Below are 142552 nucleotides of genomic sequence, written 5' to 3'. Positions count from 1 at the left end.
TGGTCTGGTGGTCCCTGGTTGGCAAAACCACACCCCTTTTTTTTCGTGTGTCCTAAGCTCCCTAAGAATTAGTCTGTACTTGGTAGGAAGTGTGAAATACCAGGACATTTTCATTAAAAAAAAGGATGTCAAACACAAGGGGGTGCCTTGAAAATTTGGTGATGGGTGTGTGTGAGTAACAGACACACACTAGGACACATTTACAGTGATTGTTTTTTGGGGATAAGATCTTGAAAACACCTCTTGGTCTTCTTGGTCTGGTGGTCCCTTGCACAACCACATCCCCTTTTAAACGAGTAGATTGGTACTTACTAGGAAGCATTACGTGACCAACCAGGACTTTTTTGCTTTCAGGAAATGTTCCTAAAAATGATGTGGGTAAGTCGCGAACACAAGGGGGTGCCTTGGAAGTTTGGTACCAGGTTTGATTGAGGATCAGGCTGAATGATTCTCAAAGACGAGTGAATAATGATGACGATGAGTCAAATAGACGGATGAGAACCCCCAACCAGGACTGGCATCCTCATCAATTCTCCGGCTGATTCCGGGACATGTGTGGATGAGATACGCTGCCAATCCAAGTTGAAAAAAACCCACGACAGAGACGGTATGTCATCAATTCGTCAAAGGTCATAGTCGTGTCAATCGTGGTGCTACATCCAGGGACATGGTATTTGTTCAAGCGGCTGAAAGTAACCGCTCCACTCCTGGTTTTCTACACTGGGGGGAAGAATTATCGTAACTGCGTGAATGCTGGAGAACATGATGTGTTCCAATTATTTTCTATTGAAACAGAAGTAGCATCTACCCACAGGGCCTAGTTTTCATTTTATTTAGGCTCATGGGGTTGCAAAAAGAGGCTACATCCCACCCGTGTGGTTTTTATCCTATACACTGCATGTGTCATTAGAGCAGCAACAACAGCACACCTTCCAGCCGTGAAGCCAATAAAACAACATATCCTGGTATTGAACCAGTGCTGCCGAAAGGACTGTGTTTTTTTTTTTTCTTCTTTTTCGCCACTAACATTTACTGTCGGGAATTTGCTGCAGGCTTCGCTTGTGCAGCCAATTAAAAGTGAAATCCAACTACAAAAAAGCTATTATACATCCTGTTTTTCTCTTTAGTTTACAGCACGATTCATGTTTAACCCCCCGGTGACTTGGGGAAATGTCACTTATGGTCCAGTAACGCCGAGAGGTCTTCGGCTCTTTCGCCTCATTAGAAAAAATACCTGCGAGGAATCAATAAACAAATATGGGGTTGATAAACTCAATGACATGTTCAGGAGGAATCATTTCATGAAATGATTCTCATTAACTCTTTCAGTGTCTTGTGTATACAATTATGTTTTAATCCGTAATCCTGAAAATAAATCTAGCACTTTGTAGCAATTTTAACAATGAGAATTATTGTTGAAATGTTTTTTTTATTTTTTTTTGATGAAGTTGTCTTCTTGATTACATTTCATTTTGTCGTATTTTTTCATTTATATTTATTAAGTTCTATTTATTCTGTCCTGTCATCATCAAAAACAAATCCTGCCCAGTGTTTACAACACTGGCAATAAAAGTTTTCTAATAAAGTTAAGAGAAATACTGCAAGTATGAACTACAAACATGAATAATACACTGGTTTTAAAAGGTGTTTTTTTAGGTGAATTTTAAAAACGATATGTAGTCATATAGATAGTAGATATATACCAAAGTTTTATGTATCACAATGTATGGTTACTTTAATCAGGCCTTTGCAGGAGCCAAGGTCTCAAACAGGCAAGTATGAAAATCATAAAATTTAATTTTAGCAGTTCGTAGTAGAGATAGAAACTGATACAATTTTTATTTAATTTTAAACATCATATTGGATGTTAAGTCTCATCATCCGCTTAAATATGTTTCTATGCTATTTTGTTGTTTTTCCTTCTGTATTCCTTCTCTATATCTTTTCCTTGACAGTTAAATGACACCTTGGAACTGGAACTCATCTAAAATATGAACCCATTCTGCTGCTATAGTTCCAGTCCGCAGTGTCAGATCATCATACAGTTCCTCATTTTTTACTGGTATCTCCCGGGTGCTTCCGAGCTTCGGTAGCATTTTCCTTTTCATTTCTTTTTTCTTTTTTTTTTCTCCAAGTTTAACTATGATGTGTTTCTAAAATGTTAAACACACTGTGGTGTTGAGTCACTGCACCCACTTTGGTCCAGTTCGGGGTTCGGGAAAGTTAATTTTAGGGATACTTGCTAGCATAGCTAGTCAATAACAGTGTCAGTCATTCAGAAATCGTATATTAAAATGTATGACAATGTAGTATTTTATATCTTTTTATATATTTGACGTGTGGATTCCTAATTTTCTTTTATCTCGCACTAAATAACAATCCTACCCTTTTTAGTATGAAATAGAGGACATTTTTACGAGAGGAAAATATTTGTAATAAATGTTTTGGATCTTTTCTGTTATTGGATGGTTAAAACGAATAAATCCGCTCTATTAAAAAAAGACACCTCGGTCAAAATATATTTTAATACTAATTGAGATTTTTTTGGTCAGGATTAGGAAAACATTTATTGCTCGTATCAAGCGCCGGTCTTAAAAAAAATGCCTTGTCCTTGATGATCTCACACAAGAAAAAGTATAAATGAAGGACTACCTCCAACATATTTCCACAGCCTCTTCTCTCAGGTTGACACGCATCTTCCTCCTTTTATATAATTCATGTTCTAATTTGAAAACGAGGCCGGGACATACAAACACAAAGCTGATATCATTAGAAGGAATGTCTAATATGGCAGCTGATGAGAGGAAACGCGGAAGAAGAAATACAGATTTCAGTCATCCGTCACACTTTGACATATTGTATTGTCTTGGGGAATATCAAGGCCCTTTTCCCATCAATTCCCTGCCTCTCCACTGAACACCCAAATCATTTCCTCTTCATCACACTCGCAGTGCCCCATTTTTTTTTTGTTAAAAAGAATCCCACTGGAGCGTACTTTTCATTTAACATTTGAACAGAGGGGCATCAAGAGAGTCCTTGAAATTATGTAAATATACAGAAAGTGTTTTCACTCTATCTACTGAGTTTGGCCACTCCTGCTGTGCGTGTTTTTCATTCTGATTTGATTCAAGCAACAAAAATACTTTGTTAAATTTTCCCTTTTTCCTGTCAGTCTCACAGCGAGCCGTCGCCATGAGGCCACGCCAGACAGGAAGTACGAACACTCTTGCTTCCCTCCTCAACCGTGTCAGCAGTTTCTACTCCACTACTTCCCCTTTTTAAAAACCTAATCACACTCCGGGCGAGCGCCAAATCTGCCGATGACTCATTCAACACGGCGACTCCATCTTTTGTCTTTTTGAACCTGCTTCATTCCTGCTGAGTGATGATGAGTTGTCATCCCAAACTACAGAGGCAGCTAAGAAGTTCAGACCCTACGACAAAAAAAAAAAAACACAATAGCAGTAAAACTCACCCCGAAATTCCGTGAACTTAAAACAAACGCGACCATGCGTTGACATGACTTACTGAGTGCTCCATCTTGTATGCACCAAAAATCGTGAACGCTACGCTGCACATCAATAATTCCGCTTTTAGGAAACGTCGGAAAAGTGGGACATTGGATGCTCCAACTTTTCCGTGCTTGTGGGCTTCTATTGTGCTCAAATTGAGGATGTTCTTTATGCAGAGAGCTAGCTTTAATGAGAAACCCGAGTTTATTTGTCCTCGAAAAATGTTGCATCATTTATTGCGATATAATATGTAAAAATTGTAGCTAGTCGGAGGACCTTGAGTGCCAGGTGGACTGCACACATGAATGTTTCAATTATCTAATTCAAAAACATAAAAACATTGTCCTTCAGTTTATTCCATTATGGCGTCATCTCCACATGCACATGTTGTTTTTTTAAATGCCAAAAAGACTTCCAAAATATGATACTAGTTTAGTTGTTTAATTCAATGTTAAAGGTGGTAATCTGAGAATGACTTAGCTAGCAAAGTCACCAACAAGCTATTGTGTGCATTAAACATATCTTACTTTCAACAGGTGATTTTTGTTTTGTATTGAGTGGAATATAAAGTCTGTTTGGATATGCTTTTTTCCTTCTCTTAATCTTTCTATTAGCAGTTAAATGGCACTCTGGCTGGAATCTTAAATATGGTTCCAGTCCGCAGTGTCAGATTTTGTGAGTGTCAAAACATTTCTACTGATATATCTCCCTGGTGCTTCTGAGCTTTGATAGCATTGCCATGAATATGCATTTTGATCCTCCTTAAATTGTATCAGTTGTGTTATTCTAAAAAGGCATATTCCTTTGAAAAAAAGTGATAAAACTAACTTTTTAAAAATGCGGGGAAATAGTCCATGTCCTAGTTTAGATTCTTATTAATGTCATTGAAAATATGGTACGTTGTCACGCTCATTGTTTCTTTAGAAAACCTATTTTTAAATTATTTTAAGCATGTGTACCCGTTGAAATGACAAAAAATAACCAGTTTTTGTTTTTTTTATACCTTCCACCATGCTGTCCTAGAAACACACTTCCGGATAAGACGAGGTACTTGTGCACATTTCCGGAAATTAAATGTTCTATGTTATGGTGAAAATTGAATTATAGGATTTGCAATGAAAGTCAAAGTGCTCCTTTTTTGCCCATCTATTGATCATGTAAACATTTATGGGGTGTCATAGCTCAGATGGTAGAGTGGTTGCGCGCAGTCCAAAAGGTTGTAGGTTCAATCCCAGCTCCAGACAAGCTTGTGTCGTTGTGTCCCTGAGCAAGACATTTTACCCTGATTGCTCCTGATGGTAGATTCGGCGCCATGTGGTGCAGCCTACTCCCATCAGTATGTGTGAATGGCTGTCAAAGCGCTTTGTGACCCTGGTCTAGAAAGGCGCTATATAAATAGAGATTATTATTATTATTATTTAAACGTTGCGCTCCAGCTATCAATAAACTGAGCCATCTCACGCTCAATTCTCATCGTATTCTAGCGCAACAATAATCTCGTCTACATCTCTCGCACTGCAGGTTGGGTTACAGGAAATTGCGTACCGTTTTATCATAGCGTAAAATGCTAACAAACTTTTGCAAATACTATGTACCGTATCCTATTCATTTAGTCCTGTCCAAATGATAGTCATGCAAAGTTTTTTGCAACAAAAAAAGCGTTACTTGGTGGAGCATTTTAACTTCCAGAACCAGGGGTAACTCTAATGGTCTGCAGTCCTGACTCTGCCACCAGATGCTTGTATGAAGTAATGCAAATATAATTTTAAACAATAACTAAAATAGTTAGACTTTTTTTTTCCAAATTATCAGTAGAGTCAATGTGTTTGCGATTACTGAGCAATGCAAATGTGGCAACGACTCCTGTGAACAATTACATGCAGAGATCTTTTAACATTATGAGGGAATATTTCTGGATAAATAACAGATTCACGCATCAAATTAACAATTATGCCAACTTAATGGGGTTTTATTTGTTGGTTCAGCTTTTGCGCTGTGACTTTAATTACTGCGTTTCTCTGTGACAAACAGGTCATCCTGCAGCAAAACTATGTGTTTTGCCACGAGGTGTTTCTGCCAGCAAGCGGCAAAAAGCACAGCATTTGTGAAATTGTTACATAATTAAAATTGTAAATGGTATTATTTGAAATAAAAACACAGGCTAATCTCCGGTGCCAGACTGACGGGAGCACCTTCTTGGCTGCTGTGATATTGATTCGGTCGGTTTTCTCATCTGGTTTGTTGACAAGAAGCAAATATATACAGAGAGGCTAAATGACTGCGGTTCAATTTGGTTTCATAGCGATTCAGCATTCGGCTGTTTACCTGAAGAGAAGGTGTAGTGCAGGCCCGGTTTACTGGATCACTGGTCTGTGTCTGCATACGGAGTGTGTCTCTTGTAATCAATGGGTTTGTTTAGACAAGTTTGGGATTCAAGCTGAACTGGGATCGGTTTTTAACATCGCGGAACTACTTTTTTTTAAACAATTTAAGAGTCGGATGGTGAAACGTTGCCTCTTGGTCTCCCTGCTGTCTAATTTAATTACATAAATTAAGATCCAAAAACTTTTAGGAAAGGTTGAATATTAGTTCAGGAGCAGTGGACAAGAACTAAATATTGGGGGGGAGGCTTTAATACTATGTTGCATAACTATCTAGCAGTTATTTTAACAATTAATTTTCACTTTGTAACCTCCAGAGAGACATTTTTTTTTTATATGAAGTTGTGAGAGACTTTTTGAACCTGCCGAGAAGATAAAACAAGACACAACTTGAGCCTTATTTATGGTTGTGTAAAGAAATTTAGTTTGTGAAAAAGAACAAGTCTGTTATGGCATTGCAGTTACAGTGTTCTGACATGAGGGGGAGCCAGAAACAATATTTTACAGCTTGCATGTTGTCGCTTTAATACCTTATAGTACAAACTGAAGAAGCGTGTGATCGTTCTTATTAGCAGTGAAATCGAACGGTGGTTATTAGTAAAAGATGAATTAGAAATACAAACGATATAAGTTTGAGTAGTTTTAGAAGCACTCGCCAAAGTTTATTTTTTCAAAAAATCGTCAACGAAAAATTCAGAGGCATTTTTGTTCTACCAATGAACCTGTGCAAATGGTAGAAAACAGTTTCATAATAGCTTTTTTACTAACTTTCATTTTAAGCCCAAGTTTTAGAAGCACTAATTCTGACCGTAGTCAATATCTTTTTGTGTCCAATGCTAAAAGGTTAGCGTGAATTTATTTTTTTATTTTTCTCTTCTAGTTTGCTCTTGGAAAACGGTAAACTTGTGTGTTTGTTTTTATGTTTTATTCACTGCTACCATTTCAGTCGGCAGAAAAGAATGAATAAATTATTAACAAGGAAAAGTATGTTTATATTTTTTAAGGATATAGATACATTTTAACAAAACAGTTTGTTTAGTAGTTTGATTTATTTTAATCCAGAGTTTGTCTTTGTACTCTAAGTTAATATGTTTAAATCTATTTGTAAAAAGCCACGAACTGTGGATCACAGTGATAACAAAAGAATCAAGGTTTTTAGATTAAATAAAACACGTCGACCAGGCACACAGTCAGTCGGAAACACTTATCGTGGGCGACAGAAAATCTCTTCATTTACTGCTCAATGCCCTTTATTGCCGCCATCGTTCAGGGTCATAACGGAAAGCACGACTATTCTGCTAATGTGACCAGCAAATGAGGCGCTTGAAAGACCGTTGACCCCGAGATCCAGCTCCGGAGATAAGGATCTCTCGGCAGATCTGAACACGGGTAAACATCCCAACATTGTTGGAGAAACAACAACAACAAACAAACAAAAAACGAAACAACAACAAAAAAATCTTCAAAGTGAACCAAGGCTTTCATCTTCAAATTAGCTTCGATTGTAATGAATTGATTCGTTCTCTTTTGTTTTCAGGCGGCAAACAAACACTCCGAAGGTCTTTGTAAACATCCGTACAAAAAAAACCGAAAAAAAACAGCGGCTCTCCTCTGGAAAACATAGACTTCAGATTTATCTCTGCTGAGGCCAGAACGAGTCCCTGGTGTGTTTCATCTTGTCGCAGCCAGTTTGTCTCTCTCCATTAGAACTCTGACGCTAAGAAATGAGCTCAGCACACTCCACAAACACACTTTATTATTCATTATCTCGCCGCCGCATCAAATGTACATTTAAAGGACATTTATTGGGAGAGTTTCGAACGTTATTTCTATTATTATTACCGCCTTGGTTGATGTGGAAATCACCTGAGCTGCACAGATGTGTCCTGAAGCACGACATGTTTTCTCGCTCGGATCGCCCGGCGGTGCCCGCTTGTCCTTGAAAAACGCTAACCCGCAGTCCCACAGTAAATCTGGTCTGGAGTGTTGTAAAGTAGCAAGGTCAAAAATAGTTTCATTTCAGCTCGCTTTTACTATATCCAGCGCTTTAATTGACATGCAAGGACAGAGAATCCAGAGCAAGAGGAAATTCATTTTAATGCGAGCGCGGGTTTTCATTTTAGCAGTGTCTAGTGCTTCTCGAGCAGATTGTCATAAAATAAACGTTCCTCGCTTTTTCTCTTTTTAATCCAACGTGTGATAATGACAGAAATCATAATTGATTTTCCTTTTTTTTTAATCAGTGTCTTAAATTAAAATGAACTCCACTTGAAAACTTTGTTGATCAACTAATTAATATATACTGTATATTTATGTTTTTCTTTTCCTTTTTTTTAAAGTCAATTATTTATGTATTTTCATTTCCCCACATGTTTAAAAATTAATTTTAATAATCCAAAAGATTATATGACAAAATTATGAAATCAAACTGCCTTTTTCTCTAATACCATTTGATTTATTGTATATATATATATTTACTATTCTACTGTTTTGTTGAATTTGTCAGCATTAAATGAAGTTGTTTTCCTGTCTGTGAGGTCCGTGGGCTGTTTGCGGTCCTCGATCAACTTCACATGGACCACTGTCTCTATGAGGTAACGTAAAAAAAAGCACAACCCTGGTTGAGTTAAAGTTACATCAATTATATTTTTCAAATATCCTGCCACTCAAAAAAGTTGCCAAGTCCCAAATAAGTGATATATACAGATACCTTTAAAGTAAGGGTGAACTTCTACACCTGTATGTAACTGTTTGAACGTTTAAAAAATGATTTTCTAGAAATTAAAAGGATTTTAAGTGCTATAATTTACCGCCTATTCAAAGTGGGACTACAGGAATAAAGAATGTCTGTCTGATAACTAGTGGAAGGGCTTTGCTGTAATGGGATTAGAAGGTGAATGAAGACAGAACCCTAGTGGTTATTTATCACAACTGCATGTAATTGGTTGCACAATGGATACAAGTCTCGACTACAATTGTAGAAGAAATTGTAAAATTGACCCCCCTCTCAAACATCTTCAGACATTTTTATTTGTTCAGGCTTTTCCTTGATTTTCTGGAACTCCTGTGTTGTCTCAGTATTATCTTTACTTTTAAAGTATATATTTTATTGAGTATTGTTTTGATTGTTTAAGCGCTCTGTGACCCTGGTCTGGAAAAGCGCTATATAAATCCAAATGACTTACTTACTTTACAATTTTGTATGATATTCAATGTTCAAAAGATCATTCTTATGTTTATAAAGTGTGTTGAGATTGTGTTCGCTCGATTTAAGCTTCTAGCAAATCTGTAAATGTTACACAAAAGTTTCTTTTGTACATTTGAATCAGGCAAAACATCTCATAATTAGGAAAACATTTTACAAATGATCCTATTTGTTTTATTTCTAGGACAAAATATGAAGCAGAATCCTTGATAAAGTAACCAAATTTAGACAGAAGCTACGACTTCAATTCAAATGTGTAACCTTCTCTACTAAAGCAGAGGAACAGAACAAAGACGATGAAGAGCTTAAACGTCCTTCTGTGGACTTTGGAGGACAGTAAACTGAGTAACAACATCTAGTGGAACCTTCATATCATTTCTATTTCAGTGGCTGACCAAGATTCATGATGAAAAGAGGCCTGGAAAAACCTATTCAGCTTGTTAAGTCTGTTTTCTTTGGGTTTTTGGTTTCATAAAAATGGCTAAAAAAAACTATTTCAGTTCAAACCGTAATATATTTAGTTCTTCCTCTCTATCAGATCTTCAACGGCCAAATCTTCTTGTAAGAACTTCTCCACGTACAGTAATGACGAACGGAGGGGTTTTTCTGACGCATTAGCAGCTAGCGGTTGGACCATGACAGGAAGTAGCGCGTTAGGAAGTTACATATGTGCTTTGTGTAGAACTGCTGCTTCACTAAAGGAGACATGCAAAGCAGCACGAACAAAAAAAGTTCATCTTTTACTTCCTCTTTTTAACTACGTGCCCCTAAAGTAGGAAGTGGTTCTTTTTTTTTTTTTTTTTTCAAAAATGCTCCGTCCCGACAACTTGAACGGAGGCAAGATGAAGGATGGCAACGGCAGGTTGGCTTTTATTTCTTCGCAATTTCCCAAAAGCTCTTGTAGCATATCAGCGGATCAATGAAAGGGAGTTTGAAGTAAACGACTCTTCCTCGTGCTTCATAGGTGTTCACCGCTTGCATAGATTAAACAAGGTTGCCTGAAGCGAAAGCACTTACTCGGGTTGTGCCTGAGACTTGAGACTTTTTTTTCTTATTTGAACAGAGCTGGTTTGTGAGGGTGTTTTTCGATGATCGTTTAAGTGAATTCTACTTCAAGAATCTCGATATGTTTTCTCCTTTGTTTTTCAGACTAAAAGACAAGGAGAGGAAAAGCCGACTCAGCCTTTTCCTCGCCAAGTCAGGCTCGCACGAAAATGTCAGTCCACACAATAAGACGAACACGCCGAGCAGCAAGTGAGACGGAATTCTTTTGATTGTTCTTCTATTTTTACTCGCCTCGAAACAACTTTGAAACGTATTTATTTAAAGACAGTTTTTGATTCTTGCTTAAGGAAATAACGACATATCTGTCTGAACAAAAAGCAAAGAACAACTGACATCCCTTAGCAAAAAGAAGTTTATTCAAGTGTACTCTGAGTGTATTATTTTATGCTACAATTGAAGTAGTATGTTTGAAGTTTATTTTTCAGGTCGCTAAGCAAAAAGAAGTTTATTCAAGTGTACCATGAGTGTACTTACTTTATGCTACAATTGAAGTAGTATGTTTGAAGTTTATTTTTTAGATCCTTAAGCAAAAAGAAGTAAGTTCAAGTGAACTATGAGTGTACTTATTTTAGTGCTACAATTGAAGTAGTATATTTGAAGTTTATTTTTTAGATCTCAAAGCAAAAAGAATTATATTCAAGTGTACTCTGAGTGTACTTATTTTATGATAGAATTAAAGTAGTATATTGGAAGTTTATTTTTTAGATCCCTAAGCAAAAAGAAGTTTATTCAAGTGTACTCTGCGTGTACTTATTTTATGATAAAATTGAAATCGTATATTTGAAGTTTATTTTTTAGATCCCTAAGCAAAAAGAAGTTTATTCAAGTGTACCATGAGTGTAGTTATTTTATGCTACAATTGAAGTAGTTTATTTGAAGTTCCTTTTTTGGATCCCTAAGCAAAAAGAAGTTTATTCAAGTGTACTCTGAGTGTACTTACTTTATGCTACAATTGAAGTAGTATATTTGAAGTTCCTTTTTTGGATCCCTAAGCAAAAAGAAGTTTATTCAAGTGTACTCTGAGTGTACTTACTTTATGCTACAATTGAAGTAGTTTATTTGAAGTTCCTTTTTTGGATCCCTAAGCAAAAAGAAGTTTATTCAAGTGTACTCTGAGTGTACTTACTTTATGCTACAATTGAAGTAGTATATTTGAAGTTCCTTTTTTAGATCCCTAACCAAAAATGTTATTACTGTTTCTTCATCTGTGATCTTCCTCTTGTCCATTCATCAAGTCCAATTAAATAGTCAATGGGGTTGGAAAAAAACAGATCCGTATTCAGGTTAACAACATTTTTGGGGGGTCTTTTGTATTTTTATTTTTTTTTAGCTTTGTCCTGTAGTAGTCCTGGACAAGTTAGATCATTTTATATTAGATTCAATTTACTTTACTAATTTTAGGTGGGGTTATGTTGTGTTAATACTTTAGAGTTACATTTCTATTTCATTATAAAAATTATAGTGGAAAAGGATGTGTATTGGTAAGAATGTGGCAATACGATAACTATCACGATTCAGGGACGGCAATATATTGCATATTGCAATACTGTAGGAACAAGTATATATTTTTAGTATTGTCGAGTACTTGACTCTGGTTTTGCAGAATTGACAGACCACATGACTCTTAACGAAGTCATAACTGGTTTCATTTGTTTTAAAACCAATGAAGGTGTCCAAACATAAACTTTAAAAGCTGCTGGAGTCCACTGTATCCTCTCATCCTCAGTCATCTCACAGGTTTTCATTGTACCTTTTGCCTCAGAGGACGTAATGACGACTGCTATTGAGCGTTCGAAAGTTTAATTGCAACACAAAAATGAACAAATGCCATGAATATTTGCAATTGTAAATAAAATAACAAACAGTTGAGTTGTAAACCATAAAATAACCCTGTTGGAAAATGTGATGTCATTTTTAAATTTTCGATGCAGTGCTCTTGAATATCAATTTAGTATTGAGAAATTGCCTCTATCATATAATAACATATAACGCCTTCTTTTCACTCTTTATCTCCCCCCCTGCCTGCACTCTCTTCTTCACCTCCCTTGATCTCTATCAAGCCAGTTTTAACAGCTTTGTTTTTGCATAAATGCATGCACTTATCGTGAAAGGTTTTTTTTTTTTTTTGTCTGTATTTTTAATGTATTTCTTAACGTGCATTAGAAATTAAATTGACCCGAGATGGTGACGCGATGGCACAAAAAACGGCTAGAAAGTGGAACACTTTATTAAAGCTATAGCGCTGTGTCAGCGAGTGCTGACCAAAAAACGTCTGATTCTCTCGCAGCGTTTCACCCGAAGAGGCTCTACGGTGGAGGGACTCCTTTGAAGAACTGCTGAAGCATTCAGGTCAGATTATCGCCCCATTTTCCTGCTGAAAGCTGCCCCGGACTGTTCCTCCACTCGTCTCCCTACTTTTGAATTGTAAAAAAGCCAAGTGAACGAGGCAATTTCGGGGTACAAAATGAGAGCGGTTTCAGTGTGTCGCCTCGAGTTTGTCGAGTGTACGGCAGAAAGTGTAACTTCCTCGCAGTCGGGCACACTTATGCAGCCTTCATTTGGGTCCAGTTAAGTTTATAAATGCCGTATAATGAAATAAGCATTAATGTTTAAGTGCTTTAAAGCTTTTAAATGTCGTACGATAATTTAATTGTTTATGCAGTGAGCACACATTAGGAGGATGTTATGAAAATTGCACTCCAGTGTGATCTTCAATCGTCCTCCAGAAACTTCTTTTTCCTTTTTCGTCTTCTCGTTTTATCCTTTTTTTTTGTTGAGCAACTTTTTGTTCTTTTTTACATCAGACGGGGTGGAAACTTTCTCTCGGTTCCTCAAGACGGAGTTCAGCGAAGAAAACCTGGAGTTCTGGTTGTCCTGCGAGGAATACAAAAGCTACGACTCCCAGACGAAGCTGCTGTCCAAAGCCAAGTGTATCTACACGCTTTATATTGCGTCAGACGCTCCTAAAGAGGTACGACTCGCAGAACAGAAACTTGACTGTGGTTCAATTCTCACACGTTTGAAAAGACTTCTCACGGGTTCAGAAGAAGTATGTTCAAGTGCACTTTGAGTATACCTTTTTTATACTACAATTGAAGTGGTATACTTGAAGTTTATTGTATTACATCTCTAGGCAACAATAAGTATTTAAGTGTACTATGAGTAAACCTTTTTTTTATACTACAATTGAAGTGGTATAGGTTATTGTATTACATCTCTAGGCAAAAATAGGTATTCTCAAGTGTACTATGAGTATACCTTTTTATACTACAATTGAAATGGTGTAGTTTATTATATTACATCACTAGTAAAAAATAAGTATTTTCAGGTGTACTATGAGGATACCCTTTTTCATACTACAATTTAAGTGGTATACTTGAAGTTTCTTGTATTACATCTTCAGGCAAAAATAAGTATTTTCAAGTGTACTTTGAGTATACCCTTTTCATACTTCAATTGAAGTGGTATACCTGAAGTTTATTGTATTACATCTCTAGACAAAAATAAGTGTTTTCAAGTGTACTATGAGTATACCTTTTTATACTACAATTGAAGTGGTATAGTTTATTGTATTATATCTCTAGGCAAAAAGAGGTATTTTCAAGTGTACTATGAGTATAACTTTTTTATACTACAATTGAAGTGGTATAGTTTAATGTATTATATCTCTAGGCAAAAATAGGTATTTTCAAGTGTACTATGAGTATAACTTGTTTATACTACAATTGAAGTGGTATAGTTTATTGTATTACATCTCTATGCAAAAATAAGTAGTTTCAAGTGTATTATGAGTATACCTTTTTATACTACAATTGAAGTGGTATACTTGAAGTTTATTGTATTACATCTCTAGACAAAAATAAGTGTTTTCAAGTGTACTATGAGTATACCTTTTTATACTACAATTGAAATGGTGTAGTTTATTATATTACATCAATAGAAAAAAATAAGTATTTTCAAGTGTACTATAAGTATTCTTATTTTATACTACAATGGAAGTAGTATACAAAAAAAAATATTTTTTGCATCTCCGAGCATAATGATGTAAATTTAAATGTACTATTAGTACACTTATTTTAAACTTAAATACAAGTAGTATACTTAAATTTACTTTTGACATCTGTAAGCAAAAATAAGTATATTCAAATTATAAAACCTATGTTATACTAAGATATGTAGCAGTATAAATAAAGTTTAACGTTTTACATCCTGTAGCAAAAAATATATTTTAAGTGAATTATTAGTATACTTTATATCTTGAATTATTAGTACGATTTTATACAAAAATTAAAGTAGTATACTTAAAGTTCATTTTTGACATTCATTTGGAAAAATCCTCTTTACTATGAGTAGACTTATTTTAGACTAAAATTGAAGTAGTATACTTGATTTTTTTTTTTATATATATCTTAGCCAAAAAAACTATATTAATTGAACTATTAGTATACTTATTTTATACTACAATCGAAGTAGTGTAATTGAAGTTTATTTTTTAGGTTTATTTTGATCGATTCAGTGTTGGTAAAAAAAAGACTACTCTACTCAGGTATACTTTTTTAGATGTACTCCATGTACAGTATAATACTTTTTTTTACTTTGAATAGTGAAAGTTTATTATTGTGGTAATCCAGATGCAAAGGATTATGGTAATGGGTAGCAGAAAAAAAAGAATGTACTTTGAGTCTATAGTTTACAAAAGTGTACATAGAATATATATCTATTATACATAGAAATAAGTATACTTGTAAGTGTATTTCTGTTAACTCAAAATGTGCCAATTAACTCCAAACAAGAATCAAAATAGTATAGTTTTAGTCCACTACAAGTACATATACCTTAGTGTACATATATAAAAGTCCACTTGAATTATACTACATATTGCTCAGTGTTGCTGGGAGCTGCGTGACCTTTGTGAACGTTTGTTTGGAGCTTGTTTAGGTCATGTATCTTCATGCATAAAAAGGTTACTTCGATGAGATTGAAGATTTGAAAGTGTACTGCGGAGGACGACGCGTCCACCACCAGCCGAGGCTGCCTGAGGGCGATGCAGCCGCAGCACGTCTGACCGCCCGGATCTGGTGTCTGTTGGTTTGAGGTTGTGACATTTCAGAGCGAGAACAGCGGAGAGCTGCACCCACACATGTGCAGTCGGCTATCACTTCTAAACATCAGGGCGCACAAGGATGTAAACAAGCCTTTTGTGCCTTTGTGGCGTTTTAGGATTCGTAGTTTCCGTGACAGGAAATAAATCTCAACAACATGCCTGAAAAGTCTTCCAAATTCAGATTTGTTCCTGAGCCAGAGTAGAAACTTGTATCTGTTTGTCTTAGCTCCACGGTAACTAGCGCAATGATTACTAGTTGCTATGCTATGCTAGCACAATGGTAACAAGTAGCTATGTGTTGTGCTAACTATATTATCGTATCACACTAGTAGCAAGTCACTATCGGTGGTGCTAGTTTTTATGCTGGCAAACTAGTAAAAAGTAGCTACTGTATGTTTTGTACTAACTATCTTAGCATAGCACACTAGAAACGAGTAAATACTGTATGTGTTCTGCTAACTATGTTATCATAGCACATTAGTAACAAAAAGCTATGTGTTATGCTAGCTGAGTTATGCTCGCGCACTGGTAAAAAGAAGCTATGCATTGTGCTAGAACATTAGTAGCTGTGTATTGTGCTATATATATTATGCTAGTACACTAGTAACAATCAGCTACTGTATTTGTTTGATAACTATCTTATTATAGCACACTAGTAACAATTAGTTACTATATGTGTTCTGCTAACTATGTTATCATAGCACACTAGTATAAAGTAGCTATGGGTTGTGCTAGTTGCGTTCTGCTAGCCCACGGGTAAAAAGAAGCTATGCATTGTGCTAGAACACTAGTAGCTGTGTATTGTGCTATATACATTATGCTAGTACACTAGTAACAATCAGCTACTGTATTTGTTTGCTAACTATCTTATCATAGCACACTAGTAACAATAAGTTACTATATGTGTTCTGCTAACTATGTTTTCATAGCACACTACTAACAAGTAGCTATGTGTTGTGCTAGCTGTGTTATGCTCGCGCACTGGTAAAGAGAAGCTATGCATTGTGCTAGAAAACTAGTAGCTGTGTATTGAGTCTATATGTAGCTTCCGTTTAGCGCCATCCACGTCACTAAGATGGCGGTCGTTGAGGGTGAAAAGTGTCATCTTGATGTGCTCTTGATTTTGCAGACATCTTGCAAAATAATAAACTTAATAATGAGATGAATAGAAGCGACAGGATTTCCAATGTGATAATTAAATAATTAACTAATAATAATATTATTAATGTAAATATTTAAGTACTTTAAATGTGTATATTTTGAATGACAGGAAAGAACCGTCAATAACATGCATGAAAAGTCAAATTAAAATTTGGCTTTGTTCCTGAGCCAGAGTAAAAACTTTCATCGAATATCTCTATCCTGCTTCTACGCTAATCCAATTTGTATGCAAACACTCGCTCTACTCCAAGTCTCTGGTGGATGACCTGAGCAAGAAACCTCAACTAACTAAAGTAGAAACTTCCAGTGTTACATTCAGGTCATTCGACACTTCATGACTAGACAACGTAAAGAAGCAGCTCCTGCTCACATCCCTATTCTTTAAAAAAAAAAAAAACTTGAGTTTCACTTCCCTCTCTATGTGCATTTTAATGTTACATTGTCTAGCTTTTACTTTGCATGACTCAATTTATGCTTCACGTTATAAATAACTTAATGTAAAGCAACTGGGACCCGACGTCGAAGGCATTGATTATATCAGCAAGTAACTCATGGACTGTTAAACATATTTTAATAACTTGCATTTTGAGCAAAATATTCATAATGCAGTTCATTTTTTTGGTGGTTTTCCTTCTGTTTTGCTCATATTTGCCCCACTGCGTTTCGAGCTAGCAAAACTCTAGGAAACGTAGGGATAAATTAAACCTTCATATGACTGTGGTGGCAAACGGCGTTATTGGTGATTCAGGTAAAGTTTTATAGAGATTTAATTACTCCATGTTGCATAGTTTAGTTTTGAACTGCTGGATAAGGAAACCTATTTTTAGCACAATTCAATTAGTTTTTGGAGTTGTGGTTTGTCAGTAATTGAATAAGGAATTATCTATAATAGCTTAACATTTTTGTTGTCTGTTTGGGATTTTTTTTTGTTTTTTTTTTTGCTTGTAATGTTGTAGTTGATTTTTAAAAATTCTTACTTACACAAATTGTTTCATAAAGAACGCTGAAGGCCTCCTGCTTTGGAAAAATTGCCAAACGTACTTTACAAATGAGGATTATGGGTTTGTGTTGGTGAACAAGTATTCTAACAAAAAATTTCAAATTAGTAAAAATGTATTTTCATTGCTACGAAGCTACACTTTTTATTTTTGTCCTTCCATGGAATTAAAATCGGGGAGTAATTTAAACTTTTGGTGAAGCAGAAGTGAGATACAAAAAAAACTTTAATGCCCTTTTTTATTTTGCCCAATAAAACTTAAGTTAGTATACAAATTAAGGGAAAATACTATTGTTTTAATAAAAACATTAAGCCATCTCAAACTCAAAGTTGCCTCAATATGTATTTATATTGATTTTATTATTTAAAGAAGGCAATGCATGCATAAATTGTGCGATAAAAAAAGGGGGTGTTGAGTTAAAAAGAAAAAGAGTATACATATTTTATCACATTATTTTAAATACACGTTTCCTCACTGGAATCAGTGTAGAATATAGAACGTTAAAAAAAATGCTAGAACTATCCTTAACCTGAGCAAAAACAGGTGAGCCGTTAAAAGATGTAATTGAATCACACAAAGTACACAAGTAAAGTGTGTCGCTAAAGGGGAGATTTCGACTTCATCATGTACTTGAAGTGACGACTACTTTACAAGTAATGAACCTCCGTCGTCGCAGCTTTATTCGTGTGTTTATAATTTGGAGCAAGAGCTGATGAGGCTTCTGAGAATCCGCTCGAGCAACAAGAGGCTCTTGGAGTAATTCGGGAATTACCCTCCGAGTTAGACGAATGGAACTCTGAAGAGGAAGCCAATTTACAATCATGTTCATGGTTGCTTTTAAAAATACTTTTCAAACTTAATTAGATTTCAGACTCATAAGAGCTCATCAGAATGTTTTAATATTCAATCACCAAATGTAACTATTTAATCGGCGGCGGAGGCTCCAGAGAAATAAGCCGGAGAACAATACGCTATATTATGCATTAAAAGTGGGAATATTATGTACATACAGTGGAACATAAAGCGAATAAACATGCAAATGAACCTTGAGAGAAAAACAAAAAGTCATGCTTCACTAATATACCAGCTATTAAAGCGTAATACTGGGAACGCTAATAAGAGGAAGCTTACGTAAACATATTAAGAAACTAAATAATTAAGTGAGAAACTACACAAGGCCACTCTGTAGAGATTTTTCTGCAAATGAATTGGCAAAAACAGATGAAGTGTTATTACAGAACTCTAACGGTACTTGTACATAAGTATGCTATTTATTGTCATCTTTTTAGAAAGTCTTTTTCTCTCGAGTGTGTTTTCGATATTAGGAAATTGCGGCACTGTCATCTTCATGGATGATTATAATTATACACGGAAAAGTTCTGCACTTGAAACTGAAAGGTCTTACTAGTAGGGCCACTAGTAGTTATGTGTTGTGGTTTTGTGCTAGCACACTGGTACCTTACAGCTAGCTATGCGTTGCGCAAGATAGGTCATGCCTTCAACCCTGTCATTGTTAGCCTGTAGTAGTAGTGCTAGCACACAATAACACAAAAGTGTTTAGCTAGCTATGTTATGCTACCACACTAGTAACTAGTAGCTATGTATTTGTGATATGCTGTTTTATGCTAGCACACTATTAACTATGAGACATTTGTTTTGCTAGCTAGTATATGCTACCACATTAGTAACTAGTAGCTATGTGTTATGTTAGATATGTTATTTTACCACACTGGTAACTTGTAGCTTTTATGTTGTGCTAGCTATGGTATGATATCACATGATAACACAGTGGATATGTGTTGTGCTAGCCATCACATGCTATTACACTAGCAGCTATTAGCTTTTTGTTGTGCTAGCTATGTTATGATATTACACTAGTATCTAATAGCTATGTGTTAGTCAACTCATGCTATTACACTGGTCACTATTAGCTATTATGCTACCATACTAGTAACAAGTAGCTATGTGTTGTCTTACCTGTTTTATGCTAGCACACTGGTTAGCTGTGTGTTGTGCTCGATATGTTATTCTAGCACACCAGTAACAGGTAGCTATGGGTTGTGCACGCTATGTCATGCTATTACGCTAGTAAATAGTAGCTATGTGTTGTATCAGCTGTGTTATGGTAGCACCCTGGTAACTTTTAGCTATTTGCTGTGGTAGCGATGTCATGCTAGCTATGTTCGATCTGTAAAAATGATTTAATAAAAATCTATATGTAGACATATTGCCTCATATATTTGCCGAATTAGTTAGTAGGGTTCAAGCATAACATTCAAGCTAGTACAACATATATAGCTTATAGTGACCATTGTGGCGGCAATAGAACAGCTAGCACAACAAATAGCTATTATGCTAGCACACTGATATGAGTGGAATTTGGTTTAAAATTGAACATAGACACCATGCTAAGAAAAAATGATAACACGGTATAAGCAAGTATTAATAATTGAAACTAAATAATGAGGTTTAACAGACATTAGATGAATATGAGCAACATGATGTAGATTTGAACTAAATCAACTTTAAAAAGGTAACTTAAAACAAAGGAAATGAACATGTAAAGTAGTTTTCTTCGCTTTTTACTTTTTATTGATATAATAAACATATGAATGTTGTTGAATGTGAAATAGTTATAGAGAGAATAATTATCACCATCAAATGTATCATCATTAGTGCTTGTTACGAGTATCATATGTAATCTATACTTGTGGTATAATAATTATTTTTTCCTTCTGCAGCACTTTTCTACTTTTGTTTCCTTCTAAGTAATACATTAATCTCTCTCTTGTTTTGCTATTTGCTCTCTACAGAAAGAAGGAAATGAATTCCTTCTGTTTTCTCGTCACCTGCAGGTCAACATCGACTACAACACCAAAATGTCCATCCAGAAGAACCTGGAGCAGCCCACCAAGAGCTGTTTTGAAGCCGCTCAGATAAAAGTCTACAGTCTGATGAAAAAGGACTCTTACCCGAGGTTCTTGCTCTCTGACATTTATTTGCATCTCACCAGGAAAAAAGGCCCGGGAGCCACTATGTTTCGGAGAAGGTCACGCTCCTGTGTGTTTAACGAGAGAGGAGAGCCCACATCTGAACCCTCACCATGGTAGACCACAGAGGCGGGCGTCAATGCATTCCTTCTCGCTTTTTAAAACTGAGGTTTAATATTCAATCTTTAAGGAGCAACACAAATAAATTATTATGCCAAAAAAGGTCATGACTTAACAGCTGTCATTTCTGTTCATCTCCTTTCCTGTATAAATGTCCATCTAAAGTCTGTTTTCGGAAAATATTACTGATTATATCTTTATGTATCGATTTACAATATGATTGTACAAGCTCCACAATCTTAGACTTGTCCTTGGAGTTCTTTATGGTGAAGCTATGTTGCAAAAATTGCATATTTATTTTCTCTATTCCAATAACAACACATGTCGAGCTCAAGGCCCCGGGGGCCAAATTGGGTTCACAATTCAAATTGCAGCCCACAAGATGAGAAATGTTGATGCAGATTGAAGGATGTCAAATAAAAGGAAGGAAGTACGAATATGTTTTTGCTTTTGGATAAACATCAGCGTCACGGAGATGTGTTATGCTGAAAGTAGATTGATACTTCATTCTGTTTGTTTTAACTTGTTTTGGCAGTGACTTGGATTATCTTTGACGTGTCGGGCCCTCAGTTCATGAGGCTAAAATCATACGTCACATGGAAAATACTGAGAGTTATCATTTAACCTTTTCTTTTTTCAGTCTGTGGGAGGAAATCAGAGGGGTGAGAAAAATCTTGTGACCCCGAGTTGTCATCAGCGATTAGCATCAGATTATAGACCTGGTCAAAGGGAAGTCCCGGAGACCTACATGTAGCCATTTCCCTGAACCTGACCAATCATAACAGAGTAGACGTAGTCAGAGAAACCATAGACATAGACTTTCACCTGGACATCTTTAAATGACAAACTTCCACCTGATGAAGCCCAAACATATGGTATAAATCTTCTTTATCTGTTTTGCTATGAGGAGGATAAACAATTCAGTAAAAGTAGTAACTACGTGGAATATTCTACCCACAACTACTGTGTAATCCCAACTCTTGACTCACTCGCCTGTTTCAAATGTTGAATTCTTCCTCTTGAAGATGCAGTAAGACCCTCCTCATAACCATATTTTGAAGTTATTACTTTATAAAGTTCTGCCCCTTCTGAAATCTCGACAAACGAGAGGTTACGAGAGCGGAGTAAATTATGATGTAATAATGGTTTCACTCCTCCTACAGCCGGCTGTAATCACTCCCGCTTTGTTTAGACAACAGGTCCCTTGGAGGTGGAGACTTCCAAGATTGATGACGCCCGGTGACAAACCTCAATGCTTGACCAATCACAGCAGAGTGTGAGTGGTTATGGGAAATAAGATTTCCTCTCCAGAAAAACAGTGTTTTAAGTTTCATTTTCATTGATTTCATTTGATTAAATTCTAGCTGTTGTTGTTCCTCCGGGTGTACTTTCGATGCAGAGCGCGTGTGTCGTGGCCATGGAAACCACACAGACTGTAGTGGGAGTGATATTTAAATATAATGCACTGATGTTTATTTGATGACAAACGTCCAATTGATCTATAACAGTACACACTCAGATCCCTGTGGTGTATAAATAACATTTATTCATTCAAACGTTCACCACTGAAGGCCTATGTGTGAAATGCACGGCCCGCCACTGCACTTCAGGATCATAAATAGATCAATGAGTCAAGTGTATTGACTTGTTGCTAAATAAGAAAAAGTTGTTTCCGATAAACTATTTTCTAGGTAATAACGCAGTCAATAGAATTCAGTTGTTTGCATAACCTCACGTCAGAGAACACTCTGTATCGAGTGGCATCGATACATATAAGTTGTATTTGAGCTCTGCAGTACAGCAACGTGGTCATCCGAGTATAATGGACACCCTCTGGCCTATCAGAATATTAGTATTCCTGTAACTTTTAAATCGGATCATTCTGCTCGGCAGTCCTCCTCTCCGAGGCGGCGACCGGCCTGTGGATGATAAACCTATCGATTGTTTTACACTGAATTTTGCAGAAGAACATTGTGAAGTGCCTCAAAGCGTCCGAGGGTTATTCAGCTGTACGAGCCGCGACTCACGTCCGTCACATCCGCCGCAACACAGTCGAAACATTATTGCAGTTTATATGACAAGTATATCTCATTAAAGGGGATTTATGATGATATCCCTGCACCCTTCAGACTAACTGGCGGGCGAGGCCGCCTTCCATGGTGGCGCCGCGGCACTGAAACATTTTAATGAGGGTTCTAAATCTCTTATTTTTTCTAATTATTAAAAACATATCCGCACGCAGGAAACACATTTATCTTCTTTGTATGCTAATAGGACATTTCATTCATTATAATAACTGCGTCAGTCTTGCCGCCATCTATTATATCTTAATGTGGAATTATTCAAAATACGCTTTTGTTAGTTTTCTTGCGTCATTATCTGCCGTCATAATGTGAGCTTATTACACGAGTGTGTGTGTGTGTGTGTTTGGGGGGGGCGGGAAAAATGTAAAGCCTCACTGAAAAATTAATAGTGCAATGCTTGCCACCCAGGCACCGAATTATTCATGTCCCTGTATACGAGTGCATGAGCTATACTTCATACAGAGGCCAATGTATATTCATCTTGAAATGTCTATGATTCATCTTTTGGCCCCTTAAACACTTCATTTGTATGTAGATGTATCGAATATATATACAATATATATTCCCTTGTTTACATTTCCAGCAAGGATTTCTTGAGTGTAATATTTGTGGATGTGACTTATTACAGTCACATGATTAAATTCATTATAAAATAAGAAACAAAAATATGCAGATGATCATAAATACATTAAAAAAAAACACAGTTCTGGGTCGCGAGGAGTACAAAGAGCTTCGACTCCCAAAGGAAGCTGCTGACCAGTTTGTTGACACGCTTTTTGTTGTATCACACGTCCCTGAAGAGCAACGGCTACTTCCGATCTCATGCCGCTCGGTAGAACAGAAACTTGCGTGAGGTAACGGTCACAAAGGTTTGAAAAGAGTACTCAGGGGTGAGTCGGGAGGCGGTTGACATTTTCGAACATTTGTTTTTGATTGTTTAGCTCAGTCCAATTCAGTCCAAATAATTCGCAAAAATACCCCCAAAAAAAGTTACAGTATGTTGTAACCAAGGTTTGAATTCCGTAACATTTTTTATTATCTGAGGTAAATTTCCTCAGAACAACAGCAGTTAGCACTGATATGGAAAATATAGATCATTTACTTACAGAAAATTGCATATAGAATACCTTTGTGGCTATAAAAAGAAATAAAAACAGAAATGATCTAATAAGCACTTTTCATGGGAAAAAGCAGCACATATAAGAAAAAAAAAAATTCATAAAATCCACCTGAGCATTGATTTAATTATTCATTTTCTATACCTCTTGTTCCCACTTATGGGGGTCGCGGGGCTGGAGCATATCCCAGTTTAATGGGGCGAGAGGCAGGGACACCCTGGACAGGACTCCAACAGAAAATTTCCCCAAGTTCCCGATCAACCTCTGTATGTTTTGGGACCGTGGGAGGAAAATGGAGTCCTTGGAGTAAACCCACGCAACACATGAAGAATATACAAACTCCACACAGAAAGGTCAAAAGTTGGCTGCCTCCCTCCCGAGGAGATTGTGCTCCGCCAAGCAACGTAATTGTTATCTTTACTTTATTTATGTTAGGTCATAGATTCCACCTCGTAACGGAGTAAGCTTAAGTTATCATCTAGCAATGCAAGCATTTATACCATTCAGTTTAGAATCGCCTTCACTTTACGGTACAGATTAAAAATAAATTGCATGAAAACAGGCTACGGTGGAGGATGCCAGATTAACCTTTGAGTCATGCAATGCATGCTGGGAAACTTGAAATTTCTTGAACAAGTTCAGGAATGCAATTAATCATGGATTATTGACATGAACAAATATACATAACAAATAAAAGGAGGGTCTGAAGAAACTGAGTGGAACTATTGAAAGTTTCCAAGATCACCTACCCTTCCTTTAACAATTTTTGTTTTGTTGTTTTTACACGAAGACTTTAAATCCATTCACAAACTGTAGAAGATAGAGGCCATTTTTAAAATGGAATGTTCCGTTTTAGCTAGGCTCCGGTACTGGAAGGGTAAATTATGTGTGGGCAACAAAACCTTACATTTAACCTGAGGCTATAGCGGCTACTTTTTTTATTTGTACAGGCTTTTCCTTAATTTTCTGGAACTCCTGTGTTGTTCTCAGTATTATCTTGACCTTTTGAGTATATATTGTATTTAGTATTGTTTTGATTGTTTAAGCGCTTTGTGACCCTGGTCTGGAAAAGCGCTCTACAAATGTAAATTACTTATTTACTTACTTACGACTTCTCACTTGTAAGTCAAGTCAACCTCGCTTCCTATCATTGTAATTCAAGAAAATAAAAGTCTCTCTTTTAGCTGGGTGCGAGTCCCTGTCACAACCAGCCTCAAGTGGACAATTGATGAACTGCGGCTTTTTTAACTTGTGCGTTAGCTCCACTTTTTGAAAACGTATTTTTTACCTGAAAATCACTTTCACTTCATGGTAAAGCTTGAAAAGAAATTGAATTGAAACAGGATTTTAATAACAACCAAATTCAGAAAATAAGAAACATAGAAAAATAAAGAACAAGAAAGAAACGTACGTGTTAAAGTAAAGGCTTACCTTTCCCTGTTTGTTTGTCCTCAATAAAAACAAATTAAATCCCCTCCATTCGTCAGTTGGACAAAATATTTGCGCTGACTTTTAAGATTTCACGTTAATTAACAGCTTCAGAGAGTGTTTACTGAGTGAAAGTATCGAGTCCTAATTATTGTCTTTTAACCTTTTTTGTTTTGAAGCCGACGTCTGGAAAACCTCCCGCCTAATAAGTGACTAACCTTTTCTGCGAGGCTGAGCGAGAAGTGTTTGGAGAAAAAAAAAAAAACAACATTGATTCTCCTAATTTGGTGAGAAACTCGCTAAATGGACGACTCTTTGTTTCTCTGCCGGTGGAGCAGAAAGTACAAAGAACGCGGGAGACGCCGCCGACTTCATTGATCCGCCATTTTATTTCGATGGTTGCTCTGTCGATCATTATCTCTAAACCTCATCTCCCAGCACGGAGATGGTCTAAGACTTCATGATGAACCATATTATTATTCTCTGAGTCGCATGAAGAAAGAACGACGCAGATGGAGCTCATTACCTTTCTCGGAGTTTACCACCAGCCCGCTGGAATAAATAACAATAATAATAAGTTGTATTAATAGACGCACTATTCTCTGCACTCAAGGACACAACACACATAAAAACTGGATGCAATTAAAATACAGTGAGATATGAATAATGAGCACATTTTTATATGCACCATTCTTCTCTCAACATTGTCCTTAAATCCCAAACCTGCTGAATACGAGAACACAGCCTGACACTGAAGACGATGTACAATTTGTGTGTTCGCCATGGGGCATGGATTTATGCTCTACTTCAGTATTTACACATGGCGAAACTAAACTTGCTATATTTACATAGGCAAAGTTATATCATTTATTATTTCAAGCTGAAAAACTGTGTATAGTAGTCGGCCGTCTTGACCTAAAAATGCAACACATAAAACACGTGTATATGACCTTTTCTGGATTGTTTGTCGTGCGTTATGATAATCGGTTTCATACCTTTGTATTAAAAACCTTTTCCCCGGGTGTTATTTAGCTGTACCTGACTTTTTTTCTGAATGTGAAAAAGAACTAAACCCTTGAAAAATTAAAAATATAACCACAGAAAGGACAAACTACTACATCAGCTATTTAAATGGATGGATGGATGGATGGATGGATGGATGGATGCCCTCCAGTACAGTTAGGCTGAATTATGTATGAGCAAAAAGATACGGCCATTTACCTCGAGGCTATTGCGGCTAATTCACGCTCGCTTGTCACTCAAGCCAATCCTATCATTGGAATTCATGAAAATCGATGAATTATAATCTATGGCTGTATGTATGTTTTTTGATGCTGGCTGTCACAACTAGCCTCTAGTGGACAATTGATGAACTGCAGCTTTACTTTTTCCGAACCAGATTTTGTCCACTTCCAATGTACAGTATTTATATCATTATAGATACGAAATATGCCCTGCAAGTATTTCATCACAACATCTTTTACTCGTTTGTTATACAAATGCTAGCTTCACATTAGCATTAGCTAAGTCATCTCATCTGACTCGCGGTAAAACTCAAGGACCTTCTTTTTTTTTTTTTCAAAACACGAGAAAAATCACAAACCAGGTACGGCTTTACAATCTTCTGTAGGTACCTTGCTCGGAGCTAAAAAAAAAAAACCTGCCTGTCGATATTTGCTGGCAGAGAGCAGCTGGGGAGTGTGTGTTTCAACAAAGCAACTCCTTCTTAAATAACCAATACAGCTGCTACATGAGCTACTGCAGGCTAATCAAATTTGTGGAAGGCCAGGGGACTCAAACCATACATTCCACTCAATCCCTATCGCCAAAGGTAATCTCCACCTTTCTAATTAAAATATGAGCACAATAAAAGCCTTTAAAATTGGATTTTTCTTTTTTTTTTTTCTCTTTTTTTTCTAAGATGATGGACATCAATTACCTGGGAGCAGCTTGACAAAAAAGAAAATCCCCCGCAGAAGCAGGAGCTCAGGTATTGATGAGACTGCATCAGAGATGCTGAAGGCTTTGGTTGCTGAGGTGATGTCTGGCTCCAGATTTTTTTTCTTTTTTTTTCAAAGTTTGTGTTGGAGGTTCGGGCGACAGTGCCTTGTCAAAGTGAGGTGCTGGGTCCTCTTGGGGGACCTGAGGGTGGGTGTCAATATGACAACGCTGTTAAGGGTGTGTGTGTGTCTTATGGGTAGATTTACAGCGACAGGGACGTTCACAAGTTTTCAAACCATTAGACATTAATGCGTCAAAAACCCATGACTCGTCCCTCCCCTGGTGCAACGCCTCTTTTCCCCAGTGGGGGTGCTACATTTTAATTTCTACATTATGGACCCCTACTGTCAGGGGCCACCGAGCTATCATAACAAACTGAAGAAGAAAAAGAGCAGGGTTAATATGAAAATAAAAGTTAAAAGTAAAGATAGGTATACAAAATGCCACCTTCATTGAGTCTGGTTATACTTGAGGTTTCTGCCTGTTAAAAGCAGGTTTTTCTTTGTGTTCTTCTTTGTTTCTATGTTTTTTTTTCTCTCATAAAGTGCTATTAAGTAAGTGATTAAATTCAATTGAATTGAATCCAAAGTAATATAAAGATACATTTGTGATTCAACCATGTATTATCAAAATCAGAATAAAAAACTTTAATTGCCAGTGTTATAAAAACAAATTGGGTAGTAAAAGATTTTTTTTAAAAAACATTTAAATGTAGATTCATTTTATTCAAATATACTAAATTCAAATTAATAAAGAAGTCTAGTTGTATCTTTTAACTTCATAGTCATTTATTTATTTTTATATATAAATCATGTAGATAATAATGTATAATGAATAATGTATACATAATGTAAATCACTATTTTTCTTTAGCTATTTTCTTTTATTGTACATGATGTGTGTCTGTATTTGTGTCCCTGAGTCTGAAATTAGGAAGATAAATCACCTTTTTTTGCAATCATGTTGTCAGTTTTAGCTTTAGTTTCAATTATATATAAGATATATTTAAATGGATGGATGGAAAGAATGTATAATTGACAGTTATAGTTTCATCTCATAAGGGCCGCATACATGCAGTCGAATGGCCTCATTTGGCCCACAGGCCACGATCCTCAGGTGAGCATTATACCTTAAATCGTTAAATCTGAGAACTGATCATTTATATATTTCTTTATTAGGTTAAAAGGCGATGGAGTGGGAGGTTGGCGGACACCCTGGAAAGTTCCCCATTTCATTGCACCACTCATACAGACTGATAGTGTGTCAACAACTCTCTCCGAGTAACTTCCTGGAGTAAAGCTCTACCTGTCCCACCAGACTAGACCTCGGCTGGTTTGACAATTAGAAAAAAAAAGAAACGAAAACACCCCAGTGGTTCCTTGAAATGATTACACTGCCCCCCTCTGGTTAGTCACAGAAATGCACCCTAACAGTAAAGCCAAATCGAATATTTTCCAAGGGGCTGATGTCTGGATGCAATTTTAAGATCACCACCTCTGGTCGCAAAACTCTGTTCTGTTAATAAAAGAGGTGAAGAAGAGAAAAAAAAAGTATCTGCCGTCTATTCTCTGGCTTCTGTCTGGTGCCTCTTTTGAAAAACAAATTCCCCAGCCTGGCGAGTCTGGACACATGCAAATCGAGGATCACTGAGTGTTTTCCATCACTTGTGAGGATTTACATTCTTGGTTGCCCATCGCGTAAACACCAGCGGTCAGGAAGGTCAGACAGGTTGGAACACTCAGACGCATCAGTGATGCATTTATGATGATCAAATCTTTCACAGATAAGTGGTTGCCAAAGGATCTCTCTCTCTAGCTGCTACCCTCACTATTCATGATTCTTTCTTTTTGCAACGCTGAGAGCAGATGTTGGAGGAAACCACAACTATATTGTTATCCTAGTATTGTTAAAGGTATTTATCAACGATATATGCACTTCCGGAGGATATATTTTCAGATCCTACACCCATATTTGTTCCTTAAAAACTTGAAATGAATGTTGTTTTTTCTTTAGATATCATCTCCTTGATTGTTGGATGATTCAGGTTCATCATGTCTGTATTGAGCAAATTGCTACTTCAAGTCCAATAATGCCCTTTTTTTCTTTTTATCTATGGTATATGTTTGTTTTTTTAACTATCGATACATTGTGATCACATTTTACTTTTACAATTATCATTATAAAGGCTAGAAAAGTATCCTAGAAATCAACATTACTCATCAGATTATAGCTAAAATGAACTATTTTGACGCTTTTGATCATTTAATTATATATATTGTCTTCTTTGTTTTTGTTTTTAAGTGATGTGTCATTATAATCTTTGAACGTTTTGCAATTTAATTTTAAATCTGTTCATTTCCATTCTTTTAAAAAAGATTATGAAACATAGCTTTTAAAAAGAGAGTTATATTATCCCGAAAGTTAACCCTTATTTGTCTGTAGAGTTTAATACTATTTCAATTGTTGGCAGAAACCTTGACAGAATGAGACTCAGGGTGACAGAATACATATTAAAAACGCACTCAGAGAGTAAAAAACACAACAAAGTCACTTCCTTTCACCCAAATAGGTTGTTTTTGTTATCTAACATTATAGCCCTAAACGCATGCTAAATATGTTATTCATGTCACAAAGTGTATTGTTTGCATTAAAGCTTCACTGCATCATCTCTTCAGTACGAGTCAACTTCAATTTTTTTCTTATTTGTTTTACATTAAAGTGCCATCCATATTTCAGATGAAAATAAATAAAGTAAAGGTCATCTATAAAGCTCCTTTATAGACCAGGGTCACACAGCGCTTTATCAATCAAAAGCCATATCTTAAACGGTTTTCCTTTGTGTTTTTGTTGTTTGTGACTCTCAGGCTTCACCCAAATTCACCTGCTTTCTTATCTGTAGATAATCGTTTTAATCTCATAATTGAGACATATTTTGTGTCGCCGAGACTACACAAAAACGTTGTGTTACTTTTGTGTTTCTGTCCTGCCTTCCACTAACTATCGTCAAAGACTGAATTTCCGCAGGTATAACTAGAGATGTATTTCTCCATCAAACACCTCTGAGCTACATTCAAGGACCCTTGTAAAGCTGTAGGAAATCAGCCTCGTCCTGGTGCGACTCCAACCCTCATATGAACAGTACGTTTTTTGATTCCAATTTTATTAACAGTCCAATTTCATGTGAGCTTTTGGGAGCGATTCATGATTCCTCGCAAATACGTTTTTTTTGTGATCCTCGCAGGGGTTTTATTTTGTCGCTTCTACATTAAAAAAATAATTGGTTCACCACAGTTGAAAGTACATTTATTTGTACACATATCTCAATATAAAAAAAAGGAAAATTGCTTGATGGTAACCAGAATTGTTTTAAAATATAGTACTTTGCATTTTGTGTGTTATTGTATTACATTATTTTATTCTGCACTGCTACCACAAAAAGAATCCTACGTTGGCAAAAGTTTCTGATTTGGATTTTTGGCTTTCAATGATTTCTTTTTAGTCTTTTTTGTTTGATTTGATGTTTTCAATTTTTCTGACAGTTTGTTGATGTTGACTTTAAGATCTTTTTTATTTATTCATACTGTTTTATCGTGATGGTCTGATGAAGCTTCATGAAACAATGTCATGTTGTTTGGAGATCAGTAGGTGGCGCCATCAGTTTAGAATTATCTGACGTTTCATTTAGTGATGGTCTGATGAAGCTTCATGAAACAGTGTCATTATTTTCCACTAGATGGCAGTCTCTGCAGTAATTTCCTTTGTTTTAAACAAATGTTTTACTAAATTAAACATCACCTCATTTTTAAACTGATGGCGCCACCTACTGACCTCTAAACAACATGACACTGTTTCATGAAGCTTCATCAGCTCATCAGTACAACCTTTATAGTACCCTCAGAGGGATTAAAGAAGTTTATCCATCCATCCATCCATCCATCCATCCATCCATCCATCCATTTAAATACTTTCTTGTTCTATTGCAATACTTATAATACCCATAATGCATTGCAAGAGTTGAAACAGTAATAAAAGCTAATTATATTTCCTTGGAAAATTAAATGCATTTTTTATCCTACTTTGGATTCTATGTTTTGCAAAGTCACCCTCTGAGGCTTTGATGAATATGTAAGTGAGCTTTAATCATACACGTTAATGGAATAATCTATTTTTTTTTTAAAGAAGTTTCATCACAAAGCCTCCCTATTAGTTCTCTCCACGACTGCTCTCCTAAAATGAACAACTGTTGGCTACAATCATTAAAGCATATCACTGTTGCCTCGGGCTAATCCGTGTCCAGGTTTTTTCACTCTGAATTTTTGGTCGTTTTGGCTGTTGCTTTCATTTCCAGCTCAGCCACATTAATCTTTATGAATATAGTTGTTAAAGCAAAATCAATAATGTCGGCATTATGATTCAGCGGAGAGATCCGCAGCTACAGAGGAAAATGCATAAACGCTCTCATTTCGGCGTCCACTTCCTCCTGCAATATTTCATTCCCGGGATGTATTTCTGAGCAGGGGATGGAGTTGATTTTAAAAAATGACAGGAAATTGGCCGTGTGATTTCCTGAACTGCCGTGTTTTTCTTATTTGGGGATTCAGCGGCGAGGCATGAAAAGATGCTATTTGTCAAGATATGAGCATATGTGGAGGTGTGATTCATTCAACCCGACTCAAATTAGATTTTTTTTTTCTGATTTTTTTTTTTCCTTATACTGTATGGGAGTGAATTAACAAAGCAATATCGAGGGAAATGCTTTTTTGTAACATGACTCCTCATTATATTTGAAATAATATTGAATTTTTTTTATTTTTATATTATTCTCCTTTTTATATTTTACATATAGTTTATTTTATCTTTAGATACATTTTGGGGACTTGAACTTCACTTTTTTCTTTCTGATTTTCATTTTCAAATGTAGAAAAAGCTTTTAAAAACAATCTCAATAGTCAAAATGAGCCATCAGAAGTTTGTTTGGTAGCTAGCATGAACTCTATCAAAAGACCTGACACTTTTGATCACTTAATTATTATATATTATCTTATAAAAACAGTTCTTTATTTAGTTGTTTAAGTGATGTTGCATTATAATCTTGCAATATTTAAAAGAAAAGCTTAAAATGTAGTGATTTCTACTGATGAAGCTTCATGAAGCAGTGACATTATTTTCAGAGTCCACTAGATGGCGGTCTCTGCGCTATTTTACTTTGTTTTGAACACCTGTTCTAATGAAACATCATTGTTAAACTGATGGCGCCACCTACTGACCTCTAAACAACATGACACTGCGTCATGAAGCGTCATCAAACCATCACAACCCCACTAAGTCACTCCTATGCTATGCTAACAATGCCCTTTTTTAGCATTTGAAATGTTGTTGATAGCAAATAGTTCAATGGGACAGCAGGTGGCAGTAGCATTCTGGAACCAGCATGTGCAACTCACACAGTTCCGTTTAACAAAGAGAGTGACAAATCCTCAAATATTTAAAGGGTCCAGATGGTTATTTGGAACAACCACACACATGTTATCATTGTTCCTTGTTTTATTCCTGATTATTGAAATTATTTGTCGGGTACTTCGGCAGAAACCTAAAGAGATCCAGACTCACAGATGCTCAATGAAGAAAAACATAATAAGAAATGTTGCTCAATAACTTAATCTCGGTGACATTTACTAGCGTTAGAAACATGCAAATGTGAATCATTTCCTCTAATCATAGATTTGTTTATGGAAATGTGTTTATGGCTAGTATTTCCTGACCATTAATAATGACAAATGTTTGGATGCAACTCTATCATTTGTAACGCTGGATTAATTCCTGTAGAAATGATATCCACTTCATTTCTTAATTACTTGTAATGCACTTGTTTTTGATGGGAAATGTGTGTGTCTTCTCGCAGACAGGGGTGAGGTCACTCTCACTTCCTTCAAGGTGTGACAGACATGAGGAAAGGGAAGCCTTGATTCCACCAGCAACACTTTGCATATGGATTTCCATATATTCCATTCAAATCTGGTGCGGACAAGTGGCCAAAAGTCTTTTCTAAATAGGAGCCAGCCGTCAGTCTGCCAGGATCTTATCTCGATCTTCCTTCCAAAAGGACGAGGCGATGGCAATAAAGTGAGTTTTGGCTTAATTTTGAATTGAGTTTTGAGCAGGAAAACCGCTGACGGCAGCCATGTGGAGCAGCTTGTCTTGCACTGTAAGTCTCTTAGTAGCGATTCTGGGAATAAGATGGTAAATACAAGGATGACTTTGGCATGAGTTGGTTGACAATGTAACTCTCACTAATAACTAGTGATAGATCTCAATGCTCTTTTCAAGGGTAGATTCTGTTGCTTTCAAAAGGACCCGCTGGAGGATGTTGAGACTTGGGGCGAATCAGTGGACAATGTTCTAAGATGTAAAGGTAGAAGCTTTAAAAAAAAAACAACCAAATCCTTCCAGAATCTTCAAGTCTACGTTTGCTTTGTTTTTCAGCCGGACAGATAGCGTTCCGGGAGTTCCTGAAGACTCAATACAGTGAGGAAAACATATTGTTTTGGCTCGCCTGTGAGGACTACAAGAAAATCAACAATGTCCCGGAAATGATTTCTTCGGCCAACAGGATCTTCTCGGAGTTCGTCCAAACAGAAGCTCCTAAACAGGTCCCGGTGTCCGATATTTCACTGGTTTAATCGATTATAATTTTTAAGAAAGACACTCAACACACTTGTGTTTTTTTTTGGGGTATTTGAATAACATCATTAATATATGTACAAATAAAGTGACATCGGGACGATTCCCGGTTTGATTTCAGATCAACATCGACTGGGGCACCAGAGAAAACATCAGTAAGAACATCTCCAAGCCCACTCTGACGTCTTTCGACACGGCACAGAAGCTCATCTACAGTTTAATGGCCAGGGACTGTTACCCACGCTTCCTAAAATCTGACATCTATCAAGGACTCCTGAGGAGGAACGACTCAAGGTGACTGTTCAGCGACCACCGGCTTGTGACATCTCCCTCCTACCGCCACACTCTGTCATTTCAACGCGGATAACCATTTAGAACAATCCAGTTTTTTTTGTTGTTGCCGATATAGCTTCCGTGTGATAAAGTAGGCTTTTTAAAAAGTACTATGTTTCCTCTTGCACTCAGTACGTTATGAATATGAAGAAAATGTAAGTATATATCAATATATCAACTATCTATTTTGCTGCCGAATAAACAGTGGAATGTTTTTTGATTGTCGGTGCCTGAGATAAATGAGTGAGTCAAACGACATTCAAATGAACAGCGTGACGGGCTGTGAGAACAATTGTCGTTGAGATGATCAGCAGATGGCGACGGCGTTATTAAAAAAGCCTCGCTCTGAAAGAAAAAAACAAAAAAGATCCAGACAGGAAGATAATAAGTGCGCTGACAGTGACGAGAGGCCATTTTTAGACAAAAAGTCCAGAGTGAAGTTTGATTTGAGCAAAGTCCTGGTACTTTCTCTATCACAACTTCACAGGTCAAGACCTAAAGGATCAAGCAGGTCGGGAGAAATGAATGGAGGTATCGGACCATGCAGCCCCTCTTGAGAGTCTCCACAGAGAATTTGAAAATGGATTGCTGAAGAGGCATTGGAGTGAAAATAAAATTGGCTTGATCTACAACACATTTCCAGTTACAACTCACACCTACAGACAATTAAACATTCAAGTCTGGGAAACTCCAGGAGTATCACGTGAGGCGTGTGAGTCGGCTCTTAGATGAAATGAAGCAGTTTCACTTAAGCGAGCAGGATTCATGTAAACAACAAGGTTTCATTTTACAGAGGAAGTTATGAAACAGATCATGTATTGCTGAGGTATAACCGACCACAAGAGCATCCTTGAACTGGGCTAGAAATGATGTAAGCACTATCAGGTTTTGAACAAAAATATATAAACACGACGATTGCGAAACTTGATGAACGGTCAATGTTGATCGGAGATTATGCATTACTAAGTGAAAATACAATTGTTGCACTTTAACGTAGGAGCCTCAGTCATTTCTAGTGACGTGTTAACCAGTAGAGGCTACCAAGATCGTCAAGACCTACAAACTAAATGGTACACACTTAATAAATAGCTTATGTTGAAGAATATTAGCATTGAATTAAAATTCCCTTTGACAACATTTTGCACTGCCAATTGACACTATGGATGGTAACAGTGACATAGCTTCACACAAGTCAGAATTAGACATTGTTGTAAACACAACAAAATAATTTTGTGGTGACTCAATAGAATAAAAGAATCAAACAAAGACACATGGAAAACTCTGATCACAATTTTTTTTTACCTTTTACATTCAACTGCTATTTTACCTTTCCTGTTTGCCATTTTGACTTTCCCCTTACTTTAGACCCCCAGACCTACTCCAAGATGATAAAAATCATGTTTTTTATTAACACCAATATTATCTGTTCTGTATTTATTTATACATTTATTTTTGTCTATAAAATGTTATACTGTTCTGTCCGGTCCTATTCTCTTACTGAGTTTTACTGTTGTATAATAGAGGAATGTGGGAGTAAATGTCTTTGTGCCAGGTCTCTTAAGGAGTAAAAACTGACCTAGTGGATAACACAGTCAAGTTTGTGTTTGGTTGAAACCTTTGGAAAAACATAAATCCTGCGATGATGAAGACATAACAGCTCTGTGCTTCAAAAAGGATTCAGACGGACATGTAAACTCTGTTCTTTTTTTCCCCACGTGTACAAGTAAAACATGTGACTTTGAACCATTTGATTTATATTCTTTGTTTAAGTAAATTTTAAGCCAGATTCCTAACCTGACAGATACATGTTTTGGGGTTTGACAGCAGGTGACAGAAGTGTTCCAGAAAGAGTCTTAAAAACTCCCTCAATCTACATCAGGGGTGGGCAATTAAAATTCTTCAAGGGCCACATTAAATTCTGTGAATGTTGTTTGGGGCCGTCAAGCAAAAAGAAAAATGAAGAAATCCCTAAAAAGGAAAAAGGACATGAGTCATTAGGCGATGACATTTATTTAGCTATTTTATTCTTGTTAGATTTTTTTTTTTTTCTTCAATTAACTTAAAAAAAATGTTTTGAGGGATTAATATATACTCAAAGAATTACACACAAAAAGGAGGGAAGTATGTGAAAAAGTAAATTAATAATAAATACAAAATACATTTGTTAATGCATTAGAACCTAACACATAAATACAGTCAAAGGGCCGCACTTCGCCCAGGTCTGATCTACATGGATCTCCAGAACATTACTGACATTTATTTATCATTTTCTTTGTCCATTATCAACATTTACTGTAACATTTCTTTGTAATTAGTTCTTAATTCCTTTCAATTAATGGGTCTCCATACCTAGTTAAAGATGACATGGTTTTATGAGTGCGGGTCAACTTTCCAAATTTCCTGAAATCATGTCATGAAATAGAACTTTTTATCAAACCCTTATTTGCAAAAAAAAAACATCTTTGAAAACCTTCAATTGCAACAAAATCGCCCTGCTAACATCCAATTCAAAAAACAAACTTTTGGCTAAACAACTCTTTTAATGCTCTGCGCTTTCAAACTAAGCAGAAAGCCTTTGCGAGTAGAATCCTCAATTCGCAGAGGTGTCTTTGGCAAGCAGAACGCACAAACTCCACTCACATAGATGTCGGATGGGTGTGTGTTTTGGCAGGCGAAAACCCGAATGCTTATTTAAGTAGTGAATTCACAATGGATTGTAAACCGTATGACCTACTGCAGCCCCGTCAGACATTCATCTAAGAGTAGAATTCTACACTCTGGAGAGCTACAAAGTATCCATTAGCCTGCGTGTTCTGTATCTATGCGTACATTTCTCAGCTAATGGATTGAAAACACAGTTGAGTTTTCAAGTGTTGTGTGTATGTGGATGGAAAGTGATTAAATAGATTTTGTCCTGGTGTGGTTCTACAGTCTTTTCAACGGATGTCAGGCAGCTGCATTATAACTACTCCCTCAAACTGAAGTACCTTTTAAGAATAATACTCAACTGAAGACATGACACTTAAAAGACATGAGTCTATGATGCGTTCAATAAGGACTTCAACATTTTTCGGTCTTATCTTTGTAGATTGACGCACAAAACAGGCATTTGGGCTTTGAAAGCAGAAGTCATTAAAGTCTATATAAACAGCTAATGTGTGACATTTAGTTTACGTAACTGGACTTGAGATAATCTGTTAGGGATTTTCACAATCAACATTAGTTGGACTGAACTCCTGCCTGTCCCTCATATCATCTGTCGTAAAGAAAAGAGAAGTCAGTAATCTACACGCTAAAGAGGGAAATAAGTCGGGAAAAGGTGACTATGAACTTTACTAGTATGTATAAGAACGTATTTATTACTAAAACAGCGAGATAGATTAACTGGACTGGTAAAATACAGTTCCATTAAGTAGTAAATGAGGTTCTAGAAAACTTGATGTATTATTCATTATTATTTATTATAATTATTATTAGTGTTTGTGTGCTGAAGGCTTTTCCCAGCTACATAGGGCAAGAGGATTAGGAAATAGTTGACTTGTCAATACTTTTCATGTGGGTCACCAGTAATAATAAAATAACCTTTATATGTTTCCATGCAATATCACTTCTTACACCATTTCAATTGTATAGTAAAAACACCAGCAGTTACTATATTTAACACATTAGGTTAGGTAGGTTAGGTTGAACTTTATTGATCCCTCAGGAGGTCTCCTTCGGGAAATTTGTTGTTTTTTTTCCAAATTATCCACAGCAAATTCAGCAATTTTTCATAAAAAATAATCAAAATAAAATAAGAACAAGAACTAAGAGAAATAAAGAGAAAGAACAAGATGATACAATCTAAGTCTAAAGATAAAGAACATAGATCAAATAAAAATAACAAAGACAAAGGATACAAAGACTAACATGGAATAGAACATCATGATACTTTTACTCCACTCCTGCCCCCGAACTCAGAATTGTACAATTGAATAGCCCGAGGAATGAATGAGTCCTTGAGTCTATTTGTTTTGCTCCTGGGAAGGAGCATTCGTGCACTCATTCTACTTCTCTGCTCACTGATGACAGTGCTGAGAGGAGGATTATTTATGTTGTTCTTATTTATTTTAAATTGGTGAAATTTGTACCTTACTTCTCTAGTTGATATGTGAAGTATGATTCCATTATTTAAAAGCCACAATATGCCAGTTTACAATGCTGTTTCTGGCGGCCCCACGTGTCAGAAGAGTGTAACTGCGATCCTGTTTTATCTTCTATGAGCCTTCACCTTAAACAAGAAGAAATGCTCTTGTGTTGTTTCTTCTTATTTATCTGGTAACTACAAAAAGTCTCTCAGTACATTCAATTAAAACATTGTCTGACCCGCTTCTGTGAAGCAGTTCAATGATTACATGACACTTTACAGACTGTAATAATAGCGGGTTTTACTGCCCAAGTTATTTTTACAAATGCAGATTCACACAGACCATTAAGCTTTTCTATAACATTTATAGTCTTTACATCAAATATTATGTATGTTATTAAGTCAAGTAAACAGAAGTTTAAAAAAAAAGAAAAAGTTTGACTTACGAAATCTGGCGTCACAACCTAACTTCCTCTCTCCCTGTGGTTAGATCAGAATCAGACACTGACGCGCCAACAGCCTCATTTTCACGCCTGGCTTGTCTATAAATGTGTAACACTGGGCGCCTGCAACACACACAGTGAAGATCAGGAGGTCCTCAACTCCACGATGCCGAGTCGAGTCTCCTCATCTCCCAGGGAAGTGCTACACTTCTTGGAAAGTGGCAAAGCGGGAAAATGCAGGTAAACTTTTTTTTTTTACAATTTTAAATTTGAACTTTCTGTTAGGACAGCGAGATTTACACGATGCGCTTTGACAGGCAGGGAAAACTGGGGTCTCCGTTGCGGTGTGGAGCATCTCGGAGAACGTCTTCTGAGGGGTGAGAAATACGACTCTGAACACCCTTCGGAATATGCGTCTTAACTTCTTCCCTTTTTCCTCGTCCAGGCTCTGCTTCGACGAGGTGTCACAGTGGTCCCAGTCTCTGGAAAGGCTTTTAAAATCCAACTGTACGTTCAAAAATCGACACATTTGCAACTGGAATGGTCTGTATTTATGTTTATTATTTGACTTCCAGGCGGGATGCAGATATTCCAGGCCTTTTTAAAGTCTGAGTTCAGTGACGAAAACATTGAGTTCTGGCTGGTCTGCGAGGAGTATAAGCGGATCAAGTCTTCCTTCAGGATGTCGTCGAGGGCTAAAAAGATTTTCAAACGCTACATCGAAGCCAACGCCCCGAGAGAGGTAGTTATAGTGATGAACACCTGCACGACCCCCCTCACGTTACTCTCCTAACTATTTTTAACCCACCCTTTGTTTCCGCCTTCCTATAGATCAATATCGATCACAAAACCCGAGAGGCAGTCAAACGAAACATCCTGGCGGCCAACAGAATGAGCTTCGACGACGCTCAGAATATTGTCTACTCGTTGATGGAGAAAGACTCTTACCCTCGTTTCCTCAGGTCGGACCTCTTCAGGGTGTTGTTGGAGTCCAACACAGTTAAGATGTAAGCACAGCATCTCAAAGATGTTCGTTATGGATATATACCAAGATGACATCCGCGTCTCTGCTGGACTAACTTGTTAATGTAGCATCTAGTTATCAAACGGGAAATAAAAAACCATCTGTTAGTGCGGTTGTACTGAGGCAGGTGTTTACATTCATCGGGAGAGACTAGACAAATGTCTGAACAGGTGGCGTTTGGTGGCGTATGTAAGGATTAAGAAATAATGCTAAGGCTACCACATAGATACAATCCATGCTAACACTTTTTTTGATTTGTTTGTCGGATTCTGAAGCATTTTTTAATGCTTTATTTACAGGGAAATAAGGGAGTTGGTCTGTCAACTAAAAGGAATGTGACAGCAGGGACGGGATAACTTATTTAAAATGAACATTCTATTGAAATAAGCTAAACTTTTACTGTTCATTGAGCCAATGGTTCGACCCATTTTTCGTATTTTCCTCTTGAGTTCTTTCAACTTTCACACTGTCTAATGTTTGTCTGTAAAATAAAGGAAGCACTTAGAGATATAATCAGTTCCTTCTGTAGCATGAGTCGTCATTTTATATCCAAAAGGTCATATTTATTTTAATGCTGCGATCAATGGCGCTAATAATCCTGTTTCTTCATTTTATTGTTCTTTCAACTTAAGTAGTTCAACTGAATTAATCACTACTTTAAACTTTAAAGACATGTCTAATGTGCCGAAGTAAGACGTTTTTTCCCAAATTCAAAAATGGGTCAATTATAAATGTTTACATGCAATTGTTGCCCAAAGGAAGCAGTTTACGCAGGGCAGCGATGAACCTTCAGGAGGAAGTGCGAGTTAAGATCCAACCCACAACATCCTCTTTTGATATCAACTGTATCAGCCAACACCCACGCATGTGCTAACTTCTGCCCCACCATCTAGGTGATTAATAAAAGGTGTTTGATCCGCTAGTGTTAAAAATTACTTTTGGGAACACGTGTTTAGAAAAGAAAACGGCGTAAAAAAGATAAATCCAAGGTTAAGTAAAAGAGAAGCTAAGCTGTCTAGTCATCGTTTCCTCATTTGGGTTCTTCTGTTTTTTGGGGGTTGGCTGACAGTCATGTGACAGACTGCTGATTCAAGCAAGAACAGGATGTTGGTCTTTGGCAAAAAGTACATGTATTTAGGTGTGGATTTTTTAGAAAACAAACACTAACTTTTTGATTTGTTAAGATCACATTTTCAGATGGTTAAGACTCAAGAGAACTGTAGCGGCGTCTTACTTAGGCTAAATATTTAATATATGTAACAACAAAATATATTACCAAATATCTATTATTATTATAAGTTCAACCTCACAATTCCTATGATGGTATTGGTCACAATACAAAACAAATATTGGACTAAAATAGTTAGCAAATACCGGTAATTACAGTTAAAGGAGGACAATGGTAGAAATGGAAGCACCTGCTAAAGAAAGAAGAGGAAGGTGAAGGTTAAGATAAAGGAGGGCATGAAGAAGTCGGGAGTGGCTAGAGAGGGTGAACACGATTGGTTAAGAAAGGAGGAAGCTGTGTTGCAGCAACTACTGATCTGAAATTTTAAACGTTTTTTTATTTTACATACTGTCATTGGTCATGTAACTGCTTTCTAACACACTATTCCTTTATTATTTTAACAAGTATTCTTTTCACTGAGATATTTAATTTAAACAAATAACTGGATCCATTATTTTATTTGGCATTTCATTTTCCATAATATTGTCTGTGTCACAACAAACAAAAACCTATTCTCAACTCACACGCACACGTGCAACCTTGTGTTACCACTGATACCACAATGCAATGGTTGTGGTATCAAATCAGCTGAACAGGAACCTCAACTCCCCTGCTCTACATACATTCATTTTATTCTGAATGTTTATTTTAAATGGAAGCCTGTTCAGCCAAAAAATTGGATCTTCATTTTTTGTCTTATTCAAATTTTCTAGATTTCTTGAGTGATTTAAGCCAAAAGCAACAATATCTTCTAACAAGATTTAAACGTAAATGTAATTATGTGGGAGACAGTGACATCTCGTGGACCATGTTTAAACATCTCTTAACGATTACATTGATATTGTTCTTCGTTGATGTTCGAGCTTTTAAAACAGATACAAGCAGTAAAAACAGATTAAACATAAATACGTATTGTATTAGAAAATAAAGTACACATATTTAAATAACACACTTAAAATAAAATAATAAGGAAGAATATCGTTAAAAAACAGAATGATAGATATAATTTATAAATAAATAAATACATATTGTGATAGATATAATAAAAACAATTTCCCGATTTCTCCTGAGGGATCAATAACGTTCTACCTAACCTAACCTGAAGAATAATACATCACAATAACAACATACAAACTCCGAAATAAATAAAAAATTAATAAAATAAACACGAGAACAAGAAAATGTGTCACTGTTATTATTAATCGGTTTTCAATCAATGCATAATAAAATATTGTATTCTACTTCTCCTGGTGTGAAGATTTATTTTCATCTTATTTTTTTTTTGTGGTAATTGAGGTTCACTTTAACTACATGTAAATGCCATCAGTTTAAGAATCAGATTTAGAAACTTTTATTTCCTGTGTTGTAAACACAACATGGATTTGTTTTGTGTCAGTACAGAGTACAAGAGTGGGATAAGACAACAGTGTGTTGAGAAAATGTAGGAAATGCATAATGTAAAACACCACATTGTTCACCACCTATGGACTCCATTATTACCTCATCCATCACAGTGTGGTACTCAGCTGCAACAGTTACAGACCAGATCGTAGCTGACTCCTCTCACCGGGACACCCCCTGATCCAACTGCTCCTGTCATCGATATGGATCAGAACATCATGGTTCAAGAACTCTTTCTATCCGTCTGCTGTCCGATCATGAATATTATTTAATGTTAGATGTAATGTTTTTAATTAATTATTCATTATATAATTGTCAGTTTATGTCAATGGCTGTTGTTTTATTTTAATGTATCATATTTTTAATTTTTTTATTTATATTTAATTTATATAATTCCATTCTGTTATGGCACCACCAAAAAAAAATCCTGAGTTGTGTTTACAACACTGGCAATAAAAGTGTCTGATTTTCATATACCTGTATAGGTTTAGCATTAGATGGACTACCAATAATATCCTGAAGGTGGCAGTGTGCTGCCCGCTCGACTCGAGTCGCCGCCTAAAGTCAGAAGAAGAAGCCGGCTTTGGAGCTCACTGTCTCAGTCGGATTTAGGCCTTTATTTACAAAACCGCTTCAACGTGTTATTATTCAACACGTCTATAACTTGGTAAGGGTTCAACTTCACTGTGTTTATCCTTATATTTGTGAGTTGTGTGCGCTTTCGTGTGCTGTCAGCACTTTATGTCACTTAGCTGACCAAGCTAGCTGCTTTGCTAGTGAAAAACTCCATCAAGTTCAGAGTTGCTTGGATGAAAAAAAACAAAAGCATAAACAACAAATAGTTCCTGCGTTTTTACATGTGTGAGTCCAAACAGTTGAACACATGTTTATATACACGTACTTAATATACGCTAGAGCTGAAATTGAGCGTTATGTTACTTTGTTTTGAGGCAAATAGTTCATCTTTTTTTTATTATTATTTGTGTTTTTGCATCTCCCTTAACGAACATTTTAGGTTTTATCACTCGATCAGTCGATCATTGTGTCCTCTAATCCTCTTTAAGCTATTCTTGTTTGTACACGTTCTACAGAGAGGATATAACGTTGTCAGAGACTACTGTGTTTCAGGTATAAGCAGTGCAAAAAAAATAGAACAATATTCCAGTTATCGATCATTTTGAGTATTGTATCTTTAGGTGTAAATACCTTTGACAACCCCATGAATGAATTATTACATATTCTTGGTATATTATGTTATCTCATGTCTCCAATCGGACACTACTGACTATTTATTTGTAATTTCCCTTCTGCATTTAAGGTGCCTCTGGTGGTTGTGACTATGGAACCCTCAGAAAAATCTTCCGATATCTTCAGCAGCCGTACAGCGAATCCATCGGGTGACGCTTGCTCTTGGGAAATCAACGACAAAGTCAGACTGTGCCGCTTCCTCTGTTACGGCTCGGAGGGAATAACATACACCGCCAGGGACGGGAAACCCGTGAGCGTGGAAGATGCAGGAGCACTTCAATCTCTGCTGCAGGCTGGACAAGGCTGCGAGGTCGTGGAAGAGATAAAAAGGTTTGCTCAAGATGACAGAGCGTCAAGGGTTGAGCCTTGTATTTTTGCCCTGGCGCTGTGCTCGCAGCACTCTGAACTCAAGACCCGTCAGGCCGCGTTTAAAGCCCTGAAGGATATCTGCTGCGACCCTGCACATCTGTTCACGTTTATTAACTACAAGACTCAATTGAAGGAGGGCATGAAGTGCGGCATCTGGGGCCGCGCATTAAGAAAGGCAGTTTCCGATTGGTACAATAAGCAAGACGCTCTGGTCTTGGCTGCTGCTATGACCAAATGCAAACAAAGGGAAGGATGGTCTCACAGAGATGTGCTGCGACTTTCTCACACCAAGCCAGTGCATGAGGGTAAGGATATATAACATTTGTATTAGTTTATTTTATTATAAAATACAATTTTCATCAAGTATTGTGTTTATAATTTAGTTTAAGTTGTTTGGTTTGAAGTAAATGTTGACGATAAAGTAAATATTGTGCAGGAAACCAAGAGGTTTTTCTTTTATGGTTTTTTAAAGTATGTGTTTATTATGAAATAATTCAATATTTTATTTACAATTATCTTGCAATTATTCGTTTGTTAATTTTCAGCGTTGCAACTGAACCACTAGATGGCAGCACTCATTGCAATTTATGCAGCTATAGCTTTTCTTGCCAGTATTGTAAATACTAAATAGGATTTTTTTTTGTCAGTACAGAATAAAATAATAGAAAAACAGAGCGCCTACAATAAATTCCACAAGATCCCGGCGATGAATGAGGACATGAGGATACACTCCAGAAACCTTTAAAGCTGATGTTTGGAAATATTTTAGTTCCAAACAAATGAAAGCTGTTATAACTTCTTAAAGAGTCATGTGGTCTGTAAATTCTGCAACACCAGAGTCAAGTACTCGGGAAAATACGACAAATATATCCTTGTTTTTATAGTATCACAATATATTGCTATATACTGATAATTGTCCCTGTATCATGATGTGTATCGTATCGCCAGATTCTTGCAAATACACAGCCCTAAGTTTTGTTTTGTTTTTTTATATTCGGTATAGAAAATTGCAAAAATCTATTTATTAATGCCTCACAGTTTTTAACATGTTTTTTTTTCCCATTAAAGCCGTCGCTGTTCTCAGCAAATATGTAACTAAAGGATGGGCAGAAGTCCAACTCGCCTACAAAGACAAGGAGAACTCTGAAGAGGTCGCTAAAGTACTAGCTTACTTGGAGGTGGTGGAGAAAGTGAAGCACACTGACGATGAAACAGAAGTGGTTAATTTAATAGAGGAAAACAAACTCGAGTGGGAAATTCTCCTGACGGACCACCTAAAGTCCAAGCAGGTCAGTGATGCTGTGTAGGCGTTTGGTTGTTTTGTTGTTTTTGTTGATTTCATTTTTAGGATCTTGTGTCGTTCTATTCTCACTTCTTTTTTGTGTGTTCAGGTGTGGCATGCATTGTTAAAGGAAATGTCAATACAATCCGCGATTAAAGCCTTGTGTAAAATGGCGGTAAATAAGGTTCTTGAACCAGAAAGTCCTGAAATGCGGGCATTTTGTGACAGAATCCAGCGTGAGACAGAAATCAAAAAGGTATGTTCTTGGATCATATGTATTTAAAAGATGAATATGATGGTGTTGACTGGGTTTTTTCTCAGTCAAAGCTGCATCCTTTCACTGTATTGGTGGCCATGGAGAAGTACAAGATGGGTCAGGGGTATCTAGGGAAGACAAACTGGATACCAGACAGCAGCATCCTCAATTCACTGGACTCTGCATTTTACAAGAGTTTTGTGGTAAGCTGTGTTTTATGGTGTTTCCATTATGGTGTAGTGCACTTTTTACTGTCTTTCTCTGCCCTTAGAATGTGAATCCGGTCGGTAAACGCTTCCTGGTTGCTGTGGATGTGAGCAATATGTTGAGCAGACGTCTTAAAGGGACGTCAGTCATCACACCTGTCGCCGCTGCAGCGGTTGCTATGGTGAGATGATGCCCAAGTTGTTTCATTATTTACTGCCTCTAAAGAATGACTTGTTGACATGATCTTTTGTGCAAGTTCAAAAGGTACTTTAAGGTTTAGAGTTTCTTTGAGTGAATAGCTTTGGCGACTTTAGTTGTGATTCATTCTCTTGTGTTATCCGAAGGTTTTTGCGAGAACGGAGGCAGAGACGCAGGTGCTGTCGTACTCGCACAGCGGCTTGATTCCATGTTCCATCACAGCTGACACGTCTCTCTCGGACGCAGTCGGAGAGCTGATGAGGGTGAGACTTAAAATACTACATGCACTTCATTTACAGTATATATGTTTCATTTGCAAACAAAATGGTAGCCTGGGTGCCATCCTACCTCGACCTGGGGCTCCTACACTCGCTACCCTAAAAGAATAGTCTGGGATCGCTTGACCCGCTTCCGTCTGGAATTCGAATATTTGTCCAAAATCTGGACGAGGGCGCTGATTGGTCCCTGCTATCTCCGCCCCATCGTCAGGGCTTCACATCATCATCAACATGGACGACGCGGAAGCCGACGCTAGCGATGCTAGTAGCTTTTATTTGTTTGTTCAGCCTTTTCCTTGATTTTCTGGAACTCCTGTTGTGTTATCAGTTTTATCTTGCCCTTTAAAGTACATACTTTATTGAATATTGTTTTGATTGTTTAAGCGCTTTGTGACCCTGGTCTGGAAAAGCGCTCTATAAATATAAATTACTTACTTAATTACTTACTTGATGGAACAGGCGATTTCGTATGTTGCTGCTGATTTAGACGGAGTTTCAGAGCTGAAACATGAGCGACATGAGGCCCTGAATGCTTTTCGTACCGGGAAAGACATTCTCGCCCTCGCGGCAGATTTCTAAGGCCAACACAATAACATAGTCACCACCACAAGTGAATAATGAGGTGATCTGATTGGATCGTGGTATGGTAGGGTCATCCAGGGGTCATTCAATCGGAAGAGGCTTATGATGCCTTCATTACCTGATTTCCAATTCCAAACGGAAGCGGGTAAAGCAGTCCCAGAGTGTAGGAGTCCCAGTAGAAATAGGATGGCACCCAGGCTAAAAGAAATGGATACGATTTTTTTTTTTAATTTTAAAAATGTGCAGCTCGTTGGCACCCCCATCTGGCCGTGATGTGTAGTGCAGATTAAATTAATGTTCTCTAAATTGTCACGTTGTGTATCTTTATGTTTAGATATTATAGTAGTTTAGTGAAATCAAATGTCATATTTTGTTGGCTCAATAAATATATAAATACTTAAACCATGTGTTATCTCGGGGTCAAGGTGACACGAAGGCTTCGAAAAAAAATGTGTTTGTGGTATCCCTTGTGTTGTCTCTGGAAGCCAGGGAGGTCGTTTGCCTTGACTCGGAGACAACAAACACATTTGTTTTTGAGCCTTCGGGTCGTCTTGACCCTGAGATATAATGCAAGGGTTAAAAATGGTGTTTTCGCGAGTCAAAGTCTTAAAAGGCAACATTGTCTTGAATCTAATTTTCGGAAGTGAAGACCATATGAAGAAGAGGGGAACATTTTATGTATTTTTCTAAGTTATATATACTGTAAAGTTTAATTGCAAATCAAATGTTTTTGCGCCAGAAAAGCCTTTCAGTCAAGTTGATCAATTAAAAAAATATGAAATGAAGTAAGAAGGAAATTATTTTACATGGGTGCTTTAGAAATAACCATTATTTACTTACTTTCTTACTAACATTTCATTAAAAGAATAGGTTTAATAAAGTGATAATAGCAAACAGCTTTTTTTCCACTAGCTTGACTATTGGTGTTAAATTTAATTTTAAATGGTATCAAAAGTGGTCAAAAGTATTTTACTTAAGCTGTCAGAAACCTGCAAAAATAAATTTAAAAGAATGACAATTATTGTCATTGAGAATCAAAGATATTTTTTAAACAATCAGCTCCATATATATATATAACATTTTGGGTATTAACTATATTCCACAGATCCCAGCAACAAGCACAGACTGCACTCTTCCTGTTACGTGGGCCACAGAGAACAGAAAACCTGTGGATGTCTTCATTATTTTAAGCAACAACGCATTTTTGCCTCTTTGCGTGAGCCCTGTGGAGTCCCTGAGGAAACACCGACAAGTAAGCTCGCTTTGTTTTAACAGATTTTACCACGCTCTGAATAATAAAACAATCAGGTAACGTTGTTTACCCTGCACGGATACACAAACACATTAAGCACTTTGGCAGACAAAAGTGCGCACATAAGCCTTGTAAACACACACAAATATAGACTTTAAATCACAGCAACTTTGGCTTTTGTTGAAGCAACTCTTTTAGAAAAAAAAATGATGTTTTTTTTTCTACAGATAACTGGCTCGAATTCCAAGTTGGTGATCTGTGACTTGACCGCCAGCGGCTACGCTATTGAAGACGCTGGAGACCGAGGATTGATGAACCTCTGCGGCTTCGACCTCGGCGCTTTCAGCCTCATCCGTCACCTCGCCCTGGATCGGATCTGATCAAAGGAAATCCAACTTTACAATTCCGTAAAAGATTAACTCATGTTGTTTTGAGTTCACCAAAAAAATGAAAGGAAGGTGTGATTTTTTTTTTATTGATGTCATTCATTTAACAACTGCACGACACCCTCTTGATACTGTAGAACTGACGGCATCCAGCTGGCTGGGCAGACATGGCTAACATTTGTGATGTTGATTGAACAGGAACGATAGCAATTCTGTCGCCACCTTTGCAACAAGTTAAATAAGGGAGTGTGAAACAGGATCTGCATAGTAAATATTAGGATACATGATAAGATACACAGATAAGAGCTGATAGAACTAAGAAAGTTGGAAAACACAGAGCAATCGTAGGTGGATTGTTGGACAATTTACCAGATCTTTATCGATGTCGATAAGGCCAGACTTTATTTAATGACGTCCTCTTGCTTTATTGCAGATTGTCTTTGCAAGTTCAAGTGTCTACTTAAAATTAATCAATTGATTTTAAGTTAAGCTCTAATGATATTTTCATTCTTGTCCATGTGTTGTCGTGATAGTATTAGTTACTATTTTGACCTCGTTTACAGTACAATTGAGCAGTTGCTCCTCATAAGACTCCATCAGTAGAGCTCCATCTTTAAAACGGTGAAACTCAATGTACTGTATTTTGGAGACGATTTCATGTCACAATGTTAGTTTTATTCATGACGTGCTGCTTTACTGTTATGTCTTTACCGGACTGGATTAAGAAGTTACTTTTGTCTGTTTTTTGGACAGAATCCTGTAGCATTTCATGTTTGTTTTTTTATATTTATAAGTGTTGAAAGTTGCAAACACTAACATTGGATTTCAAGACTTTGTGCATGTTAGTTGAGTATAAATGAAAATGAAATGAGAGAACACTTTTCTTAGTTCATATTTAAGTGCTGATAATTGAATATCTGTAATTGATCGTTGGAAGTCATTTTATGATCAATTGGCAAAAAACGGGGCCAATTACTTTAAAATTTTATTTTCAGTATTCATTATTTTAAATGAAAAGACAAGACGTTGTTTATTTGGCCATAGTTATTTTTTTATTTGTAGACTGTTTGTAATGGTGTAGTTGTACCACTTTTGTATTAACATGTGACGACTTGACTCTAATAAACACCTCGCTGCTCTATGTAAACTGTTTGAGTTTCATTACAAAAGTATTGTATCTTAAATTAAAATGTATAATTGATTACAAGTAACTTTATTTTTTAACAGATTACTCGACAGATGTTCAGGAAATGTATTTTAAAATCGATTTCTAAAACTGAAACGGTTGTTATTTTTAAAGTAAGTAATTTATATTCGTATAGCGCTTTTCCAGACCAGGGTCACAAAGCGCTTAAATAATCCAAACAAAACTCAATAAAATATATGCTTAAGGGATCAAGATAACACAGAGTACAACACAGGAGTTCCAGAAAATCAAGGAAAAGTCTGCACGAATAAAAATGTCTTGATGTTTCTTGAAGGAGTCAGTAGATCATCAAACACAAACAGAGAGGAAGATCGTTCCAAAGCTTAGGAGCAACAGCCTGGAAGGATTTCTCTCCTCTGGTCCTGAACCGTGTTCAGGAACCATCAGCAGATTTTTATCCACAGACCTCAGAGCCCGAGCTGGGGTGTAAGGCTGGATCAGATCAGTGATGTAAGGAGGAGCCTGACCATGACTAGATCTGAAAGTAAGAATTTAAAAGTTGATCCTGAAAGAAACTGGAAGCCAGCTATGAAGGGCTCCACAAAACATCTTGACACAAGCGCTTACATCACTTCAAGTGAGTGAAAACACAGGACAAGAAATAGCCTCTTATCTGATGTGATGTTCTCATGTGGACCACACATCCTTTGCAACACAGATACATACGCAGATCACAAAATAAAATGAGACAACGATCACTTAACATTAAAATTCATTTGGTTATTATTATATCCAATAAAGTTGAATTGGTAATGTATTTGAGTCAGAATTACCCATCAGTCAAATTAATAAAATGTAAAAACACATTTATAACACATTTAATAAAAAATTAAAACTTGAATAAAGTAAGAATTTCAAAAGTGTTTATTCAATGGTTAAAAATAGATTGATATCTATATTTACTGAGATTTAAATGAACGCTGTTCTGTTGAAGGCCAGTTATTCATGTTGTTACCTTTTAATAGAACAGTACATTAAACAATGAATGCAGAGTTTATTTGTCTTAACTACCTGTACATCTGAACAAAAAGATTTTTAATAACTAACATATTTTAAGAGCGAAAAGTTGGGATCAGGCATCGCGCGGGACTACCTGATGTTGATAATCGGGGGCCTTTCGAATCCACTTCCACACAAGAAAAGTGAACATGGCGGATGTGTTAAGTGTTCTTCGTCAGTACAACATCCAGAAAAAGGAAATCGTCGCTAAAGGGGACGAGGTTATATTCGGAGAATTCTCTTGGCCGAAGAATGTCAAGACTAACTACATAATCCAGGGGTAGGTCAGTGTTAGATGGTCCAACACTTAACTTTGTTTAAATGGCTTTAAATAACGTTTTTTTTGTTTTGAATTGAGATCACGATTCTCTAACGACCTCTCCCCCCCAATATAAATATAAATTGCATTTATTGAACAAAAAAAACAATGAACAGACGTACTTTATTCACAGCAAATACTAAAAAAAAATCTGAAAAAACGTGCTTAAAGTTTGATGAAAATATATGTATTAGTCAATAATAAATCAACCTTCAGTGCAGAGTAAATAAAAGTACAAACACATCATAGAACTAAAACATATTTATAATATGTAATCATTGTTTTTACTATAAACCTCTCAAAATATTTTAAATAAATATTTATTTGTAAATATTGTTGTTTTTTCTCAATATCTTCCAGATGTTTGGATGAAATCGATCAAAATCAGTTTGAGATCATAGAACTAAATCATATTCATAATATATATTCCTTGTTTTTACTGTTCATGTCTCAAAATATTTAAAATGAATATGTATTGGTAAATATTAGTGTTTTCTCTAAATATCTTCCAGATGTTTGGATGAAATCAATCAAAAACACTTTGAGATCATAGAACTACATCATATTCATAATATATATTCATTGTTTTCAATGTTCATGTCTCAAAATATTTAAAATAAATATTTATTTGTAAATATTAGTGTTTTTTCTCAATAGCTTCCAGATGTTTGGATAAAATCAATCAAAATCAGTTTGAGATCATAGAACTACATCATATTCATAATATGTATTCATTGTTTTTACTGTTCATGTCTCAAAATATTTAAAATAAATATGTATTTGTAAATATTGTTGTTTTTCTCAATAGCTTTTAGATGTTTGGATGAAATCAATCAAAATTAGTTTGAGATCATAGAACTACATCATATTCATAATATGTATTCATTGTTTTCAATGTTCATGTCTCAAAATATTTAAAATAAATATTTATTTGTAAATATTAGTGTTTTTTCTCAATAGCTTCCAGATGTTTGGATGAAATCAATCAAAATCAGTTTGAGATCATAGAACTAAATCATATTCATAATATATATTCATTGTTTTTACTGTTCATGTCTCAAAATATTTAAAATAAATATGTATTGGTAAATATTAGTGTTTTCTCTAAATATCTTCCAGATGTTTGGATGAAATCAATAAAAAAAAAACTTTGAGATCATAGAACTAAATCCTATTCATAATATGTATTCATTGTTTTTACTATAAACCTCTCAAAATATTTTAAATATTTATTTGTAAATATTGTTGTTTTTTTCTCAATAGCTTCCAGATGTTTGGATGAAATCAATCAAAATCAGTTTGAGATCATAGAACTACATCATATTCATAATATTTATTCATTGTTTTTACTGTTCATGTCTCAAAATATTTAAAATAAATATTTATTTGTAAATATTGTTGTTTTTCTCAATAGCTTTTAGATGTTTGGATGAAATCAATCAAAATTAGTTTGAGATCATAGAACTAAATCATATTCATAATATATATTCATTGTTTTCAATGTTCATGTCTCAAAATATTTAAAATAAATGTTTATTTGTAAATATTAGTGTTTTTTCTCAATAGCTTCCAGATGTTTGGATGAAATCAATCAAAAACACTTTGACATCATAGAACTAAATCATATTCATAATATGCGTCCATTGTTTTTACTATAAACCTCTCAAAATATTTTAAATAAATATTTATTTCTAAATATTAGTTTTTTTCTCAATAGCTTCCAGATTTTCGGATGAAATCAATCAAAATTAGTTTGAGATCATAGAACTAAATCATATTCATAATATATATTCATTGTTTTTACTGTTCATGTCTCAAAATATTTTAAATAAATATTTATTTCTAAATATTAGTGTTTTTTCTCAATAGCTTCCAGATGTTTGGATGAAATCAATCAAAAACACTTTGAGATCATAGAACTAAATCATATTCATAATATATATTCATTGTATTTACTATGCACCTCTCAAAGCCTAATTTATATGTTAACGATTGTCAAAGTCAAATCATTGACGCTCCCTAACAGACGTGACGCTGGAGCGTCAGCGACTCTTGGCGGTTCTATCGGCCGCTTCAGTGAGCTCTCGTGGTGCATGTAGTGGACAATGACGCGGCGGTTGCTTGAGCGAATGTCTGTCGAATATCCAACATCAAACTAACTTCACCGCTGTAAACAACCGGTCACTCGTTCTGCCCTTCACGGCACACGCTCAACAAATATAAATAACCTTCTTACACGTTTGCTATTGTTACTCTATCATATATAAGTACATCCTCTGTCATACACGTCAATATATTTTCATTTATACTATTAGAATTTTGTGAATGCGGTACAATTATTATTATTTTTAATTTTTATAATCGTCGTCGCTTTGAAATGAGATCATGATTTTTTTTTTAACGATTAATCGTGCAGCCCTATATATGTTATATATATAATAAACATATTTGTATTAAACATCATAGAGGCATGGGGCAAAGTGGGAGTCAGAGAGTCACTGCTGCATCTCAGCCAAAATAGCAGTTTTAAATTGATCTCTTATCGGGCGTCGGATTTTCAAAAAAAGGCAGATGCCGATATTCCTCAAAATGCCGAATATCGGGGCCCTAATATCCCTAATTCTAATAGTATTCTGGATATTGACTGATGACCTCTGAGTCCAACAACCCAAGGCATCTTTTTGAGGGAGACATATGTTCACCTTTAAAACTGGTTAATTTAAGACCACAGACAATATTGTTCCTGTATATTTATCTGTAAATGTCTCACCATTTCCTATGCTATTGTGTTCTTGTGTTCAGAACGGGTAAAGATGGACGACCAAAAGAATATTATACCTTGGACTCGATATTGTTCTTTCTCAACAATGTGTGTCTTACCCATGTGTTATATGTGCAAAGAGCAGCGGTGAGTACATTTATGTTTATTGTCATTTAGTTTATCAAAGATTATGAATCATGTGACCTTTTTTATTTCAATTGCAGACAGAGAATATACCGGCTGTCAGACGCCCGGATCGAAAAGGCTTGCTGTCGTATCTCAATGGCGAAAGTTGTAAGTGACACTTTTTTTTTTTTTATGCTGATTCAGGTGTTTTACTTGAACTGTACAACTTTTCTTTTACAGCAACTTCAACTAGTATCGACACAAGTGCACCTATTGAAATAGGTTTGCAGAGACCAACACAACGAATCCACTTCCACACAAGAAAAGTGAACATGGCGGATGTGTTAAGTGTTCTTCGTCAGTACAACATGCAGAAAAAGGAAATCGTCGCTAAAGGGGACGAGGTTATATTCGGAGAATTCTCTTGGCCGAGGAATGTCAAGACTAACTACATAATCCAGGGGTAGGTCAGTGTTAGATGGTCCAACACTTAACTTTGTTTAAATGGCTTTAAACTAGGGCTGCATGATTCTGGACAAAATGAGAATAACGTTGTTGTTTTTTTTTGTTTTGAATTGAGATCACGATTCTCTCACGAACCCCACCCCCCCCCCAATATAAATATAAATTGCACTTTATTGAACAAAAAAACAATGAACAGACGTACTATATCCACAGCAAATATTCAAAAAACTTCTGAAAAAACGTGCTTAAAGTGGTGAAAATATATGTAATAGTCAATAATAAATCAACCCTTAGTGCAGAGTAAAGACGAACACATCATAGAACTAAATCCTATGCATAATATGTATTCATTGTTTATACTATAAACCTCTCAAAATATATTATATAAATATTTATTTGTAAATATTGTTGTTTTTTCTCAATAGCTTCCAGATGTTTGGTTGAAATGAATCAAAATCAGTTTGAGATCATAGAACTAAATAATATTCATAATATGTATTCATAGTTTTTACTATAAACCTCTCAAAATATTTTAAATAAATATTTATTTGTAGATATTAGTGTTTTTCCTCAATAGCTTCCAGATGTTTGGATGAAATCAATCAAAAACACTTTGAGATCATAGAACTAAATCTTATTCGTATTTTTTTTTTAACGATTAATTGTGAAGCCCTACTTTAATCATAGTTTTATTAAACATCATAGAGGCATGGGGCAAAGTGGGAGACCGAGTAGTGACTGGAGTCAGAGAGTCACTGCTGCATCAAAGCCAAAATAACCCTTTTAACTGGATCTCTTATCGGGCGTCGGATTATCAAAAAAGCCCGATAGTGATATTCCTCAAAATGCTGAATATCGGGGCCCTAATATCCCTAATTCTAATAGTATTCTGGATATTGACAGATGACCTCTGAGTCCAACAACCCAAGCCATCTTTTTGAGGGAGACATATGTTCACCTTTAAAACTGGTTAATTTAAGACCACAGACAATATTGTTCCTTTATATTTATCTGTAAATGTCTCACCATATGCTATTGTATTCTTGTGTTCTGATATTTCTTTAGTGTTGATAGTGTTCCAACAGTTGGTTGCAACCATCGTTAAATAGAAGTAGAAGAAGAAGCCGTCGTGTCATTTCCTGTTAGTGTGTAGCGGCAGTGTTTGATTTGAGACATACTATCTGTGGAGAATTTGCTAGTTAGTGCATACACTATCCTGATGCATACTAACCTACTGCTGCTGAAAATGAACATTAAGTATATGCATATATTTGCATATATATTATATATATATATATATATAGTGTGCATGGCGCACTAAATTTCGAAAACTAAAAATTGAGACGCACTAACTCACTAAAAATACTAACTTTGAGTGTAAATGAAAGTCTGATGCATTATTCAGTATCTTCTGTTACACTTTATAAGGAATATTCTAATAGTATTCTGGATATTGACTGAAGTCCAACAACCCAAGGCATCTTTTTGAGGGAGACATATGTTCACCTTTAAAACTGGTTTCACCATTTCCTATGCTATTGTGTTCTTGTGTTCAGAACGGGTAAAGATGGACGACCAAAAGAATATTATACCTTGGACTCGATATTGTTCTTTCTCAACAATGTGTGTCTTACCCATGTGTTCTATGTTCAAAGAGCAGCGGTGAGTACATTTATGTTTATTGTCATTTAGTTTATCAAAGATTATGAATCATATGTGACCTTTTTTATTTCAATTGCAGACAGAGAATATACCGGCTGTCAGACGCCCGGATCGAAAAGGCTTGCTGTCGTATCTCAATGGCGAAAGTTGTAAGTGACACTTTTTTTTATGCTGATTCAGGTGTTTTACTTGAACTGTACAACTTTTCTTTTACAGCAACTTCAACTAGTATCGACACAAGTGCACCTATTGAAATAGGTTTGCAGAGACCAACACAACGTAAGTTACCGTAATCTTTCTTATCCCAATTCGGAATTTAAAAAAAGTATTTCTGTGTACTAACAAACACATTTCCTTTTCTTTTAGTCAAACGAGCAGCTGACGAAGTATCATCGGAAGCGAAAAAAACACGGATTGAGGTATTTTGATGTAATCAAGAGATTTCTTCCATTAATCTATGACACCAGTAAATTGAAAGTGGCCGATGAAGTATTTTTTTTGTTAAACATTGAAAATTATTATTATATGAATGATAACTGATGGATGTATATATTTAGTAAACTAAACACAAATTGAATAAATGCCACTTCAACGTTATGGTGTTTTGATTTTGGACAATAGTGTATTACAGAAGAAAGAGATGCATGACAAAAGCAAGTGTAAAGGATGAAAAAAAAACGTATCGTTAACATTATACTAGTAAACTAAACTCATGTTTCTCATTTTTATTAATTGAATCAAACAACACTTGGTTATATCTGATTACACTGAATAAATTATTTTAATTTTTTTTATTATTATCAAATTAAGAATCGTTTATTAGAATTTGATTTTTTTTTCCCTTAGGATGAGGAGCGAGTGACAAGGAGTGTCACAGGGAGGCTGCGGTCATGAGGGCAGAGAAACCATAAAACCTCGTATCAGTCACTCGTCATGAGCACCAGGGGGGACGGCAGCATTCCATGATGAGACCAGCCCACCCACGGCCCCCCATCCTGGACAAGGTGGAAGGCCACCCAAGCCAGGGGGCCATCCAGAACAACTAGCAAACCCCAAGCCCTACCCCCAACAGTCCACTTGCCGCCCAAACCCGGCCAGCCCCCCAACCCCACCGCCACCAGCACCACGTCCCTGCAGACCTCCACAGACCCCAGGAGGCGGATCACCCCCACGTCAGCGAATGGAGCCAACACGGCACCAGCGGCCTTCACCGCAAAGGCCCAAGGTCCCCACAAGCCCTGGCCCCCACACCAGGAACCGGCCCAGCCAAGCCGGGCCACGACAGAGCCCGAAGCAAGCATGACCCCTGGTGCCACCGACGGACTCAGAAGCCGGCAACCGCCTCCCACCGACTCATATCCCAGTCCAGGCTCAGTGTGTGTGTGTGTGTGTGTGTGTGTGTGTGTGTGTGTGTGTGTGTGTGTGTGTGTGTGTGTGTGTGTGTGTGTGTGTGTGTGTGTGTGTGTGTGTGTGTGTGTGTGTGTGTGTGTGTGTGTGTGTGTGTGTGTGTGTGTGTGTGTGTGTGTGTGTGTGTGTGTGTGTGTGTGTGTGTGTGTGTGTGTGTGTGTGTGTGTGTGTGTGTGTGTGTGTGTGTGTGTGTGTGTGTGTGTGTGTGTGTGTGTGTGTGTGTGTGTGTGTGTGTGTGTGTGTGTGTGTGTTATATGTGGCTGCGGGTGTGTGTAAGTACGAGTGTGTGTATTTTATTCACTGGAATGGAATCTTCTGACAATATATTTTTTCTAATTACTGGTATAGTTATAGAATGCAATTGCATGTATTCTAAAAAGTGTGAATTTGTTCATATATTAAATGTATCTACAAGTTCAGAAGAACCTATGAGCGAGTTTTCTTGTACAATGTGGTGCAGGTGTGTCACACCCTTTTGCTTCTAGCAACCCTCTGGGTTCAGCCAGATGGGTGAGTGGATTGAAGGGGCTATTTTTTGAGTTTGTGATTTTTAAGGTTCTCCACCAAGCCTTTAAGATTGTATTTATGGTCAGAGTTTTAAAACATTAGTGATTTTTAGTAGTTTGAGTAATAAATTGAAGATCTGATAGCAGTAGGTTGTTACTTGGTTGTAGGTTGTTAGGATGCTCCATCCCAGGTGTGTGAGGGAGAGGTACCGCAGGTCCTTCCTCCCTGCTGCCATCAGACTCCACAATAAGAACTCAGCAAGATAAATATTTAACAGCACCTTTTCTTCTTGTTATTTTTGTAAATATCATGGTGTATATATAATATAGGGCAGATTTTTATTCTATTCTATTTAGATCTTTCTTTTCATTTTATTATTCTATTTCTGGGTGTTTTTTATTTTTTATTTGAGGTATTGCGCTTGCTGTTGTTTAAACTGAATTTCCCCTCGCGGGACAAATAAAGGATTTCTGATTCTGATTCTGATTACGATGAGCTTGTTCTGTGTCAAGCCAGGAAGAGTCAGACTTTTGATCTTTTAGCCACTGGGTTAGATATTTAAAGCTGGAAGGATAGATGATAAAGTTCAAAATATGGAGCTTCAAGTCCACCTTGTGTCTTTGGTTTTTTTGCAATGTAGTTAATTTTATTCTTGGAGTTTTATTTTTCCAATAGAATTTGTTAACTGCAGAGTTTGAAGCTTTGAACCAAGAACAGTTCGGAGTGATGCAAATCATTGTGAATAGAGAGTGAATTTTCTTTTTTCTCGCTTACATCTGTTCAAGTTTCTTATCTGATGTGATGTTCTATTGTGGACCACACATCCTGTGCAACACAGATAAATACGCAGATCACAATCACTTAAAGCAGCTCCTGATAGTTTTGGGTACCTTAATATTTTTGTAGTAAAATAACTTGTGATGACACATCAACTCAAAACTAGTAGAATGACTCGTATACCGTGACTTGAGGTGTTTTGTGTGATTTTTTTATTTTCACTGTAAAAGTTCTTGGGGATGGTGTGAACACGCTTCATATCGCGCTTGGACAAACCGGGACATGGCAACTTTTGCGATGTTTAGCAAGTGCTCATGGGAAATTAGCCTTAGACTTAGACATCCTTTATTGTCATTCTGGATACACCAAGTGTAAACAGAACGAAATTTCGTTTGCAATATTGGCTCCGACAAGTTATAAAGTGCAAAGATTTCGAAATATTTCTGAAGCCTCAAAGAAAGTTGAAAATTCGACATTTCTCTTGACCCCGGGTATGAAAAAAGGGTGAAAAGTCAACGTCTCTGAAATCGGGCAATAATGTCTTTAAACCATAGTTTAATATCAGGCGGATCATGTGAACGCAAAAAAATGTTGCCTAAATGTTGAAAATGTTGTTTTCTGAAGCCTCAAAGAAAGTTGAAAATTCGACATTTCTCTTGACCCCGGGCGTGAAAAAATGGTGAAAAGTCAACGTCTCTGAAATCGGGCAATAATGTCTTTAAACCTTTGTTTAATATCAGGCGGATCATGTGAACGCCAAAATAAAAATACTATCTACTGCATCTATTTAAATAGGTGCAAGAAGCAGTTTTTAAATAATTTAGGAACTGTTTGCTGTTACAACAATTTAAAACCTCACCATAAAAACCTTACTAATCCTCGGTGGACCGATTTGATCAGTGGTCAAACATGGAAGGGATTCTGGAGATGATCTGGTCGCTCAAAGCTCTTCATCATGATGGGAGTCAATGCCAGTCATTCAGTGATGTGATATGAGTTTTCTTTGGCACTGGGATGATGCTGAAGGCACTCTTGAAGCAGGATGGCACTATGGTGTGGTACAGCGAGGTGTCAAAGATGTCCGTTAGTACACATGCCAGCTGATCTGCACATTCCCTGAGCACCTGCCCAGGTATGTTAACGTGGTCTCCCGTCGGGTCAAACACTACCACTTTAGTCCACTGGCGTCGCTCGACTAAAAATCGCATAGAGCTGCTTTAACATTAACCTTCTAGTGATTCCTGAAAGAAAAGTCTGGGAAAAATATTCATTTTGTTATATATCCAATAAAGTCGAATTGGAAATGTATTCGAGTCAGAATTACCCATCAGTCAAATAAATAAAATGTTGAAAAAAAAGAGTATAAAAATCAGTAGGAAAGGCATTGTATTACGTTATAACATTCAATGACAATTTAAAAAAAAAAGAATAAAGTGATAATATCAAAAGCGAACTATAAATTCGATTATATATTATCAAAACCTTGGTATGTAATATTTTCTCATTAAAAAAAAGAAAAAAAAGTGGATATCTATATTTACTGAGATTTATATGAACGCTGTTCTGTTGAAGGCCAGTTATTTATGTTGTTACCTTTTAATAGAACAGTAAATAAAACAATGACTGCGGAGTTTACGTGTCTTAACTACCTGTAAATCTGAACAAAACAATTTTTAATAACCAACATTCATATTTTAAGAGGGAAAAGTTGGGATCAGGCATCGTGCGGGACTACCTGATGTTGATAATCGGGGGCCTTTCGAATCCACTTCCACACAAGAAAAGTGAACATGGCGGATGTGTTAAGTGTTCTTCGTCAGTACAACATCCAGAAAAAGGAAATCGTCGCTAAAGGGGACGAGGTTATATTCGGAGAATTCTCTTGGCCGAAGAATGTCAAGACTAACTACATAATCTGGGGGTATGTCAGTGTTTATCGACATTCTTGCGGGCCTTTAGCTCAGAGCCACCTTGTGCTATCAACACTGTCGCTAACAGACGGATGCTAACACAACACTAGGAACTTATTAAACTGCAATGTAAACTTTTAATACATACCTTTGTATTGCCCGAACTGCCTGAAAACAACATATATTTCCTCTTGTAGTTATACTTGTGCATTTGGTAAACTTTCGTATATTTATAGCGCCTGACGAAACTAGTAGTATGAGTGTGATGCTAACTGACTAGCATTAGCAGGCGCTGAAATAACGTTTTATTTATAGATGGTCGAGCTGTGTAAATGAAAGTCTGCTGATGCGTTATTCGGTATTTTATGTTATACTTTATATGGAATATTTGGATATTGACTGATGACCTCTGGGTCCCACAACCCAAGCCATCCTTTTGAGGAAGACATATGTTCACCTTTAAAACTGGTTTATTTAAGACCACAGACAATATTGTTCCTGTATATTTATCTGTAAATGTCTCACCATTTCCTATGCTATTGTGTTCTTGTGTTCAGAACGGGTAAAGAGGGACAACCAAAAGAATATTATACCTTGGACTCGATATTGTTCTTGCTCAACAATGTGCATCTTGCCCATTCGTTCTATGTGCGAAGAGCAGCGGTGAGTACATTTATGTTCATTGTCATTTAGGTTATCAAAAATTATGAATGAAATGTGACCTTTTTATTTCAATTGCAGACAGAGAATATACCGGTTGTCAGACGACCGGATCGAAAAGGCTTGCTGTCGTATCTCAATGGCGAAAGTTGTAAGTGACACTTTTCTTTTTTTTAATGCTGATTCAGGTGTTTTACTTAAACTGTACAACTTTTCTTTTACAGCAACTTCAACTAGTATCGACAGAAGTGCACCTATTGAAATAGGTTTGCAGAGACCAACACAACGTAAGTTACAGTAATCTTTCTTATCCCAATTCGGAATTTAAAAAAAGTATTTCTGTGTACTAACAAACACATTTAATTTTCTTTTAGTCAAACGAGCAGCTGACGAAGTATCATCGGAAGCGAAAAAACCACGGATTGAGGTATTTTGATGTGATCAAGAGATTTCTTCGATTAATCTATGACACCAGTAAATTTAAAGTGGCCGTTGAAGTTTTATTTTTGTTAAACATTGAAAATTGTATTGTCATATGAATGATAAGTGCCGATTGACTCTTGAGAAACTTTTCAACTACTGTATATATTTAGTAAACTAAACACAAATTGAATGAATGCCACTTCAATGTTATGGTGTTTTGATTTTGGACAATAGTGTATTACAGAAGAAAGAGATGCATGACAAAAGCAAGTGTAAAGGATGAAAAAAAAAAACTTATCGTTAACATTCTATTAGTAAACTAAACTCATGTTTCTCATGTTTATTAATTGAATCAAACAACACTTGGTTATATCTGATTAGACTGTCTAAATCTTTTAACTTTTTTTTTTATTATTATCAAATTCAGAATCCTTTATTAGAATTTGATTTCTCCCTAAGGATGAGGAGCGAGTGCGTCTGGACAAGGAGCGTCTTGCCGCTCGACTGGAAGGCCATAAAGAGGGAATCGTGCAGACAGACCAGATTAGGTGTGACCACGTTCATAGCACTTTAAGATAATTGTCTACAAAACCAAAACTGTTTTTTTTTAAACTAAATCTTAATGGGTTCTCTTTCACTCGTTCAGATCTCTGTCTGAGGCCATGTCTGTGGAGAAGATTGCCGCCATCAAAGCAAAGATCATGGCAAAGAAACGTTCCACCATTAAAACAGATCTGGACGATGACATAACCCTCAAGCAGAGAAGCTTCGTGGACGCCGAGGTGGACGTCACTCGAGACATTGTCAGCAGAGAAAGAGTATGGAGGACAAGAACGACTATTCTTCAGAGCTCTGGGAAGGTAAGACACTGTAAAATCATAGCGTTCACACTATGATTAGACATTATGGTGGGATTTTTGTTCTAGTGCATCTTTTAAGCAAAAACATTTATGATCTTGAATAAAGAAATTTATGGAATGTCATGTGTTTATATCAAAATATATATGTATCCTTTTTATAGAAAAGGAAAAGTTCTAGTTAAATCCATGTCCCAAAAATGTCTGTAATGAAAAAAATGGCCAAGAATTAGAACAATGAGAATTGTTCCAGTCAGAATTTACTCATTACTTCAGTCCTAAATAAGCTGGACTACCTAGTGACAGTTGCAGAAAGGAGACCCTTGGAAAAATGACTGTCCATCATGGATGATGTGAGTGGAAGGCTGAACCTAAGTTAACTTTTTGTATCCTGTTAACAACTTGGACTGTGGTGTGCACTTGTATTATTTGTACTTTATATTCCTACTGATTAGTACTTTTTTTTTTTTCTGCTGTGCATTTGAGCAAATGACAGAATGTTACTGAAGGAATTGAATAAGAAAATCATTTTGAAGGGTTCAAACAAAAGTGTAATTACCTCTATGGTAAAAGTAAGTATGCTAGATTTGCAGTCAAAAGTGAAATGTTTCAGTCAATTTTAATCATTTATTCAATTTCTTTTTTCGCTGAGAAGATTTCTTCTGGTTCAGAAACGATTTTACAGCTAGTTTTTTTCAAGAACAAAACCAGTCTTTTTTTTATTTTAAGTGGAAAAAGCAGGTCATTCATAGAGACTGTGGCGCCAAACTTCTCTCAAACTCGATCACATGGGGAAAAGTGGTTAGGTGGAGAAATACAAGCCTCCCTGCTCTCCTCCTGAAGGGGGTGCCGTTCAGGAGTTAAAAAAGGCACATATTCAGACAGTTACAACATGTTGAAACACATGGGAGGGAAGGGTCTCTTGGCAGGGATGCAGCTAAATTGTTTCACAAACTCACAATAGTTGCACTACTTGAACTGTATTATAGAAAAACTAAGGTTTATGACAAACTGACAAAGCGATAATATGTCAAAATTGTGACATGATGTTTTATTCTGCGAACATTTGTAGTGACCATAGTATTGCCAATACAAATGTACATGTATTTAAGGTTTTAAACATTAAACCCCTTTTTCAAGGACAAGCATGTACGGTCACAAAAACTCAATATAATAGTTAAAACAATGTGCATAATCCTGACACCAGTTGCAAAGAATTCATTTTTTTAACATGGATTCAAGACATTGTTTCATGGTTGTTTTTATTTCTAAACAGAATTTCTCTAAGAGCATCTTTGCCATTCTTCAGTCGGTAAAAGCAAGAGAAGAGGGTCGAGCACCAGAGCAAAGGCCAGCGCAGAACGCAGCTCAAGTGGTAAGAATGTCCTGCTGTGCCTTTTGTGTTGTGAATCATACCAGTGCCTGTGTAATCTTTAACCAGTGACTTACCAGAATGTGATGTCATCTTTAATTATCTTGCTCAGATATTTTTTACTTATTGTTTCCTTCAATTGTAAATGTTTTTAAAAGTTCTGTTGCATAAACAATTTCATATCAATAAAGTTTTTTTTACCTTACCTTATAAACAACAAGATTTTTAATATTTTTGTATTATTAAAAATCGTTTCCAGGATCCGTCCATGAGAAACAAACAGCCTGTTCAAGCTGCCTACAACAGATACGATCAGGAGAGATTCAAAGGAAAAGAGGGTGAGTTTCACTTGCAAATGTACAGCATTAGTGTGACACCATCAGTTAAATCTTATTACGGTGTATTGAAATGTATTAAAATTTTGAACCCTGTCTCCTGTACAGTGGAATATACAATATGCCAAACATTCATTCATATTTGATCTTTTCTTTAGAAACTGAGGGTTTCAAGATTGATACTATGGGAACCTATCACGGGATGACCCTCAAGTCTGTGACGGTAAGACGGAGAAAAGTTTGTTTTGCGGAACTAACAAATTCCATGAAGTTCCTCTCTTATCAGATGTGCTTTGTTAGGGCATGTGGTTAGGTATGTGTGTGTGACATGTTAGTTAGGTGTTGCTTTCTAGTTTTTATATAAATTAGCGGTTGGTTGAATTTTCAACGGAGTATTTAAAAGTATATCTTTTTTCCAGATTACAGATGACACGTACAGAATGGAATTCATATTACATAAACTTGATATGATTCAGCTTACTGGTTGGTACTTAAATGTTAACTGCAAATTCTCATGTAAAATGTGGGATTGTTTATTTGGAGTTTGATGTTGAGTTGTTGTTCCTTAAAAGCAAAGATGAAGGCTCTTAGATGGCTTAATGTGTTTGCATTATTCAGAGGTTTTATAGTCTGCAGCAGCAAACTTCTTTGCAATATTATGTCAATCTGCATATGATCACAGACAACAAGACAAAAGCATTTCAAATTGGTAGCTGATGGCAATTGTATACCCTTGTTTCACCATTATGTCGTGGAATTTCTTCAGCTCACCGTTAATGCAAAGTCGTGCCTAAAATAAACCATTCATTCATTAATTCAATTTTCAATGCAACTTCTATCTATTTTCTATTCTATCATCAGATCTGTCCGATTTCTCTGCTTTGTTACTAAAAATAAATCCTAAAAGATGTTTTCAGTTGCTGATGAATCTGTACTGCTGTGCGTCATAAATGACTTTGGACACGTAGAGGTGGATGGTGTGACTCACTGAAAACAGTGGCTGTGTATCCAACCAAGAGACAAATGCAAACTAGCTCTTGGAAAATGTCCCTCTGTGCAAATGATCATATCTGCTGGCGTTGTGACACGGGATTGTCAATCTTTCGGCATCCATCTCCATCAAACACGCCTACTTTCCTGCTCAGCGTTTTGTGTTAGTGTGAGCACCTCGCAGACTTTATTATTGTCTTAAAAACTGACCATCTCCTTATCAGTGACTCAAAGTGCAGTGTTGAGTGGACAACAAATGGCATAACTTTATTAATACAATATCCTGATATGCGTTTGTTTTAACTTGGCTTATAAATCTAGACCACATTACATTTTCTGTATATTTCGTTTATTTGGTTAAACCTCTTTATCAAAAATACATGAGTCACACACCCAACATTTGAAGAGCACTTAATCACAAGCAATATTATTTTAGTTTCGGTGGGAGGTGTCGTCTGGCCCCGTTGCTTCTGGGCACTCTAGGCCTCCGGCCCCCTCCTGTGCCCCCTCGCTCCTTGAACATGCTGATGCAGGCGTTGAGTTTGTTGGTTTGCAGGTGATTCCAATATTTCAGTAGTTCATTGGGATTAAAACCATGCGACGTGATGAGGTGACTGTACTTGCAGCTTGAGTAAGCCACCCGCCAGTGATTGAATAAGAACCCATTCGGTGGTGGAGAAGGCTCGATCCCGATCTGTGCCAGACATAATCCCACGTAGACGTCCTCAAGGTGAAGAAATTCTATTCTCGAAGAGGCTTTGTATATTTTTGTAGCCAAGTCGCTTGAAAAGACATACCCCGTCCCCGAGCAGAAGGTGGGGTACCTCGTACCTGGGTATATTTCTGGTGGCATGTACCATTTGCTGTTCTTGTTTCGGTTTGGTGAGAAGTTTCTCATGTTGTTGCCAGTGAAATAGTTGACCTTGGGTTTCACCTCTGGTCGGAGAAGCTTGGAGATGAGATATTCTGTATTGACGAACATGTCGCTGTCCGTCTTCATGACGTAGCTGGCCCGTGGGCAGTAAAGTGCAACCCAGTTCATACCCATCAGCGTCTTCAGCGTCAAGTTTTTGTAGGTATCCACAAAGTCTTGCTGGATGATGTCACGTTTCCGCCGACTTTCTGATTCCAGCATTTTTTGCTGTAGAGTCCCGAGTTCCCCGATGGTTTTCCCCAGTAGAAACAGGCGGAGAATTCTCACAGATGGAAACACTGTTTCATTTGCCCACGTCTCCCTGATGGCGTTTCTTGCCTCCACCTGCCGTGCCTCTGTGGCAATGAGAAACACCAGGAAGGGTGCTGGACTGCCTTCTGCACATTTGTCCGACTCATTAATGGTATACCGGAATGGCCCTGGAGTTAGTTCATCTGTTGCCTTGCTGTCTCTATTGAGGCTCCTCTGAGTTAATGAGTCCTGCAGTGATGTTTTATGCTGGGAAAGGGCAACTTCCTGCTGAGGGGAACTGATGTTTGTGTCTTCCTTAACTGTTGGACCGATCACAAACCTCCACATAGAATGTTGGCTGCTCAAGTTCCCTTTGTCTTTAGTGGCGAGTAGCCCTCCATCTCTGTACACCACCGGGTGATCCCTCCACCAATGCATGCCAGTGATTTTGGGAAGCCAAACCTGATGTACCAGAAAGATCAGCACTCCCAGCAGGGAGAGGAGGTACAGGAGTCTTGCCATGTACGTGCAACAATGGCGTCGTCTCCACTGCATGATGGCCGCTGCTTAATCAATCTGACAGTCGCGCACTTGTATTGGTCAGTGGATCCTGACCAGCTGCTAATGGATGCAGTGGACCGCAACCGAGCTTTTATCCAAATGGTCCGCTATTGTTATGGGAATCCACTGGCTCTGCCCCCTGTTACCTGAAATATAGAGAAGAATGTCAGATTAAAAATCATGTAATATTGATCACGCTCAAAATACTGTGTGGTTACTGCCAGGAGTTTCATACATTGTATTTATTTATGGTCCAAGTGCAACAATTCATTCAGGATTATTTGGAATTGGAGAAGGTTACTGTTTCAGGAACTATTTAAATGTATACAACTTCCAACCGTAAACAGCCTAAAGATTAAATAATTTCTAAACACATAGTAATGTAATATATGTTAAGAGTAAATTAATTGACTCGGGTATAATATAATGTATTCCTCCATAAACGCAAACGTTTTCCTTTTAACTTTCTTTACCAACACACACAAAAATCATGTTTATTCCAATAATTGTATTTGATCTCACATTTACACCACTAAAATACCCGTTTAGATAAATAATACAAATGAAATTGGATGAAAAAAGTTGTAAGTTATTTGTATCATCCATTCTTTATATTCTGGAGTAGAATTTGATTCTTTCTCTGCTAGTATTTTCAAACAACATAGTATCATTTGAAAAGATATTAAAGAGTTACATTTTTGAAAGCGGATAGAAAAGCTTCATTTAAAAAAAAGGCAATTTAGATTAAATATTAATAGTGTCATGCGACTAACACCCTTGGTCCACCATTGTTTTTCTTTGCCGCCTCTTTTAAGAGGGATGGTGTTGTCTTTAGAAAAATGCAGATATCCTTGAATTTCTCGAACTCCTGTGTTGTTCTCAGTATTACCTTGATCTTAAAAGTCCATGTACTTTTTTTGAGTATTGTTTTGATTGTCTTATCGCTTTGTGACCCTGGTCTCGAAAAGCGCTATACAAATAAATATTACTTACTTACTTATCTATAGCACACATTCACAATAGCAATTGTCCCCGTGAAAGGCTGAGCGTGTGTCGGAGGCGCTATAGTGCAAAGACATGGCATCTACCTTGCAGCATCAGAGGCGTGATGTTATCACTGCAGCCCGCTGCTGTTGCCTCGAGCAGAGAGGAATTGAGACGCTCGCCAAGTTATCTGCAGTCTGTTTCCTGTTCCACATCAATAAGCGATCTGCCGTGCGTTAAGCCAAGTCCTCAAGCAGCCCTTTTTTTCTTTTAGTCCGGTGTCGGTCTTCCTCGCTTCCACTTTCATGCCGTCTCCATTTTCCTCCTCATCCCCCTTGTTGTGCAGCCCCCCCGATGCCTTCACTCTGCCATCACGGTTTGTTGTCTTGTGAGGGCGTGGAGCAGCGAGATGGACGTCGTATGGTCCTGCGAGTCTGGGCTCTGGTCTGAAAAGCAGCTCCCGGCTGCTGAGGCTCTTCCACCATGTCACGCAGTCTCCTCCGCTGCTGGGTTCAGTTAATGAGGATGGGGGTTGGGCTTTGACGCATTTGTATTCACGCCCACTCTCCGTGGAGAGGGATGTTTTATTTTAATTGGTTGAGTTGTAAAGAACTGGTATTTGACCAAATGAGTGCTTTATAGTTTTTTTTAAATCCTGCCTATCCTCATGTCATAAACCTATTCAGTTGTTAAAACAACAATTCTCGGATTGATAGTCGGTTAGCAGTGAAATATTTTAAACATAATGATCAATAGACTTTTTTTCCTCTTTCATCTGTAAATCATAATTAAAAGTGTAGCCTTTTCATTTAATTTGATCTTGATTAATTTGACAGTTTTTCTGTTTTTAGGGTTTCACCAATAGAGGCATCTTTTAATAAATGTAATTTCTTCTGCTTGATTTATAACACTTAATAACATGTTAAATGAACAACGATGCAAGTGAAATAAATGTACAAAAAGATCAATCTCTACTTAAGAAATTAGGTAAACAATAGGTAGACAGGCAAAATAAACGCAACGCAAATATTCACATACAGGTACATCTAAAAGAAAATGTAATTTAAATATTTTTTGTCTCATTTTAGAATGACCCATATATTATTTAGATTCACAAATGGAGCAAAACACTTCAAATATTTATTTCCTAAAATGTTGATGATTGTAGCTTATAGATAATGAAAACCCAAAATTCAGTCTCTCAGAAAACCAATAGAAAAAAGGTCGGATCAGGTGAGTTTTCTGGCCAATCAAGCACAGTTGCACCATGGTCATAGAACCAGATTTTGGTACCTTTGTCCTGCTGATGACACAAAAATACATATTACAAGCTAGTTTGGTCATAAACCCATTAAATGCTACACTAACTTGCTTTTAAATTGTGTCAAATCATATCTAATTATGTACTTTTTTTCTTCTTTTTTTTTTTAATGCTAAATGAAATGACTTGGAAATTATGTAAAATGTTATTTCAAAGGTTGTATATATATATTTAACGTTGGCTTTTAAAGCTGATGTTTGGACTCATTTTGGCTTTAAAAGTGAAGTTTTTGAGTTTAAAGCTAAACCATTAAAAACTGAGAGATACTGGATATTGCATGTTGCTCCAGGTTGTTTGTGACTGTTAATGCGCTTCATTGTTTATTGTAAATGTAAGTTTACATTTGTATTAGTATTTTGAGAAGCACTTTCCTACAAACACTTTCACATTTGATTAAAGAAAGTGTAAATACTAATTTATTTGCTATAAAAAGTGTATCTTTAAAATAAACAATATATTTTTGTTACTACAGTACCTCAATATAATGCAATAGTTCGTATCGTCACACATGTATCGTGATGCGTATCATATCGCCCACATTCTTGCCAATACAAAGCCCTAATACGAAGTGGTGGTGCTGCTGAGGTGTTTCTGAACAAAATGATTTTTTTGTGTTTGGCAGGAGGGAGCTTCTGCTCGGAAGGCTCAAACCCCAGCACTGCAGCCTGTTCCACGTCCAGGTTGGTTCTTCTGCGCGTTTTATTTATGTCTCTGATAATTAAAAACAAAGAAAACAGTTGGAGGTAAAGTGGTTTTAATATAAATTCCAATGCTGTGTTGTTTGGTTTCTCTTCACCCGCAGGTAAAGCTTGAATGGAATTACTTTCGAATGAATGTATTGTTCTGTGCCACAACAGACGCACCTAAATTAATTAAACTTCTCTGTCAACCTGTTAAGCCTGTGAACCATGTAATACATTCTGCCCTTTTGGTATGACTTCAAATAGTTTGGTCTTTATATCTCTGGTGTTTCATAAAACGTCAAAGCATTTGTATCTGAAGCATTTCCAAGCTGCCGAAATTCCATTTGGGACAATGAGCCGTTTATAAGAGATGATTCAGATTTGATCGGCATGAAAATGACTTTAGTGGGTCAAGCTTAAGTTCCACATGCTAGTGTGACTCTGACCGACGCATGAGGATTTTGTTTCTGTGAATGACTCCTCTGTTTCAAGATAAAAGTGCTTGACCCCGAAACCTCAAGATCCAGAACCAGAACCAGAATTGATGAAGAAACTTCCAAATGACCTCACATTACTTTCTGTAATATACTTTTTACTGTACTACTTCAAAGTGTTCATTTTGTTATCAAAAAATTAACATCTAAAAAAAAATTAATAATTTGACAATACAACTTCTACAACTTCATCTCGTGTGCTGGGTATTTGCCGTACAGAATTGAGAACCCAGATATAAATGGACACCATGACTTTCTTAAACCAAGCGTAGAACTCGATAACTAAAGTAAATCATCGTCAACGTGACTGTGGTGACAAAGTTATGCTAGGTGAGGTTTTGAATCTAGCGAGCAAAGGTCAGTTGCGGTCTAATAGTCCGCTAACCCCTCTTGTCTAGCAGGAGTCCTTGAGTCATGGAAGTTTCTTTATTAATTTAATTTTAATAAATATATTGAAATGAGCTCCTTGGTGGCGGTATGCGTCATATTGCTTAAATTCTACATGTATGATATAAAAATTGTCCATTTGTTTGAATAAATCTGAATAAAATGTTTATTTTTTCCTATCAGTTTCACAGGCAAGACCACCGCCGAACCAAAAGAAAGGTAAATGCTCTTTTTGATTAAATCCAACTTCAGTGTTTTAAATAAAAGCCACCTGACGTGTTTAAATTCTATGAATTCTCTTTTCTCTGTAGGATCACGGACTCCCATCATCATCATCCCTGCAGCTACCACTTCTCTAATCACGATGCTCAACGCCAAAGATCTTCTGCAAGATCTGAAGTAAGATAACAAGACCTCTTTCTGCTTTATCAACCGTCAGGGATTTTCTCCCGGACAATCGGAATGAGAACAGAGACGAGTGTTAGAATAACAAACGGAGTCCGAATCCAGGTTTTACCACCAACAAGGAGTGGCTTCTCAATGCTCGTCCCAAACCACTGATGTTCCTCTCTCCTTGCTGGCTTTTTATTCGAAAGCTCAGAGGATGACACACTTGAATACAAACAGTTTGTTCATTTGTTGCTGGACGCAGCCAGCAAACACCGGATGACTACATGCTTATTGTAATAAGATTATAAAAGCAACATCATTTTTTAACATTACAATTACAAATTGCTCAGAAAATCTTTATTCCATGGATGAAATATTGGTTTGCGTAATTGTTGGAAGCCTCTTTGAAAAAAAAAATGCATAAGACATTTTCCCTCTGCAGAAGAAGCTTTATTGTTATTGCACTTGCCATAATGCTTTTGGTTTCAGCTACAGTATATTTTGTATTATTGTTCACTGTTTTGATTTATATTGGGAACATATTCCTGCTGCATTCTAATCATTTGAGTCTGCTTGAAATTCCCGTATCTGTAGCCGACCAGGAAATAAAGAATCTGTTTTCTGTTCCGCCTCAGACAGAAAACTGGAAACTTTTTTAAATTTTATTTGTCACATTATGTGTCAAGTTCCTTAAAACCATATGGTATGTTTTTGTTTTTTTTTGTTGGTTGCCCATCTTTTTTGTATCTTTGGAATACAATATTCTGAGCAGCTCTGGACAGATGTGTATATACAGTATAACTTAATAATTTCCTTGATATGAAGGTTTTATTCCAATTCTTTATTCTCTAATGGCTAACAAAAGTGTTTGAATGTTGATGCACATATTTATTTGTCTCATATAGACCCTGTGCATGTGTTCCCACTAGTTGTATGGAAACCAAATCACTGACGTGTTTAGGTCACTTCATCTTTTTTATTTAAATGAAGATATTAAGATAGAAGATAAGATAGAAAATATGAGATATTCAAAAATAGAGTTGGATATCATTGCCAGTTGCCAAAATCCAAACACTGCAGCCTGTTCCACGTCCAGGTTGGTTCTTCTGCGCGTTTTATTTATGTCTGATAATTAAAAACAAAGAAAACTTTTAGAGGTAAAGTGGTTTTAATATAAAGTCCAATGCTGAGTTGTGTGGATGCTCTTCATCCGCAAGTAAACATCGCATAATCAAATTAGTTTTGAATGAATGTTTGTTATGTTGGCCTATTTTTCTGTGCCAGAACAGACGCACCTAAATTAATTAAACTTCTCTGTCATCCTGGTAAACCTGTTAACCATGTTATACATTCTGCCCTTTTGGTGTGACATCAAGTAGTTTGGTCTTCATATCTCCGGTGTTTCATAAAACGTCGAAAAGCATTAGTTGGATATCATTGCCAGTTGCCAAAATCCATTGGATTTGGAATAATAAGTTTCTGAACCGATTCATTTCAATTTGATTCAGGATCTGCTCTTTAATAATTAAAATTGTTTAACACTATGAATTGACTCACATTTTTTCCCATGTTAAACAACAGTTCCACTTCATGCATGTTCTGCCCTTTACAGGCGGTCACAATGAGTTTCCTTAGGAGGTAACCCATTAAAGAATAACGGGGGTTATGATTTAAACTGTAACTGGGGGGTTTTATGTGGAAAGAATATTAGAATGTGACTATGTTATATTTTTGAAACTCAGCTTTCAAGAAATATCAAATCTCACATGTATGTTTTTTTTCTTAGATTTGTCACACCTGAAGATAAGAAGAAGCAGGGCATCCAGCGTGACAACGAGGTCCTGCTCCAAAGGCGAAAAGACCAGATCCAGCCGGGAGGAACCACCCTCAGTGTGACGGTCCCATATCGAGTCATTGACCAGCCGCTCAAACTGGCTCCGCAGGACTGGTACGGAAGTCTGCGTGTCACCTATACATGTGGTTTTCATGTAGTGTTTTATATTACGACTCAGATTAGCTCTAATGTTTTTGACAGTTTTTTTTCTGCACAAACGCCTTCACGTTTCCTCACAACCGTCGTTCTTGCAGGGATCGAGTGGTGGCCGTGTTTGTTCAGGGTCCTGCCTGGCAGTTCAAGGGCTGGCCGTGGCTGCTGCCCGATGGAGCGCCAGTAGACATCTTTGCCAAAAGTAAGCCATCGTCCTCATGCGGGTCCACGGCTTATCACCCCCTATTTCCCTGAAACTAACCGCCTTGTTTCCTCCAGTCCGAGCGTTTCATCTGAAGTACGACGAGGCAAAGCTGGACCCCAACGTGCAAAAGTGGGACGTGACCGTCTGTGAGCTGAGCCGCCACCGCCGCCATCTTGATCGTCCGGTCTTTCTGCGCTTCTGGGAAACTCTTGACAGGTGTGGTTTTTATTGCTCATCAACCTCACGACATTTACAGTGAAAACAAAAGCATGAATGTTATCAAAAGACTTCTACAGCAGCCACCGAATGAGAAGTTCAGATATTCTATCTTGGTTCGAAGACTAAACTAAGTTCTTTGACTAAGTTTTTTTGTTGTACAGTTAACATCTGAATGATTACAGGGATAACAAATCATAATATTTTAGAAAAATCAACTTTTTATGTGTTTTCCTCCCTCTCCTCCATGTTAGTTTCTCACCAATATATACAGTATGTACAGAGCTGCTGTTGACCCATGAAGGACGAGTGTGTATAGACTACAACATTACCAAAACACACACATACTGTGGTGTTGATGAAGTTTTGAGGGTCAACTTGCATACTTTTATGATGATAAGTGCAGCTCGCAGAGTTATACTTCAGTGATTCATTTGCTAAAGCATTTTTGAGCGCCGTGTAGCACCTAAATCATTTCGGGTCAGGATTTACATCCAGAATTCATATATCAGGCGCACTGTCAAGTTTATTTTTTGAGAAGAGTAAAGGTTTTTAAGTGCTCCTTATAGTCTGAAAGATATGGTAAATTAAGTTTTGTAATCTGTTTTCTGTTGCGTATACTTCTTGTACCTATTAAAAGTGTCTACAAGAATTTAAAAAAAAAAAAAAGTCTTATCAACTAGAAGGGGTTTGCTGTAATGGGATTAGGTGTGTGTATATATATATATATATATATAAGTGCAATTGTCATAGATGAATTATCTCACTCTGACAACCCTAGTAAGTTCTTAGACGTATCGTTACGAATGTCTTTGATAAATCAAAGACCATAAAAAAAGTTTGAATCCTTTTTACAAGGATTGAGATAAACTTCATTGAAAACTATTTTCTAAGAATTCAAGAGCGACAAGTGACTTTACTCTTATCTATTTAGTTTACATAACTACTACATTAGACTACTGACTCCTTTAAGAAACACCTTAAGACGTTTCTATTTGTTCAGGCTTTTCCTTGAATTTCTCGAACTCATGTGTTCTCAGTATTATCTTGATCTTTAAAGTATTAATTTTTGAGTTTTGTTTTGATTGTCTAAGCGCTTTGTGACCCTGGTCTCGAAAAGCGCTATATAAAAAAATATTACTTACTTACTCACTTACATAAAGGAGAAACATTTTGAGGAATTACCAGTTTTCTTTAAAGAGAAGACATTTCAGGAAATCCTTCTCATCTGATGTAACGCGTCAATTGTTGTTTCAGTTCTTGTTTTTAAGTTGAAGCCTGACGCACAAAACGCAATCCTGCACTTCTTTCCAGATCACTGAACAGTAGATCTTAGACACGTGCCTTTTTTTTTTCATGTATTCGGCAGATTCTAAAGTTTTCGTCGTTTATTATTTGGCCTCATGTTTAAACAGGAAGTCAAAGTAATAGATTTTTGTTCGTTGCCCAATTTTTTTGATACTTCCTCGTGATATGTTCCATCTTTACGCCGTCATTGTTGCACACGCTTATTTTGTGTTTCACTTCTGGTCCACAGATACATGGTCAAACACAAATCCCACCTCAGGTTTTAGACGTACGTGGAAAAACTCCCTGCTGTAACTCCAGCGCCCTTCATCTCCAGCCACGATCTCTTCTTCTGTTGTGTCGACGGAGGCTCTCAGTGGATTCTACTGATGCAACACTTTGGATGTGGACAATGAAATAGAAGAAAAAAAAGTCTGTAAAATCAAGCTACGTTAGGTCATCCATCCTGCAAGATGAACAAATGTCGGACTTTAAAAAGAAAACGAGGGATTCCTTTCTCACGTTTTTTTTTCTTTCTGAATGTAAATAAAAAGGCTAAACCTGTCAGAGCGCCAACGCAGGTAAATTTATACTAGAAAACATTTTTGGCTTCTGGCTGATGGTCGGGCAAAATGGTGTTTTACAAATGTGTACGTGAAAAGGAAACTGTGGAATCTGTTGCTTAAATTCAAGTGGAAGTAGCAAATAAATCCTTGATGAAACGACAAAGCTCATCTTTCAGTGTTTTTGTTCGAATCTTGTGTGAGAAAACCGTCTCACTTAGAGATAAACAGAATTTCACGAGTCACGATCAAGGCCAGTCCATTTTCCCATGAGCTTTGTTTCCTGCTTCGTGTCTGTCTGTTGCAGCCTGTAGTGGCAGCATTGTGGAACTGCAGGTCAGTTTCAACTGTTTACAACTTGAAGATCACAGTCCAGAGGTCGGTTACCTTTAGTTTTTACATTCTATGTGTGGCCAATCTCTAAAGAATACGTTTTTAAAAAGCAAATCCCTTCTAAATACATGGACTTATTTTTCTTTTTTGAAAGGTTGAATTTAATTTTAAATGATTGAATAGATAATCTAACATTTACAAAAGTAATGTTTTTTTTACACATAGTTTGAAAACATTTCTAAATTAAACATGTATTTTAATTCGTATCCTTTTAAATGTATAATTATATATAAAGGTTTGTTATTGCAGGCACCAGCAAATCTAGGAGTACCGAGCTATTATTGCAGCAAATCATGTGACGCGTAGACGATCACGTGACGGATCCTCTGCGCTCTATCTATCTATAAAGTAGTTTAATTTAAATGTTTTTTTTTCCTAAACATTTAAATTAAACTAAATTTCAATACGAGTCATCATGAATAACGTTGTGTGTAAAGCTCTCCACAATGTCCATTAACTTTGATTGGTCAACAATTAACCTTCTGATGAATGTGTTTTATCTTCTTGAAGTTTAAAAGTGCGTATAAACTTTCTAAATTTGCCAAACCACATCAATGTCAGAGCTTCTCCAGTCCTCGCCCTCTTATGGTTCAGTCTAAAATGCGCGCGACTGCGCCATCTACTGGTCGTATTGTGTCATTGGCAAGAGAGATTCCCAGTCGTGTTAAAGATATAATTATGTATTTGCATATTTGTTTTTACAACAATAGAAGTCCCTGCATCACCAACCACATAACACTCACGCTCATAATGCATGTTTAAATAAAGAGTAAATTACCGTAATTACAATAAATATAGTAAAATATCTCCGGAACAGAAAGCAACAGCATCTTTATCTTGTATCATAAAAAAGTTATGATTTTTTTTCTTTTTTAAACTTGTCATTATTCATTATTTTATTAGGAAAATTAAATAATTTCCAACCGTATACAACTTACACATATCATTTTTATTTTTAAATTGTTTTTTTGGTAATCACTAAATAAAATAAAAAATAAATACTTTATTTAGTGATGGTCTGATGAAGCTTCATAAAGCAGTGTCATTATTTTCATAGTCCACTAGATGGCGGTCTCTGCACTATTTTCCAATCTATGACACCGTTTCATGAAGCTTCATCAGACCATCATTAACTTCATGTCATTTTTTCTAATTAAAACTAACATAAATCAATATTCATGAATATTTGATGTACCATTTTTATATAACTGTTTGAAAAAGAAGCTAAAACGTTCCTTTCTACGCAGAATTTGTATTATGTTGCCATGATTTCATGGTTCTGTACTTGTGTTATTTATATGCGGACCAGTACAGGGTGTCCCTTCGACGCTTGGGACAATTAAAATAAAATATGTATTAAAATGTGGGTAAAAAATTGATTTTATATTAGCAAAAAAGAGAATGTTACATTCAAATAATTGCTAGTGCAAAAACAGAAAACTAGTAAAAAAAAAAAAAATCAAAACAATGATTGTATTTTTTACAAAATATATTCATACGAATGTATGGAGGTAGATTTGTTTCTTCATTGTTTTATCAAAATATACATTCCCATATATATATTCAATTTAAAAGCAAGTTACTTCAATCGCAAAAAATATTTTCAAGTAAAACTAACTTAAATGTAAAGAAAGTATTTAAAAAGTAAAAAGGACTAAAGGAAATATTTCCACTCCAATAAGTTAAAAAAAACACAGAAATAAAGACGTTCATAACCAAATTTAAATTTTAAATACAAAAAAAATGCTTTAATGAATTGAAGCAATTATTTGAGGATCGTATAACGAAGACACAAATCTCATACCCATAAATGTTTAAAAAAAAAAACCCAACAAGATTACTTGGAAATTTAATGTGATTGATTGAAAACAACTTGAAAACTTAAAAGTTCTTATTTTATTTGTATTTTTTTATTTTTTATTTTTAATGATTAAATTGCTGTATTTTCTGTGGCTATTGGAAAAAAAACAATTTCCCGAAGGAGACCTCCTGATGGATCAATAAAGTTTTTACCTTACCTTACCTAAAATATATATGTTTTTAAGCTTTTTCTTTAATTGAAAATGTAGTGTCTTATTGAGTATTAAAGAAAAAAATAATTTCCCTATACAAGTTGACTTACAGGTAACTGCGGTCGATTTACCTCGATCAGGAAATTAGGATTAAAAATAGCTCAACCACGCTACAGCTGGTGCTGACCTACAAAATAAGGGGGCGTGACCAACACGCCCATTGACTGGTTCATCTGTCAATCATGGATGTTAAGAAGCCTTCATTTTTACATTAGAAAAAAACGTTATTAACGACGTAATTCTCTGATAATTAATACACACATCGACACAGGATACTCGATAGACTTAAATGATCAGATTGTATTTTTTTTTTAAGCGTTTTAAAAAAGTAACGCGTGTAGGCCGGTGGGCGGGGCTTATCCCCGGCTGATCTTCCAGCGCGAGCTCAGGCTGTCTCACTGCAAGTATGGCCGGAGACAGCGAGACACATCCGCGGGACCGGGGCGACAACGGCGACGTTATTCGACAGCCCTTCCTCATAGGGGTCTCCGGGGGCACGGCCAGCGGGAAGGTACACGTTGTTGTTTTTTTTCCGCTTTTTTCTGAAAGTCCCACGGACTTTTTTTTCCACGCGCGCGCGCGCGAGTGTGTCGAGAACCGCGTGGCTGCCGCGGCTCGTTTGATTGACAGCTGGCGCCTAAGGCTCAGTCGTCAAGCTCGCGAAAAAGATGCGATTGTTTTAAACATTTATTTTCCTAGAGTTTCATCCTAGTTGCGTCTTTTTTCTTTTTTTTTTACTGAGCGATATCTGACGCGCGCTGGCCTCCCTTTGTCTACGTGGACTCGGTGTTAGCAGGGTTAGCTTCGATGCTACATTCCATCACATGTGAAGGATGCCGGCTGCTGCTGCAGACAAAAGCTAACACCGGCGAGGCTAACTGTTTGTAAACAAAGACGAGCGAGTGTTTTTTTTTTTCTGGTTTTAGAGGAAAACGATTATCACAAAAATGACAAGGATCGTGACATCTGCGAGTGTTAGTTTTCACCCGTTTTTGTCGGGTATTGACCTGAGATAAACCGTAAACACAGCTAGCTTACATTGTACAAGTCTGACAGAAAAAAAAAACGCGTGGAAAAAATCCACCAAGAACTTTTAAAACCAGAATATAATATCGAATTATCCAATTTACTCACTGGTTTTAACATTTAAAAATAAGAGCTACGTTTTATTTTAATATCCTTCCATCATAAATGGACGACATTACAGTCTTACAATTGAATGACAGCTTAATCCCTGTAAAAAAAAAAAAAGAGAAAAAAAGCCTGTTAATAGATCATAACATAATAATAAGAGTTATTATCAAACAATGTGAGCGAGATTACCTGCGCTGCGCGCGCCTCCACATTACCGTATATGACGTGATCGGTGCGCCGTGACGTCACCCCACCATTGAGCGCTATGACACTCGGGAGATAAAATGTTTCCGTTGACGTCAGTTGATTCACAATAGCGATGTAAGGATGGGCGATGTGGCCTGAAAATAATAAATCCTTAAACATTCGAATAAGGACCCTTAAAAAAAAAAATCTTAATTTTCACATACTTTTTTTAAAATGTATATTAAAAGAATACAATATTTACACAAATAACGTTTTTATTTTCGTATTTCCCTCTTGGTATTAACGTACTTGCTCTTTTCTATTCAAAAATACACTTTTTAGTTACATTCACATTAAAAATTGAGATTAACAAATAATTATCTGATGGTAGAAGTGAAAATATACATGTGCAAACTATTACGTGGTATGTTCGCGTAAATCTTAGATTAAATCATCAAGTTATTGGAGGTGTTGAATCGTGTCCCAATAGTTGTCACTTGACCAACGTGGATCTTTTTCAAAGTACTTTCATCAACAGTTTTAGTAAAACAAAAATGTTTACACGATCGTTTCCAATGTTCTGTGAGGGGAAACGTGTCCAAACTAGTTTAGACATTCAACCTGCGTTATTTTCATCAGAATGTTTGCCGGCAAGTTAATATTTATACACGATTGTGTTCAAGTGTCAGCCTTTCTTTGTGTTACTAGTCATTGATGATTACAAGCCGGACTCGCTGAAAGCCGCATGCGGTTGTCAAATGTCCCGTCAGCAGTCGCTCGATCCACTTATCTATGCAGGTCATCAGGTGCGAACCGGTGGTGTTCATGGGTCGGTTGCCTCATTGTCGAGCCCACGTCATCATGCAGGAACGTCATTGCTGCTCTTGCTCTTTTCCCCTCAGTCATCGGTGTGCGAGAAGATCATGGAGCTGCTTGGGCAGAACAAAATTGACCATCACCAGAGGCAAGTTGCAATCCTCAGCCAGGACAGCTTCTACAGGGTCCTCACACCGGAGCAGAAGGCTAAAGCAGCCAAGGGCCAATTCAACTTTGATCATCCAGGTGAGACAAACTCAATCACACGAGGTTTATCGTACAACATTACATGCGCTGATCGAGGTCATTTGGTTGAATGTTTTAATGTGCGGAGAGTGAATAGTAAACAGCCTCATCCAAGGCATAACTCACTTTTATTTGGAGTAATACAATGACGCCTAACGTAATACAATGATGCCTAGCGGAGTAATGCTACGACGCCTAGCGGAGTAATGCTGCCACGTCTAGCGGGGTTATGCCACGACGTCTAGCGGAGTAATGCCACGTCGCATAGAGGAGTTATGCTACGACGCCTAGAGGAGTAATGCTACCACGCCTAGCGGAGTTATGCCACGTCGCATAAAAGGAGTAATGCTATGACGCCTAGCGGAGTTACGCTACGTCGCCTAGCGGAGTTACGCTACGTCGCCTAGCTGAGTTACGCTACGTCGCCTAGCGGAGTTACGCTACGTCGCCTAGCTGAGTTACGCTACGTCGCCTAGCTGAGTTACGCAAGGTCGCCTAGCTGAGTTACGCTAGGTCGCCTAGCGGAGTTACGCTACGACGCCTAGCGGAGTTATGCTACGACATAAGTAAGGTGCGCTGTTGATTTTTGATAAAATTAAAATTTTAAGTTTGCCTTATAGTTTGGAAAATATGGTAATATTCTGTTATTTCCCCTCCTTTACCAAACACCCTCATCAAATGTATTTTCTCCAATATCAAATGTACCCTTATTGAAAGTATCTGTGGAATTGCTGACGTGAATATTCTCTGTTCTTTATCCTAAGCATTGGCATCTTTACTGGTCACTAAATGAACATTAATCTATTTTAAAACCACCCGGTGGGCCGCAAAGACCTACTTGGAGGGCTAGAAATCACTTTAGACACATGTGATCTACAGTCCAGGAACATTCTATCCTTCTTTGGAGCACTCCACGCTGCCATGTGCCTTTTACTTCCTGTCTCAGCTGGTTCTCAACCCACGCAGTCAGCAGCTGCTCCGCGGCGCCAACACCTGTTACCAGAACACAAGCTGGTTCCCAACGTGCAGACCACACGTGTCTGCGGCATCCTCCTTAAAATCCCCACTTTCTCTCCTCAGATGCCTTCGACAACGAGTTGATAATGAAGACTCTCAGACAGATTCTTCAAGGGGAGACCGTCCAGATCCCCGTTTATGATTTTGTTACTCATTCCAGGTGAGCCAGCTGCCCCGTCATCTTTTTTTTTAAATTGCGTTAACTGAAATTGTTGCCGCACAATTTGCTCCTTCCTCTTATTTAAATGCGCACCAGCAACAAAGTATTTTCTTTTGTGCTCCAGGAAAGATGAGGTAGTTACTGTGTACCCGGCCGATGTGGTCCTGTTCGAGGGAATCCTTATGTTTTATTCACAAGACATCAGAGACTTGTTCCAGATGAAGCTTTTTGTAGACACAGACCCCGACACCAGGCTCTCACGTCGAGGTGAGTTTGTGTTAGCTGCTTCCATAATAAGGTTCCATATTCATTTGGGAATACTTGCTATGATAGATGGGCAGCTATATGATATATTCGGATACTATAGGAACAAGTAGGAAACACAACACATTTATGTGTAATTGACAAAGTATTAACTACCATTTGTCCTGAAACCGAAATGTTGCCCAAACATCAAATTTAGAATCGGCTTCAGACGACTGTATCCTCTCGTCCTCAGTCATTGCCTGGATTACATTGTTCTTTCAGCTACTTGGGACATAAGGGCTGCTGCCATCTAGTGGCCGGAAGTTAAATTGAAACACAAAAATTACCAAAAGCTGTGAACATTAGCATCTTCATTGTAAATAAATAAATCAAAATTATTTTAATTAAAACAAACCAAAATAACGTTTTGAAAGCCAACAATATCGACAATAGTATCGTTAAAAAAAATGTTTTTCTCAAAATCCTAATATTCCTAAATGTTTCCAGTCCTCAGAGATATCGGTGAACGTGGACGAGAACTTGAACAAGTCCTAACTCAGTACATCACTTTTGTAAAGCCGGCCTTTGAAGAGTTTTGTTTACCGGTGAGTCAACTCAAGTTCACGCCTCTAAGTCTCTCTCGTTTTGACTCCAACGTGCGATTTTTCTTTCCAGACTAAGAAATATGCTGACGTGATTATTCCGAGAGGAGCAGACAACCTCGGTAAGATCTGTCCTTCCTTGGATAAGTGTGTTGTTTTAACAATATTTCTCTCTGCGTCTCTACAGTGGCCATCAACTTGATAGTGCAGCATATTCAAGACATTCTAAATGGTGGCGCCAACAAGCGTCACAACGGCTGCACGAACGGCCACAGTACTCCACGGCAGCGACGTCCTTCAGAGTCCAGCAGCAGGCCTCATTGATTTCTGATGGGGGGAAAACTGTGTAAATAACGCCAGTAGGCATCACTGTATTTAAGAAGGGGAGGGAGGGGAAAAAAAAAAATCAAAATGCCTTTAATGAAGACTACTTCTTATTAGTTACATTTATGGTAATTATGAATTAGCAGTTTTTTGCAGAAGAGTCGTGGCTGACCGACCCTGTATTTTTTTATGTGCTTTGCTACATTCAGGAAGTTCATGCTGAAAATAAATGAAAGGGCGAAACTCTTATTTTTATCTGTAAACGTCTGATGAAACTTGACTCGTCATAAATGCAGAGCTGACAACATTTCAGGTTATTCTTTGGAAAAAACGATCTGCAACAAACTGAGGCTTTTTTTTTTTTTTCTTGTAATGACAATCCTTCGTTTCACACATTTTTATTATTTTGTTTGTACAAGCAGTCTTGAGTTCCATGGTCATAAAGAAGCACAATCCATCATTGTGCACGACATCTTTGTTTCACCTGAGTGCAGTTCAATGGCCCAACAATAACGCAAAGCTGCACATTTCTGTCCGACCTTAGCCTCATGTTGTGGCTCTTGCAACATTTTTTAAATGCCTGTTGCTCCAATTCTCCGAAGGTATGTTGAGATGAAAACTCCTGCACACGCACTAATGACAAACTGACTTTGGACTTTTAACTTATTTTCATCTGTGTAAATGGATCTTAAACCAGAGTTTTTAAGTGGTGTGTTTGACATGATCACATGTCGATTCATCGTTGATTAAAATGAATAAACATGTCTCGGCAGTATGATGATGATTCATTATCTAGTAACAACCCACTCTTGCTAGGTTGACTCAGGTTAACATGATCAGTATCCACACACACACACAAACATGTTTTATATTTTGAGTATAGCTCAATAAAATGCTGCTGAATCAAAAAGAAGTACTGTATTTGTAAAGTGCGATTGAAAGGTTTGTACATATTTGTAATGTTGATTGATTTGAAGAGATCAATAAAATGATGTGGCTGAATATTTACTTTGTTTGATTTATTGTATTATAAAAAAGAATAAAGTGGTTCAAATGTGTTAATTTTGAACATTTCTTTTTTTGATTTAGCTCGTTTCAAGACAACCGATTATATTTTCCTTGTAGCTAGAAATGTACAACACTAAATTATAAGGCAATCCGCTTTTATAAATTAATTTTGTATATAAAAACTTAGTTTAATTAGAAATGACAAAGTCCTTTAAACAACTTAAAATTAATCAGAAAAATCCCCGGATGAGAAGGAATAATATCAAATAAAGAGAAAGATGCTTCTTAATCGCAAAACCGACGTTTATTTTTTTCCTAAACGTAGAAATTACATTTATTATAAAAAATATATACGAAAAGACACTTTTATTTTAATGCACAATAAAAATGAAATTTTCGACGGGGAATTGAACGCATCACTAACGTGTCGTCATCAGCGATCCAAGATGGTGGTATGTGCCTCAGCATGTCCAACTGTAAACATGCAGCTAAAAAAAAATCACAAAATAAAATGTTTAAATTCTCTCATCGCAGAAGTTTGGGCTACAGCTTAAAGCCTCGCTGGAGAACATCACCGACCTGAAACCAGATGGCGACGACTTTCGATGGTTTCTAAAGGTAGGAGTATTGTGATGCTAACTTGCTAAGTTGCTCAACATAAACATATATTTTATGTGTTTGACAACATCGCAGGTTTATTTCATTAACTGCCAATAAACTCTCTTTTTGTGTGATTTTAGCTAAAGTGTGGGAATTGCGGTGAAATCCCAGATAAATGGCAGTATTTGACGCTGATGGTGAGTTTGACAGAATTTAATTTTCTTATTGAATATTTCACTAAACTATGGGTTTTTTTTATCCACAGGAAAGTGTTCCACTAAAAGGAGGACGAGGAAGTGCCAGCATGGTGCAGAAGTGTAAACTGTGTTCCCGAGAAAATTCCATCGGTACATAATGTGACTTTATTTTCATTTTAATGTACAAACACTCACCCGATATATTTTATTACAGATATATTGGGAGACACAATCACACCTTATAATGTAAGTATTTTGTGTTTTTATTATCATTACCTGGTGATGACAGTTCACAATAATGACTTAAACAATTGTTTTATTTTCTATTTCGTTTTGTTTGTTGAGTATTTACGTTCTCCGTCAAATATTTAGAAGTCACCAGAGGAACTTTTTTGTCAAGAGTATTTTAAAATGTAATTTATCAGCTGGCAAAACAAAACCCTTCTTACTCTAGTAAAAAGGACTGATGTAACGAATACATTTTAAATGATGTATTTTTCTTAATTATAATTTTACATTATTTAAAACTGCCATATAAATATAGTTGTTGTTTTTTTCATTATTTAATTAAATGTTAAATAAAGACTTATTTTAAGCCTTAAGCAGACCTGACCAATTTTGGAATTTTTTTTGAAAATGTACATTCTAGTTTGTTCAATTTAACTTTTTTCTTTACCTGAATTATCCTAATGTATACTGATATCTGCTATTATTTTTTTTTTTGTCTATCAAAATGAATCATATTTCTTCCTTGTTGCAGGCTGATGACAGCGAGAAGTTCAAGACGATGGTGCAGTTTGAATGCCGGGGCCTAGAACCCATTGACTTTCAACCACAGGTGAGAACTGAAGCTAATTTATTAATAATCTAATATATTTATTAGAAGTAAATGATTATCCTCTCTCATCTTCATGAAAATATTAGATTGGTCTTGTACTAATTACTTACTTACTTACTTACTTTATAAACCCACTCAGGCTGGTTTCGCTGCACAAGGAGCAGAATCTGGAACCCGATTTGGAGAAATAAACCTGCAGGAGAAAGTAAGTCCCTCTGGAACACTGAGGTCAAAATACAAAGTATAAAAAAATACTTTGATTCAATAAATGTGCCACTTTGGTTTCATATATTTCAGGACTGGACAGACTACGATGAGAAGGTCAGCGAGTCAGTTGGAATATATGAAGTGACGCACCAGTTTATCAAATGCTGATCATGTCAACAAGAAGGCGGCAGAAAGAGACGAACAATAGGGCTGGGTACCTTTTCCTGATCTGTTGCTTGGCAACAAGTGTGCTTCCGTGGTTTGGATTGCAGTGAGTGGAGGATCTAAAAACATTGAATTGATGACCATCTGTGAGCCAGATGGATGTTTTAATTGTGTTGCAATAAATAAGTAAAAACAAGTTGGTTTTCTTTGCATGGTAACAAATTAAAATTTACATTCCTTTATGCATAATCTGCTCAACATGTTATCTTGTATAAATTCTGGTTCTAAATTTCAGATCTATTCATGGTCAAGCTTCTCCTTCCATCAGTGATCTGATCCAGCCTTACACCCCAGCTCGGGCTCTGAGGTCTGTGGATCAGAATCTACTGATGGTACCTGAACATGCTTCTGGACCAGAGGAGAGAAATCCTTCCAGCCCTTTCCCCCCAAGCTTAGGCACGATCTTCCTCTCTCTGAGTTTGATGGATCTACTGACTCCTTCAATAAGACATTTTTATTCGTTCAGGCTTTTCCCTGATTTTCTGGTACTCCTGTGTTATTCTCAGTGTTATCTTGATCTTGAAGTATATATTTTATTGAGTATTGTTCTGATTGTTTAAGTGCTTTGTGACCCTGGTCTGGAAAAGCGCTCTATAAATATAAATTACTTACTCACTTACTTGTTATATTGTATAACATATGCTGACAAACATCTGCCTCTGACTGACCTTAACTAATAACTAACTTAACTGATAACTAACCTCTCAAACTATTTGTTAGCTTCAGACTGATCCACATGTTTTTTACTCATATACGATTGGAATATGTGTTTTTCTTCACTTGTTTAAACTGAATTATTTCTTATTTGTTCATTTTAAATGCTGTTTATAATAAGTTCACACATGCTCTGGTGAAAAAGTTTTAAGAAACGGAAAGATAAAGTTCCACTTAGATTTTTATCGACCGATGTCCCGTCAGAATTAACCATTATCATGTCAGGCTGCAGAAAAATAACTTCTGCGACTCTTGTAGAGTTGAACCAATTAGAAGTGAGTCATCATGTTTATTAAATAATGAACACAAGCCCATAATTCCAGTACATTGTCTTGAATCAACAGCTGATAAAAAACATGCAGTATAAAACAAATCAGAATCAACAAGGATCAAAACGAGAAACATATTATTAATCTTATAGTCTGTGATATCCACATATGTAACTAACGCTTACGACCGACCAGTTAAGCCTATGAAAAATGTAATTCTTTGTTGTGTACAAGCATTTAATAACTTGTAAGGTGTCCCAACATTGAATTAATTATTCACTTCTAGTTTTCTAGATTTATTTGTATTTAACTCAATTATTTACGAGAGAATTTCCAGTTTAAAAAAAAAAAAGGTATTGTCACATTAATTGTACACAAAGTCGATTAAACGGCACACTTTAATGACCTTGACCTAAAATCACGTATTTGACTGAGCTAAATTGTTGATCATCTACAGAAATTGAACTTTGGCAAGAAATCGACTAAGGCTGTATCAAAGGAAGAGGATCACAGAAGGTAGAACGGACTTTCAACAACAATATTCACGGATCCTCTTGAAACAAACGTATACTACAGTAGCAGGAAAAATTATAAGGAAAATCTGACTAAATGAAAGTCGTAAATATAAAAAACAAAGCCTTCTGCAGAGAATAAACCCTAGTGGGTGACACACATGTAGCCTCCATGTGTATTCATATTCATTAGACCAGGGATTTTCAACCTTTTTTGAGCTGCGGCACATTTTTTACATTTACAAAATCCTGGGGCACACCACCAACTAAAATGACACAAAATGACACTCTAACACAGTAATACATATAGTTATTATGTTTTTAAATGTATTTATAGTATAAAAACATTTTTAAAAAATAATTAACTATATGTATTCAAACATGAATTCAAACTAACAGTTTATATGTGTTCATTTTAAACATGTCTGACATGAATCACACTATTGTAAATGTTTATATTTTACACGCACGGTTATTAACAAGAATACTGCATTTACAGAGGCGAGCAGTGGATTATTTGAATTTTAAAACATCTTCAGATGAAGTTTAACGAGAATAAAACTGTTCATCAGTAACTTCACATCATCATCGCTTTGTCTGATCGTTACTGAGCGTCATTAGAATTTGTGTTGAATGAAGATAAACCGTATTCACCTAAAAAAAATGAAAAGAAAACTTCATCATAATCCGACTTTCTGTTACAGAAAGTTCGGTAAAACAAAACAGTTTAACAACATAAGCACAAACTATTTTTTTTAGTTTGTGCTTATGTTGTTGAACTGTTTTTGTTTCTTGTGTCATTGAGTTTGACACAACTGCTCTTTATTATTGATTCATTCCATGTATTTTGTTTATGACTTTCTAAAGACAAGATTGTGACTTAAAATAGGAGTAAAAAAAACAAACATAAATGAAGAATACTTGTTAGAAAACATAGACGATCTTTACAGAGGGGCGTGTCCTCCTGACAGGCATAGACGATCTTGGCAGTGACACACTCGAGAGTCTCCTCCGAGCTCTGTTCGCTGTCAGTCGCCAGAAAGACGTGGTCATGGCTCCTGCGAAGAATAACCGAGTGTTCGTGGCTGGTGTGGGGATGACGAAGGTACCGTATAGATTCATATTCCTTTATTATACACTATTTTCATTTATAAACCTTGGATAACAATCGTACTTTGACGTTAGCTTAGCGCTGCTAGCTAGCAAAACAACAAGTTGCAAACTTTTTTCTAATTTTATTTAACTTTGCCAATGTAAACATGTAAATATGCAGTTTAATCTTATTTTCAGTGGTCATGGGTGTTTAAAGGGCGAATTAAGCGCTTAAATCTTGTGAAAAATAGTGTTTTTTATTTCTACTGTTTGACTCTTTCTTGTATGGCTAGTTAGCTACAGGTGTTACACCACTGATGTCGAAGTCCACAGTTCATGGTCCTGTTTTTAGAAAGTGTGTCAAGGGTCTGTTCAACACACTCTCAACCACTACATTAGTCCTTTAAGTTCTTGCCATAACGTTTACTAAATACTGTGAAATATATTTATTTTTAAACCCATCTACGTGTCATTATGTATTTATCTTTGCATGCATTTTTTGCTTTGTATTTATTACTTAAATTATTGTTTTTAACATGAATCCGTCATTGTTGTTGCAGTTTGAAAAACCAGGAGCAAGAGACAACTTCGACTACCCAGACATGGCCAAAGAAGCAGGTTTGTGTGTTTTCAGATAAACGTGTTTTCGACGAGTATAACTTTTAACTTCTTTTTTTTCATTTCTAAGGTCAAAAGGCTCTCGCGGATGCAGGGGTTCCGTATTCAGCTGTGGAGCAGGCCTGTGTTGGGTATGTCTACGGTAAGATATCGTTCGGTCATTATAACTTGTGTAAACACAAATGTTGTGTGAAAAGTGTCAGTTTACTGAGGTTAGTCTAACAGTTAGAACTCATTACTGTTCATTATGAAAATAAATAGCCACGAGGGATGTTTGATTATGAAGTATAAACATATTATGTTTCGTAATATTCTACATGACTAATGTTTATATAATTTTGAACTGTAACTTTTTATTCATTATTTACTTTTTGCTTTTTACTACACATAGTAAGTAAGTAAGTAAGTCATTTTTATTTGGATAGTGCTTTTCTAGACCAGGGTCACAAAGCACTTAAACAATCAGAACAATATTCAATAAAGTATATACTTTAAAAAGATCAAGATAAAACTGATAACACAACAGGAGTTCCAGAAAATCAAGGAAAAGCCTGAACAAATAAAAACGTCTTAAGATGTTTCTTGAGTCAGTAGATCATCAAACACTAAGAGAGAGGAAGATCGTTCCAAAGCTTAGGAGCAACAGCCTGAAAAGATTTCTCTCCTCTGGTCCTGAACCGTGTGCGAGGAACCATCAGTAGATTCTGATCCACACATAGCACTGAACGTTTGCACATTCGTTTGTGGCTTTATTTTCGCTAAACCTTTCAGCAAAATTGTCTTAATCCTGGTATTTTCCAAGTTTCTTAAATTTAAAATCCCCCCTTTAACTTTATTTTAAAAATGATAACGCACATATTTCACATTTTCTGAGGACAATGTTTGGCTTAATGAAAATGATTGAATCATGGTTTCAGGAGACTCTACGTGTGGGCAGAGAGCCATTTATCACAGTCTCGGACTGACTGGGATCCCCATCATCAACGTGAATAACAACTGCTCCACTGGCTCCACTGCTCTTTTCATGGCTCGCCAACTCATCCAAGGAGGTGAGTAGATCTAAATGTTTAGGATGTAAGTCAATTAAAAAAGATTACTCTGTTTAAGTCCTTGGCAGTTAATACTAAAGCCGTTAAAGGCCCTATATGTTGATTTTTAATTGGTGTTTCTGGCTCTCCCTAATGTTGTATTAGTATATCTGCAATGTGGTAATTTCATAGTTTATTTTATTTGTAAGTTACAAGAGAGAAAGACTCTCAGTACTTTATATGAAAACAGCCTCTGACCCACTGCTATAAATCAGTTTAGTGGTCATTGCAGTTTAATTTGTAATTGTTAGTTTTACTACTACATAGTACATAGTGTACAAAATGTTACAAATTGTTACAGCACATAGGGAAATATGTCAACGTGAAAACATATTGTTGCTTTTAGTCTGATGAAATGTTGGAAACGCCAAATCGTTGTGACACTAAAAGTCAACAAGATAACATTTTAAACTTTATCTTAATCACATTTTAATTCATAATAAAATATACTTATCATTCTGTTTGTCTTTTAAACACTTCACTTGAGTACACAATTCACGAGCAACATAACTCCCAGGTATTTACACTGCGATCAGAAGAACTGTTTTTTTCTGTTATACAGTTTTAACTGAATCGCAAGGTGTGTTAACTGAAAGTCTTATTTGGAGAATAAAAATAAAAAACTTGAATGAAAGAAAACTGGAAGCCACAATATTCAACATTTGACATTTATATTTATATATTTTCATATTTTATATTTAAGGATGCTCTTCACTATGTAACTTTGCATGGGAGAGCTGCGACAGGTTTTGAAATCACAAGGCAGAAGAAAATAAATTTTTTAACTGACTCAACAGTAGCTTTTATTACTTTACTTAAATTCACAGACGGAAAATAGAAAAGGGTTAAACAGTGAGAAACAGTAGTAATTAAAAAGGATACAGAATTGCATTTAATAGCATTCTTACGTTGTGCCTTTTGATTTGTTTTGAAGCTTTTTTTGACAAAACATTTTTTTCTAATCTTGATGAGGTCACCTAATATAAAAATAGAATAAATAAAAAATGCTCATTATTGCTACAATTTCAGGATGTTTAATTCGATGGAAAAATGTAATTTAATCAATACAATGTTTTTTTTTATTCCATTTTTTTAAGCTACACAAAGCTTGGTCCTAATAACTCCTAATAACCTTATTTTTTGGTCTTTTTTCAGGTCTTGCAGATTGTGTTTTGGCTTTAGGTTTTGAGAAGATGGAGAGAGGTTCTTTATCTTCCAAGGTCAGTATTTAAACACTGTGGCCTTTGTGGAATTCAACATCATTAAAAAATATATATTTTGTGATATTTTATTACTTTGTTTTATCTTTTATGCTTCATATTTCAGATGTTAATGTATAAAAGCAATGTTTACCTGATCTTTAACTGTCTTTATAAATTCTCTTAAGCAGATATGCTTATCTTATCTCCTTGTCGATTGTGTCAAGTGATGATCATGCATTCAGAGTCCGTGTAATTTAAGATATGACATAACGGCTTCAGTTTGGATTCAGGCTGACGTAAGGATTTAGAATTGATGGACAATAAAACTGGACCTAAATATGATGTTTATAGTTCATGGACAGGACCAATCCAATGGACAAGCACATGGAGGTTATGATCAATCGTTGTGGGATGGTGGCTGCTCCTGCAACTGCACAGATGTTTGGCAATGCTGGCAAAGAGCACATGGAAAAATATGGTACCTGCTTTAAATCGTTAAATCTATTAGAAAGAAATGCAAATTCTCTGAGAGTTGTGCGTTTGTTTCCTAGGTACCAAGCCAGAACATTTTGCTAAAATCGCCTGGAAAAACCACAAGCATTCCACAAACAACCCGTAAGAAACCAGTTATTGAGTAAAGATGACAACATATTCATGTGTTAATGTGTGTCCTGTGTGCAGGTATTCTCAGTTCCAGGATGAGTACAGTTTGGAGCAAGTAACCAATTCCAAGAAGGTCTTCGAGTTCCTCACACTTTTGCAGTGTTGGTAAGACTTGAAGAAAGCCGATACACAACGTTTGGCAGTTTATCATTATATATCTAAAGTAGCCCCGTTCAGCCCTACCTCAGATGGAGCCGGAGCTGCAGTTTTGGTGAGCGAGGACTTCGTCAGGCGACATGGTTTGGAGACTCAGGCAGTGGAGATTGTGGCACAAGAGATGGTGACGGACATGTCCTCTACCTTTGAGGAGAACAGCTGCATCAAAATGGTAACTTTATCTTTTTTGATTCAACGAACTGCAATATGGTTTTCCATGGGAGCTAGAAACACACTTTACTCTGTGTATAATAAGCTTATTATACGGTTTTATACCTCAATTGTTTTTTGACTTGTTTCTAGATACATGACCATCAATATATATCGGATATTTATTTTAATTAAAAAGTGGCTTTGGAATTTATAAAAAATATCTATAAACCATTCACTTCTAAAATATTCCTTTAAATAATATTAATAAACATAAGACAGTAGTGATGTTTGAACTGATTATTAGTCACACTTCATGTTAGATTGTTCATGTAGTCAACAATGTTTATTGTGGGTAAATATGCTGTTTAAAAAAATGTTTCTCTGGTTTTAACATTTACTTTGCAAATTGATTGTATGATAAACAATTTGTTTATTATAGAATGGTCTTTTTTTTAAGCAAACATAAATACCTTAGTCAAACACTTTCTCTTATTTTGATTAAAATAAAATTAGACTATGATATGAACATCTTGGGAAGGAAGGCTTGAGCTGTAAACAATCATATAAATATCAGTATTTTTGTAACTTTAATTAATGAAAGTTAAGGTACAAGACGAACTCCCTGATGAGGATCACAGTTGTTCTTTGCCGGTGGACATTGATCTTTTACACTCGTCAACGACCCTGTAATCTGTGAACACTTTGTCTTCTGTTTTTTAAACTTTAACTCTTACGCAAAAAATAAGAACAAATGTTTGTTTATTATTTTTGAAATCTCGAGTTTAAAATTACTCTGAATTTCTCCTCAGATTGGATTCGACATGTCTCGGGTGGCTGCCCAGAAATGTTATCAGACGGCAGGTTTAAAGCCGAGTGACGTGGACGTGATCGAGCTTCACGACTGCTTCTCCGCCAATGAGCTTATCACCTATGAGGCGCTGGGATTGTGTCCAGTAGGTACGTTTGGTCGCTGAAAATAAAACAAAAAAAAGGAAAATTAAAAAAACATTATTAATTAAAAAAAAAGTTTTTAGTTTTTTTTAAGAATGTTTATATTTTAGAGATTAGTATTTTACCTTGTTTTTGAGATAGTGTTAATTTATTATCATATTTATTGATTTATATTAACACGTATGTGATGAAAAAAGTCATTTTTAAAGCTCTATATTATCTTTTTGATTTTCATTTTTGCAAATTAAAAGAAAAACTGAGTTTTGTTAGTGTGAGCTCATGTTGGTATTTTATGGAAGTAAATCAGTGCCATCAGAATATTGAAATGTCGAAAGAATTTCAAATATTCAATATTTGTTATATTTTAATTTAAAGTATTCAATATTTTTTAATTCAAAGCCTTTTAAATTCAATAAAAAAAAAACGAAGCCTTTTAAATTCCGCATAACAGTGCCACCAGACAAAACCAGATGAGTACCGAGTTACTGGATCATACTTGCATGAACGATCAGGTGACGTCATCACTGCTGCATCAGTTTCGATATTTTCATGACAAAGTATCAACTTTGTTTTAACGTCTGGAGTTTAAACATCTTAAACTACATCTCACGATCAATCAGTAGATTCTGATGTCAAAGGATTTAAACAGGAATGATGTTTTAATTTTGTTCTATCGTTTCTGTACTTGTTTGGTTTTGTCTGGTGGCAATGTTACGCTGAATTTAAAAGGCTTCGAATGGTTTTATATTGAATTTAAAATGCTATGAATTAAAAAATATTGAATAATTGAATTTAAAATACAACAAATATGGAATAATTGAAATTATTTCAACCTTTCAATGTTTGAAAAAAATAAATTCAACCATTCAATATTCTGATGGCATTGATTTACCTCCATAGTATTTAGTTCTTTACTTCTAAAATCACTGAAACCTTTTTTTTGTCAACAGGGAAAGCCGGAGATTTGATCGATAGAGGAGACAACACTTATGGTGGCAAGTTTGTAATCAACCCCAGCGGTGGCCTGATCTCTAAAGGACATCCACTTGGTGCCACAGGTATGTTGACTTCAAGTCATGACCACCAGGTGGCGTATGTCCCATAGTTATAAACGGACTGGTGACTCGTGATGGTGAAAATCTTTTCAACCTACATGCTGGAGGAAGGAAGGCTGTGGCTTTGGTGAGCCTCGGCAATAATCTCTTGACATATTAAGGTCATTGGAGAAAACAAACTCATTTAAGGGGTCATCTTATTCCTTAATGACATAAAAAAAAGAGTTGCATTCTTTTGCATACTATTTTCTTGCAGAAATAGGATTCAGGGAAATGCCTCATGAGCTTTGTGAATAGCCTGTTATTGCAGCTCGCAGTGAGCCAGTGCCCCACTCGGCTAAGCACCGTCTGATCCATGGTGCTCTGCTCCTAATCTTAGCGATAGACCTCTGACCCTGATGGTTTTGGCAGTTATTAATCAGCTCCTCCAGCGCGAAACCTCTAGGTCACATTGCCATGACATCCCTGAACCCTTGTAGATTAACCGGTTGGCTGTGTGCTCTTGAACATTAAAGTGAGACCTTTTCAGGTCTGTTTTTTACAAAACCTTTTTTTTTTATTACAACTGTTCATTTAAAAAGGAAATATTGCTCAAAGGGGGATGTATTCATGGACTAGACATGTACAACACGATCTTCACTTTAGAGCCTTTAATCTTATTGGGATGATGGAGAAATACTGAAGCTCAGTAAGCAGATGGAGTGCGATGTTTAACTAAAACACCCATCGAGTATCTGGCCGCAGACAGATTAGGTGATTTAAGAGAAGCTGTCATCCTTCAGAGGGAAATTGTGATTTACATGTAAAACCATGTGTTTACATCTGATTGATATAAATGCATTTGTTGCACATCTTTTGAGAGGTTTTTGTCAGCACAAAGCTCTTGACAGTCCATAGATGGATAGAACTTTATTATTATTGATCCCTCAGGAGGTCTCTTTCGGGGATTTGTTTCATGCAGTTTCTTAGCTGTAATTGTAAAAGACATTTTTATCATCAAAGAATTCTTAAAAAAAAAAAAGACTGTATGAATGGCTATCGATAATCACAGATAATGTTTGGTTATTCTATCATTTTACAATCTGACACTCCGGTTTTAAAGTAACATTTCTTATTCTCATTTTTTAAAACCTTGGAAAAAAATAACTTAAAATATTATTTGTAAATGGCAAAGCTCCAATTGTATTTATTTTCAACTGTCATTTTGCTTTGACATTATGATGGGGGAATTTGTAGAATCAAAATGAAAAATAGACTGAAATAGATTTCCGATGTTTAATCAACCTTACTAGAACAATTAGGTAAGTAATAATTGTAGAGCACTTTTATAGACCAGGGTCGCAAAGTACTTAAACAATCAAAATAGTACTCAATAAAATGTTTGCTTAAAAGGTCAAGACAAACACAGGAGTCTCAGAGAATCAAGGAAAAGCCTGCACATAAAAAGGTGTCTTAAGATGTTTCTTGAAGGAGTCAGTAGATCCATCAAGCGCAAAAATATATATTTTGTATTTTTATTATTTATATAATTGTGTCATTAACCGTGACTGCATTGATGGTTGTAAATATGTATTTCTATCATTTAATGTGGTTATTAAATTATAATAATTTAATTTTATCCACCCCACTAGGTGTGTTGGGATATATTGATGCGTGAAAATGTTGTTATGCTATCAAATAATTCGATTTTTTTTTATCATAGCTATTTTATGGTTTACAGATAAATAAAGTTTGTTAAAAATAAAACATTTCAATTCTTTTTTGATATTCACAGCATTTTTTTTTTGCTATCAAACACCATGATGGCACCAATCATTATGTCCTCCGTAGCTAAAGAAACAATTAAATCCAGGTGATGACTGAGGACGAGAGGAAACGGTCAACTCTAGAAGCTTTTAAAGTTGATCTTTGGACTTATTTTGGTTTTAAAATATATTAAAGCTGTTACTTTCTTAAAGGTTAATGTGGTCTGTAAATGGTGCAACACCAGAATCAAGTACTCGGACAATACTACAAATATATCCTTGATCTTACAGTATCACAATGTATCGTAATACGTATTGTACCGCCAGATTTCTTTTCAACACACACCTCTACAAACCACAAGATGTCAGTATATAATAATTATGATTTATTTATTTAATGTGTTACATTAAAATAAGCTTGGTTGATTGTACTGACCGGTTGATGGTCAGGAAGCTGCGACACCGACTCAGCTTTGCCTGTCATGTCTCTCAGGTCTGGCTCAGTGTGCGGAGTTGTGCTGGCAACTTCGCGGACAGGCTGGTAGAAGACAAGTCCCCGGAGCTAAAGTGGCTCTGCAGCACAACATTGGCTTGGGAGGCGCCGTCGTTGTCACACTGTACAAGATGGGATTCACAAACGAAGCCAGGTAAATCAGGATCTTTCTTTTTGGCTCGATCATTGATTCTGTTTTGTGTCATACAAAGTTCTCCATCCGTTCTTCTTCTCCTTCCTCCCACAGGCCACATATCAGGGCAGTTTCCACCGGTGCAGGCGGTGGTCTGGAGGGCTTCAAAGCATATTCCGTTTTCAAAGAAATTGAGAAACGCCTGGAGGAGGTAAACAAATGCACACATTAGTGCTTCATGATTACTTGCATATGGTTTGCCTTCCCTCTCGACAACCTTCTCAGTAATGGAAACCTGAACAGCTTTTATAATGCTTTCCCGCCCAGCCAACAAGTCCCAGCTGGTGATCAGTTTTGAGATTGCAACAGAGACGTGGAATTTAAATACAGTATTGTAGCGACCAATCAGTCGTCACTTCATAGAGCAGTGCATAGCAGGGCATCATGGGAGTTCACTGTATTGTTGGCACCATAGGTAAGGTGTCTAGCGGTTCAGTCTGTGTAGGTTCTGCAGCGTATCTGCTCTTCAAATAAATCACTTGTTTTTGACAATGCGAAGAATTGAGCTTTAGTATGGAAATTACTATTTAATATTATCAAAATATAACACATGTTTGCCAAGATAGATTTAAATGAATATGAATCATGCTGAGGAAATCCTGGTGTTTAATACATTAAGGAATAAATTTCATAAAATTCGCTGGATACTTCTGAAAGGAAATTGATCACTTTAATGCTGTGGTGAAAGATAATTCAGCTTCTGGTTGTTATGATAATGTAATTATTTGAGAGGAAGTCAATTCAAAGAATATCATGCCAAGATAAAAATGACGATGAGAATCAGACATGTAGCTTTTGACAAATATTCCTAGAAAGGTTGACAGTCGTATTTATCTTGTTGATCTGCTTTGAATGTCTAATGTTCTTTTTTCCCTCCCATCTCGCCAATGTTTTCCCTCAAAATATTAGGCATGTGTCGGAGAACTGTTGCATAGAAACATCCCTCACCGTCCTCAAAAGTTTCAGAAACGTTTACGAGGATTTAACTGCTTACATTCCCCCGAGGAATTTTCTTGAAGAGATTTAAAAACTGGCATTAAATTATCTTAGGGTGTTCATGAATACAAATCTAATAGAATGACTTCGGGTTTTATTCATGTCATCATTTCTCTGAGGACCAAACGCGTGCAGCAGCTTAGATCAGAACAAGCAATTCAAGTGACGCTCACGCTCTTGCACACGCACACGCATAGACTGCAGCTAGTCATTAAATCAAGGTCCATGTCTGGAATCTTCATTAGTTCTAATGTCAATCACCGGCTTCCTTCTGAGTCTGTTGCAAATGAGGATGTTAAATTATGAAGCTTTCTTTGAAAATGTCGTTGCTAAAACCTCATTATTTCCAAAGCTTTAATGTCCACAGTTTTTGTTCAAAGCTCTTTTGAAAATACTCCTTTTTTTGTTCTCAGTTGCCTAAATATTAATAGTGATGAAGCTCATTGAAAGGAGATCTATCCTCATTACAGATGCAAGTCTCATCGTTGATCTAAGACGGTCAAACCTTTTTTTTTGCACCACAGACTGCTTTTTATGTCGGCATTATATTCAACGACTGACCCTCAGGTAAAAACGGTACAATTAAGTCCAGTTTGTGTTTAAACTCATTTTTCATTGGTAATTTTTTGAGGATAAGTGGTCAAATGCTAATGTTACTTAAAACAAAACACGATCTTATTCGAATACAAAAGAGCTTTTAAGCCGTTACAGTTCAGTATTTTTGGCTTCGGGGGTTGAGGACCACTGTACTAACAGGAATTTTGTTAGACCTGTCTTTCCCATAATTTTCTCCCTTTTGTCAACAGCAATATTTTCATGACAACAAACCTTCATACTATAAATTGGTGATGAAAAAAAATTAGCATAAATGAAATTATATTTGCTGACTAAAATGTAGAAATTATTTATTTATTTTATTAAACATAAAAAAACGCACTTTCCTTGAGTTGGAGTGACACAGGCGAGTGTGGTGCGTTCAATAAAGTAGAAACGGAAAAATAAAATATAAAACAAATAAACAACAGAGGAGTGTGTAAAACAGTGTGTGTTCTTTTAGCTGGATTAGAAACGTAACATTTTATAAGTAACAAAAAAAATAATCTTGCTGGCGTTTGCAAATTATCTTCTTTTTCTCTCTAAAAATATACTCGTTAAAAAAAGTTACAATAAATATAGTTAACACGTTATAAGCTGTGTTACTTCCTATGTTACCACTCTCACTTTGTCCATTCAAACTCTAACGAATTTCTCATTATTTTCAAACCGGAACTCCAAGTCTCCTCTCTGTCGTCCGCAGGAGGGCGAACAACTCGTTAAAAAGATCGGTGGAGTCTTCGCCTTTAAGGTGAAAGATGGACCCGGAGGGAAGGGGGCGACCTGGGTGGTGGATGCCAAGAACGGCAAAGGTTCTCTGAGCAACGACCCAGGTATTGTTTTTCAGGATCGCTAAATTGAAGTTGTACCGATCTCCTTTATATTGAGTCTATTGGCCTGTAATTAAGATGCTTCACGCGTGATATTTTCGCATAAACCAATGTTGTTCGACGGCAGGTTGAGGCTTCTGTTCCTCTTCCCGTCATTCTTTTCTAAATGACCTTGCTTGAGTTCCGTGATTTAAAATGTTTCCTGCTGAATGCATCTCAACTGGATACTGATTGAGAACAGTCTATTATGTAACAATGAAACGATTGTATGCATCGAAGAGGGTGTTCAAATAAACCCTGTTATTCTTTGAGCTGAGTGCAGTATTAATATTTATAATTTTGGCTCTTGTATAGACAAAGGGATTAATTCACCCACATCTTTTTGAAGAGGCTTCTTTTTTCTTTCCTTTTTATTTTTTTTAAACGATATTGATGTCATCCTCTCTTCTGAGTGAATCTGCTTAATTCAGTTCCCCGTTCTCTTCTCTTAACTCCAGATAAAAAAGCCGACTGCACCTTAACTATGAGTGATGAGGATCTTCTGGATCTGATGACGGGCAAACTCAACGCACAAACGGTAAGAAAGAAAAAACAAAACAACAACAACAAAACTGGAGCGTATAGATCATAGATGATGGCCCACCGAATGGCTGGCTACAAAATCAAATTAAATTCATGTTTATGCCGACAAAGATTCCAGTGTTTATCTTAATATAAATAACTATTAAAGTCATCAATTATTCTACAACTAATACAAATGTTTTTAAAATATACATTTTGTTTGTGCTTAAAGATTTTCTCTCCTTGTACGATTGAGTATGACATCCCATGGTTATCGATCGATGGAAGCCATAGTTTTGTCTATAAATTATTGAATACACTACTGTCGGCGCCATTTGTAACCACAGTTTCCAAAATTCACGACTTCTCATGAAGGACTGCGAGAAAATACACCGTAGATCGTAGAAAGTTTGGAGATTCGGTGCATCACCGTCATACCAGTCAGTGACGCCACTGCAATTTGGGTTGCAATCCTTAGTCTTGATGTTGGGAAAACAGGAGAGCGGAGTCACCCACTGAGCGTTAAGGTTTACATTACAAGTTATGATCCATATGTGAGGGCTGGCTCTGCACAGTTAGTATTTAATTTTTCAAAAGTATTAAATGCTGTAGGTTAAGCCTGTACATTTTAACCCACTTATTTCAAATCTTTTATGAAGGGATTCACAGCTTCCTTTCTTCTGATATTACTTATATATTTACTTTATTTTTTTCCCCATAAAATAATAGCACGATATATACGTTACTGTGAAGCGATTTCATTTTTTACCACAGTATGAATTTAATGTCCTCCTGCAAATGTTCATCTCTATTGGAATTGTAACATTCCATTTTGTTAAATCGCTTCCGATTGAATGTGTTATTTTTTGGGATAATTTAGAACCGGTTCATTCAACCATTCCTTTGCCTTTTATTGGTTGAATTGATCATTTTTGTTGCATCAGTCTTTTGTTCTTAACTTCATCCTTCATGGGCTGCCAAAATGCTTCAATAGAGGGATTTAGTGATTTAAAAAATGTTGTTTACAATTTGTGAAAGCTTCTTAAAACATGTCTTGTATGAGAAAGACAAAACCTTTTTCCCAAATTTGACAACTTTCAGACCAGCCACCAGCTATTTTATAAAAGGGTCCTGAGGGCTTTTAAGTGCATCAGCCGGAACCACTTGAAAATAAAATCTAATGGATTTATTAGGTAACAGACCAGTTGAGAAGTTTGCAGATGCCCTGTTTACTGTTCCCATGACCACCCTGAAAGAACTGTATCAAAAAATGTTTTTTTTTTCCTCCCAACGGTTACGTCTCAGTTAATCCATTTCTCTTCCACTCAATCCATTTGTCTTTTTCAAAGGCGTTCTTCAAAGGGAAGCTGAAGATTGCCGGAAACATGGGCATGGCCATGAAGCTGCAGAACCTCCAGCTCACCCCGGAGAAGGCCAAGTTGTGAGTCCTTAAAGACAACACTTGTGACTCCAAAACTGTGAAAGTTAAACAGAAGAAAGCTAATTAATTAGCAGTGCCAGATGTAAGTAAGTAATTTATATTTGCAGATGTGCCTTCAGTTTCCACGTTGTTTAAAATGAGCTATTTCGATACCTTATGGCTAATTGGTTAAGATCTCCTAGGAGTAACACTAATGGATTTAACCTTTGACCTTAACATTTTCTTAACTTAATAATGACACTGTTGTTAGCTTGTAAAATTCTAACAATTTCACAACCGAGTAAAGTTATATTCTATCTCTATCTCTTCCATCAAATACCCAATGGAAAACTTATTTTCTTTTGTTTTGATATTAAATCTAGAAAAACAACGGAACAAGGATTCCCCGACATGTTTCGTCGGGAAATTCTGAATAATTTTAAATCAAGTGTGGTATTTAATGAAACCTTCCATTAAAAAAAAAAAAAAGTGATAACTTTTCATTTTCTTTGCCTTTCATGAGTGTGTGAGGTGATTGAAGTGTGTGGAGCTCATTGATGCTCAGCTTTAAATCAAGTTCTATTTGTTCTTCCTCCACATGTTCAAAATCAGCCGATCACTCACCATCGGTCACAGTCAGAGGCCGATATGTCGCTTTCTGTGTTATTTATTTAGTCACAACGTTATTTCAAGGGGTTTATCTTTTGGTGATTTTTAAACAATCATCTTCTGATTCGTTGAAACGTTGAACTGCAACCCCTGTATTTTTAAACATTTTCTTGCGTTTCACCTGGTTGATACTTTTTTAATGAGTTCTACATGATTGACACGTTCATTATTGACGTCTCTTTCACCTTTTCGCCTCTTTCTTTAATCACTAATGACTCTGAGCACCGGCTGCTCATGTTCATACGTCAGAGATGTGATCTGGAAAAGCCTATTAAAAAACTCCTTTATCTTGATTTTTCCTGGTAAAACCTCAATATGTGTTAAATATGTACTTCTTTATACTATTCATTAACATGTCAGGACATTTCATTTAAATTTCATTGCATTTTATACATTGTGTTTAATCATTATGGATTCATTTTAATGATTTGTTTCCACTTTGAAACCATCCTGTGTGTGCAGATGCAGTTTGTAAGATTGATTAAGTATATTATTAATCCTGATGGGATCAGGATTTGTTTCAAATAAGTCAGTGTTTTTTTTCCCTCAATATTCCTGGGAGCTCATGTGGCCACGGATTAATTCCCCCAGATGCTTATGATACCTCTTCCCATCCGGTTGTAGATACAGATCAAGATATTAATCTAAATCAAAGCCCTTTTCAAAATTGACTTGTACGAAGCCTCGGATTAAGGTCTTAGACTGAGAAGGATTCAGTATCTATGTCTTTAATTTCCATCTACCCTTCCCTAAAGCTGTCTTCACAACATCATCCAAAGGTAATGATGATCATAACAATCTTTATGTGAGGTTCAGCTGTCCCCGTCTTTTCTCATCCTCTGTATTGGTAGCTGTACCAATTTCCTTTTATTTTGCTGGTTGCTGTGGTGACGGTGAGTTCTGCCCCTCTAAATTAGTTCCTTCCAAGGTTATATCTGAGCTCTTGCCCTCAATTAGCAGAGACACTGATGGAGCGATGGCATCTGGCTGAAGATTTTGAGCAAAGGACGATCTTTGCCAGGAATATGAAGCTCCAGCTCGAATGCAACAAGTTGACGATTTCAACCAGAAATCAATTTCGAGGGAGAGACGATGGCTTCTGGAGTTCAAAGCAAAAATATATCGGCTTCTCGGATTTCTCATTTTTTTTATTGTTACAGCGTCAGCAAAGTCTGTCTCTCGATAACCACACAGTGTTAGAAAAAGTGCACCTTTGAGTGGCAAATAATGTATTTAAAAAATGATCGTGGTCATAGTTTAAAAGTAGAAGGTTTTTTTGTCCATTTCTTTCATGGTTTGAAAGGAATCTTATAAGCTAGTGTGCCTCAGAGATGCTGATGTAAATGTCTTTATATATCCGGTTCTGTCCGTCACCTCCTGGTGCTGGTAGAGATATATACACAGAATAAACATACACAATCAAAGGTGGGTCATAAATAAATAAAAAAAAAAGGTCTTTTTTCCTCCGTCCCAGTTTGCCAGGTGGTGGGAGAGGTTTAAACATTAGTTTCGAGTCCGTTCATGTCGATGGAGATCTGGTCCTTGTCCCTGTGATCTCTCTTGTGGTGCGACGAGTGGCCGTGCTTCTTCTTCTCGATGGGTCGGATCCCCTCCTCGAGCTGGATCAGGCGGGCCACGTCCGGGTTGAGGTGGTCGTGTTTGATGAGCGGCGCCGCCGGCTGGTAGCATCCGTTTTTCTGGTTCTGGTAGGACATCATCTGCTGGATGCTGATCATGGGCTTGGTCTCGCAGATCAGAGGAACCTGAAAGAGATGCGTTTCTTTTGATTTGATGTCGCTGAAAACCCCATGCAGGAGCCAAGGACCCAAGCAGGCAAGTTTCAACATAATTTCATTTGAATAAGACACCTAGAGAACTAGATCACCTATTATCCATGAAGATGCAGTTTTTACCTTGATGTATCGTGGCCCGTATTGTATGGCCTAACCTATTAGCCGATTTTCTTTGGGGGTGCGTTTGTATTCAAATATGTTGCTGCACCATGGATTGATTATATGACAAGGCATGCTACTGGCTAACAGACGAGCGCCACTAAGTTTGTCGAAAGTTTTGCGGTATTTTCTTTAGCAGTACGATGTCCCCGGACGAATGAAACGCCGCCGTCAACAAGAGGTGTGAATCCTCTTGATCGCCATCGACAGACTTCAATGGTGAGTACCGTATTGTCCGTACTACTTGGCGCACCGGATTATAATGCGCGTAGAATAAAAGATGCAGTCAAACGTTTGACTGGGGTTGCGTTATGTATCAACTAGATAAAACTGTGCTAAAGGGAATGTCAACAAAACAGTCAGATAAAGTCAAACTTTATTAAGCGTTCCGACAACTCCATTCACTCCCATGGTAACGATGTTCAAATGATGTTTAAAAGGCTTCAAGTAGCAGCGCACGAGACTGGTGTTGTGAGGAGACGAATGTTGTGCAAGCAGCAGTGAAGTTGAGCGCGTGTATGACGGCTAGAGCGCGTGTGTATGACTAGTTGAGCGCACGTGTATGACTGGTTGAGAACGCAGCACAGTGATTTTGAGTGTCCAAAACAACCAAGAAACACTCGCTCAAACCGGTGGCAGTAATATCACTCAATAGCCATCCGCCATGATGTGCCGTATGTCGTAAATCCCACCCTGTGATGACGCAATGACGTAATCCCGCCCACGGCATGTCGGCCCAGTCGGCTCAGTCGGTGCAGAGTCATGAAAGTGTTTGTGAACAAGTCACCCACCAGGTAATGTTCATATATAAGGCGCTCTGGTTTATAAAGTGCTTTTGGAGAAAATTAAAGGCTTTTAAGTGCAGGGTTATACAGAGTTTGAAACTGTAAACTATGAAATGAATATAATTACGGGACATTTCGCATTTTCACTTATCGCTAGTGATGGTTTGATGAAGCTTCATGAAGCAGTGGAAAATATGGCAGTCTCTGTACTATTTTCCTTGGTTTTTGAACAACTGTTCCAATGTAACATCTCATCCTTTTAAACCTGATGGCGCCACCTACTGACCTCTAAACAACATGACACTGTTTCATGAAGCAGACCAGAAATGCTCTCACCTGTTCGCCCTCTTTGACAAAATCCTTCCGACATATGTGCGCCATGATCCCTGTGGCGAGGGCGTCGCCCATCACGTTGACCATGGTCCGGAATCGATCTCTGCGAAAAAACAAAGGGTGAGTTCAAGATTCTCAAACGAATCGATGGCTTCCCTTCTCACGAGAGAGAGGGTCACTCACAGAGCCCAGTCGACGGCTATGATGAGGCTGATGTCGTCAGTTGGTAGACCCACAGAGGTCAACACGATCACCATGGTAACCAGCCCCGCTTGTGGAATTCCGGCTGCACCGATGCTGGCGGCCGTGGCGGTGATGCTGCGGAGTTAACCATTTCTAGTTATTGCGGTCGTTAATGGGTTAATGCATTCCGCTTCCTACACAATCATAGCTTCATTGTCTCTTCATGTACAGGTTTTTTCTACCGCTTGGTCTGTTGTTCTGACGGTCTCATGTGACCGTGTGTTCCGATCGACGATGTTTTCCACGATTACAGTAAGTTAATGTTGTTAACTAGAAAGAACATGAGTGATCAGAGGACGCCGTGTACAATTATAGCGTTTCCTGTTTCTATGAATGTTGCACAGTAAACTGGATAATTTAATAAAACTAAAACCACTTGTTATTTTGAGGAACAAAAATTAGTGGATACATTCCCATCTGATCTTTCTTTCTAACCTCATTCTCCATTTGTTTGACGGCTTGTTAAATATCGATGTTGATAAACACTGCATAATGATTCCATTTTGCGGTTGTTTTGTTGCTACTCTGGTTCTGGTTTAGGTTTCTGCCTTCAAAACTTTTTTTCCCTTGCCGCTGTGATCCACTCATTGTTCATTTGGTTGGATCTGTTTTTCTTTTCTCCATTATAGTCTGACTTGAACTGTAAATGTCTTCATTTAAAACTTTTAAATTACTAGCTAGTTCGGTGCCAAGTGTTGCCTTGAAGTAGCAAAAAAAGCAAAAGGATTTTGCTTATTCAAATAAATCGACCTAAGAGTTTTTCTCTGTCATCTGGTTTGAGTCTGAATAAGGTAACTTTAATCATGAAAGTTTTTTTTATTCATTTGATGGTATGCTTATAAGACATATGCTCCCTTGGTGTAAGTATGCACTGTCTCAGTGCTTTTCAAACGTATTGATTGATTGATTAAAACCTTAAAGACGATATATTTATAGAACATTATTGGTACCTTGATGACGAACTGAAACATTATGAACCAGAGTAAAGATCCTAATGTTATGGCATAAAAGCTTTTAGTAGGTAATGAAATTACTGGAAGTCGTGACTCAAAAGTTCAGTTTGGTCGGTGTTGCACCGCGGCACAGCAGCCGAACAGGACTCGGTAAGTGGGGGAAATTATTTTAATTCTAACGTGACGAGGCATATGAGTAATACAGGTCACATGGGTTTTACAGCTGGTGGATTATGGGAAGAGCCAAGCAGCCATGAGGACAGGTCATTGATTCACTAAGGACGCCAAAAAAGAAACAGTCAACATGCAGAATACCCTTGTGAGGAGGTTATCTGAATGGAGAGGTTTTGAGAAGTTTGTTTTTTTTATGTACCTCACAACTGGTTTAGTAGATAGAAGCTGACGCCTGAATTCATCTAGGTAACATTTGCATTTATATGTCTGGTTAATCCCTGAAGGGATTTTTTTAATGCAAATTTTGGCTGTGTGACGTTAAATTCACTGGAATGATGTAACAAATTTAGTTAAAACGTTTTTGTTTTTTTCACTTTTGTTAAAACATGAACATCTCTTCAGTTATTGGTGTTGTTTAGTTAATACTCCCTGTTGACATTGGAACCCAAATTAATTATGAAGTCAATGTTTTGTTCAGGGAAATGGAAAAGTCCGAATTAGGTTAATAAATAAGAAAAACCAATGAAAAAAAGTCCACTTTTTAATTTTAAAAATATCTTTCTTATTAATTTGACAAATAATAATAATAAATCGAATAATAGTTTTATGACAATTGAAATTTGTTCTTTAGTAAATAATTGTTTGGTTTCAGTTGAAAATGGTTTGATTTCAGTTGAAAATGGTTTGATTACAGTTGAAAATGGTTTGATTTCAGTTGTTCTAAGAATATATGTGCACTGATGTATACAGAAAATAAATTGTGTATAACTTGAAGTCCATGATTGTATAAAATATACGATTAAAAAGGTGTAAAAAAATGAGACGAGATTGAATAAATTATTGTTATTTTAATTTAATTTTTTTCAAATGATTTCTAATATTTGCTTTTATATTTTCATTTGCAATTCAAATCAAAACTCTGATGGGCTTTTATTGCAAAAGTCGATACGATAATAAACGTGACGTTGGACGGTCTGGTCTCACCTTATTGTGATGATCTGTCCGAAGTCGAGCTCATAGTTATTCACTTGAGCGATGAAGATGGCCGCCACTGCCTCGTAGAGCGCGGTTCCGTCCATGTTGATGGTGGCGCCGACGGGCAGCACGAAGCGAATGATGCGTCTGTCGATGTGATTGTTTTCCAGGAGGCACTTGAAGGTGATAGGCAGCGTGGCAGAACTGTATGTGGGGGAGGAAATATAGTGAGGGGGTTGTTCTCTCACAGAGCCTCAAAGAGACGGATATAGCAACAAAAACAACAATTTAAGAATGCTCAACAGTATGGCGGATATCGCTCCAAGGCAGCACAGAGAACAGGCCTTGTATTTAAACCCATCAGCACAACGCAAGGTCGTCAGTAATTTAAAGAAAGTAGCAAATATTGTTGTTGCTGGAAACCAATTTGCTCAAGAAGTGAGGCCTTGGCCCCGTGTCATTCCGACATCATGCACGTGGATTTCACAGAAACGTGTGTCGTTTAATGTATCCTTTAATGAATCTTTCTAGAAAAGGAGTTTCGTCGATGGAGCTACATAACTTCATGCTAAATTCATGCTATTCTGTCTATGCGTGTTGCTCCGCGTGTTACCATGAGAATCGAGGCAGGAATAGAGTCTGTACGTCATCAACCCCTCGACTGAACCAGCTAACATTCACACCATACCCCCAACACAGGTTTCAGTGCGTGCTAATTGCACAAAAAAATAACTACTTCACAAGTGTTTATGAAGCACACAGTGGTAAAAGTACCGTGAAGCTATCTTCTTCATTGGCCAACTTGTATTGAGTCCACTTGCGTGTTTAGGTCATGAATCACCTTCTCTGTTCTAATGGTAGAGTTGGATGTGTTTGGGTTCGAATTAAAAGACTCATTAAAGTGGGACTAAAGTACCTGCTCTTACCCAAGTGGTTACAAAGCGGGTCGACTGGACTGTGCAGAGTTCTAGGAAGACTTGAAACGGGGTCCTTCACCAGACCTGGCCCCCAATTTTTCTCGGCTCCTGCCCCTAGCAGGATGTATAAGGGCTCCTCACGCCAGCTCATTTTATCCTGTAGTATAGTTGTTGGTTTTCTGCCTCTGAAGATGTCTCCGTAAATAAATCCTACATCTATGTCTAGTAGAATCTTTTTAATACCTAACGCCCCTTTTTCCACCGACTAGTCTCCGTCCTACTGCGCTTTACTCGTTGCGTTTCTACTAAAATGCACATGAAAGCTGATGCTTCTCCGGTTCAAACAAGCTGAAGCGATCAAGAAAGTGGGTACCATGGTCTGTGGAAAAAGGTCCAGTCATTGCCTCCAATTTCGGCAGCGATTTGTTAGTTAGTGAGTAGGTAGCAGAGTTGAGTCGAGTTGTTTAGGGCTGAAACTGTCGCGTAAAAGCGCCATAATGGACCTTGGCAAGGTGCAGTCTGAATGAACATAGTTAGGGCACATCTGTGAGACTAATCATGCCAATTAAAAAAATATAATTTTCCATTTTTTTTATCCCGACCGTTTTGCAAGACTGCTCCGAAAACAACAATCCCTTGCAAGCCCTTGACTTAATCAGTTCATTGACCCGGAGGGAATGGCTATAACACACTTGGGTACAGCATTTTATTTTGTTTAGAAAAGTCCTTAAAACACATTCAAATTTGGATTGCGGACCTGAATGCGTCTCTTCCAAATTTTTCAGCTGTTAGCAATATTCTTTTACTCGGAGTAATTACCTTGACGAGGTGGCCAGGGATATGAGAAGAGCCTGTAGGATGCCCCTTATGTAAACGATGGGGCTCTTCTTCGTGATGAAGAAATACATGGACGGGAGGATAAAAAGGCCATGAAGAACGAGTCCCATGACCACCGTGATGGCGTAGAATCCCAACTTCTTCCCCATCGCCGACGGGTCATCCATCTCCAAGATCTTGCCGGCGACCAGGAACACGATACCAAAGGGGAAATACCTGGAAGAGTTTTCGATTATTACATTCATTTTCCAGTCCTCGGCACAGCAGGTCTTTCAAGGTTTCTTACCAGATAACGATGGCAACGATTTTTAAAACCGCCTCGTTCAAACTCTGACAGAAGTTGACGAGAGCACTTCCGTTGGGACCCATCCTGCCCAGCATTATGCCTTGAAAGAAAAGGAACTGTTACTAAAACATTTTTTTTCGGGTTAATTGATGTCTCCTGCGTGGTGCCCTCACCCATGGTGGCGGAGAAAATGACAATTCCCAGGACGTTCATGCCCTCGCTGGTCCCGGGCGAGGTTTTCACAATGACGTCCGGCGGCGGCGTCAGGTCCAGAGAGAAGTTCTGGATGTCGGTGCTGTTGTCGTCCTGGATGCCGTAGATGTAGAGCCGCCTCGTGGTCGTCTCGTCCAGGAGTTGAGCCACTGTCGGTTTGGGGATAAGTTCTGTCACTCTATGGGTTCGATACTGAAAAACAAAAGGGGCGTCACTTAAGGAAATATCTTAATGCTTTTTTGGCTTTTTCTTTTTACTGACTTCGAGTATTTAGTACTTTTTTCTCATGGTATATATATATCTGACGTCTGGTATTCTTGATTATTATGAAGATAATTTTATAATCTCTTTGATCTTGTCCTAGTTTCCTTTAGTAAGCTCTGTGCCCTAAAGGTTCCCAAGTCTATGTGGAGATTTTTCTTCTCTTCTTTGCACTGGTCCATCATTATGAACCAAAAAACGGGAAAAACTTCCATCTCACTTCCTTTTAAAATCTCGGCTTTCACCTGCCGACTCTTATTTATGGCCACATAATGTAATGGTGACCTACAGAAACGGGTCGCGTTTTTTGGATCAAAAGATTATCAACTGGTTAACAACATTGACTAAAGAGTGGGACTTCATGTCCTTGAATGGGGTCAACGACAGTAAGGCTTATGGATCTTGCCGTTAACTTGCCAACCTCAAATGTATATCTCACCTGTTGAAATGTCGCTTGGACCAGGTTGGCTGGGAACATGTTGCTGCAAGAGATAAACGGCAGATTTAGAAAAAAAAAAACTCCATCCCAGAACCAGACTGATGCACAAGTATTCTTTGTTTCGACCCAAACTAAGTGATCAAGAATGTCGACTAAAATAAAAATTTGAAAAAAGCAAGAATTGTAGAATTTGCACCGATTTACAAGACTCTAGTTATTGTGGTCAAGGCATATAACCAATAACTGTGTAATATATTGTTGTACTATCTGTGACGTGCATTCTACATCTTTAGGATAATCTGCAAAACTGCGAAGTCCCCCCGTGTAGTTCACATGGGCTGAATAATTGGGTGATGAAACAATGCCCATTAAGTTGAATATTTAAGGAAATAAAAATAGACATTTATAATAATACTTCCTAGAAATGGGCCAGTGCCAAGCTAGTACTTTAGACAAAAAAAACATTCAAACTTTGTATTTGCAGTTTTTCTAAAAAAAAGAAACTGCGTACTTTCAAAACATTTAAGTGAAACCAAAATAAATCACCAACTCTGTGCCATTACGAAATTAAGTAACGGTAGTTTGAAGACACAATACTGCTTCTGGGTCTGACCCTGGATCTCCTCACACTTGGAATATCTTACCAGCAAGGCATTCACCTACCCAGAGCTACTGGGTATGGAGGGTGGGACTGAACGGCCTCCTGTCCAGTGTGTCCCTTGCCCCTTAGTAATTGCAGCAGAACTAATATTAGAGCTTAATTCTAATAGCATATTTCTTTCTCATATCCTTTTATTCTACTAATAAAACCGTACGACAGCAAACAAACAAGCTTTAAAGGATTTCTTCTTGAATTAATCCTGAGGTTTTTTTTTTCCTCGTCAAAATCTTCCGGCATTAGCTGTAAATCCCCACAAACTCGACAATCACGGCTAGAATTACACTCTTCAGACGGTTTTAAAAGCATATTGCATCTTTGGCATTAACAGATTAACTGCAGCCACCCTCGTACTTCACAGACGCTCACTCCAACATTTACTGGCCCCGTCAAGAAGGCTCATCAAAGCACTCTGGCCGCGCACACCCGACAGGCGGAATTGTGCGTTTGCACTTGTCTATGAACAATATCGCGCTCTTATCTCGGACGAGGATATAGCCTCGGACGGAGTGGCCCATTTGTGGCTTCGCAGATATATGGCGGCTGGTAGATCAAGGCTTTAGAGAAGCTTTGTATATTAAATCCTGAGCACAGCTGTGATCTTTTAAAACGCACACATGAAGACACACACTGATATCTTGTGTGTCCGTACCTACTTCAACTTTAATTATCTTTCAATTGTATTTTTTTTTTTTTTTTAGAAGTGGTTTCCCAGCCCAGAAATGGCAGCCCCACTGTTGGTGTCATGGTTCTCAAAGACGGGATTCACCCGGGCTCACCTCCAACACACACCCACGTACTTCTGCGGCTCTAATTAGCTTTGCTTCGTTGACCTACTGGCACATTGCCGTGTAGGATTTCACTCCTCATCCTTACGCCGCGGAGACCTGACCTTTGGCGCAGGTGAGCGGTCCTTAAAATAACCCCTCACAAGAGCCGCAATTATTAGAATCTAGACAACACTAGAGTATTATTAGATTTTTGTTGCTGAATAATTAAAGACTGAAGAAAGAGATGCAGACGGTGGTAAATTAAGCCCTTCTATTTTGTCTTTAAAAGGAACATGCGAATATAAATGCGCATTAATCTGTAGACTAATCTGAATTAAAGGATTATTGCAAATACAATGACGATAATCTTTTTCGCTGTTTTGAGAAGATGCGTTGTTTTTCTTCTCTGTTTTGTTCTATGACATCCACTTCAGTTATTCTTCATTCCGAATGTCCCTGTCTCTCCTCTTCGTATGTCTAAAACCATCTGACTCTCAGGGGCCATTTACATCAGCACGCTTCTGAAATTCTGAGAGCTAATCCATCGAATCTAGCACGACCTTCAGTGGGGCTAAAATTGGAGGGCGCTATTAAGTAGTGATGAGCTGATGAAGCTTTGTGAAGCAGTGTCATGTTGTTTAGAGGTCAGTAGGTGGTGCCATCCCTATAAAAATGATGTGTTGTTTTATTAGAACAGCTGATCAAAAGAAAGGAAAATAGTGCAGTGACTGCCATCTAGTGGACTCTGTAAATAAGGACACTGCTTCATGAAGCTTCATCAGACCATCACTACTATTAAGTGAACTCATTTCTTCTTCCACTTCCTGCTCATTTCAACGTCAAAAATACACAACAACCACTGATGATGTCACAGTAACGCCAACTTGAACCAACCTTTGTGGGTTCTGACAAGAAAACGACTTCTTCTTAGGTTCTGAACCAGGTTTTTTTTTTCAATTCTTAATATGTTTTTAATTTTGGCTCCTATAGAAATCAATGCAAACCTCAGCTCTAACTCAATGGTGTGCAGCGTTTTTTTGTGGTAATATGGTTTCGCATCTTCAAGATAAAACCATAATCACGTGATTCATTTTCATCGAAACACGACACTTTCTTGCTGTAAATCCGGAAATCTTTGACACATTGTTGACAGGACCTGCTGAGGGGCTTCTGTCTATACCGATGCTCGTCTTCAGAACGGCACTACATCGCTGTTCGACGATAAGCATATTTAATGTGTTGTAAAGAGGGTCTAAAGGGCACGTTGTTTTTTTTTAGCATTCTGTTCACGTAAGAGCTTATCATGAAACCCTGACGCCGCTTCTGGATAATAAATGTATGACCTCATATAAATACGAGCAATTAGAAGTAATGATTATACTTCAACTTGTCTACCTAAGCTGGATGCATGTGAATATAAACAGTTCATTTTTACCAACGCAATCAAGTAAATTCTTTCTGAAGACACCCCCGCCACCCCTCTTTCTCTCTCTGCCACTGATTATTCAAGTCCATGACTTACCGGATGAGATCCAGAAGAGCGTCGGCCGAGCTGGTCATCGGCTTCTTGCTCTCCTCCGAGTCCTCCTTCTGAGCCGCTCCGCCCGGATGGATGATGTAAACCATGACGATGCCCACCACGACGGCAACGAAGGTGGTCCAGAGGTAGTAGGAGATGGTCATGATGCCCAGGCGGCTGGAGCATTTGGCATCGAGGGCTGCTAGACCGGACATCAAACTGGAAGTGAGACAGAAGGTGGTTAAATATTGAAGAAAACATCAAAAACACTACCTGATTACACTTTGAATTTCCTCAATACATTCCTACCATATTCTTTATGCCCTATGCATCCCTCTTGGAACCCTTGATCACCTCTGATATAGCCCTTTTTTTTTTTGAAGGGTCTTAGCCCAGAACCATTATACTCTTTCTATCAAGAAGTTCTTAAGGTGGGCTTTAACGTTTTTTGATGTAAAGTTCAGGAAACTTGTGAGTAAAGGAAGATGTGGTGGTTTTAATAGAGCTTCATCTGGTTGATGAAGGTTTTAAATAATTTGTTTTGCACTCGTATGGCTTTAACCGCTACTGGGTAAAAAGACCAAAAATGGCGTCACTTCTGTCGATCAAATACGACGTCACTTCTGTCCCGAGTCTTGTACTTCGATTTGTGGAGAAAGATGAACAATCCAGAGTATGAACGGGTCGCTTAATTTGCCGCTTCAAGTGAAAGAAAATAGCTTCAAATAACGATCGGACCGGACCCGTTCTTCTGGTGATTTCACAGATTGACAGTCCCAGACAGAATGGTCCCAAGCTGTAGAAAGCTCGCTGTTATTAATTCATATTTCCCGTCCAGGAGGTCGTGTTTTTCTGGCCAAATGGTTCTTTCAAGTTGTCACCGATCCCTCTCTGAGAGAGTTTCTATTTGTTTCCTGTAATTTAATTATTCAAATCGGCCGGGGGTCACATGTTGTGGGCATTGTTTTTCCTTTCTTTCTGCTTCCCTCCTGGGGTGTCGCCGGCTTCTCTTCCGTCTTTCCCTCCCCTCCGCCGGGATCTCTCCGGCTTCGTTCTTTGATGTACAATTTAAGGTGTGATTTAAGGTAAGGTAAAACTTTATTGATTGTCACAGAAAATACAGCAATTTTTCATAAAAAATAAATCAAAATAAAATAAGAACAAGAACAAAGAGAAATTTGAGAAAAAAGAGATTTGCAGCCAAACAAATGTTTGAATCATGACCCTAATTCTGATCCGAGCTTGTCTCGAACCAGTTATCAGTGTGAGTGGAATGTTGATTGTGAATGTGTGTAGACAAAAGTTTTCCCCGCTCTTGGATCAAACGAGTAAATTGTACTTTATATTTTATATTTATATAATCTTTTAGCATTAATTTAAGTATGGCGTATACATATGTAACAATTTTAATGTAACGTGGGTCTTCACCTACCACTGTTAGGAGCTCGGGAGTTAATACGGACCTTCCCTCTTTAAGGTCTAGTCCAGTTTAGTGGAGGTCTCTCGGTCAAAACAAGAGAAGATGTTTTGTTTAGTGAAATTGGCTCCTTGGAGGATGTATGTGAAGTCAAAGTGCATTTCTAGTTTCAAACATAGTGTAGATTTCCCACCAAAGGTAACTTTGGAAATAATTTAATGTTCTTGAATAATACAAGTGCAAAGGAAGAAAAGGACAAGGAAGTTGTTAGGAATTGATACATTGAAAAAGATGGCAACAAATAATATCCAAGAGACATTTATTTCCGCATTTTCCCAAATCTGTTGGAAATAAATATTTGACTTTGATTTGATTTAGTAGATCTAAACTATGTTAGTAATACTAATGTTTAATATGAAAAAAAGGAGCAGCAGAACTAAAGCCAGAGACTTCTGGACGTAACTGTTTTTTTGTAATCATTGACAGCCCTCTTTTATCATTGAAAGAAATATGAGTCCTGCTGCCTCAAAGAAGCTGGAGGACTCTTCACACCCACTGCAGATCAGGTCGTCAAATCAAGGCCATGAAACGAAGGACCAGCAAATAATAAAAAAAAAGAGTTGCTGCAGCATCCAACACACTGAATCTTCATATGGCAATGTTGTGTTTGTGTGGTTTTGGCTCAGTGTTGTGTAGGCTTGTATTATAAACATTTTGTTGAGCTGCCTATCTATGCATTTTGGGGTATATTAAAAGTAAAAGTGGAAAAATCTCCTATATGAAATACTGTGAAATAACTTTTCCTTTCCGTGAAGTCTTATAAATGTTTGCTCAACAGGGATCAACTTCAAATGTGTGCAGTAAATTTGTAACATGGAAATATATTGATAAAAATGCAATATCAGTATATTTATACAACCAGTTGATTTATGTTTAAGTCTGAGACCATTTAAGTTAAACTTTGTAACATCTGTTCATATCTCATTAGGCGTTTTATGTTGTTTTCCGTGTGAGGGGTCTGTTACAGCGCTATCATCTCCGCTGTATATTGAGTAGGCGAAAATCGCAGATATGAAATTCACTTGAATATATATTGATTAAAACCTTCTGTGTTCAATTAACCAAGTGGTCATTTTTATACATATTTAGGCATCGTTCTATTTGTTGTTCCGTATATTTGCTATTAACATCCTAAATGTCCTAACTAACTCTGATGAGAAGAATGTTTTACTTTTAGTTATTTTGATTTAATTTCTATCAGTATTTAGATGGATGGATGGATGGATGAATAAAGTCTATCTATATATTTATATAATATAATAGTCCATTATATCAATGGATTATGAATATAGTGTGAGTTAGAGTAAATCAGCACTTTAAATACAGCACTAAACTTCACTCTGTTGTATTCAAATGGATCAAAATGTGTCGTCACATTATTTTATATATATATATATCTAAAATCTATAATCTCCCGATTATTATCATCTATTTCTTCATCATCCTTAACTCATACGAAGTGAAAAATCCCTCCAAATCTAATCTTTTGCGTGTTTTCACTTAGTTTTTCAACGGAAGTCAACCGGAAGGAGCTTTTACCTCCGACCATTAACGTCAAACATAACCATTAAGACTCAAACAGAAAATGCAGTGCTATGTTCAAATATATCTTTAAATATGTAACGCATGAAACATAATGATGCTTCATTAACATGATAAAAATAGGATGACTGAAGGCCAACTGAAGTGAAACTAATCCACGCCACTTAAACCTTGTCAGTCTTCCAGATGATTGCGTAACAACTTTCAAATGGATAAACGTCGACCACATTATTCTTTTTACAAAATATGTAATCATTCAGGAAAGTACGTTTATTTCCTAAGTGCCTTAGTGCCTAAGTGATCAGCGTCAGTTCAAACATGTTAATCATGGTCATGTACAGAAGAGGGATAATGAGTACATTAGTAGAAGGATGCTGGGGTTGGAACTGTCGGTCACGAGGCTTAGATGAAGACCAAAAAGATTGTTTATGGATGTAATGAAAGAGGACATGAAGTTGGTTGGTGTGAGAGAGGGGGATACAGAGAACGGGGTTAGGCGGAAAGAAGAAGAGGATGCAAATATTTACATTGTTTGTTCCTTTTTGTGTTACAATTAAACTTCCGACCGCTAGATGGCAGCAGTCATTACGTCCTCCTCAGCTAAAGAAACGATAAAAAAAAACCACAAGATCCTGACGATGACTGAGGACGAGAGGATGCAGTCGACTCTAGACGATTTTAAAGCCGATATTTGGACTTATTTTGGTTTCCAAACAAATAAAGGCAGCTAAGACTTGGTCAAGAGTCATGTGGTCTGTAAATTCTGCAACACCAGAGTCAAGTACTCGACAATACTACAAATATATCCTTGTTACTACAGTATCACTATATATCGTATTATTGCTACTGTATTGTGATACGTATCATATCGCTATCAGATTCTTGTCAATACACACTCTTAAAATGTCCAACAAAAGCTTAAATATGTTGACAATTATCAAAACAATACATTTTTTTATTTCTTTAAAATAACTTCATATTTCTCGATCTTCTCTCTTGGACATTTTAAAGTTAATCCATTTAGTGTTAATCTTTATTGAAGTTAAAAAAAAAAAAAAAAGGATTTTATTGAAATTTTCATTAGTTTAATGAACTTTTGGGGCTCTGAATTACCATCTGGATTCATTTGAAAGTTCGAGAGAAAATCCAAAATTGAAGCTAGCAAACCTTTCAACCCAAAGAGATGATCGAGTTTGTGAAGTTTCCGAGGAACTGTTGCAGCAACTGAAGCTTAACAAGGCGTTCTTTCAGTTTTGCGATTAACAAATGGAAGAAACCTTTGAGCAATACAAGCTAAAAGTTAAAACCTTTAATCAAAAGCACAAGAGAGCGGTTCAAGGATTAAATCTGCAGCACGGTTGCGGCACAAGTCGGTGACCTGACCTGCAGCTTCGGAGTCGCGTCATCACTAATCGGTGAGTTGTGCGGCAACACAACAAGAACGTATCAATCTTCAGCAAACATCGCACGCACACGCATAAAGATACACAATCAACATTTGGCTTGTGCCAGTCCAGATGTCGTCTGAAGGATGAACGTTTTATTTTCTTTGGGGAATTTATAATTTAAAAATAAATCATGTCAGAAAACTGATCACGTTTGTTCCACATGTTATTATGTACCTGTATATCCATATATCAATATATATAGATGGATTAGGTTAAAGTAATTTAATCTTTTGTTGTTTGTTGTTGTTTTCTCCACTCAATTTGAAAAAAATGTTTTTTTTTGCCAAAATAAATAGATCAAATTGGGTTCTTTTATTCGATAGTTACATTTTTGTGTTGCAAATAATAAAAAAAATGAAGCAAATACCCTTATTTTCAATTAAAAGAAATGTGTCCTCATTCACTAATGGTCCATGTCCCAGAATGCATTGCAAGGCTAAAAGGTTTCTCACTTTAAATATTAAAAGAGACAACAGAATTTTGCACTGTGAGTAAAAATACTTATATATATATATACTAGCATTCATCAGTTAAGCCAATATTAGTTCAAGTTATGAATAAAGGCGACTGGTTGAAATCGCCGCAATATTCTCCTGCGAAAAATCAATCAAATCAATAAAAGGCTTGACTCAATTAGATTGAACTTTATCTCAAGTGTCAAATTATAAAGTTATTTCAAGAAATGTTAACCTTTTAAGTCAGACTCGAGTCACAGCGAATCAACATCAAGTGAATCAGTGTCACAGTGATGAGGGGGAAAAAAAAACCTTGAGCAGAACCAGACTCGGTGTTGACGGCCTCCTGCTGGTGACGCCTGGCGAGAGAGAAGTCCGGACTTCTTTGCTCGGATCGCTGCCCCAGCGACACAATCTCATTTGAACGATATATTGGTCTTTGTAGTCTTGTGATCACAACTTTTAAAATGAAGTACATTTGAAATAACATTTCTGGAGTAAAATGTCATTTTATGACAAATATATTTAACAATACGTCTCGTTATGTAACGTTTTAGTGTTTGTGATGGTTTGATGGGAACTGATAAAAAACTTTTATTTATCTCTTTATATTTTATATAGTTCTTTCATTTCTATTGTTTATTTATTGATACTGATTATTAGTTTATTTATAAGACTTTTCTTTGGTTTTAGGACTTTTCTTCATTATCTTGGTGAATTTATTTCATATTTTTCAATAAAATATATTAAATTCAATTAAATTACTTGATATGTGATCAAAATAAAACCGACCTATATTTAATATATTTACTTTAAATTCTATTTTCATTTTTTCTTTGCTAAATACATACATTTTATAATGTATTTTCCGAACATACGTTTTCTTTCTTTCTTTCATGTCCTGATGAAACGTCATTGGTCCACACAGGTTGTCAGCTCCGATCCGGAGAGACAACCTCTCACACCTTCAGCAGATTTAGAATCACCTGCAGGAGTCGTACATTGAGTTGAAGTGAAGAAAAGCGTGCTCAACTGTGACTAGGTGGGATTACGGTGGATCAACGGCCTTGATGAAGAATCCCGCTCCAGGGTTTTCTTTTGCACCAGATGGCGCTTTACAGTCCTTCCTGCCGCACCTTCACGCTGCACGAGCTTTAGCCTAATCCTAAAGGAAGACCAGGACCATGTTTCTTGAGAGTGTCGTCTGTGACCTACATGAGCCCACGACGGGCTGAGGAACCTACGCCTGAGAAGCAGCTGGAGGTGTCACAACACACCTTCATTCCCCCTCATCACACATTTATTCCCGTATGGAAATAGCCCTAATTTTTCCACACATTTCAATATCATCCATCTTTCTTTCGCTTCAATCTTTCATCTTCTCCCTTTTCCTGAAAAACCACTAGAAGACGGCAGTACTCGGAAGCTTATTTTCTAAAATGGTAGCAAAAAAACCTCCAGTAATCAGCATTTGAAATGACATTTGTAGAGGATTTAGATGATATTTAATGGCACTGATGAAGTGCTAAACCGTCCATCAGCTGCAGAAACAGCTCAAGGCTCTTTATTTGCAACAGTTTTTTGGGGTTTAATGTTCATTAATCGAGCGTTCTTGAATAACCAGAAGGATAGGAGTGGCAACTATTATTATTACAAAAATGATCTCTACACAAAAAGGCTTCTACTGATTTAGAAAAGTGTCCACTGCTCTTTTTTTCAATTGGTGTTCATCAGCTTATTTGTGTGGGCCATTTTATAAAAGAACATTTTGAAACGTATGAGGGTGTTGAGAAATGGGAAAAAAATGAATAAAAAACTATATTTCATACGATATTTGTAGAGAACAAAAATAAAATAATTAAGGGCTATGTCAATTTTTCAAGGAGCCACACAATATACCCTTGACTGTATTGAGGGGCGAATAGAAAGACTTGACGAAGGAAGAAAACGTTTGTATGACGGGGGGAGGGAAGGAAATCATCATCCATCCATCCATCCATCCATCCATCCATCCATCCATCCATCCATCCATCCATCCATCCATCCATCCATCCATCCATCCATCCATCCATCCATCCATCCATCCATCCATCCATCCATCCATCCATCCATCCATCCATCCATCCATCCATCCATCCATCCATCCATCCATCCATCCATCCATCCATCCATCCATCCTTGATTTAGTGAAATGAAATGAAGAGGTAATTACGAGCTGCATATATAATCATATTAATTGTTGCATCTCCAGCTTGATTTAATTGGATAATGGAGGGTCAAATAAAACACTTATATTTGACTTCCACAACAATGTCGACCAAAATTGCTCTTTGTCTTTGACCCGTTCTTCCACAATTAAAAGTTGTTCAAGTGCAGATAGTCAATGAGGATGTTGTTTGATGATGAAAGTTGTTTGTTTGTCTCGAATTTTTAAACATGAGCGATGAAAATCATCAGTAGCAGACCATGGGTTTGGACCTCTTTGATGTCATGGTACTTCCTCTGAACACCATCCAATGAACGACCACATCTGCACCGTCGACCTAAGGGAGGGTTTGGGGGGGGGGGGGGGGATTTTGCCGTCAGAAGCAGTGACGTGCAGGCAGTGGTCAGGGGCAGACAGAGCGATTCGGCAGGGATTAACTTCTCATCCAGACTTTGCTGGTGCATAGATTGTAAGTAGCTTATGGCACAAAGCGCCTGCATGTAACCATGCGAGTTTGCATGATTTGTTTCGGAGAAACTGTGTGTGAGCGACGGCCTCATGCAGGCGACCGGAGCTTTGGGCTACAAATAGTCAACGGGCACTTTGCCGGGCGACCGGGGTGTTTCTTTGGTTCAGTCAGCGCATTACTTTTATCTTCTTTCTGTGTCGGGGAAAGTCCTGAGCCAAAGAATGTCTATCAAATGTACTTAAAGGTGGGAGTACAGATGTCTTTGAAAGAGTAAACCCTGACCTTGAAGATAATAACTCATTCAAGTTTGTGTTTGGAGTAAAATAGTTTGTGAAACTACAAAGAAGAAATAATGGAAAACCAACAGCTCTGCGCTTCAGTAATTCAGACAGACATGTAAACTCTGTACTTTCTCACTTGTACAAGTAAAACGTGCAACTTTAACCAGATCTGATTTCTGCTCTTTGTTTAAGTAAAAGCGTTTAAGTCAGATTCCTAAACTTGATGTCGGGATTTGACTCCTTGACCTCGGCTCCTCCAAGGTTTTGGAAGTCATGTCAAATGGAGGTATAAACATGTTACTTTTTATACAAGAAAATTATAGTTTTAGTAACATTTCATGTTGTATATTATCAAAGGCATTTTTAATGGAATAAAATAACATGTCTAATATATGAGACTTTCTGGAAAGTTGTTCATGTTCTTAGTAAATATTACTAAAACATGTAAGATTTGTATATACAATAACATTTATAAACACTTTTTTTTTTTGCTTGTTTAAAGTTAAAGTTTTGGTCATTTTAACACATTAATCGTAAAATTGCTTTTTTTTTTAATGTTGTTTTCCTTCATATTTTAAGGAGAATCATTCCAATGCAAAAACACCTTTGCCACCAAAGCATGTCCGTCACCAGATGAACTTGACATGATGCTTTGTCAGAAATGGGCTGAAAAATCCGCAGCAGAGCTTGAAGGAAACAAATCTTTCTCGCACGTCAAATGACCTGAAGTGTTGATCTGCTCAGAAAGCAATTCACCTTGAATTCATTATTCAATTCTTCTGGTGTCACCGGGTCGCAGTTGGAACCTCGACTCCCACTCAGGTGGAGTTTTGAGCAACAAGTTCACTTCAGATCAAGAGCAATTCCTGAGATTAAGTGGTTAGATTGATTCTTTAACAGAACTCCAGTCGCTTCATTTAACACAAAACGTTAAAATGAAGTAAATCAAATAGAAAAAACAAGTTATTGTTTCTTCGATTTGAAGAAATCAAGATTAATTTTATCAAATTATAAAATGACACAGGAATTCTTATTTTTTTTAAATATTTTTGACAGGTAAGGAACACAGATATTAAATATAGTAGATGTGAATGAAATAATCTATTAAAAATATCCTTAAAAAATGTTTTCAAATCAGACTTAAGTTGGAGATTATTAACTTTCACTCACACTTAAATATAAAAAATTGTCGTCAAACAGAATCTGTGCTCAGATGAAATGTAAAAAAAAGAAATGTCACTCAATTAAAATGAGTTCCAAATTGTTCCGTTAGAGGAAATGTCTCGTAATTCAAAGTAATTTTGAGCATTCCTTTTGATATTTTTATTGAAAATATATTCTTTTAAACATTTTTTTTCCCTCCCAATATTAAGTTACTTATACAAGCGTCACATATTCAAAATCTATTTAAAGTATCTCAAAATAAAATGTGAATAAAGCAAAAATAATATGTAATAAAATAACATTGTTTCACCATGAAAGGCACTTTTTAATCTCCATCGAAAAGTCAATTTTTTATGTCTTCTTTTGGGCTTAACCCCCTGTTTTTATAATGGTTTCACAGGTGCAGGCAACCATGTGACCTGAGGCTGCCCTTTCATTGGCTTATTCCAGATTCAAACATCTTTTGTCTCTTTATATATATATATATATATATATATATATATATATATATATATTTCCCAGCTGTTGATTGAAAGTGTGAGAAGCTCCGCCTACCTGGACACGACGAGTGGCAAGATTAGCATCTTCAACATCCTCATGAGCAGCTCTCCAGGGAACTGGAAATACTTCACCTCCTGCAAATGTCAGAGAACAAAGAACGAGAGATACTTAGAACAATTGTCGACACAAAAATGTATTGTTGAGCTACGCTTGTTGCCTGGTTACGAAAGATTTAAAATGAGCTCCTCTCTTAGTAACCAACTGAGGAAATCTTAAAATTGAAATGTGAAAAATAAAGTAAAAACTTCATTTACAGACAAAAATGGAACTGCTGCCGGTTGATGACGTCAATGTATTAACATTAATACTGATGGAAAAGTTCTGCCAAGAAACTAAAGCATGATTTTATTAAAAACAAAAAAATGTATAAATGAGCTAACCACTGCGCCGCCAGTGATGCTAGCTCTGCAAGACCTTTTAATAGATAGATAGATAGATAGTTTTATAACCAATTTTACTTTACGACCAAAAAACAATAACTAAAAATGCATAAACCAAATGTATGTCTGGACCGATTTTAAAAACTGTCGAAAATTCGCTTTAATGACTGAAAATCAGAAACGTTTCTTTTGAAAATGACCTCAGTTGATATTTAAACTGAAAGGGGAAAAAAAACAAAACGATATAAAGGTAAAAAAAAAAAATTCTCCTCCCGAAGGTAACTGGCGTCAAAAACTGTTTTTTTAATCAAAGAGCCTTTTGTGTCATTCAAAATATAAAAATATTTTTTAATACTTTTATATGCAAGACAAATAATTTCAGCTTTCACAAAAGCTTTTTTAATGGCATTTAATAAAGTCCCAGTTCAAACTTTTAGTCGACATCCACAAGTCAAGGACGGATCTAGGGGGCGGCGAAGAAGAGGGTGGAGGCAGGGTGGAACGGATGGAAGTGACTTCAGAGGAAAGAAAGGGACATTTTTTTATTTTGTAATTTCCCAAAAGGGATTTTTATGAGAGGCTGGAATGCAAAGATGCCAAATTAAAAAATCTTGGGTCAAGGTGACCTGAAGGCCTAAAAACAAATGTGTTTGTGGTATCCCTTGCTTTGTCTGTGGATCAAGGTGATCGACCTCCATCACTGCATATGTGTTTTATAGAAGCCAGGGAGGTTGTTGACCTTGACCAAGAGACAACACAAGGGATACCACAAACACTTTTGTTTTCAGGACTTTGGGTCACCTTGACCCAGAGACAACACAAGGGACACCACAAACACTTTTGTTTTCAGGGCTTTGGGTCACCTTGACCCAGAGACAACACAAGGGACACCACAAACACTTTTGTTTTCAGGGCTTTGGGTCACCTTGACCCTGAGATAACACAAGGTTAAAGGAAAAATACAGATGGTGGAGAGAAAATGTTGTAGTTATGCCAGAATATTAAGAATTATTCCATATTTTTCTTTCTATATGTGGCATGAAAATATAAATTGAATAAAAATAACCCAAATAAATAATAATAATATAATAATAATAATAATAATAAAAATATTATTCAGATATATTTCTTGAAATGTAATTATAAAATGATGGCCTAAAATAAAAAGAGGCTTATACTCACCAGCTTACTAGAATCAGAGAATGATAAATAATCTAAATAGAGTACGTTGTCAAAACATTTCTTTGTGATATTTTACTTAATAATTCATTCAGTTGATCAAGTGGAGGAAGCTGATGTACTGCAGAAAATATCTATAACGGAAATGTTTAGGAAATGAAATGAAATCATTATACTTCATATGTCCCATGATGCACTGCAGGAGTCTCTCTAAACGGACAAAATTCAACGGTCGAAATCTAATCGTGTTTGCTTTTGTTTCGGCTCCGATCTTTTCGGCTTTTCGGTCATTTGACCCGATCGACGGGTTCTGTGTCAGCGATCCGGGAGCTTGAGAGACACGTGTCTTGGGAAGTGATCCCTGGACTCTCCTCTCTCGCCCGTCGTAAAGTCCATCCTCACCTGCTCCCGCTTAAAGTCATTAGCCCGCGGGATTTAGGTTACGCTCACATTTGTCGTGACTCGGTACAATCTGACCTCGACTCAACCGAATCGACCGTCGCTCTAAAAATATCCTTCACGGCACGAGTCGAAGCAAAGTCATTGAAGCCGGAATGATCCGATTAAAGGTCGTTCTTAACTTAGCTCTTGTGTCTCGTGTGCGCGCAAGTGTGCAAGACAACCGAAATGATCTGATCCATAAGTAAAATAACTATTTAAAACATGATTTTTCTAAGGGGGGGGGCCAATAGCAGAGGTTACCGTAATGACGGTTGTCGACCTACTTTTCTACGTCTAATTTCTCTATTTTTATTTTATTATTTCTATTTATCAAATAAAAATAAATTATAGGATGAGGCTCAGAATCCCCCCACCACCTCTCTTCTGTCCAATTTTACACCTTTTCTCTGTCCCATTTTACATTTTGGTCAGTACTCACTCCAGCCCCCGGGAGCAGTATACAGACTCTTATTTGTATTTAAAAGAAATGTCCAAATGCTCGAAAACGTGCCCGAAATCACCAAAGTTCAGCGATTTGTTCTGTGTCTAAGCTCAATAATCGATGCATAACCCCCCCCCAACAACCCAGAAAAACAAAAACAACCTCTCAGAGATCTAGAAAAAAAATGTTTTAGTCGCACAGATTATTTTGTTACCACTACTTCCACAGACCGTCCCAAAAAAATCTGTAGCAAAACCCACTTCTCGGAATGGACTCAATACTCATTTGAGTTGAGATTTTGGAAACCAGAACCCGAGTCTGTATAATGTCCAATATGTCAAAATAATTTTATTTCGTTGACGAACTCGCCAAAGAATGGAGAAGGTGCGAGAGAATGAGGCACGATTTATACTCAAAAATCCATCTTGCATCGCAACAGATCCAGAAAGTGAAGAAATGGCGAGTCCCACAAAGTCTTTTCATGTGTCGCCGACCAGATGGTTATAAAAATCAAAGTAGATTAATGTTCATGTTGAGATGTTGACCTAAAAAGATGTCGGTGTTTAAGACAAGATGAGGAAAAGAGATTATAGAGGTCAACAATACCAGTAAAAAATGTTTTTTATTTTAGATGAAAAACACCGATATAACTTAAGATAAATTGATACTCGGAGACGATATAAACCTCCTGCCTAGGTCGATTTTGTTTATGTCAAAAATGTCAAACCCTTCATCTGAACAGCTCGCCTGGAAAGTTCTCGGCAAGATCTTCCAATGAATTAAAATAAAAGTACTTTTTGTTGTATTTAATCTGCATACTTTTGAAAGAAGATTAGTTTTCAAAGAATTTCAAAGTGAGAGCAAATTGGAGGCGTTCAAAAGTTTAGTTTTCAAGACCTTTTGACTTCTGTATTAAAAATCCAGATTTTTATTCGCTATTCCTTTTGGAATTGTAATTTTTTTTATTTATGTGGTGACCTTGAACCACCGCGAGTCAGGTTAAGTGTGTGGGTTGAATCCTAACACTTGACAAAAAAGTGAACAACAGTAACCGAGAAAATCAAATCAAAACGTAGAAGGAAAACAAGATAAGCTTTGTTGTGGTTAATTTAAGATCGATCGACTCGGAGTTCGATGGAGAAACGTCTTTGTTGCGTTAATTAAAGAGCGATCGCTTCTGTTTTGTTTTTTTTGTACGTCGGAAAAACGAGATGCGACACGACAACACAAAGTTGAACAGGAGTGATTTTGATTTAAGTACCGCACATCTGTGCCGTGAGATGAACAGTAAAAGCCTTTCAGAGAGCCGAGCGTTTTGGGTCAAATCGCTGTGTGTGTGTGTGTGTGTGTGTGTGTGTGTGTGTGTGTGTGTCCTTGTGTGCGTTCGGGAGCTTTAAGGGTATTCAAATAAATGTGTTTGTGTGCATGTGTGTGGGTCCTTGTGTTGCGTCGAGAGGCCAAACACAGCTGGCACAGAGCTTTGACATCTGCAAACATCAGAATCGACTCACTGACTGGCTCGGTTTGACATTTGGTGGACAATTACGACCACGTCAGATTAACTGTGGGCGACTCTTGACCGAGGCGACTCATGTTGAGTTGTCTACATGTGTGATGATAGAAATGCACAAATAACCAGAAAAAAAGGCGGAAATATTTGTAATATTTACCAAAAAAATAGACCATTTTTTTCCCCTTATTTATTCCAAAATCTATTGCGTTTTCTAAATTATTTCTGTACTTTTTCCTCATTTTTTTTAACCCCAAATTATGAGTAGATGAAGCGGTCTTCAGCGGTCTGATCCCTCAAAATGTGCCACTGTGGATCAAATTGTCGCAGCCGTTTATCGTGCCCGAGTCTGATCTGAAGGGTTGTGTAACCACTTCAGGACCCTGGAGCCGTGAAGGTGGAGGAAAGCTTGTTCTTTACATCCCCCCCACTAAGAGTCAGCCCTTTTTCTGACCTGAAAGCTTTCTAAGTTATGAGTGAAGCGTGGATTGGAACCATTCAGGCGGCCTTGAATGCCTTATTCTCCCGTGTCTCGGCAAAATGGGCGTATATATAGAACCTCATTAGAGCTTGCGAAACGACAAAGAACCGACTCTTTTAGTTTCGGAATTGAATGCTGATGTCGCCTCAACCTTTCAGGAATATGATGCATTGACTCTCCTTTTTTTAAAAAATACTAGTACACATAAAGCTAAACATGCACTTCCCATCATCCTCGGCTGACTTTAATATCTTGTTTAAAGAGATATCGATAAAACTACTGTATTGTTTAGCATTGTGTGACCAACTGGACCCCCGGTATCATTGGAAAAGATGGTTGTCCAGACTCTTTAGCACATTTCACAAACATATTTATGGACATTTATCTTATGATTTCAATGCTGTCTTTTCAGAGGGGATAAATATGCAATATTAATATAATGGTACCGTTCCATTTTCAGGTATTTTTCTGCTGTATATATATGTAATATTGTAGCTTTGATTTGACATTTTCTTTATCTTTATAATATGGGATTTTGCTGCCAATTATTGTTTGTTTTTTGGATCAAATTTTGTACGGTAGAGACGTTACCATCATCGCGAACTGATTGTCAGTATCGTGCTTTCTGATTGGCTCTAGGAAGTATCTTCAATAAGCATATAACGTGTGTTTTCTTAGTTTTATTTGCTTGTCTCATGCATTTTGTATGAAACTAGTTTGACCATATACAATGACGAGTGAATGTTGTCCATTGAGGGTTCTATTCCCGAAGCTACGCACCAGATGCTAAGTTGTATAGACGACCGTGTTAAAGATTGTTTTTCTGTCTTTTAAATGTATACAATTACACAATAACTTTGATATTTACCGACAATTAAGTGCATTTGATCTATTTGATACTTTTAATGTTTAAAAAGCAGCATACCCTAAAACCACGATCACATAAACAATTATTTCAATTATAAGATCATGTTAAGTTGGTTATCCATGTCAGTTTAGGTCATTATGCTGATTTATTCTTTTCTAAACTATCGTTCAGCGTCTTCACAAATGATGTCTAATTTCAGAGAATCCTTTTTTCCTCCAGTAGCAGAATTATGTTTTTAGATTAAAAGCGAATCCTTGACATTAAAAGCCATAAAGCTACCAATATTGCTTTTGTATAACCTCTCGAGAACACGACCCATCAAAAACAAGCTTTTTCAATAAAAAAAGAAGTACCTTTCATTTTGAAATCCAATCTCCCTTCTTTTGTGGTCTTGACAAAAAGGTCGTAATTTAATGCAGATTTGATTAAGAGCCGCAGCCGGCGGAGACGGCAAAGTTAAATATTTGAGCACGCCTCAGCGAGAGATGTCAGCGAACCGAAGTCCAATTATCTCTCTGCACGACTTTTAATGACCTTTTCATTTATTTGAGAAGTTCTGCGGCAGCGAATGAATTCTTTCTCTCCCCCGACAGTAAAACCTGACAATATGCAATAAATAAGCAAGATCCGTGATGTTAAAGGGGGTCATTTCTCGAGGAAAACAGTGAATGTATTATTATGACCTTCCCGAAGCTGAACAGAAACATGGGTTAGGCCAAGAACCTCAGAGATTGTAATTGATGTTTGTTTGTTTTTTGGCTCATAATAAGGTGGTCACGACTTGAGAACAGATAATGAATAGAACGTATGGAAAACAAAAAAAATAATTGGTTCATTTACAAGATCATATCTTTAGAGAAACAAATGGTTTTCCAATGGTTGGCGGGCGTTGTTCAGTTGAGCCTTGATCTTGCGGCGGTCAAGCTAACCAGTCGCCTAATCATTTCGAGATCCTGCTCTGAATGTGTTGCACATGTTTCTATCTGTGCGGTTAAGGACGGTATTTTAAACGGTGTGTAGGCGAAGTCTGTTGAAGTAGGACTTTATGCAGCGAACGTGGTGCGCAATTTCGAGAACTTGATGTCACCCACTCGTGCATTTTAACAAGACTGACTGGATATTTTCTGACCTTTTTTTCTTTTTGCCTCCAAGTAACTGTCGTGAGCTTGTCACTGTCGACAAAAGACAAATCTCTTTTCTATTCAAGTGTTTTTTCCTGCTGTCAACCGTGCCGAAATGGTCGTACTGATCACGTACTGATGGTGATTTACTCGTATTGTCTTATCAAAAAGCATCTTTTGTTATTTTATTTCTTAAAATCGACGCTGTTCGCTCGGATCCCTAACAGACTAGAAATACAAAGGAATAATGGAAGTAAATTCCCATCAATGCTGTGGTCTATTTATTTACACATTATTTAATCATCAGTTCCCCGCTGGTGTATTGGCCACGATAATAATTGTTCAGGGGCATTAACTAAACCCAACTGTGCACAGCTTTTTTCACCGCCGGCTCGGTTTGATTGGCACGGTCGGTTTCCTAGGAATTACCCGATGCGTTTCCAAACAGCGTCTGGTTTTCTCATCAACTTCTGTCATTGTTTCACTGATTGTAATTCCTCGTTGTCTAACTAGAGGAAGTCACAGAGGAAGTGAGGTCCGAGGAAGAGGGAAGAGTGCGAGGATATCTCAGCTGAGCTCGGAAAAAGGAAAACGCAATTAAAAATGAACAAATAGATAAAACATGGATTGCAAAGATTTCATGGTTTGTGGCTGTGAATGTTTACTTCATTGCTTTCGGTTAAAAAAAGACTATATCTGTAGGGCTTCTTTTTTAAATGGCAGAACGAAAAAGATACATTGTTATTTGACATAAACCAAAAATAAAAATAATAAAAAGCTTCTTTTTTTTTTTCATATAATACCTATATATTGTAGGGCTTTTAAAAAAATGACATAATGGAAGATATACACTTTTATGCGACATTAACCAGCTAATTTATGTTGTTGTTTTTCAGAAATGACAATTTGTTGTCTTTTTTTTAATTTGCATTATGGAAAAGATACTTTTTCGACTAAAGTCAAAAGTCAATTATATTCTTCTTATCTGTACGATTTTTACCAGGAACAAAAAGATCCGGTCGCAACGTCATGATCTGAAAGGTGGTGAGTTGGTTAAACAAAATGTAAAAGCTCTAGTCTTGCATTTTTATACAAGGAGGCCAGTGAAGCCTCATCTCAGCAACCAATTCCATCTCTCAGAGTTGAAAATGTATCGTGGTGTGTGAAAAGAACTCTTGACTTAAATATTCAAAACAGATTTTGAAAACCAGAAAGAATATTTTCATGAAAAGAGCATCCTTTAAAGGAAAACTAAAGTGAAAACCCATTCACATGTTTCAAATGTGAATGCAGTAAGTCCCTCGTCATGATCATGTTTTGAACTTATTCCTTTATAAAGTTCTCCTCTGTCTGAAATCTCGGCGAACAAGAGGTTATGGGAGCGAAGCCCAGTGTGATGTAATAATGGCTTCACTCCTCCTCCAGTTAGCTGTAAACATGTCAGCTTTGTTTATAGAACGAGCCCCTTGGTGGTGGAGACTTCCTGGAGTCTGTGTAACAAATCTTGATGTTTGACCAATCACAGCAGAGTGGGTGTGGTTATGGTAAACAATATCTCCAGAAAAAGCGGTCGGGGCTTAAGCACATTTTCTATTGTCAATATTTCAATGAAAAGAGTTTTGTATAAAAAGACACATACTGATGATACAATAGAGGTCCAAGATCAATTGAAGAGACACTTAAATGAATGCATTAGTTGCCTTGTAATACACATTTGAAAGCAGACAATGTTTCTCACTGCTTGTTAATCATTGATCTATTTATATTTTAAATCGGCGTCTGTAGATTAGCTCTTTGCTAGGCTGATTTGACGTGTCCCAGTTGGCAAGACTCACAGTTGGCACTCCTTTTTGGAGCAGCACTGCTCAGTCTTACCTTCCTTCAGTTCTATTCAAGGTTGTTTTAATGTCGTGACATTCAGGAACTGAAGAATTCTTTCTCTCTTATCGAGCAAAACTGAAAAAGCAATCTCCAGGACATTGAAGGGTAATTTGTGGTCGAGGAAACCGTGAATGTGTTTCATTTACTATTCTGAAGCTGAACAGAGACATGGGTTTTTCCAAGAACATCAGTGACAGTGGTTTATTTTAAAAAAATTGAGCTCATAAGAAGAAGCTATGAGTTCAAAAGTTTAAATGAGGGATGAAAAAAATGAAAACCAAACAAATCGGTTCATAAACTCTGTTTTCCAATATCTACCATTGTTGAGCTTAGCTTTAACGTTGCTAGCTTAAGAGCGCAACAGTCACATAATCATTTTGGGATCGTGCTGTGGATACGTTGCATCTATATGGTTAAGAAGTGTATTTAAAATGGTGTGTCGTCGACGTCTGTTGTGTGTGTCAAGTGTCAGACTTGATTAAACAAAGTTGTTAAATGAAAGAAAGGGAGAAAAAAAAAAAACGGCGTAGTGTAACAAACGCCAGAAATACTCACTCCCACCCGTGTGAATTATATAAGTCATATTTTACGTTGTTGACTTGCTGTCCCCCACTTGAAAACGAATCTCCTGCTGGAAATCTCTTTTATCTGAATGTAAACAGATCAAGGTTAATCTCGACAATCGATTGCTTGCAATCATAATAACAGAAGTTGAAGATCTGCACCCTTGAATTGGCTTTTCAAGGTCCATTATCTTGCACCAAAGTAGTGGTTGTCGTAACCTATTGTGGTGAACAGTCAGAAGGGGAATGAACCATGCTTCGGTGCACTGGTGCATGAGTAAATGATTGTTAAACGCTGCCATTATGATAAATCTCCGCGAAATCTGTGTACAGCAAACATATGTCCCCGGGGAACTGAAAATTTCGCTAAAACGTCGGGCGGCGGTTTAAGGAAGCAGATGTGGGTTAAGAGTAAATCCCCTGTATTAGCATTTGTGCTGTTCGTTTCTCTGAGGAGGGGTAGTTAAGGGGGAGATTTAGGGGATAAGTTGTGGGTACTTGGCATCATTTACCTGTTCCGAAAGCTGCTTGCCTCTGAGAAAGAAGCCCAGGAGGCAGCCGATAACCACGGCCAACACCGACAGGATGAGCAGACCGTTTTGCTTGCAGACATTCTTCACCCGTCCCCAGACTTCGTCCAGAGCCACAGCCATTCTCCTCCGCCTGCTTGTCCTGGTCCTGACCGCAACTTCACGAAACCCCCCTTCCGAGAAAACCACTCTCTTATTCAGCCATATAGACCCGGTCAAAGTGCCACCAGCACCGTAGAGGAAATGCCCGGTGCAGAAGAAGGTGGTCTAGGATGGTCCAAGCCGCAATTGGGAATGCGCTCGGTTAAGAAAAGAGGTAGATGTCTCCAAACAACATAAAGCACTTGAGAAAGTCCCACGATCTGTGCACCAAGCTGCATCCGTGGTTATTCTACACAAGACTAAGAGCATCCCAGAAAAGCTACCCGGTCTCCTGCTCCGTCAGCCACCTCCCTCCGCAGCTCTCTGGCCCGGTCGCAGATCCTGCCAGCAGCCAACAGGGGGCTCTGCAACAGCTGGTGGTATTGTCATCAGGGTTAATACTACGATCCTATTAGGCCGAGCTGCACGACTCAGATGTAAGGCCGGATTACAGAGCTCTCTGAACAATTGGAGGGTGGATCGTTTGGAGCAAATGCAAAGTCAAATTCACCACATGTTTAGATAAAACGGTAAATTTTAAATTATTATTATGAAACGTACACCAGTACACTCGCAGTTGACGCTATATTCATTTGAGAATTGGTGGACGGATTTACATTTAAGGGGTCACAAAATTCAACATTGGGTTTGACCTCATCAATGAGATGCCTTTTTTTTCATTTTAAATATTATTAACCATTGTGAGGTCAATGTTTGCACAATGCTAGTAGCAGTGGCGGCTATATTGGCTGATATTCTAGATGGGGTGCTTTGTGCCAGTACATTTATCTGCCTTTACCAATAAAGAAAGCGGTTTAAACTAGTGGTCAAAACTTAGACATTATTAATGTTAGGTAGAAATCTTAGATGGCTGAATAATAATTCATGTTGTAGGTGATCAGGGAGGCAAGGCACTCACTTTGAGTGGTCAGTGGGGTCAACTCTACTGAAAATAAACTAATTTTTCTGTATAGTATATTATGCGTGACGATTTTTTTTTGTGTCCATGTCTTGGTTTCAATCAAAATTTGAAGGGAGTAGAAAATCAACCTCGTGTCAACTAAGGGTTGGGATTATTATTACTCGGAGTAATTGGTGTTTTTTTGGAGTGTGTCAGTTCGGAGACAGTGGGAAATGCGAAATACTCTGTCCCAATACTACACATACTGTCGATCTTAATTCTTAGCCCTCTGTTTCGCCCTCCATTTTGCGGGTGGCCAAGAGATGGAGGGGTGTCCCAATTATCCGTTGGATGAAGGGACAAGTCGTAGGGCCAGATATCCCTTGAAAACGAGGGAGGATTTAGCAAGAAATGTTGTGAATTTGTGACAATGGAGAAGCAATTACGCAACAAAGAGCATAAACTCCTTGCTAATAAACTATCCGATATGTGATATATTGTATATAAGCAACTTCGCTTCAGGGTTTCTTGTGACTGCAAAAGTAAGTAATGATTTTATGAGTTAAAATAGTGAATAGTGTCTCAATAAAATAATAAATAGTTATACGTTTATTGTACATTTTAGCAATTGCGAAACTATTATAGGGAGGTGTTTTTATCGACACTCAAGTTAGGGAGTTCAGTCGCGTGACCTTATCCCGGTGTAATTCGCGTAAACAAGCTGTCTCGCAACTTTATGCGGCGATATCTCAGCGATCCTTTGACCAAAATTGCCAAACTACATACCAAAATAAAGGGAATTTTGTTGTTAAATAGTGACATAAATGGCAGAAATCCTTTGAGCCGATATTGTAAAATTTTACTTAAGGAGTGAGAAAGTCTTGCGGCAGCGCTATCCCCGCTGGCGGTCACAGAAATTGGGTCGGGGTCGCAAATTGCATCGGGTCACATTCTGTTGTGCGACAAGGTTTCGGCACCAATATACCCAAGTTACCTTTTTGCCAGATGTACTTTCTTGTTTGTCTTCCTGATGTGTTTACTAAAGTTTATTATTGATCCTCTCGTTGCGGCAAATGAGGTGAAGTCTTTTCATATCCTGAACCGTGAACTAAAATGTTATTATTGTGTTTATGCTCATATATATCGCCAGAGCAGTCATTTGTTAAACATGTCATATTAGTGTTCCTCTAATCTGTATGTTCCCGTCGTTGCTTTACAGGAAACGACAGACAAGCTTCCAAAACTAGGAATATTTCAAGCAAAAGTACAAGGTATGTTGCTTTTATGTCTATTAAAAATACAGATAAAGATATTGTTATATGTATTTTTAAGCCTGTATTAATACAAATATCGCGCTCCTCATGTGTGTGCTTCAGGTCCTTTAAATGTGGAGCAGTTTTGGAGACAACAGCTGCTAACTTTTATAAATGATTTAGCATTTAGGAGGTGCTCAGGTAAATTGCCATCTGTTGAAATGATAGCTAGTTAGGCAGCATCTTTTCAGAGGGAGGATCCCAACTACAATCCCACATGATGTTTTCTGTGTCTCTCACCTATGCTTAAACCATCAACCACAAATCACTTGTACAAATAAACCATTGCTTATATATCATGTGTCTCTGTCCTCTAGGACAGTGGTACCCAACCCCTGGTCAGCAAGCCAGCCAAACCAGTCCGTCAGGTATTTGTTACCGGAAGAAAGAAAACATTATTTAAATTCTGTTCTATTGATTAATACTGTCTGAAAGGTGTTTTGTTTTGAGCTTTGACATGTCCAGAGGCTCCTTTCAGTCAAGCTTACTCCTTCCTGCGAGCAACGGGAGCCTGGAGCCCTGCAACTGCAACATTTTTACACAGTTATGTTTTCAGTTGTGTTTAAAAGTCTGTCTGCCCTGCAGAAATCTTTGTGTACTGTTTATATATATATATAATGTACATTTATAAACTATTTTAGTTCACTTTTTTATACTAGTTACACTCTTTTGTTTGTTCAAAACATGTTTTAATGCCACATAACATTCAGTCAGCAACAACAACTGATGACGTAGCAAGGGGTAGGACAGTCTAAATTCTTAGTGAACTATTTCTACCACTAGCCCTGGCTCTTGTTTTTTAGAGGTAGACGAAAGGATAGGGGCTGTAGGGGTAAGGGGTAAGGTAAGGTAAAACTTTACCTTACCCTAAGGTAAAACTTTACCTTACCTTACCTTACCTAGAATCGAGTCACAGCCCAAGATTTCTAAGGGGTATGGAAAGTAGCTGATGTTTGTTTGTATGTTTTTAACGCAAAATACACTTAAGGGCAAGCTAGAAAAGTTTTCTAAATGGTGTCATTGATGTTGAAATTTGTTTTACTTAAAAAAAAGACATGTCATCTGGGGAGTGAGACCCTCATATTTACAAACAATTGGGTCCGAGTGGGAGCGAAACAAAACGACAAAACAATGTCACAAGGAAGGTATGCACAACGACTGCCATACCATCGAGCACTTTCTTCAGGGAGCGGGTATTGTAAGAGATGGTGTAAGATTGATGCAACAGGAATCTTGAAATGGTGAGCGACTTGACACGGGGACTGAGATGATGCGGTAGTGCTTCACAAAGGGAAAAGAGATTGGACAAGCACCTCATAAAAAACGAAGCCTTTCAAGAGATAGTAGGAAATCCTACTCCTCACCTTATCATAAGATGCACCTCATTTTTGTTTTGTTTCCGTGGTGAAAGTGAAGGCCTGCAGAGGACGGCTATTGGATTTCTTCAGCTGCAGACGACAGCCTGTCAAAAAGATCGCTCACGGATTACACAGGAGCCGCGCACCAGATGTGGCATCTGCGATTACAATTAGAGTAATATCATCCATCAAATAAAAGCTTGTTATGGCACAAGAGCATTTTTTTCACGTGGCATTTTGTTAATGAAAATGAATGAAATCCTCCATGTAAAGACAGCCACTTATCTCATGGAACCACATCTACAGAATTATTAAAATATTTTGCATCTAATACCTGAGAAAAAATAAAAACAAAACACAACATCACTTTGAACGATTTGTCTTCTTTTTATCCTGCATCTATCACACAAGCACATCAAGTTTCTTTCGTGCTGTGTTCAGAGTCTCTTTTTTTTTTAATTTGACTTAAAAAAAAAGTTTTATTCAGAAAGCTCTGACCAAACGCAGTAATGTTCCCCGCACGCTGCCACTGACAGCCCAGCAGCCCAGCAAGAATGAGCCTTAAATTGTGGAAGTCACAGTTGGAATAGAAATTATAAAAAAATAAAATAGACTTAAGTGTTTGGATGGGTTTTGTTAATTTGCAAAAACCATGTCACACCTTACAAATACAAAACCATTTTGTCTTGTTATTAGGTGGTCAGTTGAGCTGTGAAGCTGCCGCTCGCCACAGGATTGGGGACGTTTCTTATATGTACCTTTCTGAATAAAGTGGTGCTGAATCAAGATCACAGGATTTGAACCGACAAGTCTCTTGGTTATCAGAATCATTTGAAAAGGTTTACACGTTTTTGCAATTGATTATATTCTAATTTTGGTTTGACTTTTACTGACAGAGTTGAAAAATAATTTGGCTACAAACGCACTTCTTGAACTTGTGGTAAAGACCGCTTTAGCCAAGACCAGAACACTACCCTGGGGGGATCCTGACGGTAAAAATAGGGGTGGGAAACCCTTTAAACTAGTTGAGAGAGGGAACAGTTCTGTTAGTCTCCCATTTTCGCCACCATGTCAAAGTGTGGGGTTAGTTTTGTTGGGACGATTCTTAGATCTTAGTGCTGGGGCCCAGTACAGATAAACCTTGATTTGGAAGGGACAACTCAGGCTTTTTGAAGAGGGTTTGGCAACAAGTAACAATGGCAATGGCAACATAACCTGTGAACCATCTTGCTCGCCATGAGCTTTCCTTTAACTGACGAAGCGTGACCGCCACAGACTTGTAGAACATGCAGAGGAGTTTCCTCAAAAGTACAGTTTACTCTGAACTTTCTTTTACACATGGTCTGTGTTGCAGGACCAGTCCAGTTTACTGTCCAGCCACACACCGAGGTACTTATAGTTGTCCACTATGTCCACTTTGTCGCCTCTGATGGACACTAGGTGTGGTTTTGTCCTGGACCTCCCGAAGGCAAAAACCAGCTGCTTGGTCTTTTAATATTTGTTATAATCAAACATGCATAGATACAAATACACAAACGTCTTGTTGAAACCAGTCCAAAGCTCTTAAAAATGCAGCGTGATGGTGAGATGTTTATTTGATGCATTTAATTGTATTTTTATCTGAACATCGGTCCGTGAATACATTTCTGAAATATAAACCAAAAAGGTCGGGGACCCCTGGTGGAAATGATGAAGGATCAACTAGTCTAAAATGCACCCACCAAAAAGAAAAACACAAAATACATAACATGTCATCTTGTTATTGGGCTCAGGGCGTCCAATATTAAAACTGTGAATCCCCGAATAACTCTTCTTGAGACTGCACCAAGTCTATCATTTTCATTCCTGACCTGGAAACAATACGATTTTACGTTGGGTATTATACTTTCATTTTGTGTAGAAGCTGAACGCTAACAATGGTAAACATCTCTCACTTATCTTTGCATTTCTTAAAAAAAAAAAAAAAAACTTTTCTAAATAGAAAGAGAAGCATTTCCAGAAGAAAATGCAGTGCGAATGCTGGCCCTGCTGTGCTGTGGAAGTAGTAGTGGAATCAGTATTAAAAGTAGAAGAAGTGGAATTAGTAGTAAAAGTAGAAGTAGTGGAATTAGTAGTAAAAGTAGAAGTAGTAGTAGTAGTAGAAGTAGTAGTGGAAGTATTAGTGGAATTAGTAGTAAAAGTAGAAGTAGTAGAAAATTAAAAGTAGTAGTAGAATTAGTAATTAAATAAGAAGTAGTAGTAGTATAAGTAATATAAGTAGTAGTGGAAGAAGTAGTGGAATTGGTAGTAAAAGTATATGTAGTGGGTCAAAGGAGTTGAAACATGAGTTGATTTTCCCCATTGAAATGAATGAGTTGAATGAGTTTGTGCGTGAAGTAATTAGGAGTAATGTAGTCTACTTGTTCTCCATTGTAGCGTAAAATCATCCTGCATGTCGCCGTTCAACAAGGTGGAATCTGATTTTAAATGCAACCAGTCGGATTCAATGCAAAGTATCCTTCAGAACTTTTAGTTCCTTTTCACATTCTTTGGGTAAGAACACTGTGAAAAGGTGACCAAGCATATAGGAATCGTACGACCACAGGTCATAAAGAATTTTTTTAATGCTTCACATCGGTTGAGTTCCTTCTATAGACGCAGAACAAAGGTATTTCGTCCTTGTCAATCTCCGTTGCCACCTGGCAGTTTATTGTGCTGCAAAAAACTCAGCTACAGCCTGACTAAGATCTTATACCTACTGCTGGTCTTGGATCCAATTCTCTATTACCGGAACAGGTTACCAATATTGCTCAAAATATATTCCCATTAGAAATGAACAAAGCACACAAATCTGCCCAATGTTTTTTGCACTATGTACTGTTCTTTAAATGAACTGCAGAATACAAATGGCAACAATGGTAAAAAAAAAAAAAAAGAAAACATAGTGAAATAAAAATACATCTTAATGCGACGCTAAATTAGTAGTAGTGATACTGTAATGACCCGCTTTTTGTTGCTTCTGATTGGTTCATATTGCGTGGGGCCTTCTGTGATTGGCTAGAAGAAGATTATTGTCATGAAAAGATAAATATTGAGTATTGAATATGAGACTTTATGTAAATATAAGCGTGAAAAAATCAAACATTTGATTTAAGGCCAAAATGTATTTTTTTAATATTCTTTTGTATTTAGTTAGTGTAGTTTAGTTTGTGCCTCAAGCTTTACCTTTTCATTGCAGTTGTATTTCCGAACAGAGAAACTAAATAAGACCCTTACGAACATTAAACATTACTGGTAAAAGACATCAGCCAGAATGTGGAAAATCAAGGCAAATAAACGTATCTGTTGGCATTATATTGGCGACATTCAGAGATACGGCAAGGCAGCGCGCGTCAATTGCATGTATCAAAGGAGTTTGTGATGGATTGCGCATTGAGAGGTGAGGCACTGCCTCACCTGCCTCCCCTGACCGCACATCCCTGCCCCATATGCACATTGTGTTTTACCGTTTTTTCAGCTTAGTAAACTTAACCAAAACGAGCATCCTGACTTGTCAAGAAGTACAGGCTAATACAGCTTCAGAAGAAAAACCTTTTTAGACAGTAATAATAAACGCAGAATAAATTAGATAAATCTTTACCAAGTCGCTGGAACCATTCCATTTACTCACAGAAAAAGTAGTTTTGTGATGGGATAAATCCTCCTCATTAGGTTTGTCATATTTATCACATTTATCACTTGTTATTCTAACGCTGCTGGAGTTTCTTTCATTTCCGCTTCTGTGGCAAACAAATTTGAAGTAAATAAGAATTCTCCTCCTCTGACGAAGTGACTCCGGCCTTGAGCAATAAGGGCTTTTCATGTCTGTTGCTTTTAATTAACCGCTTACGTGCAGTGGCTGGGATTGGGCATAACAATTGCAACAATACATTTGTTTGCTTTGGAGAAAAATCAGACCGATATTAGTATGTTCCTATTTGTCTCTAAGGACTAATGATTGTGAATTGGAGCTAAAACTCAAAGATCAGACACCGGATTTGGATCAGAGTCAGTTTTCTAAACTAACATTTTTAAATCCCATCGAAATCATTGGATGGTGTCGTCCACTCCTCTCTCTCTGTCCCACTCAACATTTTCTCCTTCTGAAAGTAAGGGAAGGAGGCGTGGCTTGATTGTTTGTGTTGTGCGACTTCATCACGAAATAGTACTTCCACTGTCAAAACACGACGACTCTTTCACGCATTTTTTTTTTCCACGATCCGCCATGTTCTCTGCCATGAGTTGGATGTTTTCCTGAGGCGGTGTGCTTCAAACCTTGAGTGTCCATGCAGGGAATGTTAATATGTGTTACCGGGCAATGAGCAGGTGTGACTAACAACGTAGCTGGCCGGGGTTCTCTAATAAAGTCATGCAACACGAGCTGCCGTTCCGATTTGGTCGGATAAAATGACATGATCATCACATCAGCACAAAGCCATTGTGTGAGTGAGAGTAATGTAATTGACAAATGAAGTATATGAAGGAGTCTTCAACGAGAATACGAATCCAGCAGTGATCTACCTTGCTGCCTGGTCATGCTCAGAATATGGCTTCCTGAATTACCACTATTGTATGTGGCTGTCGTCCACAGGGACTTTTTAAACGAGGGGTTTGTGTTTCCAATGAGGCTTGTACTGTTCCTTTCACATAATGCCGGCGATGGGTTCTAGAAAGATTTCATCTCTCCATTTACGCGTATTCGTGCCTACAAATTGCTTCTCAATGGTCCTGTAATCTCTGTGGACTTGCGCTGTACACTGTGGTGAACCTCTTGTTATTTAGGAGTCGAAGCATACATTGAGTTGACATGCACGAGCAGCAGTAGCTCAGTTTTTCCGCAGGAAAATAAATTGCCTGCAGCTACAATATTCTGGGGACTGACTCGAACGGATGCGATTTCTATTTTTTTCAAGAGTCAAAATCTGCTCTTCAGCAGTCAGTGAGTTCTTTTGGTCGGTCTGTGCAAAGAGACACTGAGAAAGTGTAACGATATTCTTTCTTGTTATCTTTCTTTGTGAACATGTACAAAATAATTATTATTAAATAAGAAAGTTAGTAAAGCAAAGGTTATTTGTAAAGCAACTTTCTAGACCAGGGCCACAGAGCGCTTTTACAATCAAAAACAATACACAGTTAAAATATATACTTTAAAAAATCATAAGACAAACACAGTTATAGTCCCAGAAATTAGGAAAAAGCCTGCACAAATAAAACTGTCTTAAGATGTTTCTTGAAGGAGTCACTAGATCCATCAAGGTTAGAGGGAGAGGAAGATCGTTCCAAAGCTTAGGAGCAACAGCCTGGAAGGATTTCTCTCTTCTGGTCCTGAACCAGTCCTGAACCAATCAGGAACCATCAGCAGATTCTGATCCACAGACCTCAGAGCCCGAGCTGGGGTGTAAGGCTGGATCAGATCACTGATGTAAGGAGGAGCCTGACCATGAATAGATCTGAAAGTAAGAACCAGAATTTTAAAATGGATCCTGAAATAAACCGGCAGCCAGTGAAGAAATGTGAGTTCTTCTACTAGAGCGGGTCAGAATTCTCGCTATTAAGTATTGAAACTGTAAATGGTCTTCTTTTAGCTATGACGACCATTATCTACGACTTCATGAAGGCCTGATTTATTGAACCTGCTCTCGTTGGATGGCGACCCTTGGCTCTGTTGTCAACTTGGCTACTTTCTTTCGATATCTTGCAGCTGCAGATGCCTCCACTGACTTTTGTTGTGAAATGAAAAAAAACGGCGTGACCTTTTCTGGTTCCAGCTTCTGTGAAAATCACGTCATCCTCAGCAGGCGGTGGATTTCAGTCAGAGCTTTCCGAACCATCCTATTCTCGGCTGTGAATGAATTGCATATAGGAAAATGAAATCGCCTCTATGGTTTATAACAGGGCTACTTAAAGTGATAGTACACCCAATATTATAATGTCCCTCATAATCTTCTTTTTATTCGTGTCGAATAAGTGTTGGGATTATTTTCAGAGTAATCCCTCACTTTTATAGATGAGGCAGAAGTGCATATCCTTATGGCTTATGGCTGATCACTTTTCTTCCTTCAAAAAGACACCAAAAAAACATCCGTACTGCTCGTTCAAGCACTTTGTGACCCTGGTCTAGAAATGCACTTTACAAATAACTATACTTACTTACTTACTTACAGTTGTATTCAATCCCTGACAGGAGAAATTGTTCCAAGAACATTAAATGAGTTTTTTTTAGCTTGTTTGTAGTAGAAGCTTCAAGACTGCTCAAGGTTAAAATGATGCGGTTCACCCTTGTGTTATCACATTTGCTTTCGGGCCTTCGGTTCCCCTTGACCCTTAGATAACACAGCGTTAAAGCAAAATTGAAAATAAATTTGTCTGGCTCCCCTTCACTAAAAACTTCTTCCACCTTTATTGGGACGTTCTACAGCTCTTATAAAAAAAAAATGAATGGAAAACAAGTCGCCACGACAAACTGGTGTAATGCGGTTTGTTGGTGATGCGGTGACTGGGTGTGTCGCCAAGTCACGGAGTCAAGAGCATTTAAAAAAAAAAAAAAAACCTTTTGTCGGTAAGATTAAACATTTTTTTTCTTAGTATGGGCCGAGCAAAGGACTTCACCTTTGTGCAATGTTAGATGTTTGATGAATAAAGGTCATCACATCAACTGTTATCATTCACAGTCTTCAACTAAGGGAAAAATTATTTATTTCTAAAAGAAAATTGTAACAAAAATGAGTCAAATTCACAGTGAAACTGCACAAATTTCTAAAAAAAAAGAGAAGAAATTTGGT

At 37.1% G+C, this 142552-nt stretch overlaps 11 protein-coding genes across 13 annotated transcripts; 9 read left to right on the top strand and 2 right to left on the bottom strand.

The window, feature by feature from the left end:
• Positions 1–9891: 9891 nt before the first annotated feature.
• On the top strand, positions 9892–21038 carry rgs18 (regulator of G protein signaling 18). Its single transcript, XM_087811886.1, has 5 exons — positions 9892–9960; positions 10248–10352; positions 12451–12512; positions 12968–13134; positions 20282–21038. Exons 1-5 carry the CDS (start codon positions 9908–9910, stop codon positions 20534–20536), a joined length of 642 nt encoding a protein of 213 aa, XP_087668012.1. The 5' UTR covers positions 9892–9907; the 3' UTR covers positions 20537–21038.
• An 8923-nt stretch (positions 21039–29961) lies between these two features.
• rgs1 (regulator of G protein signaling 1) lies at positions 29962–34392 on the top strand. Of its 2 annotated transcripts, XM_087811887.1 has the most exons (5): positions 29962–30304; positions 33069–33289; positions 33494–33578; positions 33650–33816; positions 33969–34392. In XM_087811887.1, the coding sequence occupies exons 2-5, from the start codon at positions 33155–33157 to the stop codon at positions 34143–34145; spliced, it is 564 nt and encodes a 187-aa protein (XP_087668013.1). In that variant the 5' UTR covers positions 29962–30304; positions 33069–33154; the 3' UTR covers positions 34146–34392. The 2 variants fall into 2 exon arrangements, with proteins under 2 accessions (XP_087668013.1, XP_087668014.1); XM_087811888.1 differs by lacking the exon at positions 29962–30304 and having other exon boundaries at positions 33196–33289; positions 33499–33578.
• Positions 34393–37292: 2900 nt separating this feature from the next.
• On the top strand, positions 37293–40289 carry LOC148063428 (regulator of G protein signaling 21-like). The gene is made up of 6 exons (XM_087810826.1): positions 37293–37499; positions 38797–38989; positions 39067–39126; positions 39195–39256; positions 39325–39491; positions 39581–40289. Exons 2-6 carry the CDS (start codon positions 38916–38918, stop codon positions 39758–39760), a joined length of 543 nt encoding a protein of 180 aa, XP_087666952.1. The 5' UTR covers positions 37293–37499; positions 38797–38915; the 3' UTR covers positions 39761–40289.
• Positions 40290–42980: 2691 nt separating this feature from the next.
• Positions 42981–49599, top strand: ro60 (Ro60, Y RNA binding protein). The gene is made up of 9 exons (XM_087810698.1): positions 42981–43069; positions 43721–44324; positions 45088–45308; positions 45411–45557; positions 45623–45760; positions 45829–45945; positions 46109–46225; positions 47928–48074; positions 48302–49599. The coding sequence occupies exons 2-9, from the start codon at positions 43742–43744 to the stop codon at positions 48452–48454; spliced, it is 1623 nt and encodes a 540-aa protein (XP_087666824.1). The 5' UTR covers positions 42981–43069; positions 43721–43741; the 3' UTR covers positions 48455–49599.
• A 1190-nt stretch (positions 49600–50789) lies between these two features.
• LOC148063426 (uncharacterized) lies at positions 50790–57458 on the top strand. Its single transcript, XM_087811100.1, has 9 exons — positions 50790–50946; positions 53788–53893; positions 53971–54040; positions 54113–54335; positions 55894–55999; positions 56079–56148; positions 56216–56278; positions 56366–56418; positions 56846–57458. The coding sequence occupies exons 1-9, from the start codon at positions 50816–50818 to the stop codon at positions 56891–56893; spliced, it is 870 nt and encodes a 289-aa protein (XP_087667226.1). The 5' UTR covers positions 50790–50815; the 3' UTR covers positions 56894–57458.
• A 2996-nt stretch (positions 57459–60454) lies between these two features.
• On the top strand, positions 60455–75646 carry cdc73 (cell division cycle 73, Paf1/RNA polymerase II complex component, homolog (S. cerevisiae)). Its single transcript, XM_087811099.1, has 17 exons — positions 60455–60611; positions 61158–61263; positions 61342–61411; positions 61485–61547; positions 61635–61687; positions 62143–62231; positions 62330–62543; positions 63817–63915; positions 64172–64250; positions 64406–64470; positions 69891–69948; positions 71016–71051; positions 71144–71231; positions 73009–73170; positions 73311–73411; positions 73489–73630; positions 75168–75646. Exons 1-17 carry the CDS (start codon positions 60481–60483, stop codon positions 75202–75204), a joined length of 1593 nt encoding a protein of 530 aa, XP_087667225.1. The 5' UTR covers positions 60455–60480; the 3' UTR covers positions 75205–75646.
• Positions 65567–68615, bottom strand: LOC148063425 (beta-1,3-galactosyltransferase 2-like). Its single transcript, XM_087811607.1, has 2 exons — positions 68052–68615; positions 65567–67109 (listed from the first exon to the last, which is right to left on the bottom strand). The coding sequence occupies exon 2, from the start codon at positions 66955–66957 to the stop codon at positions 65665–65667; it is 1293 nt and encodes a 430-aa protein (XP_087667733.1). The 5' UTR covers positions 66958–67109; positions 68052–68615; the 3' UTR covers positions 65567–65664.
• Positions 75647–78345: 2699 nt separating the features above from the next.
• On the top strand, positions 78346–83680 carry uck2b (uridine-cytidine kinase 2b). The gene is made up of 7 exons (XM_087811435.1): positions 78346–78456; positions 80168–80327; positions 81408–81504; positions 81629–81771; positions 82258–82355; positions 82426–82474; positions 82540–83680. The coding sequence occupies exons 1-7, from the start codon at positions 78352–78354 to the stop codon at positions 82674–82676; spliced, it is 789 nt and encodes a 262-aa protein (XP_087667561.1). The 5' UTR covers positions 78346–78351; the 3' UTR covers positions 82677–83680.
• Positions 83681–84109: 429 nt separating this feature from the next.
• Positions 84110–85881, top strand: czib (CXXC motif containing zinc binding protein). Its single transcript, XM_087811150.1, has 8 exons — positions 84110–84136; positions 84219–84302; positions 84425–84481; positions 84550–84631; positions 84696–84727; positions 85242–85319; positions 85459–85524; positions 85617–85881. Exons 1-8 carry the CDS (start codon positions 84131–84133, stop codon positions 85692–85694), a joined length of 483 nt encoding a protein of 160 aa, XP_087667276.1. The 5' UTR covers positions 84110–84130; the 3' UTR covers positions 85695–85881.
• A 2349-nt stretch (positions 85882–88230) lies between these two features.
• scp2a (sterol carrier protein 2a) lies at positions 88231–101552 on the top strand. 2 transcript variants are annotated; one of them, XM_087811460.1, is made up of 16 exons: positions 88231–88351; positions 88899–88956; positions 89027–89098; positions 89874–90005; positions 91200–91264; positions 91598–91724; positions 91798–91861; positions 91928–92014; positions 92087–92237; positions 93028–93175; positions 94120–94227; positions 96463–96616; positions 96710–96806; positions 98949–99078; positions 99573–99652; positions 100986–101552. In XM_087811460.1, the coding sequence occupies exons 1-16, from the start codon at positions 88298–88300 to the stop codon at positions 101079–101081; spliced, it is 1623 nt and encodes a 540-aa protein (XP_087667586.1). In that variant the 5' UTR covers positions 88231–88297; the 3' UTR covers positions 101082–101552. The 2 variants fall into 2 exon arrangements, with proteins under 2 accessions (XP_087667586.1, XP_087667585.1); XM_087811459.1 differs by having other exon boundaries at positions 91598–91728; positions 91802–91861.
• Positions 101553–103215: 1663 nt separating this feature from the next.
• Positions 103216–132222, bottom strand: slc1a7a (solute carrier family 1 member 7a). The gene is made up of 11 exons (XM_087810733.1): positions 132022–132222; positions 122638–122717; positions 113044–113259; positions 110094–110136; positions 109354–109585; positions 109181–109280; positions 108877–109110; positions 107150–107344; positions 104979–105113; positions 104799–104898; positions 103216–103488 (listed from the first exon to the last, which is right to left on the bottom strand). The coding sequence occupies exons 1-11, from the start codon at positions 132160–132162 to the stop codon at positions 103222–103224; spliced, it is 1743 nt and encodes a 580-aa protein (XP_087666859.1). The 5' UTR covers positions 132163–132222; the 3' UTR covers positions 103216–103221.
• Positions 132223–142552: the final 10330 nt, after the last annotated feature.

This window comes from Callionymus lyra, chromosome 16 (assembly GCF_982586985.1).
Source record: "Callionymus lyra chromosome 16, fCalLyr1.hap1.1, whole genome shotgun sequence".
Classification (NCBI taxonomy): domain Eukaryota; kingdom Metazoa; phylum Chordata; class Actinopteri; order Syngnathiformes; family Callionymidae; genus Callionymus; species Callionymus lyra.
Note: the sequence above shows the minus strand (reverse complement) of the source record. Positions and strands in the feature narration are given on the sequence as shown.

Coding starts and splice junctions, on each gene's coding strand:
- rgs18 (XM_087811886.1), top strand. CDS start 9,908: ATGCTCCGTCCCGACAACTTGAACGGAGGCAAGATGAAGGATGGCAAC. Junction 10,353..12,450: donor ACGAACACGCCGAGCAGCAA/GTGAGACGGAAT, acceptor ATTCTCTCGCAG/CGTTTCACCCGAAGAGGCTC. Junction 12,513..12,967: donor AGAACTGCTGAAGCATTCAG/GTCAGATTATCG, acceptor TTTTTACATCAG/ACGGGGTGGAAACTTTCTCT.
- rgs1 (XM_087811887.1), top strand. CDS start 33,155: ATGGATTTCCATATATTCCATTCAAATCTGGTGCGGACAAGTGGCCAA. Junction 33,579..33,649: donor CAATGTTCTAAGATGTAAAG/GTAGAAGCTTTA, acceptor TTTGTTTTTCAG/CCGGACAGATAGCGTTCCGG. Junction 33,817..33,968: donor AAACAGAAGCTCCTAAACAG/GTCCCGGTGTCC, acceptor GTTTGATTTCAG/ATCAACATCGACTGGGGCAC.
- LOC148063428 (XM_087810826.1), top strand. CDS start 38,916: ATGCCGAGTCGAGTCTCCTCATCTCCCAGGGAAGTGCTACACTTCTTG. Junction 38,990..39,066: donor GGCAAAGCGGGAAAATGCAG/GTAAACTTTTTT, acceptor GCGCTTTGACAG/GCAGGGAAAACTGGGGTCTC. Junction 39,257..39,324: donor AAGGCTTTTAAAATCCAACT/GTACGTTCAAAA, acceptor TTTGACTTCCAG/GCGGGATGCAGATATTCCAG.
- ro60 (XM_087810698.1), top strand. CDS start 43,742: ATGGAACCCTCAGAAAAATCTTCCGATATCTTCAGCAGCCGTACAGCG. Junction 45,946..46,108: donor CCGCTGCAGCGGTTGCTATG/GTGAGATGATGC, acceptor TGTTATCCGAAG/GTTTTTGCGAGAACGGAGGC. Junction 46,226..47,927: donor CAGTCGGAGAGCTGATGAGG/GTGAGACTTAAA, acceptor TATATTCCACAG/ATCCCAGCAACAAGCACAGA.
- LOC148063426 (XM_087811100.1), top strand. CDS start 50,816: ATGGCGGATGTGTTAAGTGTTCTTCGTCAGTACAACATCCAGAAAAAG. Junction 50,947..53,787: donor ACTAACTACATAATCCAGGG/GTAGGTCAGTGT, acceptor TCTTGTGTTCAG/AACGGGTAAAGATGGACGAC. Junction 54,336..55,893: donor ACTAACTACATAATCCAGGG/GTAGGTCAGTGT, acceptor TCTTGTGTTCAG/AACGGGTAAAGATGGACGAC.
- cdc73 (XM_087811099.1), top strand. CDS start 60,481: ATGGCGGATGTGTTAAGTGTTCTTCGTCAGTACAACATCCAGAAAAAG. Junction 61,412..61,484: donor GTATCTCAATGGCGAAAGTT/GTAAGTGACACT, acceptor TTTCTTTTACAG/CAACTTCAACTAGTATCGAC. Junction 62,544..63,816: donor TTCTTCAGAGCTCTGGGAAG/GTAAGACACTGT, acceptor ATTTCTAAACAG/AATTTCTCTAAGAGCATCTT.
- LOC148063425 (XM_087811607.1), bottom strand. CDS start 66,957: ATGCAGTGGAGACGACGCCATTGTTGCACGTACATGGCAAGACTCCTG.
- uck2b (XM_087811435.1), top strand. CDS start 78,352: ATGGCCGGAGACAGCGAGACACATCCGCGGGACCGGGGCGACAACGGC. Junction 78,457..80,167: donor GGGGCACGGCCAGCGGGAAG/GTACACGTTGTT, acceptor TTTTCCCCTCAG/TCATCGGTGTGCGAGAAGAT. Junction 82,475..82,539: donor GAGAGGAGCAGACAACCTCG/GTAAGATCTGTC, acceptor GCGTCTCTACAG/TGGCCATCAACTTGATAGTG.
- czib (XM_087811150.1), top strand. Junction 84,728..85,241: donor ACACAATCACACCTTATAAT/GTAAGTATTTTG, acceptor TCCTTGTTGCAG/GCTGATGACAGCGAGAAGTT. Junction 85,525..85,616: donor AAATAAACCTGCAGGAGAAA/GTAAGTCCCTCT, acceptor CATATATTTCAG/GACTGGACAGACTACGATGA.
- scp2a (XM_087811460.1), top strand. CDS start 88,298: ATGGCTCCTGCGAAGAATAACCGAGTGTTCGTGGCTGGTGTGGGGATG. Junction 91,862..91,927: donor AAGCATTCCACAAACAACCC/GTAAGAAACCAG, acceptor TCCTGTGTGCAG/GTATTCTCAGTTCCAGGATG. Junction 92,238..93,027: donor AGAACAGCTGCATCAAAATG/GTAACTTTATCT, acceptor ATTTCTCCTCAG/ATTGGATTCGACATGTCTCG.
- slc1a7a (XM_087810733.1), bottom strand. CDS start 132,162: ATGGCTGTGGCTCTGGACGAAGTCTGGGGACGGGTGAAGAATGTCTGC. Junction 122,718..132,021: donor GCAAGCAGCTTTCGGAACAG/GTAAATGATGCC, acceptor TGACATTTGCAG/GAGGTGAAGTATTTCCAGTT. Junction 109,111..109,180: donor ATCGTTGCCATCGTTATCTG/GTAAGAAACCTT, acceptor AAACTCTTCCAG/GTATTTCCCCTTTGGTATCG.